This window comes from Felis catus, chromosome C1 (assembly GCF_018350175.1).
Source record: "Felis catus isolate Fca126 chromosome C1, F.catus_Fca126_mat1.0, whole genome shotgun sequence".
Classification (NCBI taxonomy): Eukaryota; Metazoa; Chordata; class Mammalia; order Carnivora; family Felidae; genus Felis; species Felis catus.
In genome coordinates, this window is record NC_058375.1 from 14723949 (window position 1) to 14865931 (window position 141983).

The 141983-nt window shown below is 51.9% G+C and overlaps 1 protein-coding gene and 3 long non-coding RNA genes across 9 annotated transcripts; 1 reads left to right on the top strand and 3 right to left on the bottom strand.

Moving 5' to 3' along the window:
- The first annotated feature begins 37355 nt into the window (after window positions 1-37355).
- Window positions 37356-98262, top strand: VWA5B1 (von Willebrand factor A domain containing 5B1). Of its 6 annotated transcripts, XM_045035202.1 has the most exons (23): window positions 47045-47224; window positions 47548-47693; window positions 55579-55743; window positions 58035-58187; window positions 59822-60092; window positions 63538-63683; window positions 64463-64594; window positions 65222-65346; window positions 68973-69149; window positions 73537-73647; window positions 75530-75732; window positions 76187-76301; window positions 79851-80036; window positions 81915-82098; window positions 83041-83228; window positions 86977-87178; window positions 87649-87963; window positions 90179-90316; window positions 92772-92903; window positions 95245-95319; window positions 96186-96255; window positions 96773-96890; window positions 97756-98262. In XM_045035202.1, exons 3-23 carry the CDS (start codon window positions 55605-55607, stop codon window positions 98260-98262), a joined length of 3687 nt encoding a protein of 1228 aa, XP_044891137.1. In that variant the 5' UTR covers window positions 47045-47224; window positions 47548-47693; window positions 55579-55604. The 6 variants fall into 6 exon arrangements, with proteins under 6 accessions (XP_019691854.3, XP_044891138.1, XP_044891137.1 ...); XM_019836295.3 differs by lacking the exons at window positions 47045-47224; window positions 47548-47693 and adding an exon at window positions 37356-37559; XM_045035203.1 differs by lacking the exons at window positions 47548-47693; window positions 97756-98262 and adding an exon at window positions 96982-97683 and having other exon boundaries at window positions 47044-47224.
- LOC123379497 lies at window positions 41441-43299 on the bottom strand. Its single transcript, XR_006583968.1, has 2 exons — window positions 41843-43299; window positions 41441-41599 (listed from the first exon to the last, which is right to left on the bottom strand). It is a non-coding gene; the product is annotated as an uncharacterized LOC123379497 (long non-coding RNA).
- Window positions 54022-56755, bottom strand: LOC123379496. The gene is made up of 3 exons (XR_006583967.1): window positions 55712-56755; window positions 54599-55110; window positions 54022-54273 (listed from the first exon to the last, which is right to left on the bottom strand). It is a non-coding gene; the product is annotated as an uncharacterized LOC123379496 (long non-coding RNA).
- Window positions 98263-101290: 3028 nt separating the features above from the next.
- LOC109502132 lies at window positions 101291-105233 on the bottom strand. Its single transcript, XR_002160531.3, has 2 exons — window positions 105154-105233; window positions 101291-104717 (listed from the first exon to the last, which is right to left on the bottom strand). It is a non-coding gene; the product is annotated as an uncharacterized LOC109502132 (long non-coding RNA).
- Between the last annotated feature and the right edge of the window lie 36750 nt (window positions 105234-141983).

Here is a 141983-nt window from a genome sequence, read left to right on the forward strand (position 1 = left end):
TGGGTCAGCTAATTGAGACTCTGTTTAGTTAGAGTGGCTCCCCTGGGGTGACTCTGCTCCACCTGCCTCTCAGCCTCCTCGTGGGAGGTGTATTTTCAGAATGATGGAGAGGCACAAGAAGGCAAATGGGAACACACCAAGACCTGTCAATACCTACACTTGCAATTGGCTCACTGTCATCCCCATTTCATCTCACTAGCCAAAGCAAGTCACATGGCCAAGCCAAAAGTCAATGGGATGTGGAAACACACCCTGTGGTTATGGGAGAAACTTCCAAAGTCATGTAACAAGGTTGAAACTACAAGGAGAAGCAAAGAACTGGAACCAGGGGTGCAATTTGCCATAATCAGTTTCCCTCTCACATCCTTTCCAGGCACCCTCAACTTCTTCACAGGGCTCACCACACTTAAAATGATGTATGCATTTATTTGTTTGATGTTTTACTCTCCCACTACAATAAATCCCACAAGGGCAAAGAACACATTGGGATTGTTCATTTCTGAATCTTCCACAGTGCCTAATGCAGTGCTTGGCACATGGTAGGTGCTCAGTAAGTATTTGTCGATTTAATGAATATAAGTGGCAGAAACAATAGTGGGAAGTGTTCACAGGAGGGAGAAATAATTTCTGAACGAATTAAGCAAGGCAAGCTTCTTGAAGGAAGGGGCTGTGAGTTAAGAAATGCATTTCTCTCTGGCTCAATTCCACTCCCTCTGACTGGTCCTCAAACAGTGATTGGACTTCAAGTGTATTCATTCCAAACAGCGGAGTGTTGGCTATCACCCCCCTCCTTTGTGCATGGTGATGAGGCCTTTGGGAGGGTCCAGAGGCATGGCTGAGAATGCCCTGGACTAGAGCCACAAACTCTGGGTTCAAGCACTAAGCTTCCCATTCACACCCTCTCTGTTTGCCTCTTTGTCTTTAGCATCCTGCAATCCTTCCTCCTCGTGGTGAGGAAACTAATTTTGTTAAAACCTCTGTATCAAAGGCTTCTAATGGCCCATAGCATCCTCAGAAGGGCACTTCTGCCTCCTGAGTCAGCCCCATTTCTTTTTTTTTTTTAATGTTTTTATTTTTGAGAGAAAGAGACAGAATGCAAGCAAGGAAGGGTCAGAGAGAGGGAGACAGAATCTGAAGCAAGTTCCAGGCTCTGAGCTGTTAGCACAGAGCCCGATGTGGGGCTCGAACTCATGAGCCGTGAGATCATGACCTGAGCCAAAGTCAGATGCTCAGCCAATTGAGCCACCCAGCACTCCAAGTCAACCCCATTTCTTGACTTGTGCCCTGTCACCACCTATGCTCTAGCAGTACTGTATTACCTTCGATTTCTAGAAAACACCAAGCCCATTTCCTGCCTGGAACTTGAATCACACAGTCTCCTCCACCTGGAACATCCTATCCCACTCTCCTCCCCAATTCTCCTGCCCCCTTCTACACATCCCCAACCTGGCACACCCTTTTCTGCCTTCCATTTATTATGACCTCTGGAAAGTTCTGCCTGACAGATCTATAAAACTGATCTCTTCCTCCTTCATTTCTGCCTCTCAGACTTCTCTTATAGCACATGAACTACTATTTGAGGGTGCTCGTATGGCATAGTGGTTAAGAGTGTGGATTTCAAATCCCTACTATGTCACTTGCTTGTAGTAGATGGTAGACCTTCCTTTACAAAGTGTGAATTGAATAGGTTAAAAGCACTTGGAATATTGCTGGCACAGAGGTGATGGTCCTTCAATGTTAGCCATTGTTGTCTCTTCATTTTCTCTTCTCACCATGCTTCCTCTCTTGCCTGGGCTGCTAGGAAGCTCTGAGAAAGTGATAGTAGTAGTCAAAACATCTCTGATGACCTCCTTTGGAGAGCTTTTTGTCCAGTTATGGGAGACAGACATTAAACTGATAATTGCATAACTAAGCAGTGAGCCCCAGCATTGCTGGACACTGTGAATAAGGTGTGAAGCGTGTCACTTGGAGGAACTGAACTGCTTGAGGGGTAGTGTCATAGGCAGAATAATGACCTCCCAAAGATGTCTACCACCTAATCCCCAGAACCTGTGAATATGTCACCTTACATGACAAAAGAGGCTATGTAGATGTGATTAAATTAAAGATTTTGAGACAGGAGATTATTCTAGATTAGCCAAGTGGGCCCAATGGAATCACAAGAGTCCCGATAAGTGAGGGAGGGAGGCAGGAGAGTCAAAGTGAGGCAGCATAAGAAAGACCTGACGGTACATTCCTGGCTTTGAGGATGGAGGAAGCGGCCATGGCGTAAGGAGTGTGGGTGGCCTCTAGAAGCTGGGGAAGGCAAAGGAGTGGATTTTCCCCCTGAGCTTCCAGAAGGAACAGCACCACCCTGATTTTAGCTCTTAAGGTCTGTTTTGGACTTCTGACCTCCAGAACTGTCAGCTAATAAATTCATGTTGTTTTAAGCCACCGAGTTTGTGGTCGTTTGTTATAGCAGTCATAAGAAACTGACATAAGTGGTCAGCTGAACCATTTTTGGAAGAAGGGGAAGAAGGGAGGGAGGAAGGGAGGAGTTTAAAACCAAGGGAGGCGGAAATAGTTAAAGGAGATGGTCTCTAGGGTGTTTTGCAGCCTAGCAGCCTCTGATGCTATCACTTACACTGCTTTATTGCAAAAGTCACCTTTAGCCTTCATTTTAAAACACTCAAAATCAAACATCCTGGTGGCCCCAGGGCTCTCACAAATGTATGGAATGGAGATCCACATGGACATATTGGCAACACTTTAAATGTAAATTAATATTTTAATATGAGCCTGGCTCTGGTACAGTAATCCTCTGTGCCGCCTAGCAGACCATGGGGGAAGCTGTGATTGGTTTGGTGGGGATGCCCAGTCATCTCTGTACATAGAGGCAGCACATCTGGGTCCTGCACTGCCTGGTAGCGGTTAAGACAGGACAGAGCCGGGCTGAACTTTGCTGCCAGGCAGGCCAGTGAAGGAGGAGGTAAAGCCCAAGTACAGAGACGGCTGCTGTGTGAACAGAATGTCCTGGAAAATGGCCCACCCTCAGGAGGCCTGTTTAATCTCGTTTGAAAATTTTCTTTCCAAATTCTCCTGCTCTCTACATCAGCAAAGGCTGCTCTCTGGATGAAAACCGCTCCCTGCTTGTTGTTTGCTGCATTTCCTCTGCCAGGAAGGCGCTGCCCCAAACGGGGAAGTCGAGTGGTGATTCCTCTGTCTCCTTCCCGTATCTGCTTTCAAATGGCCTCCTCAGAGAGGCTGTCCCCGACCTGTCTGAGCTGGCCCAGTCCTTCTGTCATATACCGAATTTGTCACTGTTGGAAGAGTTCTGTTTATTGATCTGTATGTGATCTATCTCTTTCTTGCTTCTTCTCCCCATCCAACTGGAATGTTGGCCCTTGAAAGCGGTGATCTCATCCCTCTGGAGTGCTGCTGAGTCCCACTGCCGTCTCCCTGTCTTACTCCTACCCAGTGATCACATCCCCATTTCTCAACCACCAAGTTACGGACTGAACTATAGCCCCACAAAAACTTGTATGTTGAAGTCCTAACCCCCAGGGTTTTAGAATGAAACTATGTTGGGGGAGAGGGTCTTAAAGAGTTAATTAAATTAAAGTAATGTCATTTGGGTGGGCACTAATCCAGTATGACTGATGTCCTCATGAAAAGAGGAAATTTGGACCCCTTCACAGACAGGGAAGACCATGGGGGGGGGGGGGGACACAGAGAGAAGAAGGCCAGCTACCAGCTAAGGAGAAAGGCTGGGAACAGATCCCTCCCCAACAGGTCCCTGGTGACCTCAGAAGGGCTCTACTGACACCCTGATCTCAAAGTTCCAGCCTCCAGAACTGTGAGGAAACAGACTGCTATTGTCTAAGCTGCCCAGTCTGGTGCTTTGTTACAGGAGCCAGAGTAAACTCATACACAGCACCACGAGGAAAACCAGGAGCTTGCAAGAAAACCCTGGATGGAGTGTCTGTGATGGGTTCTTCTTTATCATTTAAGGTACTAGCAGCAAGTGCAGCACACACTCAAATTGGATAACTTTGGGTGAGTTTAATAAAAGGACCATTTGTGGAGTTGCAGGCAGAGTGTGGGACAGCGTGAGGGAGAGTGAAGGACGCTGAGGCTGGCAACCATGGGGAGCCATTACTATCTCTGGGCTGCTGGGGAAGGGGCAGGGAGAACATTTTGTGGAAGCAGAGTTGCTCGAATAAAAGCTGTGGCCTTTGGGGACTAGCCAGCTGGCTGGGGAGCTACAGGGAGGGGGGCAGGGAAATGAATACCCCTATATTACTCTCTTCCCTTCCTTGCCAGTCAAGGCTCAAAAATGGCAGAAGTCATGGATGCGGTCCTTGTGGTCCAAACTTCTGGGGGCACAGAGCAGTGGAGAGTAGATCTGGAGGGCCAAATGGAAGTTTCCAGCACAGCACCCTCTTTCCTCCTTGCTGTCTAAACATTTCTCTTCTGCTTGCTAACTCCTGCAGAGAAATGGAGCAAACCCACATTCACCTTCAGCTCCTGCAGTCTGGGAATGCCATTTCTAAACAACGCTGTCAATACTGAATTTCATCAGAGACCTCCAAATGAGTCCGTGCATTGAGTTTTATCTCTGCTTTATTGGCACTGTGTTCTGAGGAGGGTTGCATGGTTTACTGAACACCTATTAAGTATCAGACAGTTAATCACCTTAGTCCTTACAAGAATTATAAGGTCAGAGTATTATCTCAGCTTTCAGATGAGGAAATGAGGCTCAGAGAAGGAAGCTGATCAAGGTCCCTGGCCATCAAGTTAGCAGAACTAACTGACCGGAACCCTGAGATGCCTCACTTCAGTGTCTGTGTCCTTCTCACCCTACCAGATGCTTTCCAAAGAGACAAAAAGGCTCAAAGAAGAGCTAACAGGTGAAAAAAACACTCAGAGTAACAACAATTCCAGACACATATTGAGTATTTACCATCTGCCTGGGCACCCCAATTCATGGGAATCATCACATTAAATCCTCAAAACTACTTTAACAAGCTCTGTGCTCTTGTTATCTCCATTTTGAAGATGGACCTTGAGTCTTCCAGGAGTTAAATGACTTGTTCCAGGTAAGTTATGTGCTCATAACCCGAACCCCAGATGGACCGACTCTGGAGGCCAAGCTCTTCAAGGGAATTACAGTTTCAAAGAATCAATTAAGATGAGCAAGAATTTAGGAGATGGGTGCAGAAGGGAGACCTCCCACTCCTGCGCCCCGTGCATGGGAATCACAATCAGCACAGATTACCCTCCAGCATATGGTAATGTCATTGTTTTGCACCAAGTTAAGAGTGGGAGGAGCAAGCACAGCAGGAACTGATCAGGGAACCTTTCAGAAAGAACCTGCTTCCTCAATGTGCACAGTCTATAACTCTAACTCGGGTTTCTCATCCTCCACACTACTGGCATTTTGGGTGGGAACATTTTTTGTTGTGGGAGGATGTCCCGCGCACCGCAGGATGTTGAACAGCATCCCTGGTTTCTCCCCTCTAGATGCCTGCGGTTGCCCACTTGCCCAGTGTGACAACCAAAAACGTCTCCAGCCCTTTTAGATGCCACCTGGGGGAGAAAAATCACCCCTTCCTCCATTGGAGAACCACTGCTCTGGCTTGGAATGAAGGTCAAGAGCAGGAGAGAGACTTAAGCAGAAACTCTTCATCTGGAATACCCAGAAGTAAAACCTCTAAACAGAATGGCTGACCTCCAGGAATAAGGCAGAACCCAGGACAAGGAAGGGCACCAAGAAGGCCTCGTGGTTTGATGGAATGGAAGGAGTGAAGCGCAGGCTTTGGCATTGGACAGGCAGGTGCGTCACTTATTACTATGCAATAGTGGACAAACTGCTTCGCCTTGCAGAGTTCTGGTCTCCCAAGGAAGGCACATAAAAATACCCACCACACAGGCTTGTTTCAGGGATCAGATGATGCATCTAGTGGTCCTCACATGATTGGAGTTCATAAAGTTAGTTTCCCTTCTCTCGTTTCCTCAACCAGCAAAGCCAAGTTCTGCATCTGGGTCATGTGACTGCTATCCAACTTCCTGCATACATCTCACTCTGATGAAGTCCTTTCTCGCCCTCCAAACAGCTGGCCAAGGATGAGTCACCACCACAGGAGAGCCTTATCCCAGAGAATGAAGGGGGAGGGGCATTCCAGGCAGAAAAAAAACAGCTTGTGCACAGAGGGGAGGGCATGGAGAAATTACTAACTATGGAATATGCAGGAATGGTGAGTGGTCTGGGGGGCTCTAAAGCCTGCAGCATGCAATATCCCAACAGCTGAGGCTGAAAGAGATTGGAACCAGATTTTGAATGGCCAGGCTCTTATGGTTGGTCTGCCAAATTCCTACTCATCCTTCAAGACCTGTCCCAAAGAAGGACAAATAGAGCTAGTTATATGTGGGTCTGAAGCATTAAGAATGGAATAATCCCAAGAACTGGGGCTAACAAGGAGTTTGAGACCAGATTTTGAAAGGTTGGGGCCTTGTTCCATTTACATGGCAAACTATTGCCTCATTATCTTCAATCTCAAATGTTGAAATGTTATCTTCTTTGTAATACTGACCCAGCTCCCCCAGGTAATCCACATACTCTCTCCTTACTTTTCTGGGCTCCCACCATGTTTCTAACAATATATATGTTGTACTATAAAAGACTGTTTTTGTGTCTGACTCATCTACCAGGTAGTATGCCCCATAGTGGGAAGGGACCATGTGTTGGACATCTTCATGTTCCACATGCCTAACACAGAGCCTACATGACAGATATTGTCAGTGGCCTACTGACATCCATCCTTCCCGTCTTCCTTTTTAACAGAATCCCAACCAAACGACATGTTTAATTAAAAATATTCACCTCCCCAGGCTCCCCTGAAGTTCAGGTGCCATGTGACCCAGCTTGGACCAGTGAGAGGCAACTTGAGTTCTATACAGTGGGCTTCTAGAAAAGACATTGCTTTCCTGATAAAGGGCCAGACCCATCTGGCTCTTTGCCTTTGGTCCCTTATACCCGTGCACTCTCACCTCATTTTCTTGCCTATAACCTTGGACCCCACACCTCAAGGTAGGGCAGCCATCTTGTGACCATGAGGATGAAAAATCACACTGGGGATAGCTGAGCAGGCATCTGGAAGAATCCTAAGTCCTTAAGGACTTCTTCCTTGAGTAGCTGTGAGCTCCTGGGATTTTCCTCTTCTGAACTGGTTGTAAGATATAAAAATCAAACCCCAGTTTGATGACTCTACTGGACGGGCTTCTGCTACATTCTACACGCAGTCCTAAATGCTATAACTGGGCGCATAAGCAATGCTTAGTGAACTTTGATGATCCAATTGAATGGCTAGATAGCTACCCGCTCAGATCAGGCCATTTAGCCTCCACTAGGCCAATAAACATGCATAATGAATACACAACTGTGATGGAATCCTTAGGATTGTTCTTATTGGGTTAAAAATTCTCAGGGGTTCCCAGTATCCTTAATATGGCAAGGACCCCAGGGATTTCACCTTCTGGGGCACCATCTTTCTTTTAAATGTTTGTTTGTTTGTTTGTTTGTTTGTTTGTTTGTTTGTTTAGAGACCATGAGCAGGGGAGAGGAAGAGGGAGAGAGAGAGAATCTCAAGCAGGCTCCATGCTCAGCTTGGAGCCTGATGCAGGGCTCGATCTCATGACCATGAGACCATGACCTGAGCCAAAATCAAGGGTCAGAAGCTTAACTGACTGAGCCACCCAGGCACCCCAGAGCACCACATTTCTTAAAAGAGGCTAATTTTGGGGGGTCTTGGGTGGCTCAGTCAATTAAGCAGCTGATCTTGGCTCAGGTCATGATCTCACAGTTCGTGAGTTCAGCCCCATGTTGGGCTCTGTGCTGACAGCTCAGAGCCTAGAACCTGCTTCAGATTTTGTGTCTCTCTGCCCCTCTCCTGCTTATGTTCTCTTTCTCTCTCAAAAATAAAAAAAATTTTAAAAAAAAGAGGCTAATTTTGGAGACCATTCCCAACTAGTCGATGTAAATGTAAGACTGTGGCATGAGTATAAATATTGACTTTGGGATCATTTAGACCATTCATCTTTTTTCTTTCAACACTTATTAGGTGGCTGGTCTGCCAGGTGGTAGGCACTATTCTGAGAACTGGGGATGTGGGAGTGTGAGCAAAACAGCCCCCCCTCAAGGAACTTACAGTCTAGTGGGAGAGACAAAGCCTCCTTGAACAACAGCACTGATGAATACTCAATTATAAAAGGATAGAAGTAACACACAGAGAAGCATACTAAAAGGATCTGTTCTGACCTGTCTTGATTTCCAGTGAAGGCTTCCAGGAGGAGGTAGAATTTAGGCTAACATCAGCAGGTGACCTGGGTTCAAATCTCCATCTGTCCCTTACTAGCTAATGTACCTAGTTAACTAATGTTAGCTAAGGTAGCTAGTTAACTCTTCTAGGCCTCCATTCCTACAATTGAAATGTAGAATTTATATTTTCCACTTATATTTGCAAAGCTTAAATGAAATAACATCCGTGGTATCTGGCTCCCAGGAAGCCCTTCTTAGGCAGTTACTCTTAGGATTTTGTTTTGGTCCGAGCCCCAGTATGCTTGGCACCCGTGCTCTGGGTGGGCCAGACACTGGCAATCCCCACCAGTTCAAACTTGCAAGCCCTCTGCTCAGGAAATCACGTGTTGGGAGAGGATAAGAACAAAGGCTCAGGCCAAGGTGAAGGATAATTAAGTCCCCAGGGCTGAGTCCAGCAAGGTCTTCATCTCTGATCTCCTCTGACTCTGCCTCCCCTCTGGAGTTTCTAGTTACCTCAAGGCTTGGCTGGCTGATGCCAGCCTGATGGGTGGGGGGAGGTAGCAGAAACCACCCCCGTCATACCCTGGGGAGATTCAGAGATACTGGCTGGGAGGGGCCTCATAGAGCAGGATCAGCCCCTCCATCCGGCATCACTTCCTCTGAACTCCCACCTGGAGAGCTGTGGGACAGGGCCACCCATGGTAGGGAAACTCAGATACGTCTGCTTCCCTCCTTTGAGCCTCAACTCCCTCATCTGCAAATAGGTAATTAGATGAAATTGTGCTTCTCACACTACGCTGCATGTTAGGATCATCTGGGGGAGATTAAAAACAAAACCCAGAACCCAGCTGTGCCCCCAACCAACTCAGAATCTCTGGGTGGGACCGAGGCATCAGCCTTTATCAGACTCTCCAGGTGATTCCAATGTGCAGGCAGGTTGAGACCTGGGCTAGACAGACCCTACGGGTCCTTCCAACTCCAAGATCAGATTCTATTTCCAGCTGTGTGGCCTCAAAGATGGGACGGAAAGCCCCATGCCCCCATTTCCTCATGTGTAAAGAAAGGGCAGTAGCAGCTTACCCCTCATGAAGGTGTCACGAGGATTAAAAAGATTCATTTCTATAAGGTGCTGATAATGGTGATGGGCACCACAGAAAGCCTCCAACAGTGGGAGCTGGGGGTGTTTTTATTGTGACCATGAAGAGAGAAGAGAAAGAGGAAGAGGCAGGGACTCTGTGTCAGACCCCTACTCCCTACCGTGTCCATGACTCCCACAGCCATGAAAGGAGGGCACATTCAACTCTCACGTCCTGAGGAGCCCAGGAGGCGGGGGCACGGCTTTCAAGAATGCCCCTTGGAAGAAGAAAGGATGACTGAGCACAGCCCATCGATGGGAGCCTGGTGTTGCACTTCCCAGCATCTCTGGAGGACTGCTAGAAGGAATCTTAGACATTACCTAGTCTAGTCCTAACTTAATCAATAAAGACTCTGAGGCACAGAGAGGTTAAGTAATTCATCCAAGGTCACGCAGCCTTGGGCCTAGCCAGGCCTCAAATCCAGGTTTTGTTTTGTGTTTTATTAACTTCGGTCTAGAAGTCATTCAAAAGAAAATAATAGCTCTCCGCAGCCTTCTCTCAGAGGACGAAATCCATCAGCATTAATCAGTCTTTTTGCTTTGGCAGGGAAGCCTTATCTCTTCCTTCTAAGCAGACACTGTGCCTACAGCCGAAAGAGCAATCGTGATAATTAATAATAATATTTTGCGCTTGGAATTTTCCCCTGGCAGCAGCTGCTCGGAGAGCATCCACTCATTCAGCCACACGGTATCAGCCAATCAATCAGTCCACAGGAGCCTGTGGCATATCTGCTGCCAGCCTCTTGGCCTGTGCTGGGTGCTTGGAGGGGCCCAGCAGCATAAAAAACAGTTCCAGCACTCAAAGAGCAGGGAGGGGGGAAGGGGAGGAAAAATAAACCCCAACAAGAGGCTGTCACTGTAGAGGCATCAGGCCTTTGCAACATCAGCTTCCGCGGCATGGTAATAAAAGTCAGATACCATTACAGGAGCTTCTGTTTGATTTACCACCCTGTTTCCTTCACCTGGAACCCTGCCTGAAGTTCATTGGCCAAAGGTAACTAGCATTCATTCAAGAATAATGCCAGAGAGCACCTACTACACAGAGAAGCTTAAATGAGTCAAAGCATGGAAACGCTCTTAGAACAAGGCCACACGTATGAAATCACCCCATAAACGCTAGCCATGAATGGTGCTGCTGTCTGTATCAGTGAGGGTCCCACTCAGGAAGCAGATGGAATGCTCAAAAGGTTTGCCAGGAAGAGAATGTAATAAAGAGACTGTTTAGGAGGTGTGGGCAGGGTTAAGGGAAGCTATGAAGGATGGCGAAGCACCCAAGGGGCCAGCAATAGCAGAATGCTGTTACTATTCCAGATCTTGAGGGACAAGAGAAGGGGCCACGGAAGAGAGAGCTCCACAGGGGCTGTGACACAGAGAAAAGCAGCCACAGCTGGTGTGGGTGAGACACCCACCACAGCCAGGCAGAAGGGAGTAGAGAGAATAGAGGCCCCATTTCTCTTTCTTCTTGCCTTCCAATCCCCTCTTGGTACTTCCAACTGGAAGCTAGAAGCTATGGGCAGCTGACTGATGGGTGTGAAGTGGTCAGCCTCTGGGGACACAGAGGTCAGAGAACAGCAGATAAGAACCCAGCAAGAGGCAGTAGAAGTGGAGGGGCGGGGGGCAAACAGAGATTGACCAAAGGGAAACACAACCAATAATTCAATATGGCGGTGATGTTTTGACATGACAATACTTTCAGACCATTAGCCCTAAATCTTTGTTCTAGAATTCTGGCAATGACCTTGAGCCAAAAGCTTTAAATTTTCCAAAATGTAGATTCTTTGAAATGGAAAGTAGTGCAAAACTCTGGGAAAATTTACCCCCCAGACTTGGGTTTTGGAGTAGCCAAGGAAGGGTCCTGATAAAGCTCTCCTCATATCTATGTGAGCCTCTCTTGCAGTCATGGTCCCTCTTCTGTGGAAAATGGGGCCTTCAGGCTGGGTTTCCTTCCCCTTGCTCAAAACCATGGAGTTTCCTCTGTCTGGGGCTTTGGAGTCAAACAACCTGTCTTTGGCTCTCAGCTGTCCATGGTCAGTGGCCATGTGTTACTCAGCCCCATCTGAACATGGGGATAATAACTGTTCCTTCCTTATAGGGGTGTTCTGAGAAATAAATGACATAATACACATAAATCAGTCAGCATAATATCTGGCACATCACAGGTGCTCAATAAATATTGGCTCTTGTTACAGCCTGTCGACTGCTAGTTCTTTGAGGTCAGAGGTCAGTTTGTTCAACTCTGCCCTCAGTATTGAGAATGGTGCCTCACATGTACCTAGTAATAATCAAGGCATAAAATACAACAATATTCTTATTTTCCCCAGTGAGAAACTTGAGCATCACAGAAGTTACTTGAGTTGCTAAAGGCCATAGAGTTATTAAGAACCAGAGCCAAGATTAAACCCAGGTGATCTGACTCCAAAGCTGTACCTTCTACAACAGTGGTGTAGCAAACATCAAGGCCACCTCAGGCTAGCGAAGACTTGCCCCAAGTGTCTGGCTCAGCAGATCTGGGATGGGGCCCAAGAATTTGTATTTGTAACAAGTTTCCAGATGATGTGGGTGCTGGACCACTCTTTGAGAACCACGGGTCTACACTCTCGGCCTCCCAGTCAGTGTCCGTCTCCTCTGTGAACACTCCTCTGCACAATCCAGTTCCAACCTGAATGCATGACCCTATCTCACTTTCCAGATGGGATCCTAGAATGTCACCTGAATTTGCCCAAAAGATGGCCGCTGCCAGTGGGTGAGAACCTTGGACCTTCTTGTCCCCACTCCCACTTATCATCTTTCCCTCCCTCTCCACCCTCACCCCTTGGGGGTAGTCTTGGTGTCTACCACACCTGTCTGTGCTCACCCAAGCATGTACATGTGTAGGTTTTTCCCATTTTTTTTAACAAAAATAAGTTTATATTATATAATCACTCCGTGTGCACGTGCTCTCTCTCTTTTCTTTCCATTTTACCCTCCTGGAAGAAAATTTCTTCCCCCCTCCTGGAGAATCCTCCAGAAGCAACGCTCTCTGGATGCCACTCACCGTTCTCCATCCCTCACAGCTCTGCCCCACTGAGTGACCTTGCTCATTGGTGAGTGACCTGGGATAAGGAACTTGGCAACGGTAGCCCAGCTGTCTCCATGGGGACCAAGGTTCTGCATGGTTCTTGCAGTCCCTTCCACGGCCCAAAGCTGCCTACACCCTAGGAGGGGGGCAAGCCTTCCTATTCCGGGTGTAACATAAGGCAGCCCACTCTCCTGCACGTAAAGCCATGTTCTCCAATAGCAGCTTTATCTTTAGTAAAGGCAATGTTTGGGGGCTCCATCTGCCTTTCCCTCACTCTTACTTCTGGTTGGTTCAGAACGTGGGTGCAGGAACAAGGGTAGTGTTTATTAGCTCCTCTGGACGGGCAGCACTTGCAATCTATCTTGGACCTGAAGACCTGGCTCATTTTAACAGCTGATTCTGTTAGGAAGCTTCTGGTTGTAAACAACAGACGGTGCGACTCAAAGTAGCTTGAACATTAAGGGGGCTGTTGTCTCATATGGCGAGAATTCTATAGACAGATCTCTTCGCCAACCTCTTGATATTGGGCTCATTCCCCTCCTCAAATTGCAGCCCAGCTCTGGGTCACTTTTCCTGTCGTTACACCTCACGTAATGGCAGGAGGCATGGGAGAAGTTAGACCATTGGGTCCCCATGTCCACTGTGCCATCTGCTGCCTATGCATCCTGGGGTAAGTGACCTAAACTCTTTGACCCTCAGTCTCATTCTCGGTGAAATGAGGGTAACAAGATCTTCCTTCCAAGAGTGCAGTAGAGACGGAACTAGAGCATGGAGCATGCCTAGCACAGCAAGACTCAATGCCTAGTCATTCCTGTCCCCATTTTCTCACTTACAACCTTCTCGAAGGGGAAGAGATTGAGATCAGTACTTAGAAATGCTTCAAGTTATGCCTTAACTTAGCTTTGAGTGTACACATTTACATGTGCTTTCAACCAGGTCCCAGGTACAGGCCCCTCTGGAACAAGTTGCCATTGTCCGATCTGTTTCCCCTTGGGCCAAGGGATCTTCTTGGATCTAAAAGTGAAGTGCTTAGGTACAAAAAGCCTTTTTCTTCCTCAAGGCCATCTGCCAGCACACACACATAGCAGTTACCCTGTATCCCTTCCCTAGGGATGCCGGAACAAAGTTCCACATACTGAGTAGGTTAAACAACAGAAATATATTGTCCCACAGCTTTGGGGAGAGGAGTCCAAGATCAAGGTGTCCTCGGAGCCATGCTCCCTTGAAGGCATTAGGGAAGGATCTGGGCCAGGACCCCCTCCCAATCTGGTGGCTCCTCGGCTGGTGGGGGTATGACTCCCCTCTTTATATGGTGTTCTCTCTGTGCACAGCTGTGTATTTAAATTTCCCTTTTTTCTAAGGACACCATATCATATGGGATTAAAGGCCCACTCTACTCCAGCATGACTTAACCTTGACCAATTATATCAGAAATGACCCTACTTCCAACTAAAATCCCATTCTGAGGGGCGTTGCGGGCTCAGTCGGTTAAGCTTCCGACTTCAGCTAAGGTCATGATCTTGTGGTCCATGGGTTTGAGCCCCCCATCGGGTTCTGTGCTGACAGCTCAGAGCCTGGAGCCTGCTTCGGATTCTGTGTCTTCCTCTCTTTCTCTGACCCTCCCCAGCTCACTCGCTCACTCTCTCTTTCTCAAAAATAAACATGAAAAAATAAAAAATAAAGTCCCATTTTGAGATGCCCAGGATTACAACCTCAACATATGAATTGGGAGGGGGTGGAGGGACACAATTCAACACATCACCTTCCCTATGTTTCGATAGTAACATCCCCTAAATACACCCCACTCTTCTCTTCCTCTGTGTTTTTTGCTCATGACCTGAAATGCCCCTTCCCTTCCATTCCTTCAAAATCCTACCCATCCTAGAAGGCCTTACCCAAACCACCTCTTCCGTGCAGCCTTCCTTCAACCCTCTGGTCATAAATAGTCCCTTTTTCCTCTGTCCTCTCATACATTCTCCCAACGGTGCTCTTCCAAGTTGGCCTCACACTTGATTTAGCTGCATGTTCTGATCCCGAATCAGTCACTTTCCAGCTGGGTGATCTAGGATCTCCCAATTCCTGTGTGGTCTGGGCCAGCAGCATCTGTATCACCCTGGGGCCTGTTAGAAACGCAGAGCCTCAGGCCCCACCCCAGACCTGCTGGATCTGAATAATCTGGAATCGGACAAGATTATCAGCTGTTTTATATGTACCCCAAAGTATGAGAAGCTCTGTTTTAGCACCAGAAACTTATTTGAGTCTCAGTTCCATCACCTGTAAGATAGGGAGATGATAGTACCTGGCTCATAGGGTTTCGGGGGAATAACTGAGAAAATGTGTGCGCAGTGCTCAACACAGCGCCTAGAGCAGAATCAGCACAAAGAATGCCGACTACGATCACTATTCGTATTAGCATAAATTCATGAAAGAGCCAAGATCAGGATTCAACAAAGTAACGCACCCAAAGCTCTTAGAACAACCAGGCTGAGTGCTCAGTAAATGACAGCTCTTGTTGCTAATCTTTGTGACCCACCCCTGCCTTCCCGCTCGCCCACCTCGAGGCAGTACCTGCTCAAACATTGCTCATCAGTGTTCATCGAGAGGAGTGCAATGGCCAAGTTCACAGGCCCATATGGAGAGGGATCCCTGGGCCTCATCAGTACTAATTACATTCACTTGCCAATGCCAAGGCCCTCCTCCCAGGCTGCTGTCACTGAGCCAGCTGCCCTCCACTCGAATCCAAGAGATCTGGACACACAGACACAGTGGTTTCATGTCCAGGGTCCACAGCAGGAGGTGGGGGGCAGGGGGAAAGAAAGAGAAAGAGGGGAGGGGTAGAGAAGGAGCTTGAATGGTCACTGAGGGTGAAGTGAGGTTGTACAATGCGATTTTGGAACATGACACGATGCATTCCTGCCAGGAAGGGAAGGGACAGGATCCACTATGTACTGGGAATGTTCTAGCACTTTCACATTCCTGATCTTATTGATGAGGAATAAGAGTCAGGATTTTTATTCCCATTTTGTAGATGAGAAAACTGAGGCACATAAAGGTTAAGGAACTTAGATGAGGTCATCAGGGTGGTCAGTGGCTGAGTAGAGGGTCTAAGACAGGTCTCTCTGATTCTGGGCCCACTCACTGCCCTGATATGGGGGGGGGATGGAGAGGGGGGAGGAAGACACATAACACCCATCTTGCTTCCCAGTGTTTTTCACAGCAGAACAAAGCCTAGCACAGAGAAGAAGGTGGGTTTGAGGTGGGAGAAATCTCGGAGAGGGTGCTGCTCAGCCTTCCCATTGCCCCTCCCTCTCACAGATGGACAAACTGAAGCCTTGTACGAGCAGTGGAAGGAAGCACATATTTCTAGAGCCCTGTGCTGGGCTCACCAAGCCATTCTGCTCCCTATCAGCCGTTATGGGAATTAGGTGGGGTACACATTTTCCAAGAAATCCTATCGCTCCCATTTTACAGATGGGGAAACTGAGGCTGAAAACAGAAGGAGACCTACCAAGGCTTCAGAGCCAGTGAATGGCAGAACCAGATTAACTTTTAACTTGGCCTCATCCTGAAGAACAATATCCACAAAATTGCAGTCATGGGATGCTCATTATTCACGGGGATGCCCATAGAAATAAACACCCACTATTAAAATAGAATGTGCTTATTTGTGTACCGATTGAAAGGATCTAATGCTTCACCAGTGGTAGTTGTATCCAGAAAACTCTGGATGTGTATCTGGAAAACTCTGGTATGCACTTAATCAATTCCCCCAACAACCTGTATGTGGTAGGGTTCTCATTTCTCTCAACTTCACAGATGAGGATGTTGACCCAAGGTCACACAGCCAGCAAATCGGGGAACCTGGGACCCCTTGTTAATGATACCCCTCTCCCCACTGCCCTGAAAAACAGTCACCCAATGTCCTATTAACCAGCCCTTCCCTGAGTCCCCAGCAGTGACTTTGCACCCACGGCTCTGCCAGAATGACCATCAGGGGGGTTGACAGTGGCTCTCTCTTTGCTCAATCCTCTGTATCCTGGCAGCATTTGATGTTGTCATACATGGTCCAGGAACCTTCCCCCCAGCCCCCATCGCAGTGGCTTCTGGGGCAACCCAGAACGGACAGACAAGAAATTCAGAGCACCCTTGGAAATCTGTCTTACCCTCATGTAATCAAGGTATCACAAGGGACCCTCCCAGCAGGGTCAACCTCCTTCTCCTCAAAGGACAGTTGGACTCCTCTTCATATGACTCCCATTTCTGAACCAAATCTTCTTTTCACCACCATGTCAGATTTCTGCAGCCAAGATGGATGTTAGGGATCTTTGGCTGCATGGAACAGAAATCCACACAAGCTCACTTAAGCAAAGAAGAAATTTATTGGGAAGGATTTGGCAAAGCTTACAGATCAAAGGAAGCATTGAAACAAAACAGACCAGCCAGATCTCAAGCAGAACAAGACAGTAAGAATCCAGGCAGCAGGAACCACAGCATAAGCCTAGCCAGGGCTTTTGTGGGTGAGTCATGCTGACCTTGACACTGTCTTCGTGTGACTTCCCTGGAGACTTGAGTTCCAGGAGCCTCCTACTCTCTGTTCTCCTCTTGGCTGGGGGATGGGCAGGACCCCTTGATTGACAGTCCCACAGATCCTGCCCATGGTGAAGGAGGAGGACGCTCACAAAAGCAGCATCAGAGCTCTATTATCCTGAAAAGGAGGATGGGGTTGGGCCAGCAAAACCTAGGTATCCAATGTCATCTGCCACCTTCAGAAGATGCTGAGGGGCCCATCATTTTCACACTTCAGATGATTCTAGGTCCCTGTCAGAGCTGTCACATGAGGAGGGTTCCAGCATGGATGTTCTCAAATACCCAGCTAGACTAAAGGACAGGGGAGAGAAACTCTCTGCGGGAGGCGGGGGGGGAGGGGGGGGTGTCTTGGCCTCCATGTGTGTCTGCCTCCAGATAACTGTTGAGCCCCTTGGTGGTGGCCAGAGGACCAGGGGGGATTCTGAAGTCTCCTACTCACTCATCCTTGATTCTCACTTTCAAAACTGGGCACATGATCCCTCCCTCCTGCGTGCCCTTCTTCGGACGTGGCTTTGCCCCTCCTCCCACCAAGAGATGGAATCTATTTCTCTTGTGCCCTCCAGTCTGAGCCGGCCCTACACCCTGCTGGTTGCAAAGCTGTGTGACTCTTACCCATCTACATCTTCAGAAGGCTGGCAGTTTTGGTTTTGTACCCAGTACCCAGTGCATAGGAGATGCTACCTGTTATGGATAGAACTGTGTCCATTCAAAAGGTGTATGTCACCCCATGGTGACTATGTTTGGAGACAGGGCCTTCAAGGAAAAAATTAAGGTTAAGTCATAAGGGTGGGGTCCTAATTCAATAGGACTTATGTCCCTAAAAGAAGAGGAAAAGCCATGTGAGGACACTGCTGGCAGGCAGCCTCACCAGAAACCAGCTCTGCTGCTGCCTTGATCTTGGACTTCCAGCCTCCAAAACTGTGAGGTTTAAGCTTGGCTTAAGCCGCCCAGCCTGTGGTATTGTTATAGCAGCCCAAGCCCACTAATGCACTGCTCATTAGTTGGGGGAATCTCTCAAGAATTAACCATGGTCCCTCTCCTCATTCTACATTCTATTCCTTGCGGATCTATCCTAGGACTTAAATGTCACCTGTAACTTGACAACTACCGAATTTATCTTGAATCTGCCCACTTCTCTCCAGCCCCATTGTCATCACCTTAACTCAAGCCAACCTCCTCTCTCAGTACATTAGCCCGGTATTGTTATGATAATGCTGTAAAACAAACATCCCCTCCCCCATCTCAGTGGTTTGCCACAACAAATATGCTTTTCTTTCTTAATGTTCATTTATTTTTGAGAGAGAGCGAGTGGGGATGGGGCAGAGAAAGAGAGAGACAGAGAATCTGAAACAAGCTCCAGACTCTGAGCTGTCAGCACAGAGCCTGACGTGGGCTTGAACTCAGGAACAGCGAGGTCATGACCTGAGCCGAAGTCAGACACTTAACCAACTGAGCCGCTTAAACATATGCTTTTCTTGATGATGGGCTTATAAGTCATTTGAGACAGTACTTCCTCAGGCTACAGGTCAGGTTCTGGTCTTCTCTGTAGGTCTCCCCATTCTCCACGGACAGCAGCTACCCAGGACATGCTCTCATGGGACATGGCAGATGCACAGGAGTGTAAGCCAAACCATGCAAGTCGAAACCCCTGCTTATTACACCCACTAATATTCTACTAAAGCAAGTAGTTAAGCCCAAAGATGATGAGGCAGAAAAATATTGTTCCTCTCATGAAAGGGAAGCCATACCGAGGGCCAGGAAGGGAGGCAGAATTGAAGGCAAATAGTATAAACTGCCACTCCAGAGCTACTATGGCAGCCTCTATAATGGGTATCGTCCCAAAACCTCTGGAAGAGATATCTTTTAATAGAACATTCTGATTGGGATGCCTAAGTGGCTCAGTCAGTTAAGTATTGACTCTTGATTCCAGCTCAGGTCATGATCTCATGGTTCGTGGGATTGAGCTCTGTGTCAGGCTCCAAGTGCAGGGACGGTTTGGGAGATTCTCTCTCTCTCTCTCTCTCTCTTCCCATCCCCTGTTTGCACGGTCTCTCTCAAAAATAATAAATAAACATTTAAAGAACATTCTGATTGAGCTGTTCCTCGAGCCTCTAATCACGTTCTGATCGATCCTCAAAGCCATTGATGGCTTCCCGCTGGTTCTGGGAGAAAGTCCAGATTCTTACTGTTGTCCACAAGGTGCTGTGTGATCTGGCATCTTCCCACCTCTTACACCATTCACCCTGACTCACTCTGCTCCAGCCACACGGGTCTTCTAACTCCTTGAACTCACGAGGACACTCCCCCACTCTTGGCCTTTCCAACATCTGTTCCCTGCATCTGGAAATTCATCCCAACTTCCCCCATCTGCCCTCCTGGAAACCCTTCCAGCTCTCCAAGACTCTAAGGAAATGCCATTTCTTCAGGGAGGCCCTCCTGGCCCATCTTCCACCTTGCCACCTTGGATCCCCTCTTAGACATTTTCTAACTTCCTGTGATGGGCTGAGATTCACGTACTGAAGTCCCAACCCCCCCAGTACCTCACAATGTGACTATATTTGCAGAGAGAGTCTTTAAAGAGGTAACTGAGTTAAGATGAGTTCACTAGGGTGGGTCCTATCCAATGATTGCTGGTCTTATAAGAAGAGCAAATTAGGACAAACACACAGAGTGAAGACCACAGGAGGACCAGGGAAAAGACGGCTGTCTGCAAGCCAGGGAGAGCCATCAGAAGATACCACCCCAGTTAGCACCTGAATCTTGGACTTCTAGCCTCCAGAATTGTGACAAAATACATTTCTGTTGTTTAGGCCGCCCAGTCTGTGGTACTTTGTTATGGCAGCCACAACAAGTGAATACACTTCCGGCACTTTCCTTCTTAGCACGAACCACAATGGTAGTGATGCGTTATTGTATATGTTCTCATGTGCCCACCTCTCCCACTAGACTGTGAGCTGTGCAGCCATACAGGGACCACATTGTCTTCTTATCCCAGGCCCCATCCCCAGTGCCTAGCTTGGTGGCTGACACATAGTAAGCACTCAAAAACTATTTGCATAAATGAATAAACAAATGAGCCTCATCTCAGGAAACAAAGCAGGGGCTTGGAAGATGGTGGCCCTGCAGACCCGCCCTGTGACTCCCCTGCCTCCGCTCTTCTGGTCTCAACGAGCCTCCTGCTCAACCGGTGAGACTTGCGCTTTGATTTACTCCCTGGTGACATCATAGCCATCACCATGGCAACGCCCAGCGATGCCTGTCTGCCAGACAAAGTCGCTTCCATCAGGAAAGGGCAAATGGACACCCAGGGTGGGAAGGAGTCATTTATGAGGTGCAGCGTCAGCCCTCACAGCCCTGCATGGGCAACCAGTGCCTGATGGGGCTGCGGCTGGTGCCACAGCATCTGTGTCCCTGTGGAGGGCAGCCAGGACTGACTTCCCTGCTGTGGGAGAGAGCTCTTTATCTTTGAGACAGGCCAGCCAGCCGGAAGCCAGTGTGTAGGTGGAGGCCAAGTATAGCACAGGCACGTCTGTCTGGCCCACCTGCATCATCTGCCCATAGCCCCTCAAACACCTGCGTAAAGCTCTGGCTTCCCGGCTGCACATCACTCTTTCCTTCCTGGTTTCTTACCTTCCCTCCTGCCCCCCGTCCTCCCCACTCCCCCCATTTTCTTTTTCTTTCTTTTTTTTTCGGGGAGGGGGTTGCAAAATCTACTCAGAACCTGCTGTGTGTCAGGCTCTGTCTCAGACAGGAGTGTTCGCCAGTGTTCGAAGGGGTCTCTGCCTCGTAGACAAGGAGTGGAGCTCCCATGCCTGCCCTTTTGGAGGTGCTCTGAGGCTGTGGCTGGAGTGGGGGGGCATCAAAGAGGAGAGACATGGTGCTGGTATCACCAGTGACATCTTGGGATGCATTTCTTACGGGAACAGGGTTGTAAATGGCAGTTGAGTGCAGCTGAAATATTACTACTGATCCTCCAAATATTTAGGGCTCAAATGGGATTCTGAGGGCCAGTCTGGAAATCCAGCCACCATCTTGCCTAGGCAAATGGATTCCAGATTCCAAACTTTTAGACACTACCTTCATATAAGCTAAGTGCTGTATCCGATGGTCTCCCCTGAGGCCCTCAGACCTCCTTAATCCCCACAAACAAAGGGATCAGAAACCCAGAAGACACCACAACCTTGTCTAGCGCTTACCCCGCAGGTAGGGCTGCTGGGTTGCAAAACAATTTAGTACATAACAGTTAATGCAGGCTTACATCGGGGGTCCCAGGCTCCCACTCAGCACTCCACTGTCTGGACTGTCTGGCTGTCTGATCTTGGCCAAGGTGCCCCCCTCCCTCAATGAGCCTCACTGTTTTCAGCTGGAAAATGGGGATAATACCCCCTACATTCTGGGATCATTGTGGGGAGTGGTATACAGAGGTCACAGAATACCCGCCAGATGTCATAGAATCTTCTTGAGGAAGGGAGAGCCCGCCTTGCAGCCTCCCCGCTGGCAGAAGTGTCGACAGGAAGGGCGAGATGTTGAGAGATGCCTCCTGAGCTGTTGCTGACAGAAGAGCCGTGACAATCTGCCTCTAGAAAGATCCCAGCAAGCTGCCTGGGCCAGGGGAAATCCAACTGTGATGACGCTGCCCAGACTCTGCATGATGTTTCCTAATTGTTGATGCTCATGAGGGACAAGCAACCACTGAGCTCATTTCTTTTCCCACAGATCTGTGGCATCTGCCCCAGCCCTTACCGGAGGTGGAGAAAAGAAGGACTTTCTGGACCTGCTTTCAGGCTGTCGACCTGCGACAAGTCCCTGGGCCCTTCCAGAAATCAGATTTGCTGACTGTTCTCTATGTTGTCACTGATACCTTTGGTGGGAAGAGAACAATACTGGCCTGTGTGCTGTGCTGCTTTTTATCTGTGTAGTTCCAGAACATAGTAAGGCATGGCACACAGTAGGCACTAACAAATGCTTCTTGGAGTGGATAGATGGATGGATGAATGGATGGATGGATGGATATATGAAGTCCTGTGAGCCTAAATGAAGATTGCCTCCTTTCTGCCAGAGAATTCCAGGAGCGTGTGAAGCTGGGCTGGGGGAGCAGTGGGGCTCAGGCTCTGGGAAAAACTATGAAGACCACAAAAGTAATTCAGCCCCTAATGACCTTGAGACCCAGGCAAACCATTCCTTGTACATACACAAGGTATATTTCATAGAGGAAGGGACTGTGGGCTTGGGGCCAGCCTAGTCCAGCCTCTCCTACTGTAGGTGAGTGCTTGGCTCTGTTTCTTCTCCACCACGGGGCATAATGGCACCTCCCTTGCAGGGTTCTTGTAAAGTTTCTGTGGAGATAATGCTAGCTAAGCAGTTTGCATGGAGCCTGACACAGATACATATGCATTAAATATGTTAATGCTATTTATGACGTAAATATACCGTGTCAATGTTAATACTGTACAGATACCCAGCAATAATATCATTGTTGAGACAGAGGGACCTCAGGCAAAGAGCAGATATGGGGAGAATAAGAGGTTTACCTTTATTTAGGTGCATTGTTCCCTGATGTCTTCCTTTCCCGGGTGCAATGAGTCCTAGGGAGCCAATGACAACCGTCCCCCAAGCCCTGTCCCCGAGAGAGGCAGCTGCCAGATCGCATTCCAGCCTGAAGGAAGGGGGACACAGAGAATCACGGTGTAGTCCATGGAGAGCATGATCAGACTTGGGGTCTTAAATGGGGCCTTGGCCAGTCATGATGAGGTGGGAAACCACAGAGGCCAGGAGTCCGATTAGGGGCTGGTTGCACCTGTGAAAGACAGAAAACAAGATAGGGGTGGTGGGGAAGGAAGGCAGGAAACAGATTTGGAAAATAGTCTCAGAATATTGATTGAGCACTTTTCCCACCCCCTCTGATCTCTCCATATCAGCTCAGGGCCTTCCCTCTAAACCTTCACTCTGAACCTACCCGATGGCTTCAAAACGGATCTGATCGCATCAGCCCCTGATTTAAAGCTTTCTGATGGCTTCTTATCACCCTTGAGATTAAGGCCAGATTCCTCAGCACAGTCTTCAAGGCCCTGCAGGGTCTGGCCCTCATCTTCTTTTGCATTCACACACACGCATTCACACACACACACACACACACACACACACACACACACTTTGCAATGCTCTTAGCTCTGCCTCTCCTCTTCCTCCTCCTCCTCCTGCTCCTCCTCCCCTTCCTCTCCTTCCTCCCCTTCCTCCTCCTCTCCCTCCTTCCCTCCCCCCTCCTCCTCCCTTTCTCTTCCTCCTTCTCCCCCTCCTCCTCCCCTTCCCCCTCCTCTCCCTCCTTCCCTCCTCCTCCTCCCCCTCCTGCTCCCCCTCTTCTTCCCCCCCCTCCACTTCCACCCCCCACCCTCTAATGAACACCTCTGCATTTGGATCTCAACTCAAGTAGACTTCCAACATCCCTGATTAGGTCAAATTCCCCCCATCAGTCAAGCTCCATGGAGTTCCCTTGGTGGCATTTGTCACACTCATTAGTAGCTCCCTCTTCCACTAAAATATAAGCTCTGCAAGGGTCGGTCCTGTGTGTGTTTTCGCTCTCTCCCTGCATGCCCGGTGCTTGGCATGTGGGTGTGCCCAACACACGTTGCTTGAGGGAGTGAATGAGCATCCACCATTTGGCAGGCATGGTGCTAGGTACCGTGGGAGACATCAACCATCAGGGACTTTTCTGAAGCAGAGGGGCAGCCCCGAGGAGGGAGATGTCCTTTGGAACTCCTGTCCCTGCATCCCTCTGGCTCCTCATCAGTATTCACAGCACCCGAGCGTCTCGAAGGCCAGCATCCCCTTGGCAACATTGCCACCAGCCTGGCATCATCTGATGCTTATCTGGACCGCGCCGGCTGGGCCCAGCCTCAGAGGAGCTGAGACGGATGCTATGGCAACGGCCTAGCTCCTGGGAGGGCCCGGACTGTTCCTGGGGATGGCAAATCAGCCTTCTCCAGTCTCTGGAGACTGGGCCCAGGGTCCAACCTCACAGGGACGACCTTGGTGGGAACGCATCATTGCACTTAATTGCCTCTGAGAGCCCAGGGGAACCATAGACCACTCAGTCCTATCCAGAGGCCTGTCCACATGTGGACAGTGACTGTCCCCATGGGGGCGAGTTTCCCAGGTGGGCATGGAGAATCATGATTAAAGAGGTCATGGAAAGTTTCCTTGCAGGTGGGGGATGGGCATGGTACCAAGGGATGGGCCCTTGTCCTGGGTTCAAATCTTGGCTGTGCCTTCTGATTCCCTTCCCCTCTAAGTTCAGCATCCTCATTTATATACTGGGAATCATAATAGAAACTTTGCAGGGCTATTGTGAGGACCAGATCTGTTAACAAGTGAAAAGTTCCTGCAACCTGGAAAATACACACAAAATCATAGCTGTTTTTCTTAAATGTGTACATATATACATATATATGTTTATATATATGTATATATATGTTTATATATGTGTGTGTGTGTATATATATATATATATATATATATATATGTTTAAGTTTACTTATTTATTTTGAGACAGAGAGTGCAAGCAGGGGAAGGGCACAGAGAGGGAGAGAGAGAGAATCCCAAGCAGGCTCTGCATCATCAGCGTAGAGCCCAATGCAGGGATTGAAGTGATGAATTGAGAGATCACAAACCTGAGCTGAAATCAAGAGTCAGACACCCAACCAACTGAGCCACCCAGGTGCCCCAATCATAGCTGTTTTTATCAGCAGTGCGGCAGGTAATGTAAAGAGGGCAACATGAGGACGTGTGATATGTTCCTATGTGGATACTTAATAAACTGGATGGCAGCCTGTTGAGAGTGATTTACCAAAGTTTTGGTTCTGCTACAAGGGCAGAGTCCAAGTCAGGGTCAGAGTCAGGGGCGGCTCAGCCCATACCACACCCTTGGCCTGCCTGATCTCGTCTGTCTACACAACCCACCTATGAGGCAGGTATCATTGTCCCTGCTCTCAGGGGAGGCTTCCCAGGTCCACAGAGCCCAGGTAACTGCAATTACACAAGGTCTGACAGGAAATGAATTCATACGTTCTCACAAATACAAGTGAGAAGGGACAGCACTAGCTGTTAGACTACATGCTGCGGAAGACCACGGTGGCCACCTTCACCTGACAGCCACAGGCCCCAGCCTCTCCCCTAACTCCTTCCCACCCCAAACAGAAATGCTCCTTGCTAAGGAGGAGAGTTGTATGATTGCAGCTGCTTGGTGGACCATGGTCCTGGGTCGACTCTGAGCATCTCTGCCAACGTAGGCGGTTCCCTCTGATTCCATAGCGGGGCTTCGGGAACCAGAGTGGACAAGCACTCACCCTGGGCATGAATGGGCATCTGGGAGTCAAGTAGGCAAATGGACATCCATTGGTTCTTAGCCTCCATCAAACCCTTTTTTCACCTTGACAATGAAGGCTCAGCACGGGCCAGCAACTCTCCACCGGAAGCCAGTGAAGGTTATGCTTTTTGCTCATGTTACATCTGCCATGTAATGTCTGCCAAGTGAGGGGAACAAAGAACAAGTTGTGAGAGACGGTTCTGGGCATGCCTCTTCCCCAGCACAAAAGTCATGTGGCTTCAAGGAGGCCTTCTGCTTCTGTGAGAGCCAACTCTGGAACCGCGGCTGAGCCTGACTCCCTGTTGGAGGATGCAAGGCAGTGCAGACACGCTTACTGAATCCAAATACGGTTTCATTCATCAGTGAGAGCAAAGGGCCCCAGTGGAGGCGAGTAACCAGGAGCGAGTGTCCTAACATGAATACACAGACGCACAGGCTCGGGGCTCCACCAAGTGTCGCCAGAAGTCCTGGGGGAAGTTGCCCACCACATGCCTGCAAACACGGCCATGCTAGGCCACATTGTGTTGCCTGAGAGGGCTGTGGGTACAGTTGTTTTTTTTTTTTTTTTTTTTTTTTTACCTATGCTAGAGTGCTGTAGTCCAGGGCTCTCTGGGCTGAAGCCTCAAGATGCCAGAATAGCTCCTTTCTCCCTCCATCCTCACTATATTGGAACCAGGCTGGGGACCACGAGGAGCAGGAAGGATTTGTTCACGCGATGACTATTTATTGAGCGTCTGTGTGCCAGGTGCCGTGCTAAGTTCTGGAGGTGTCCCGGGGAACAGACGTGATGTGGTGTTCATTCTCTGAAGAGCGAGTGGTCTACAGGGGGAAACAACAAACACACAAATGAACTGAGACATTTCAAGTTGTGGGAAGAGCTGCTAAGGAAATAAACACGATGCTGTTCACTTAGATAAACTGAGGAGGGTCTGCCTTGGGATCAGTAGTCAAGGAGGACCTCTCTGAGGAGGTGACATTTATGGCGAGCGTCTAAGACGGTCTTGCTCAAAGGGAGCGGTGGAGCACTGCCCTCGGAGGGAGCAGCGTGGTGGGGAGGACCTGAGGGCTGGGTGTGAGGAAGTGAAAGGAGAGGAAATGGCTGGAACACACACACATGGGACAAGGAGGCTGGGCCTGGTCACGCAAGGCCAGGGTGAGGAGTTTGGATTTTGAGTGTGATGTCATTCCCAAAGTGTCTTAAGCAGGGCAGGGATGTGATGTGATTTATGTTTTTAAAAGTCACTCTGTGTAAGGGTGCCTGGGTGGCTCCGTCAGTTAAGCATCTGACCCTTGATTTCGGCTCAGGTCATGATCTCATGCTTCATGGGTTCGAGCCCCGTATCAGGCTCCACACGGACAGCTCGGAATCCGCTTGGGATTCTCTCTCTCTCTCCCTCTCTCTCTGCCCCTACCCCCCTCTCTGTCTCTCTCTCTCTCTCTCTCTCTCTCTCTCCCTCTCTCTCTCAAAAATAAAGAAATGGACTTAAAAATACATATATTAAAAAAATAAAAATAAAATAATAAAAGTCACTCTGTGGGAAAAACAAGAGGGAAACAGAGCGGTGGGAGGATGCTGCAGAGTCTAGGGTTGGTGGAGGGGGCGCTGGGGGCCAGGTGATGGATCTAAGAGGTAGTTTGGAGGGAAAATCAACAATGCCCATTGATGGATTAACAACAGGTATCGCGAATTTTTTTTTATATAGATAGAATACATGTATAGTCATCATTCCAATGCCTTTCTCAAGCAGGAAGTGCTCCAGACCACACTTTACAAGTTTTTCCCCCTCTGGCCCTGGACACTGGCACCCAAATCTTCCTGCAGTCAGTCCTCCTGCCCCACGCAGGGCTTGTGGCCACCTCAGTGGCCTGCATTAGCTTCAGCTCAGCCGGAGCTCCATGCCACCCGAATGAATATGTATAAATTCGTATACATTACAGTGAGCAAGAAATCAGGCATTGCAGACCATTTCTAGGCTGTGCTTAGGAGAAACTGAGGCCCAGAGAGGTTAAGAGACTTACTTACCCAAGAGAGATCCTTAGAGAATTTGCTTTGATAAATAGCTGCGAATTCATTTATTCAATAAACCCATCGAGCTTCTATTATCTATCACGGGCACTGGTGGTTTATTAACTGTCACATGCCCAGCACTCAGCCAGCCTCTGGAATTAGGAAGACAAATCGGATAAAGTCCCCTAGCCTTGCAAAGCTTGGAGTTTTGTGGGTGATAGGGAGGGATGTTTGAGGGAAAGATGGTAAGGACATCTCCAAAGGAAAGGACCAGAATGCAGTGAGTCAAGGACAGTAGCAAAGACATACCCAAACAGCCTACAGAAAAGCAAAGGCAAACGGTGTATAAATCCACTGAACACATATCTGATATGGAGCATGTACCAGATACTTCCAAACGGCTTAGAAATACCTGTTCTTAAATGTCTTCCTCACAAGTGTGCTTAGCCCATTCACCTGGACCACACATGAAGGCAGGCTAAGGTAAGCGTCCTCCCTGGCTCATCAGAATGGTCCCGGATTCCATATTGGCTCTGAGACTATTGTTCTATGCATATGAAGCTGCCTTTGCTTCTGGGTGGCCCTGTGTACCATAAGCTCCTTGAAGAAAGAGATCATGACCTTGGATTCCTTTGCATCTTTGTCTTTCCATCTTCAACGACGACTTAAATGCTTACTATGTACTGGGTTGTAGATGCTGGAGTTATAGGACAGTGAAAATGGCAGGCATGGTCCCTGCTGCCATGGAATTCACAGCGAATGCTCAGCCAACTCTTAGCCCACAGAGGGTCCCACTGCATGGTGCTAATTGTCATCTAGAGCTTAATGACTCCTGAGTGTTATCTTCGGCTCATTATCATCTGAGCTCCAAACTCGTATCCAACTATGAACCCTCCCTGGATACTTGATCTGCCATAAACTCATTATGTCCAGGTTTCTAGATTCTCACCCATGCCACCTCCAACCTGGTCCTCCCCACCCATCTACCTGCACAAGCCCATAGCATAGGAAGTACCCTCGGCTCTTGTCTTTCACATACTGCCCCCCCTCAAGCTACCCATTGCTCTCCATCACCACCATCTTCTGTTACTTTTAGTTCCATGATAGCATCCCCCTTGACCTTCTCCCAGCTTACCCCGCTCCAATCCATTCGCTACACAGTGGCCGGGATGACCTCATTAATTGGAAGCAAAAGCCGATTTCCCCCAGTTTATCATCTTGCTGGGACTGTCCATTGCTCTCAGCGTAAAATTTCTATTCCACAGGGACAGGCACTGCTCCCATCACTCCCCCACTGCCCACGTGGGCCGCTCTCACTTTGTTCCAGCCAGCCTGGTCCCCTTCCCTTCCCGGGGTAACCCTCCCCGACTTTGCACCTGCTGCTCCTCTACTCCTCCACCACCCCATTCTCTAAACAGCTGGCTCTCTCCTCACCCTTCACGCTTCAGCTCAGACGTCACTTGCTCAGAGAAGCCTCCCCTGACTTCCCTATCTAACGTCCCATCCCTCGCCCTAGTGACTCTGGGCCATGCCACTCAAATTGTCCCCTTTCGGGCATTTATCAAATCTTGAATGTTCTCCTGAATGGAGAATGTAGGATTCGTGATGGCAGGGGTAGCGTCCATGTTCATCACTGGGGTCCCGCACGTCTAGCAGAGGAGACACAGCAAACGTTTGTTGAATTGAAACAAACCCAACAACAACAGGAAAAGCTTCCCAGAGTGTTGTGAGAATTATGTGCCACAGTGTGTGTGAGAGAAAGAGAGAGAGAGAGAGAGAGAGAGAGAGAGAGAGAGAGAGAGAGAAAGCACCTGGCACGGTGCCAGGCTCATTGTAGGCCCTCAATGCACAAAGTGTCCCAGGCTGGCTTGCGGATTGCAGAGACTAGAAACACATTATCCTCTTTTCCCAGACAAAGCCTGAAGAGACGAGAGGGCAAGAAACAGAAGGAAGTACTCCAGACCACATTTGAAGGAATTTATTCTCCTTTGTTTTCCTCCTTTCCTTCTTTGCAATGTGTCTATGTTTCAAAAGCCAAAGATCACAGAACAAGATTGGTAGCTTCAGCGATTCGGCCCTTCTTGGTCCCCTGAGCAAATCTTTGCCTCCTTCCAATTTCTGAGGAGCAGCCAGCCACCTGTTCCGAGACGCCAGCATCTGTCCCAGCCCCCGCCTCTCCCTGCGGCACCGAGCTGCACTGGACCCCTGGCCAGGGCGGCTGTGTTCCTGCCCCCGGGACAGCTTTGAAGCCAGGAGCTGTCGCTGCCTGTTTGTTTGTACTGAAGGCACCACGTATGGTTACAGATCATGAATAAGAAACAGGTGCCTGATTGCAGAGCAGCTGTCTCCCGCCAGCATTGACCCCTGCCAGCAGCCATCTGCAAACTCCAGGCAGCCCACCTTCTGGAGAGGCAGCAGGGTGCGGGGCACAGGCAGTGGAGGTGGCTCAGCGAGCAGGGCCTGAGCCCCTCCACATGCCAGCAACCGTGGCCGGGTCCGGGTTCGGGCCCTGGCTGTGCCACCAAGCCAGGAGACTTGAGTAAGTCCCTTAACTCTTCTGATTGTCAGTTTCCTCATCTGTAAAGTGGGTATAACAATAATTCCAAATGGGTACCCAGGATTTATATTTTTGATAAAGGTCGCTTCCATTACGGGTTTCATTTTGTTTCACTTGTTTGGTTGTTCAAAAAATATTTCCTGATGGCCTACCCTCTGCCAGGCCCCATGCCGGGTGTGGCATATATGGCTGTCCAAAGAGAAGGAGCCTTCATCGTAGTTGGGGAGACAGACATACGTCAAGTGATCCCATGGTGAAATGTTCAGTTGCAGCGGTGACGAGAGCCACAAAGTCTACAAAGGACAGGTCCTCGGGGCAAGGAGAGCCTGTGATTGGGGAATTCGGCCTCGAGCATCCCATGAGGAAGTGATCCTTGAGCTGCCATCTGATGAAGCACAGGTGTTAATTAAGAGAGGCGGGAAGAATGTTCTGGAGAAAGGGAACAGCTAGGACAAAACCCTGAGTCAGAAGGTAGCCCGGGGACCACGACGGTCTGCGAGGAATACGGTGCCTCCGGAGGACACAGAGCGGAAACGAGGTGGAAGAAGTCAGCAGGGACCAGATCTGTGGGCGTTCCTTGTCGGCCGAGGCACAGAGGAATTGTGTCTTTATCCTGAGAGCAATGGGAAGCGTTTGCGGGCCTAACCAGGGTTTCACGAGATCGGGTTTGATGCTCTGCAGCGTTCACTCTGGCGGCTGCTTGGAGAACAGACTGGAAGGGCTTGAGGAGAAGCAGGGGCCGGAGGCTATGGCGGTGCCCTGCAGGGGATGACGGTGACTTGGAAGGGTGGTGGAGCAGGGCTGGAGAGAACGTCCAGTCGCTGGCAGTGCAGCGGGAAGGAGGGGGTTGCCATTCACCAGGGGGAGACAGGAATTACCACCCCCGCTCTGGAGAGAAGAGAATCAAGCCTCAGAAAGGGGAAGCGGTCCCCGCAAATGGCAAGTGATAGGACCCGGGGTGCGGGTCCTCAGGAGACCAGTGTCAGGTATCGTTATGTAGGTGAGCCCTGGGTGGCTGGGTGAAGACTGGTTCCTGAGGCCAAGGCTGGCCTCTTCCCTGAGGCTCATGCTGCCCCGGGTGATGAGGGCAGCTTCTGGGCTGACCGGCCCTGTCCTCAGCCAAGGCCCAAGGGTGCCAGCAGCGAGCAGGAGGGGACCAAAGCTCGAGGACCAGTTGGAGACAGGACCTGGAAGGGGTGGAGAAGAAAGTTTTGGACGCACACAGACCTGGTGCAAATCCTGCCTTTGCTCTCTTTTAGCCATAAGCCCCACGTCCTGCCAGTAGCTTCCTGGAGTCTAACCGGAATTGCAAGCCCTTATAACCCAGACTGGGTTCAGTGAGGTCTCCAGCATCCCCTTCCTGAGACTGAGCTGCCCTATCCCTCCAAGGATGTCCTTGGGGGGTACGAGGCAGACTGTCGGGGTGGTGAGCGTCAGCTATCTCCTCCCTGCAGCGGGACATCAGGGCAGAGACGGCGGGAGTGGTCTGCTCGGTGGGGAGGATGATTTTATCACGGCCATTGTTCTAACTTACCACTGAGCCATGATAAAACACTGATTGTAGTCTATGTGAGGGTTTTTAAGCTCTCCACAGACAATGCAATTTCTCTTGCTAGACTCGGAGCAGATGGCTCCCACTGCCCTGCCCCTCAACGTCCCTCCCAGCTTCCTCCCTGCTGGGGAGGACAGGGGCAGCTTGCCGAGAGTGTTTTGGGACAGTCTTTGGGTGATGCGGTCATGTTCATTCATTCACTTACTCAACCAATCTTTATGAAGCCCCGCTAGAAGTCCAGATCAGCGTTAGATGCTGTAAATACAGGTGTGTTAGACATGATACTGCTCTTGAGCGATGCTCATTTATCCATGCCCTCATTCACTTATTCATCCAACATGGTGTTAGTTGACCACCTACTGTATGCTGGGCTCCGCATCGGGTGTGGGATAGTGCAGCCCCTTGGCCAGGCGTTCTATCTGGGATGGTTAGGCTTTCTCAGGGGGCTGGTGCTTCAGCTCCACAGGACAAATGGAAGATAGCTAGATGGAAATGGGGAACAGAGGGATTAACACGGGTTAAACTCCAGAGGTTTGAAACAACCGAAGGTGCAAAGAACCACAAGTAGTTCTATGTGGCTAGGGGAAGGGTCCGTATGGGGGACTGGGCAGGAGCTGGGCCAGAGAGAGGACAGGGGCAATATCAGAAAGGGCCTTGGATGCCAAGCTAAGAAGGGGACTTTTTACCGAAAGCCACAGAGAGACATTGAAAAGGTTTAGGCTTGGTTGAGAAAGGGGTAATAAGTGGAGACAAGCATCATCAGGTATTACAAAGATCTGGTGGCAGCATGCGGATAGGAAGCCGTGAGGAGGCTGGAACCGAGGCTGGGGGTGGAGACGAGGCAGGTGCTCAGAAGACATCGCGAAGCTGAAATCCACAAGAGGTAGCTTATCGCTTAGCCATTGCCAGAAAATGCTGCTGACCAGACCACTCCAAACCCCATGACTTACAACAACAATCATTTATTCTGGATCTGCTAAGAGTTGGCTGATCTCAGCTGGGCTTGACTGGGGCATTTTGGTCCTGCTCTGTGTGTCCCTTGCCCCCCTCCTAGGGCCAGTGCACCAATCTGGGCATGTTCTTCTCACGGCGACGAGGGCAGAGGCACAAAAGAGCAAGCCCAATCAGGTGAGCACTTTCTAAGCCTTTAGTTACGTCATCCCCTTCAACATCCCATTGGTTAAGTCATGGGCCCAAAGCCAAGGTGAAGGGGCGGGGCTATGTCCACCTTTTTAGAGGAAGAACTGCCAAATCACATGGCACAGAGCAGAGATACGCAGGCACGGAGCAGTAATGGGCTGGAATGATCTCACTATTTCCTGCAGGCAGATGAGGGGCTGGGAGGGGTGGCAAAGAAAGGAAGGGGGGTCATGAGTGTTGCTAAGAACGTGGTACATGTCAGCCCCCTGCCTTCAAAGCTGGGACCTGGTCCGTCTGGCACCCCACAGCTAGACAACGGCTGCATCCAGCCCCTTCGGGAATTAAGCCTAAGGCAGGGCTCCGCTCTGATGCGCTGTGTGCGCAGCCTGACCACTCAGCCCCGGGCGTTCTGGGAAAAGAGCCAATCCCCTGCCCGTTACCCCCCAGCCAGACCTTCCCTGATCTGTCAGCCGTGCCCTGGGTCCCCAGCTTGTGTCACCGGGGGACTAGCTTTCCCGTCTCACCCAGACTGTGTTGATTACACACCCCGGAGGCTTGTTTTCCTCTGTGTGGGCAGAAACAGTCTCACGGCAGCTTCCAATCCTGCAAACAGAGGGCTGGGTGGGAAAAGAGGTGTGTGTATGTGTGGACGGGAGGAAGCTACTGCTTCCGTCCTCACTGGGATCCTCGGTCCCCGTCTACACATACCTCCTCCTTGCTTGCTGCCCCTCCAGACCATCTACCTGACTTCTCCAACCGCACAAGAAATGGGAAGGAGATTTAATCTCCCCTGAGGGCAACCCTGCAGCCCAGCTGGCCCAACTGGGTGGCCTAGGGGATATCACCTCCCCTTTCTGCAACTGAGTTTTTGCACCTGTGAAACAGTAACATCGGTCTAGGGGACACTCAATGCTTACCTGAACACTCATGTGATGTTAAGTGCCATCCTGTCTTAAGTGCTTGGCAAATACTAACTCATTTAATTATCATGATGACACTTCAAGTCTCCCAATGATACAGAGGGGTCACTGAGGCATCCCCCAGGACACACAGCCAGGGAATGAGAGAGTCAGGGCTTGAACCCAGCAGTTCAGTGCCAGAGTGCACATTTAACCACCTGATAACACGGCCAGTTGCTTTCCTCTCCTCTCCGAATTTCTAGAAGGACTGGCCTCTTGGGGTCATGCTAGTCCCATGCCTTTATTACCTTCTGAGTTCCTTTTGCGGGTTGAATTGTGTCCCCCAAAATGATATGCACAAGTCCTAGCCCCTGATATGTGGACATGACCTTCCTGGGGAGAGGGTCTTTGCAGACATAATCAGGCTGAGTTGAGAACGGGCCCTAATCAGTGGCGGATGTCTTTGTAAGAGAAAGGGGAGGGGAATTTGGAGACAGGCACACCAAGACACAGAGACACACAGGGAGGACGTCCGAGGGAGACAGAGGCACAGCCCAGTCATAAAGTGTAGGAAGGCAAAGAATGGCCAGGAGCCACTGGGGTGCAGACGACAGGGACGGCTCCTTCCCTAAGCCTTCAGAGGGAGCAAGGCCCTGCAGACACTTGATCTTGGGTGTCTAGCCTCCGGAACTGTGAGAGAATAAATGTCTCTTCTTTTAAGTCTCTAATTTTGTGGTCGTCTGTCACAGCAGCCCTGGGAACCCGAGACACCGAGTAAGGAAATCTTGGGGCTTTAAGCAGAGGCAGCTCTGGAAAACACCTCCGAGCAGGCAGGCTTCTTGACCCAGCCAGTTCTTGTCTCAGATCCTCTGTCTCCGGCCACCTCGTGTTTCTCCTTACGGCCTTATCGCCATGCACCCAGGCTGACCTTGAATCCCGGAGAATTTGGGGCCTAGAACTCGGCGTGGGGTGGCTGAGTAGAAAGGATGAGTCTGGAAATGGCCTGGAGAGGGGGGCAGAGATCTTGAACTTCATGGGGCTGAGAACCGGGCTTTGGGGAAGGCTTGGGATTTTAAATGGCTATGTCCCTTAAGCCCTAGTCCTTGACCTGCAGGTGACTCCAGGTGCCAGGTGACAGTGCCCTGTCAGCCTCCGTCTCCCACCCCTCCAGGGCACGGCTGATTCTGCCTGCCACCTGGGTGACTCATTAAGACATTCGATAAGACAACGCAGGGGGAAAGGCTTCAGGGGACTGCCGAGTGGCCTGGAAGTTGGTTGTGAACCCCTGTGCCCACTTCCCACTTGGCCAAGTTCCTGGAATCTGTGTCCCGCTCCTCAGCACCCTCTGCAAGCACTGGACCCAAAGCCTGGCTCACCGGGTGAGCATAAGTACTGAACTCAACTCTGCCACGTGTCGGGGTTTGTCCTCCAAAGGGCAGAGGCAGCGCACCATTCCCCAAACACCATCTTCTACTGTCTTCGGTGCTATGACACCCCAGCAGACATTCAGAGGCAAACCAGGCTAAACAACCAGGTCAGAAAAGTTCTGCTCAGGCTAGCTCCCTCCCCCCTTCGCCCCTCCACTCCCTCTGCCCAGCACTAGCCTCCCAGCTCCCTCCCTCCAGACTCTCCTCCAAAATTCTCCTGCTGGGGCCTCCCTTTCAGCTGGCTGACACCTGCCATGATGGCAAAGACCTGGGGTTTCAGGTAGACATTTAACGGAAGTCTGGGGGAACTTCAGGCTCCAGGGAATCCTGAGATGTGACTCTCTAATGGTGGAATCATTGGTTCTCAGGCTTCTAAGATCACGTGTCTTGGACCTCACATGACATCTCTGCTTCATTCACACCTTCTTTACCCCTCGGCCCACTGTCCCCGCCCCACCCTCAGACTCCACCCTCCTCAGGCAGAGAGTCCAGAAAGGGGATAGGTCTTCTGCCCTGGATGTAGCCCCTGATACGTGGTGAGGGAGGCAGGGTGGAGAGACGGAGTCAGACAGACCTGGACTTGAATTTTGGGTCTTCCACTTGCTGTGTGGCCTTAGGCAAGTTACTTCACCTCTCTGGGCTTGTTTTTGAAATGAGGAACATAGCACCCACCTCCCCGTGTTTGGCACAGAGCAGGCGAGCATGCCTTTCTTCCAGGCCTTGCCTGCAGTGCCTGGCACACGGTGACTGCTTGAAAAGGCCAACGAGGTGTACTGGAAAATTCCCAGGTGCCGGAATCTGACAGGTGTGAGCTTGAATCCTTTCTCCTCTCCTCCTACCACGTGTCCTTGGACAAGTCGCTCCACTTCTCTGAAGTGCAGTTTCTCTCTTCACTCTGGGATTAAGCCCCTCTTCTCAGGTTCTCATGAGGACCCCACAAGATGTGCGAGCGGATGACTGTTAGCTCTGTTCTGTACCCCCGAGGCATCTACCCTCTCAGCTTAGGACTCCTCAACTCTAGACCCCAAATTAGGTTTCATGGACCCACCTGGCAGGCCTCTTGCCTTCCAGATCTACCTGTCCTTGATGACGACAATCTCTGGCTCTCTGGGTGGTCCAACTTTGTAGCCCAGAGGCCAGACCTCCAGTCTGATGACTCCTGGAGCTGCACCTAAAAGCCTAACAATTTCCCTTGTGGCTTTGGCTTGACCAAGGGCAGGAGGTGATGGCTTGGGGACACTAAGACGGGACAGGCATGGCCAAAGTTCTTAGCAGATGACTCACCCATGGCCCATGACCAGTCACCAGAGCCATCTGCTTGGTGGCATCGTGGCCCCGGGAGGCAATGGACCTCCAGCCTATGTCATCGGGCACTAGAATGGACTTGTGGGGGGACAAGGAGCCAGCTCCACTCTTGTCCCAGCGACAGGGGCCCCAGGGCCATGGCAGGCCCAACACAGGGCTGAATGGCCCGGAGGCAGCCCCATTCCCCCAGGGAGGGGCTGCCCAAGCCTGTTACCACTGGCCAGGCCCTTCCCATCAGTCCCAGCAGAAATTAGCAGAGGCTGCTAAGTGGCCTCCTGCTTCCTCCAGTGCTCCAGAGAAAGGGGGAGGGAAGGGGTGGGGATGGGGGGTGAGCAGCACCAGCGGTGTGAGCAGGGGGTGATTGTCATGGTTACGCTCTGACAAAACAAATGGTTCTCTGCTTCCCGCAGGCCACCTAAACAGCTATCGCGATGTGGGCATCCATCAGGCCAGCTGCCAGGGCGGCGGGCGCTGGGCTTGGGCACCGGAGCCCAGCCCTGGGCACCCCCTCCAGCAGCTCTGGGTGCAGGCAGGCAGCCTCGGGGGCGGCGGACCGAGGGAGTATTTGCCCAGACACGTGTTGCTTCTGGGGCAGGTAAGGGTGGGCGGGTGAGGGGCTGCAGGGGGGCTGTCCTGAGTGTGCGGCCAGGGTGTGTTCGCGGAATTCAGGTGCCTCTGTGTTCCAGTGGCCGCGTGAGTGTGTGTGTCTGTGTGCATCAGGATGTGTACGTCGTGCGTTTGCACGAGGGGAGGGGGCAGAGGAAGATGAGGCCGGGATGTTCCAGCATTAGGAGTGAGAGCAACACCACCACATGTTGCTGCTGGAGTCCTCCCCCCTCCCCGTCCGTCTCTCCCTCCCGCTCCCTCCCTCTCTCTCTCTCCCCACTCCTTTCCCCTCTCTCCCTCTCTCTGGAGCTCTCGGTCTGTTTCTCTCTTTCTTCTGGGTGTGATTCTCTCAGCATCTCCTCCTCCTGTGTCTCTCTCCCCTCCGTCTCTGCCTCCCCCCTTCCCCCACCCCCCACCCATCCCAGCCACCTGTTTCCCCCGTCTCTGGGTCCCCGTCATCTCTAGTCTGTCCTCCGGAGCCCTGGGGCTGCCAGGAGCTCCGCAGACTGTCCATCCCTGGCTGCCTGGCTCGTGCCTGCTGCCCTCCAGGTGCCCGGCGGGTGACTGTCCCCAAAACCACTGGCCAAGTGCGGCGTGTGTGTCCCCCCCCACCCCTACTCCTGCCTGGTAAGTGGGGCTCCAGGACGGAGAAGGGGTCCTCCAGCGGTGGGAGGTGGGTGGGCGCAGGGGGCGACCTGGCCCCGAGTGCAGCATTGGTGTCTGCTAACATGTCAAGTCCCGCTGGAAGCCGTCATTACGTCTCCTGCAGCCGCAACAGTTCAGTCCGATGCGACGCTCCCTCCGCTCCCTCCGCACGGAGCAGCAGAGGAAATTTGGCGGAGGCTTGGTGGGGTGGAAGCCAGAACCTTCCCCTCCTCTCCCCCAACCAAAAGCAACAGGCACCTTCCTGTCTCTGCTCCTATGCCTCTTTCTTTTCTTTCTTTGCCTTTTTCTTTCTTTCTTTCTTCCTTCCTTCCTTTCTTTTTCTTTTTTTCTTGCCTGTTTCTTTCCTTCCTTCTTTCTCTTTCTCTCTTTCTCTTTTTTCCTTTCTTTCTTTCCTTCCTTCTTTCTTTCTTTTTCTTTCTTTCTTTCTTCCTAGTAGTCTTCAGCAGAGACAGAGCATTCTTCCTCTCCTCCTCTGCTGGCATAGAACCCTGTTCCCTGGGTTCATCTGTCTGAGCCCAGGCAGGTCCCAGGGAACTAGGCAGAGGCTCCGAGGAGGTCAGATGAACTCCCGCCTCCTGCACGGTGGAGGCAGAGGGCACGGACACTCCCTTGGTTAGCTGGGCTGGGGGCCACTGAGCACGTGTGCGTGTGGTGTGTGGGATGTATGTTGAGAAGTGTATGGGGCATGTGCAGGCAGGGGTGTGTCCCTGGAGGGTAGTGATGCGTATAGAGTGAGCTCCACAAGTTGGTGGTTGTGGGGGGGGAGGGGCAGTGGCGCATGTATAAATGTGATTACGTGTTTAGGGGTACTTGTGTGGGATGCCCTGTGCCTGCAGGGATTTAAGAGTGTGGGGCACACGTGTGCACACACGCACGTGCACACATGCACATGTACAAATGATTGTGGATTGAACTTGACCCAGAGGTTGCTGGGCAGGACCCCCGAGGCCTGATGCAGTTCCCTTGTCACCCAGCCTTGGTCAGAGTCCCCCTCGTGGGGAGTGCTGTTTTCCATCCAATCCCACACAGGTGGTGATCCAGGGCCTAAGGTGAGGTGGGCAGTGTTCCTGATGGGTGGACCGCAGACCCGACTGCTTTTCAGACATGAGACAGGCCAAGGTTCCCAGTCTGGGTGGGTAGGTGACTAGGGGTCTGTGGCCTCACGGAAAACAGCATGAGGACCAAACTCAAATCCAGGCCAGACTAAGCCTTCAGAAGGGATTCCAGCCATTGGCCATTGGTTTGCAGCTTGGTTGAATGGGCTGTTGGTAAAGTCATCCTGGCCCAGAGGGAAGAAGCGACACTCTGTGCCTGGTGTCCCTCACTGCACACCGTTCTGAGTGGGCACCTGCACCAGCCCCCTGGTGCAGTCCCTCTTCCTCATGGACAAACAATGCTGACTCTGGTTCTGCGGGAGGCCAGCCCTACAGGGAAAGGGCACAGCCCTGGAGGAGTGGGGACAGTGGAAGAGGCACCCAGGGGCTCCAGATCAGCAGCTCCTCCAGGACCCTGGCCTCAGGCTCCTGCTCAAGTTCAAGCTGTCCTTTCTGCTGCGTAAGTGGATCCCTTCTAGCACCTCCTGGCCAAGTCCCTCCACCTACGTGGCCTCGATAACCAAAGGCCAAGCCAACCTAGATTTCCCATATCCTCACCGGCGTCCCCAGCCCAGCCAGACTGGAGAGGGGCTTGGGCAATGCCACGCAGAGGGTCATCATAAACAAGAAGTCCACAGACTTCCTTGCAGTCATTGGGAACAGTCCAGTGGGCTCAGGGAGTGAAGTGTGGCTCTAGGTCACCAGGGATGAACAAATCCTCTCATCTCATTTAACCTCTTTTAACAAAATGTGGCCACTGGGCACTCCCTCATGAAAACCCTGGCCAGTGCTCTCAGGGGGCGCTCACCCAACAGCACGGCTGATGCACGAAGCCCTCTGGGAGAGGGGATTGGGATCAGGGGTGCTCAGTGTGGGGCTGAGAAGGCTTCCTGGAGAAAGCGGTGCTGGAGTGAGGACTTGGAGGAAGCAGTGGGGGGAGATATGGATATATGGATGGACAGAGAGGAGCGGGGGAAGCTTTATTTGGGCCAGAGGTATGAGTACATGTTGGAAGGGGCAGGAGGTCATGGCTGATGGTCGGTCAGTTTGAACGAACAAACTCAGGCGGAAAGAGGGAAAAGCATGGCCATCATCCAGGCGCTGGATGCCCACTTTCTGCCAGGTTCTGTGCTGAGTATCGGGCCCCTGTCCTCAAGGAGCTTGTAGTCTCTATGTAAAATAGTTCCCAGGAGAGGAGCACTTGGACTTGAGGCCTCCTTGAGCTTGCCAAGAGGAGAATGCAAGGGAGATTCTCTGGGCCTGAGAGGTAGAGAAGGGGCCAGGATGCAGAGACACATTTGTGGGTCGTCTGCTCATACGCTGGGGCAGGACAGGGGAAAACCACTTTGGGACAGAAGGCCTGAGGCGGGCCCTTAAGGAATGTTTGCCTCCGTGCTGGTTACTTGCCTTATGGAAGGATGAATCTGCGAAAGAGACAGAGAAGGAGAAGCCGGAGGGAGGGAACAGTACCTCGTGTCTTCCCCGCCTTGTGTTTTCCCCTTGCCCGGGGACCTTACCCCTGGTATTTTATTCGGTCCCCATTTTGCAGCTGATGAAACTGAGTCTTGGAGAGCTCCAAGCGCTAGGTTTAAGGTCACCTAGCAAATGCAGAACCATTTCGCCAGGAATGAAGCAAAGGATGGTCCTGAGCTCGTGCTACCCGCCTGGTGCCAGGGCAGAAACAGAATAAGAAGGGCCTCTTTGCCATTCTCTTGGAAGAGATGTTAGGACCATCCATGGAGCAGGAGGATTAGAGCAGGATATGGCTGAGGGGGTCAGCGGAGGGAGCCTCACAGCCAGCTAAAGGGATTCGGAGGAGGTGGGACGCGAAAGGGCCCAGAGACAAGAAACTGGTAGATGGGCCAATGGTGCTCTGGGTGGAAGCAAGTGCATGAACAAGGACACGGAGTTGGGTTCACAGAGGTCTGGGGAGGAACAAACATGCTGCTTTTCCAGGAACATAGGGGAGGCGAAAGATAGGATCAGGCAGAAGTGGGTAAGGGGCTGACCATCAGGGAGGCTGAGTTCGACATGAAAGAGTAGGGCTTTAGCCAAAGCTATTGGCAGTCCTGGAGTAGGAAGAACTGGTCAGATGGGGACCCCAGGAAGACAAACTGATGAACCTGAGGAGATAAAACTTCACCTCATGAATCCTCACTGGAATCGGGGAGATCACAGTCCTCCGTTTAAAACTCGTTGCTAGATGATGTGCTTTGAATGTTCTTGAGTCCCAGGTGGTCTTCATACAAAGCTCTTCTCCCTCTTCCTGTAACCATGCTGGGAATCACACTACTGGGCCCAGGATAAGAAGTGGTTCCTTCTACAGGTGCCACTCTGGAGACAGTGAAGGATGCAAGGTGAGGACAGGCAGCTGAGGTGGATGCTCCCAACACAGCCTAGAAAGGAACCATGGATGAGAGAGGCTGGAGGGCAGGGGATGAGTCTGCCTGATTGGCCATGTATTCCCGGTTCCTTCTTCAGATCCCATACAGGGGTCTGAGTCACCATTATCTGAGACCCTACAGATGTGAGGTTGTAGGTTTAAAAAAGAGTACCTTGATAGAAGAACGTTAATGAAATGACCACTTAAAAAGTAGTCCCTGCCTGAAATCTCTCCTTCCACAATGCCAACATCCATCCCTGGCCATCACTTAATACTGGTGTCCATCAGGTTCTTTTTGGGTTTGGGGTGGTGTCAGCAACTGAACATACAATGCCAAAGGATTGAAAAGTGAAACTGGGGTCTTATGAAGGTTGTAGGATTTAATGAACGAAGAAAGGTTCCCATCTCTTCTTATCTCACACAAAGCCACAGACAAATGAGAACCCGGCAGAGGTAGACCAGAAAACAACAGAAGGGGAAACTGGCAACAATGAGTTCATGGTTAGAAAACTTGAGTGGTCGCTCTGTGATGGAGAAATGTGAAATGAGAAAATGTCATATCATGCTAGCATATGATTTTGCACAAAAAATTTATCTCCCCACCCCCACCGCCGCCCAATCAATACTTGATTTGTTCTTTGTTCATTGGAAGGTTTAGCACATGGCTGTAATTATAATCTCATTTTGGTCCAATATAAGACTCTATTTTCATATTTTTAGTTTTACTTTTCAAAATAAAATCCCAGTTGAAACTTTTTTTCACTCACAATTTCATATGAAATTTTGGTCCCTGTCTTCAGTGGATTCACTAGAGTGGTCTCTTTCTGGTCCAATTATTGGGCAAATATGGAGGTCATTCATTTGTTTTTTCAGCATTAATGAGCACCCGCTGATGGCCAGACACTCTGCTAAGTACTAGGGATATAACTGTCAACAAAACATACAAAAATCTCTGCCTTCATGGAGAGTGGACCCACTGGGCAATTCCCCCTCCCCCATCTCTTACTCCCTTCCCAATATTGTGGTTTCTGTCTCTGGACCATCGTCTTTGCTCAGAGACCCAAACATTTATGGCTCTACTTGCCAAGTTAGATTGTGCGGCAGTAAAAAGCACAATCTTTCATTCTTGCTCCTGCTGCACATCAAAGTGGGTCATGCATATTGTCACATAATATAGTCACTCTTATGTCCAGGATAACAGAGGCTCCTTATAGACATGTGTCCCCATGATCACAGTGGCAGGGAAAAAGATATGGCCAAGTACGCAGCAGCTTTGAAAGCTTCCTCCTGGGAATTGACACACCTCCCTTCCACTCAGTTCATTGGTCCTAACAAGACACACAGCCATACCTTCTAGAAGACAGCCTACCAAGTGCCCAGAGAACTGGAAAAGTCTGCCCAACAATGTGAAGATCACATGTGGGCTTCTTCAGAGAGGAGCATCATAGCCTTTATGAGAATGCAAACAGAAAATGGGTGGAAGAGGAAGAGTTATCTTGGGTTGAATCCCCTTGGGCATCTTAGCCCCCAGCCCTGGCCACTGAATACCTCACGGCCAGTGGACTCATCTTCTGCCAACCCTGAAGCCCAGCCTAGCAAAGCAGGTGGAGAGCCTTCACAGTGTCTCAGTCAGCTCAGGCTGCTTTAACAAGGGTACCCTAGAATGCGTAGCTCAAACGGCAATTTACTTCTCACAGTTCTGGAGGCCAGAAGTCTGAGATCAGGATGCCAGCATGGTTGGCTCCTTGGTAAGGGCCCTCTTCCTGGTTTACAGACAGCTGTGCTGTGTCCTCACATGGTGAGGAGAAAGAGAGAGTTCTGGCTTCTTCCTCTTTTCATCTAATTCCGTCAAGGGGTTCCACACTCATGACCTCATCCACATCTAACTACCTTCCAAATGCCTTATCTCCAAATACCGTCACACTGGGGATTAGAGCTTTGAATTTGCGGTGACACAGACCTTCAGCCCATAGCGTAGAGAAAGCTCTGCCATAGGAGCTCCAATTCCCCTGTGTTACTTCCCCCTCTGAGCCTCAGTCCCTGATCCTTAAAATGGGTATAATAATCTTTATTTTGCCCCAACTCACAGAGCTCCAATTTAATTCACAGATGTGAAAGTATATTATAAATCACTCCATATAAGGCTCGATGCTCATTATTCATACTCTTATGGCACAATGGTAGATTTAAAAGGGTAAATTGGTCAGAGACTAGAACGCCCTCACTACTGTAAACTCCATCATTTTCTTTAAAAAAAATTTTTTAATGTTTATTTTTGAGAGAGAGAGAGAGAGGGGGGGGACAGGCAGAGAGAGAGGGAGACACAGACTCCAAAGCAGGCTCCAGGCTCCGAGCTGTCAGCACAGAGCCTGATGCAGGGCTTGAACTCACGGACTGCGAGATCATGACCTGAGCTGAAGTCGGATGCTTAACCGACTGAGCCCCCATCATTTTCAATTCTTTGAACCTTGAAGGGTTTTCTAAGAGATTCTTCAAGAGCCTGTCGGGAGGTCTGACCTTGACCCGGTTTGCCCCTCACCCCATCTTCCCCCGCAAGGCCAAAGCTGCCCACTCACCTTCAAGAGCCAACCCTGTCTTCCTCACACGGCTCCAGGCCAGCCATGATACATACCTGTGCAGACACAGGAAGCACTTACTCTGGGCCGGGCACTGGGCTCAGTGTTTCACACGCATTGCTTCACTGCCTCATGACAACACTCGAAAGCAGACCTGCTACTGTGCCCTTTTCACAGAGCAGAAAACTGAGGCTCAGAGACATGAGGAAACCTGCCCTTGTCACTCAGAGGTACGAGTCAGAGCCTGGCTTTGAGCCTAACTGTTGAGACTCTAGAGCCTGAGCTCTTGGCCTTCAGGCTGGCTGACCGGGGTGGGGGGCTCTGCTGCTGGCCTCCTCTCCCTGCTTTCTCGTCCCCAGCTGGGTTAATCTCTGGTACTGACAACCCACTTTGTACCTGGCAGTCTGAGAGGGCTTTTCCTTTGCCTCTGAACGTGAGGGATATTGTTAGGACAGACACAGAGGTGCCAGAAAGAGACTGCCAGACTTCTGGTCCCAGACCTGTTACTTACTAGCTTTGTGACCTTGGGCCAGTTTCTTAACCCCCCTTGTGTTCACCCAGATCATCTGCAGAAAAGAAAGAAAGAAAGAAAGAAAGAAAGAAAGAAAGAAAGAAAGAAAGAAAAGAAGCGCTACAGGCTCATGAGGAATCAGTGTGCTAATCCACATAAACTGCTTAGCGCAGTGCCTGATTCAGGGACAGTTTGTGATAAGTGTCGGGAGCCTCTAAATCCTATCTCCTTAAGCCTGGTTGGCAGTGGGGACTCTGTATCCTGGACCCAGCTCCTTCCACCGCCTCCCCACTCCCTATTAGCCTTCTGCTGGCTCCTCACCACCTGGAGCCCTCCCAGGAACAGGGACACAGCAAACCTTCCAGAGTCTCTCCCGCACTGTCCCCCTCCCCCCCCCCCCGCCCCCCTGAGACCCATTTGGAGGCCTCTGTGCGCATCCGCTGTGTTGTTTGCCTGTTAGCTCGGATGATTTCCCAGCGGGAGCTGCCTCAAATATGCCGACTCTGTAGGAGGAGGGCATGATGCGGATCCGACATTGCTGCTCGAAGCCTGGGGAAGGAGCCCCAGAAGGGTGGGAGCCAGCGTGGCATGGAACCTGGCCGCTTGGAATAGCAAGCAGGCTCTCAGGCACCCTCCCTGGGCCTTGGCACCTGGATCTGACTGGGAGGCTGCAGAACGACACAGTTAAGAACCCACGTTCTGGAACCGGAAGGCTTGGGTTCAAATCCAAACTGTACCACTAGCGTGCTGTGTGACCTTGAGATTCCCTTAACCTCTCTGGGCCTTGGTTTCCTCTGTTATAAAGTGAAGAGTCCAAATCCCAGCTCTGCCGCTTAGGAGAGTAGCACTTGGGCAGGGGATGTAAGCACTCTGGGCCTCAGTTTCATCATCTGCAAAATGGGAATAACGGTCATGCCTACTTCACAGGGTCGTCCTGAGGGTTCCCTGAGCTAACGCATGAAAAGCATTTAGAATAACGCCTGGTGGATATTAATTGCTCCCTACGTATTAGCTGTTATTATTTTTAAAGACTTCTTTCATGTGCTGGGGAATAGAACAAGGAACAAGACAGCTTGGGTCCCTACCACTGGGCAAGTGGGGCAAAGACAGACACTAAGCCAGCCACCCACCCATCTTTGTGTCCCACTAGGTGTACTGTGTGTGGGGCCCAAGCTATGGATGCTGGCAGCATGTGATAGCAGGGTCCCGGTCCGGGGTCCATATGGAGTGGTTGGCAGAACTGGCACCTGGGCCTGGGGACCCTGTCTCAGCCCACACAGCCTCCCTGTGCCATCTGAGGGGACAACATGAGTGCGGTAACCTCGCAGCATGGCCCAGGACCTCAGAGGAAGTTAAGGCCGTGAATATATTCTTCAGGCAACACCCAGGCCAGGTGGTGCAGAAAAGGGGGATCCTGGGGTGGCCGGGTGGCAGGTCTGGGGTCTATCGATGGCCATGACCACCAAGGAGACATACGAAACACACAGGTGCCCAGATGCAGTCTGAGCTGGTGGGAGAGTAAGACCAGGAAGGAATCCCAGAGAGGAAAGGAAAGGAAAGCCATCCCCAACATGTACTGAGGGGAAGCCCTGGGGTGAGCCCTCTACATGCAGTGTCTCACTTGTAATCCTTGCTGGAGCCCTGGGAGATAAATCGCCACGGTACATGCCCATTACACAGAGGGCAATACTGAGTTTCTGTGGGAAAGACTTGGAAAGGAAGAGGCAAGGCAGGTTCCAGAAGCAGGAAGTAGCTTCCCAGCCTGTCATTCCACCCTTAGAAGTGTCTGGGGGAGGCATGGTCCAAGGGTGCCTCTTCAACTTCCTAGGAGCCCCCAGTGCCAGACAGCAGTTCTAGAAGGGAAATGCCTGGGGGGTGGATTCTAAAATGGCCCTTTCCTGGCGCGGTTGTTCCGTGAGCCTCTTAGCAACAGGGAGGCATGGATAAGGCCAAGGCCACAACCGTTCGGTTAGTACCTTTCATGGGCCGCAGGGATGCTGGTTGCTCAACACAGGGGGCTCGCCTTGCACGTGCAGCCCTGGAAAGATGGGCAGAAACCGAATCCGTGTACACGGAGTCCGGTTTTCCCGGCGGTGTGGTGGCTCGTGTCTGAACGGCCCTCCGTGGGCAGAGACTCCAGTGCTGGAGCCTCACGGGGCCCCCGGGAAACGGGCATCCGGCACCTGCTCACAAGTATTCCCACCGTCACCTTAATGGTACACAACAAAGACTCTTTTCGGAAACCCGACAGCCCTCATGGAGGGCTTGGGGGACACGCAATTTTTGGCTTAGTTGTGTCTACTTCTCCCTCCTGCAGCAGGCCCGGTCGCAGCCTCTTAGCCGGAAGCCTCTGCAGCCGTGGGCGGCTTGGGCCTCAGCCACCTGCAGGGCTGACTGCCCTGGACATCCGGACTGGCGGGACTCCAGGTCTCCCGGCAGGGCAGGAACACCGAGCAATGAGAGGCCGGGGCGCCCTCTGTCCTGATTAGCCCCGACTCCCCACCCCAACGGGAGACCACGGCTGGCTCCGGGATGGAATCCTACAGGCTTTGGGTTGAAATAGAGGGATTTCTCTCACTGTTAGCTGCTTTAAATGAACCCATGGCCGAGGCCTATTCCCACCCCTGATATACTCTATCCTATTTATTTATTCATTCGTTCGCTCACTCATTCATTCATTCATTGGGTAGATAGAGCACACGCCATCCATCCATTCAGGCCATCGCTGAGCACCGACTGTGGGCCAGATGGTGGGGGAGACAGTCCTTGCCTCCAGTGCCAGGAGCTGGCGGGGGGGGGGGGCAGTTCAGGACCGTGGGTGTGGGCCCAAGGGGGGAGGTGTAGAGAAGGAGACCAGCTGTGAGAACCCCAGAATTCTAGAAGCTTAGGACAATCAGCGGGGCCTGAGAACCCATCGACTCTGCCCCAGCTTTGAAGGGAATGCTGGGGCTCATCTGTGTGTGGAGCAGTCCTTGGAGGACAGGCTCCCAGCAGGGGCATGAAAGCATAGACTTCCTAGACAGCTTGGTGACAGGAAATACGATGAGGACCCCTAGCCCAAGGTGAGTGGGCAGGGTGGCAAGGCCAGAACTTCTTGGTGGGTTCACAGTCTGTGCCTGGCCCAGGCCTGGCTGAGACCACAGAGCTAGGAAGCCCCGACCCCGTGGATACAATCTGGGGGCACCTGACCAGGGGGAAGGGGAGAGGTCTCCAGAATGGCCTTCCAGGTGGAGAAAGAAGGCCTGCCATGCTGTTTCTGGAACAATATGAGCTAGGGAAGAAAGGGAACAGGGCACGTTCTGGCTCCAAGGTCAGAACCAGAGGTGGGCGCTTGGGCCGGGACCCGGGGATCTTCCCAGCTGTGCGAGCTTGGTGCCTGTGCAAGGTCACCCAGTCCAGGAAGGGGGCCTTGCAAGGAGACTCTATGGAAAAAAGGCCTGGAAGAGAAGCCTCCAGCCTCCTCAGGACCCGCCAGCTTCCTGCCCACCACTCACAGACATCGTCTCCTTTATCCATCCAGTTTCTAAGGAGGTGGGTGCCATCATGGTCCCATTTTATAGATGCAAAAGCTAAGGCACAAAGAGGTTAAGTAAGGGGCTCAAGGTCACATGATATATAAGCAGCAGAGCCCAACTGAGTAACTGGCCCCAGGCCACCAGGGAGTGGCCATCTCGGACACTAACCCAGGCAATGCTCTGGATCCTAGGACCCGGCTGCTACCCCGCAAGCAAGCTCCCCCCACTTTCCAATCCCTTTCTGGCAAGTGAGCGGGAGGCCCCTCTCCTGCACCCCAGGACCCTGATGCAGGTGTTCCCCAGCCTGTCATGATGACTGAAGACAAGCAGGGACCCCGCACTCTCTTCTCCCAGTTCCTTTCCCTGCACACGTCCCCACATCACATGTAAACCAACTTCACGCCACCTGCTGCTGCAGGTTCTTGATGGCCCAGAGTGTTCTCAGCCTAGAACGCTGCACGCCAGGTGATTCCGGGACGACTGGGGCCCAGACCACAGCCTCCCCAGAGGCATCTTCTGGGGCCCGCAGCTGGGGCGGGGGGCTGGTATGCAGGGGCCTGCTGAGCTCATGGTGGTCAGGATCACAGCAGCAGCTTGAGAGGCATCACAGCCAGGGGAAGCCCCGTGTCCTGAAGCTCGGTCCCCCAGGCTCCTGGTGCTCCCTCCTCCTCACCCTCCCTCCCTTGCCAGCCTCTCCTGTGCTCAGCATGGACTGGGAAGCAACTGGGGAAGAAAAGGACAGGCATTGGCCGGTGGAAGGCTGCTTGACCACCCATCCAGCCTGACCGCTCACCAACATGCTTCCAGACTTCCCCTCTGCACCTCATTCCCCCCACCCACAAAGTGAGGGTGGGTGTGAGCTTTAGCGAGGATTACGAAGCACTAGAACCCGGTAGGTGCCCCGTTTAGAGGCCCTCCTCTGAACTGAGCCCTGTGCAGGAAGCTAGGACACAGGCAGAGAAGGAGGTGCGCCCTGTTTGTACAGCGCTTGGGGTCAACAAGCATTACCGACGAGCAGTTCTGGTCCGTCCAGATGAGAGATGTGCCAGACAAGTGCTCAGAGGCCGTGGAGGCCCTGAGAAGGGTGTGTCTGATGGGCCGGGATGTTGGGGTGGGGGGCTTCAGAGAGGAGGTGACAGTGAAACAGGGCTTTGAATGCTGAACAGCACTTTGAAAGGCGAAAAGAAAGCAACCATCATTCCAGGGAAAGGCCCAAGGGTGAGAAAGAACCTGGGCAGTTCAGGGCACAGTGAGAAGGTTGGCGTATTTGAGACAAAGTGATGGAGAACTCGGCAGGAGGTGACACTGGAGAGAGATGGGGACCCAAATGGGGAAGAGCCCTGGGCGCAAGGCTAAGAGTTTAACCTGCCCTATCAGACGAGAGCAATGGGGAGCCATTAAGCCCAGGGGAAAAGAAGGCTGGTGTGTGTGTGTGTGTGTGTGTGTGTGCACCCGAGGTGACAGAGTGAACTGGAAGGGAGGGTAGAGATGGTCCAGGGCAGAATAAGGAAGCAGCAGCGGTAGAAATGGAGGGGAGAGGAGGCTGGCAAGAGACACATGGAGAGAGAGGAGAAGGTTAAGCAGGAGGCAGTGCAGCCGCGAGGCTAAGCGCATGGCTCTGCGGTCCTTCTGCCTGGGTTCAGCTCTCAGCCCCCTTACCTTCTGGCTGTGTGGCCCTGGACAGTCTACCTCGCCTCTCTGAGATTGGTGTTTTCATCTATAAAATGGGGATACTAAGCGTATACCTACCGCTGAGGGCTGTTGCCAAATTTTATATAAAAAGTCCATGGAGTGATGTTTCATTCATTCAAAAACAAATATATTTATTGAGCATCTACGATACCCAGGCATTATTCTCTTGGTCGTGGATGCAGCAGTGAACGGACTGAAACAAAACCCTCGCCCTCATTGGGGATTACACCCTGGAGAGCTGGGGAGACATGTCGAACGAGACTATTAATAAGAAGAATATACAGTATGGTGATAAGTGCTAAGGAGAACGCAAGGAAAAGAGGGCTCAGACGTGCCAAGATTTGGAGGTTTTTAGAACAACCTATGTGGCTGCCTGCGTGGTTTTGGAGATGGGGCACACATGGGTGGTTTGTCAAGCTCAAGGTGTGGGAGTGGAAGTCACCAGCTGAGCTGGAGCAGAAGCAAAGGTTACTGAGGTGCAGGGCTCCGGAGTTAAAAGGGCCAGGAGATGCACCACACCTGTGGATGCTAAAGTCACCTGGTTGATGGCAGGGTTTGGGGAGCGGAGGAAGATGGGAGCCAGGTGCCAAGTGTTTGCTAACAAGGGAGTAATCAGGACCTTGGGAATGGCAAGCAATGGGCAGGTACGGAGTCAAAAGGCAACAGTGCCCCCAACCACCACCACGGAGAAGGGGTTTTATAGGCAGATGCAAAATGGTGGTTTTGGAGCAGCGGCTGAGGCCAAGGAGGCCACCATCCCACCCTTGACACTGAGGGGTGACAAGGAGTAGGCAGTCCTTCCCGTCTCGGGCTGCAGGGGAAGCAAGGTCCTTGGCCAAGGACGCTGAGAAAATCCCAGGAGAGCCCCAGAATACAGGGGGCCTGCTGGCTCCAGACTGGTAGCCGCAGAAGGCACTGTGGTGGGCTTGAGGGATGGGAGGTGGCCAGAGGCTGGCTCAGGGACACAGGATAGCAGCATCCACTATGGACCGATGGGTGAGCTCCAAGATGGCAGGACCTTGGTGCCACCAACGAGGGTGTATCTGGGGCCCTGATATAAACACTGAGATGAGAGTCTAATAATGCATTTAGCATCAATATCTTCTCTGAGGTGCTGCTCTGGGCCTGGTGGTCAGAAGACATCTCTCCCTCAGCTGGGAGAGCTGAGGAACCCCGAAATGGCCAGCCTGACATTATGACTACATGTTGATTGATCCATTCAACAAATATTTATTCACCACCTACCATTGGTGCAAGCACTATTCAAGACACTTGGGATATATCAGTGAGAAAAACAGACCCCAATCCTTGCCTTTGTGCAGGGAAAGTAGATTATAAGCAGCAAACGTAATGCACAGATTGTATTACATCATATTATAGTGGTGCATGCTACGGGAAATATAAATGAAACGTAGGTTGAGGGATTGAACGTGAAGACGGACGAACAGGTCGCCAGTCTAAGGGTAAGCTTCCACGAACAAGTCCCCTTTGAGCAAAGACTTGAAAGAGCGAAGGAACGAGCCACGAGAATGTCTAAGGGAAAGCATTCCTGGGTGTGGAACAGCCGTTGCAAAAGAGCAAAGCCAGGAGAAGAGCTGGAAGGATGTCATGTCTTCAATGGGAAGAAGGAAGCAGGCCTGGGGGGCCTGGAGGCATGCGGGGAGCTGTCAAGAGGGCTGTGCCATCAAGTCACGTGACTGGATCACGGCTTCAAGGCATCACTCTGTCTGCTCCACTGGGGATAGACTATTGGACTGCGAGAAGGTGGCAGCAGGGGAAGGTGACAAGAAGGGGTCAGATTGTGAGTCTGTTGGCTTGCAGCTTTATTTAATATGTGTCTCTCCTATTAATTTATGTCTCACACCTGGCTTGTCTCCCAGGGTCTCCCGGCACCTGGGTGATCACTGAAAGTTTGTGTCCTTGGGAAGCAGCCGACGTTCATTCATTCATTTCCCTGCGTAAATATTTATTGAGCACCTAGTATGTGCCAGGCATGGTACTGGGTACTTTTCATACATTACTCAATGTAATCTTCATGGTGCTGGTGAGGTGCCAGCCAGGGGCCCCTCTGCTCGCCTGGTTTTGCAGATGAGGGAGCTGGCATCCAGGGAATAAAAGGCACCCACTTGGGGCAGGGTACAGTCGGTTATGCACCAGGAGTCACGTCTAGGCTTGTCTGGCTCCAGAGAGGCCTGCCCGAAGGACAGGGATCACTGGAGATTTACAGGTTCTAGACCACCAAGAAACAGTCTTGGTGTTCAACCGTCACACCGGGAACCTCCCATACCCTGGATGTGTCCTATGACCTGGCGGTCACTCGAGGCCCAGATTGGAAGGATTGCCTCTCCAGCCCCCGCCCCCCCCGCCAACTCATGTGCAGAAGCAAGCACATCTCTCTTCAGTCCACAGTGTCCTCATCTGCAGAACAGCAATGTACCTCCTACATGGCTCTGAGGATTGAATGATGTACGTGTCCAGCAATTTCGATGTTCGACAGATCTCCCCGCCACGAGATTCTAAGCTCCTTTTTTTTCACAATTGTAATTATTTTTTATTTTGTTTTGTTCTTAATATAATTTATCATCAAGTTTAGCTAACATACAGTGTATACGGTGTGCTCCTGGCTTCGGGAGTAGATTCCACTTGTTGGGACGAGCCCTGGGTGTTGTATCATAAGTGCTGAATCGTGGGAATCTAAGCTCCTTAAGGACAGAGCTGTGTCTCATGTGCCCCCAGTGGCTAATTCGGGGCCTTGAATACAACAAGTGCTTATTAATGCTGGATGAATTCATGAAAAATATGCATTGTTTAGGCCCCAAGGAATCTCAAGTTCTCTCTTCCTGAGAAGAGAAGGTATTGATACTGTTAAAGGGGTGAGTTCTGGGTGAGTCTGCCCCCTGTTATCACCATCACTGTCATCCAAGCCTCCCTTCCAGGGCAAGGTGCCCCCGGGACGGGCACCAGGGACTGTGTGGGAAGATGTCCTTGGCCAAACTCCACCCCAGGATGGACTGAAGCTGAAGTCCAAGTATTCTGGCCAGGAGGGAACCGGGCTGAGGAGGAGGACGGCTCAGGAAATGAACTCCGCCACCTTGTTCTACCCCTGGGAGTGGTGAGGCTTTGCTCAGGCCACCAGGACAGAGAACATTCCTGAGAGAGGGTGGCTGGGGATCCAGCAGCTCCCTCCTGGCTCCTTATCTGCCTCCTGCCGTCAGTCAGCCTGCCTCGATAAGGCAGGGCTGAGAGGCGTCTGGGCCGGAACCACAAGAGAGAACATAATGATAAAGACGCTGCTGCTGTGCAGAGAGGGCAGGAGCCCCGAAGGAGCCATGCAGGGCCATGAGGAAGGCTTGCAGGGGAGGAGTTCCCTTCCTTGGGAAAAGGCAGCGCAGTAGCACGCGTTGATCGGGCTTTGCTTGGCTCGCGCTCCACAGGGAGGAAAACCTGCCTTGAACTGGACCTCAAATTTGTATTCCCCACCCTTTGACTTTGCTTCCCTGCCGGAGTCCAGTTCCTGCAGATCCAGGGGTTCCCGAAGGATGAACGGCGTCGGCGAAAAAGTGAAAATAAAATAAAACAAAAATAAAAGTGGACACAGACCACAGCAGTGTGTTGGACTGGCCGCTTTATCGTGGCAAACGTGGCATTATGTTTGCTAGCAATTTCCTTGTAGCGTGCGTCATCTATGTTTTCTGGGCTTTACCTTATTCTAAAATGTCCCTGTGTGTAATCACCCTTTAAGGAATAACATGGTTATTTTCTCATAACGCTCCCTCCTGCCCTTTGCTTATTGATTAATTCCTTACATTATTTTCATGACGTATCTACGTTTATCTGTAATCTATAAAGCATTTGCTTTGCTGTTTTCATGAAAGGTCATCTATCTCTCAACATCTCAAGTGGGACAGTTACAGGGACATGACCTCTTAGTTGTTTCCCTGAACCACTTGTGGTTTGAGGAACAAAAGTGTTCGCCTCGGTCTGAGGTGCCAGGAGGGGGCCAAGAGGGCCTTAGGAACCCACGCCTCAGGCATTCTCAGAGAGACCATGCACCTAGGAACTTATGAACCATTCTGCACCTTAACCAACTAGGTTCAATCATCATCTGGAATGCCTCCTGGGGGCCAAGTGGGCCTAGGGGTTGGAGTAATTTGTGCCCATAGATACGCTCCTTTGTTGCCGGAGTGGGGCTTTCAACTCCATTTGTCTCTTCTTGGCTGGGAGATATATGGGGCTATCCTTCCTTTAGGTAGAGGAGTCTTTACAGGGGGTGGCAAGGGTTAAATGTAGGGCCGCGCAATTTCCTTGCAGAACCTTATTTTCTTTCCCCAGTAGTTCTTTTCCCAGGGGACCTGTCGAGGGCAGTTCCCCAACAGACAATTCCCCAGGTTCTTTTATTTAAGGCCAAATTACATAAAAGCGGAGGACAAGAAGCTTCACTGTCAGCGGGCCACCGTGCAGTCCCGATCCGTCCACCGCCCGGGCCCTGCCGTCAGGCTGGTTGGAGAGCTCGGCTTCTGTCACTTCCCGTTCCCACCCCACCCTTCAAGCCCAGGGATTACCCAGGAGGGTCCTGGGAGCCCAGTAGATAATGGACACATCATTGCCCCGTGAAGTGCTCGGTCCTTCGCGATGGAGTGACGACAGCCATCCGTTCTCATATCGGTTTAATCAGCACTGAGGGTACAACAGGAAGCACAAAGAGACACGGCCTATCCCTCCAGGAGCACACACTGTAAATGGGATGACGGACAGCAACAAAATAACCTCACACAACAAAATGTATCCCTGCAAATGAATACATTTGCTCTCACGGAAAGAGACTTGTCTCTGCGGAGGCAGACGAATGAAGGACGCTGGGCACAGGTGTTGTCACTTCCCTGCAGGGCAACCCTCCGTTGACACTGAAGGACAAGAAGGAGGTGACTAGTTTTTTTTTTTTAATTTTTTTATGTTTATTTATTTTTGAGAGAGAGAGAGAGAGAGAGAGAGAGCACAAGCGGGAGAGGGGCAGAGAGAGAGGGAGACACAATTCCAAGCAGGCTCCAGGCTCCAAGCCCAAGGCGGGGCTCAAACCCACAGACCACAAGATCTTGACCGGAGCCGAAGTCAGAGGCTTAACTGACTGAGCCACCCAAGTGCCCCAGGAGGTTACTAGTTTAAAGTGGGTGGTGGGGTGAACCAACCAGGGGGTGAACAGCAGAACAAAGGTGGGAGGTCACAGCATACCTCTGAGGAATGGACTGGAAGCCTGGGAGAGTCCCAAAGGCTGGGTGCGGACGTGGTGACTGACTAGCGGTCCTAGGCGGGCTTAAGGGTTTCGGTCTCTGCCCCAGGAGCAGGGTGGTGGGGGAAAGAGACCAAACCAACTGGTGCTTTGCTATGGGGGCGTGGCCACTGAGTAGAGAAATGGCTGGAGGGGGCGGTGACAGCAGATTCAAGAGGCCAATGGGGCACCTCGGTCCAGACAGTCGCGGTGGTGGCTGGAATGAGGGTGCAGGTGTCAGGGAGGCGAAGGCACGATGGATGCCACCGCTTTTCCAGAGGTAAATCACAAGCCTTGGCTATGGCCTGGGGAGGGGGGGTGCTGAAAAAGAGGTGCCAGGAATCACTCCCAGGCTTTTGACCTGCACACCTGGAGGGAGGGTGGCCCCTTTCACCTGAGTCTCTTTTGGGGGTGCTCCTCAGTCCCCTCACAACCCCGGGCTGCTGGTGGTGGGCAGATTCATTTCAGACGCCCCCTGAAATCAGAGAAGGAGGGAGGCGGTGAGCGATTTCAGTTCCCTCATGCTGCACAGGAAGCAGCCTCAGCTCAGAGATTATGGGACTGACATAGGGATGGGGTCAGAGCCCAAGGCCCCGGACTCCCATCCAGAGTTAGGGGAGCACCATCTGCCGGGGAGGATTCCAGCTTGGCCGTGAGCCTGCTTGGACTCCAGCCCCGATTGTGCCCCATCTCGCTGAGTAAGCCCAAGCGGGTCACCTGCCTTCAGGCCTCAGTTTCCCTGCTGTGACATGGAGGGAAATGAAATTCCCACTTCTCTCAAGGGTGCCTGAGAGGTAGCAGGGGTCACTGCCCAGGAAGCGTGTGGGGAACATGGAGAGAACAGCGTGCTGGCCGCCTGTGGGGGCTGAAGTGGAGAACTGGTTTGGCAAGGGATGGGGGTGGGGTTTCCCCACTTCCTGTCCTTCCTGTCTCTTTCTTGCAGGGTCTGAAGGCTGAGTAGCCAGCGGGATGCCTGGGCTGCTGAACCAGCTCACAGGGGCAGCCCTGCCCCTCACCGCCTCCGATGTCACCTCCTTCGTCAGTGGCTACGCCCTGGGGCTGACGGCCTCTCTCACCTATGGCAACCTGGAAGCCCAGCCCTTTCAAGGTGAGGACCCCTGTTACGGCTGCCCCAGGGCCACCCTGCTCTCAACGTTTTTTCCTCATTTTGACACACACAAGCCGATGGACGTAGGGCAAGTCATGTAACTTCTCCGAGTCTCGGTTTCCCCATCTGAGAAATAAGAATGGCATTATTGCCCCCAGAGGCCTCAGAGCCAGTAGCAAATCAGGTCGGGCTTTGGGCTCAGCCCCCACCAGCTGTCCCAGGACTGCCTGTGTCCCACATGGGCGTGCCCACCTGCATCAAATGGCCAGACCCAACTTTCTCAGGGATCCCCACAGCAGGAGAGTCGTCAAGACTCCATGCAAACCCAGGAGCTCCCACTCTTAGGCGTGGCTCACCCTGGTCATCTGTTTAGGAAAATCTCCAGAGGGTGACAAAACAGAACTTGCTGGGGACCCAGGAGACTAAACGATGGGCCAGTGTCAGGATGGTCCTTTGGCATGCCATGTGCGGGAAGAACCAGCCTCTGCCCATTTCGTAGATGAGGAAACTGAGGCTCAGAGGGATGGGAGCCGGGGTGGGCTCACCATCAGCCAGGCATTGTGCCGCCCTGGTGTTCGTGGCCACGTTAAATGAGATATAGCCTTGATCCCTCTACTGAATCAGAATCTGCCTTTTAACAAGACCCCCAGGGTGACTCATGTGCTCTTAGAGTCTGGGAGGCACTAAGGTCTAAACACACGGGGCACACACTCTGGGGCACATAGCTCAATAAATGGTGGCTACTTTTTTCATTTGCGTGACAACCTCATGAGTTTGGCTCTACTGAGCCCACTTTATAGATGGGGCTGGGAGGCTTAGAGAAGCTAAGTGTCTTATCCAAAATCACCAGGCGAGGAGAGGTGGGAGGGACTGGATTAGAACCTTAGTTCTAAGGTTCTTCTTCAGCATGCAGAATAGGTCACATAAAAATCCAAATTTCCACTGTGTCTTGAAAACTCAAAAGCCCTGGCCACATGGGTCTCATGTGCCTGCACAGTCAGCTGGGACAGGGGAGCAGATGTCCCTTTTCCAGTCGCCCCACTGTTCCCACAGTTCCTCTGCTGCACTTGCCTGCTGGCTCCAGAGCCACAAGGTCCCAGCCAGAGCCCTCTGGCACCCTCTCTGTGACAGTGAGAACCAACCATGGATCTGGCAGGTCAAAGGCTTGGGTGCCCTCCGTGATGCTGATGCAGGGTGGGGCGGGGACCCTCCGTGATGCTGATGCAGGGTGGGGCGGGGACCCTCCGTGATGCCGATGCAGGGTGGGGCTGGGACCCTCCGTGATGCCGATGCAGGGTGGGGCGGGGACCCTCCGTGATGCTGATGCAGGGTGGAGCGGGGACCCTCCGTGATGCTGATGCAGGGTGGGGCGGGGACCCTCCGTGATGCTGATGCAGGGTGGGGCGGGGACCCTCCATGATGCTGATGCAGGGTGGGGCTGGGACCCTCCGTGATGCTGATGCAGGGTGGGGCGGGGACCCTCCGTGATGCTGATGCAGGGTGGGGCGGGGACCCTCCGTGATGCTGATGCAGGGTGGGGCTGGGACCCTCCGTGATGCCGATGCAGGGTGGGGCGGGGACCCTCCGTGATGCTGATGCAGGGTGGGGCGGGGACCCTCCGTGATGCTGATGCAGGGTGGGGCGGGGACCCTCCATGATGCTGATGCAGGGTGGGGCTGGGACCCTCCGTGATGCTGATGCAGGGTGGGGCGGGGACCCTCCGTGATGCTGATGCAGGGTGGGGCTGGGACCCTCCGTGATGCTGATGCAGGGTGGGGCGGGGACCCTCCGTGATGCTGATGCAGGGTGGGGCGGGGACCCTCCGTGATGCTGATGCAGGGTGGGGCTGGGACCCTCCGTGATGCCGATGCAGGGTGGGGCGGGGACCCTCCGTGATGCTGATGCAGGGTGGGGCGGGGACCCTCCATGATGCTGATGCAGGGTGGGGCTGGGACCCTCCGTGATGCTGATGCAGGGTGGGGCGGGGACCCTCCGTGATGCCAATGCAGGGTGGGGCTGGGACCCTCCGTGATGCCGATGCAGGGTGGGGCGGGGACCGTCCGTGATGCTGATGCAGGGTGGGGCGGGGACCCTCCATGATGCTGATGCAGGGTGGGGCTGGGACCCTCCGTGATGCTGATGCAGGGTGGGGCGGGGACCCTCCGTGATGCTGATGCAGGGTGGGGCGGGGACCCTCCGTGATGCTGATGCAGGGTGGGGCTGGAACCCTCCGTGATGCTGATGCAGGGTGGGGCGGGGATCCTCCGTGATGCTGGGCCCTTCCCTGGCAGGCCTCTTTGTGTACCCACTGGATGAATACACCACAGTGATCGGCTTTGAGGCAGTCATTGCCGACCGTGTCGTGACAGTACAGATCAAGGACAAAGCCAAGATGGAGAGCAGCCACTTTGATGGCACCCGCATCCGAGCCACAAATGTCACAGGTGAGGAGGACGGAAGGGCTGTGGCAGGGCCTGGGTCTGGCTGGGGTCTCAAGCAGTCTGAAAGGACAACAGTGGGATAGGGTAGAGAGAGCACTAAATTAGGAGTCAGGAATCCTGTGTGCCCTCAGGCTAATAATTTACTTCTCTGAACCTCATTCCTGTTCTCTCACCTCAAAAGCAGGATGAGGATCAAAGGAGGCGACAAAAGTGTTGCTAAGTTGCCTCTACAGAGCAGAACAGCGTGTCCATTAAGCTCAGAGGTTGTGGAATGAATCACACCAGGGTTTGACTCCCCATCCTGTTGCAAATGGTATGGGCTTAAAGACAAAATTACACTTCATCCGTAAAATGGAACAAATAATCGTACACATCCAAAGCCGAACAGAGACGTGATTGTGGAGATGGCAGTCTCTGGTACAGAGTAAGTACCCAAATCATGGCTGCGGATGCCTGCTATTGAGGATACTGAGGCACAGAGAGGGCCAACACAGCCTCCCTGTGCCATCTGAGGGGACAACATGAGTGCGGTAACCTCGCAGCATGGCCCAGGACCTCAGAGGAAGTTAAGGCCGTGAATATATTCTTCAGGCAACACCCAGGCCAGGTGGTGCAGAAAAGGGGGGTCCCTGGGGTGGCCGGGTGGCAGGTCTGGGGTCTATCGATGGCCATGACCACCAAGGAGACATACGAAACACACAGGTGCCCAGATGCAGTCTGAGCTGGTGGGAGAGTAAGACCAGGAAGGAATCCCAGAGAGGAAAGGAAAGGAAAGCCATCCCCAACATGTACTGAGGGGAAGCCCTGGGGTGAGCCCTCTACATGCAGTGTCTCACTTGAACTTGTCTCAGCCCAAGTTCACACAGCATGTTAGTGACAAGTCAGGATTTGAAGTCAGACCAAGGATCATGTGACATAAGAGACTCTTACCATTGGATCTGTGATCAAAGTGACATTTGTTCACCTGACCATTAAGACAGTCAAGAATCTTCGAATGAGCACCCACTGTGGGCAAGACACCAAGCTGCCTCCAAGTTGTTAGGGCTGCTCACAGTCTGGGCGAAAAGCTGTACACGCATCGGGGGAGCCGCGACAGGAGGTGGAAGGCAGCTGTGCCAGAAGGGGTCTGCGTAACGTCAGAGGAGGGAAGGAGGATCCGACTGGGGACCAGAGAGGCTTTCGTGGAGGGGCTGGTGGCTGCGTGAGGCTGGCCAAGTAGGGGCGAGGGAACGGGCCTCCCAGACAACAGCAATAGACATGAACAAAGGCATCTGCCCCAAAGGTGGGGGGATGCTGAAATGTGGTTCTTTGAGGGGAAGCAGGGTCTGAGGATGGGGGCGTGGCCTCTGTCCGGGTTGTATGGGTCCCAGCCCCCCACTCCCAGCAGGGTGCTAGTGGGAAGTACTCCAGCCTGGCCTCAGACCCACGTGGGTTCAGATCCCGGGCCAACGAGTTAGTTATTTGCCTAGTAACTTGGGCGAGTTGCACCCCTCCCACCCCCACCCCCCACCCCCACCCCCACCCCCGCCGCTAAGCTTCAATATTCCCATCAGCAAAATGGGCTCTTAAACCTACCCCACTTCGAGGGGACTAGAGATAATATGTGCATAGCTGCTGACTCCAGGCCTGTCACTTAGGGACCACTCTGCAAGAGGGGGTTTCTGTCATCCCTCATTCCTGCACGCCGGGGAAGGTGGCTTTGGATGAGGATTTGGAGCGGGTCCTGTTCGTGGTCAACCTGGGGACCATTGTCCCCATGGAGAACGTCACCATCTTCGTCAGCACGTCCTCGGAGCTCCCCACGCTGCCCAGCGGGGCTGTGCGGGTCCTGCTGCCTGCTGTCTGCGCCCCGACCGTGCCTCAGTTCTGCACCGAGAGCGCTGGCCCCTCCAGCCAACAGGCCCAAGGGTAAGGAGCCCTGCCCAGCCCAGGGCAGAGTCTCGAGTGGCAGCAGGGAGGCGGTGGATGAAGGCAGGGGAGTGTGGGGCCGGGGAGAGAGGAGAGAAGACAAGGCTTGGTGGTACAGTAGCCACCCGAATAATTGCTCCCTTCTGCTCGCTTAAGAATCTCCCTGAGGGGCGCCTGGGTGGCTCAGTGGGTGGAGCGTCCGACTTCGGCTCAGGTCACCATCTCGCGGTCCGTGAGTTCCAGCCCCACGATGGGCCCTGTGCCGACAGCTCGGAGCCTGGAGCCTGCTTGGGATTCTGTGTCTCCCTCTCTCTCTGCCCCTCCCCCACTCACACTCTCTCTCTCTCAAAAATAAATAAACATTAAAAAAAAATTTTTTTTTTAAATAATCTCCCTGAAATGCCCCATGCTGCTACTGGCCGGAAGCTCAGGTATTTGGACAGCTTGGGATTCGAATTTCCAGGCTTTATTTTTTAATGCACTCGAGGCATTTTCTTAGCACCTAGTAGTGCTAGACAGACGGTGTTAGGGATGCAGAGGGCGCCCAACCAACATGGCTCCTTCCTTTTTGGGACTTAGGGGGAGAGATCGTTATCCGACTAATAACGTAACGGATGCGTAGGTAATTGCTTATGTATTGCATGCATAATTAATGATGTGAAAAGTGCAATGACAGGGCTGACAGTATGAAAGAGGAACCCGCCCTGGAAGGCCAGGGGCCAGGCCAGGCTTCTCCAGGGACCGGAGACCAATATTTCAGCTGGGAGCTGAGCGATGAGAGGGAGGTGGGCACCGAGAGGAGAGTTCCTGTAGGTGAGAACAGCAGGGGCAAAGGCCCTGAGGTAGCAAGGACCGACTCCAGAGAACTGAAGCTCAGTGACACGAAATGAAGCTATAGACACTTAGGACACCCTGTAGCCCTGGCTGACTTCGGATTTCTTCCAAAAGCAACAAAAAGCCAGTAATAGGGGTTTTAGGAAGGTGGGACTGGGAAAACTACAAGCCCAGGACAAGAGGGTTTCTCTGTGCTCTGCCGTGCCCCCCCCCAACAGGAAAAGAAGGTGGGTCACAGCCTGAGGCACCTGCTGCTGAAACTGGGGCTCCTCCCTTCCCCCCCCCCAACCCCATGGGGACTGAGGTGGGTGAGCATTTCCCATGCAGGGAGAGAGGAGGCCACGGTCAAGCAGCCAAGCAGCCTGCAGCATTCAGATGTCTTTGGAGGTCTCGCATTTTATCATTCACATGTGAATTTTTAAAATCTATGCCATAGCATCTTTGTGCCACTCTGACATAAAAATAACACTTACAACTAATGACCAGTTGAACTGCTTAACTCCCTCCCCCAAGTCTTGTCTCAAACCTTTGGGCCAAGTTGAAATCCGTGAAGATGTACCATATCCATCCAGGACTTTCATACTCCGGGACAGCCGGGAACACGTGCCCATTGGGACACAGACAGCAGTGTCAGCAAATATCTAGATGCCACCATTGAAATGCCGACCTCAGGCTGAGCCGGGGGGAGGGTTATGGCAGCTTCCCATGTGGAGTGAGCCTCGAGTGCAATTTTCAGTCACTACATGAACAGTAATTAAACACCTACTGTGTGCCAGGCACCGTTCTGCGTGCGGGGAATATACAGCAGTAAACCAGACAGACAAGGTCGCTGTCCTCATGGGGCTGGCATTCTGACAGCAGAAGGGGGGGAGGCAGACAGTTAATAGATAAGCCCATAACATGTAATATGTTAGGCAAGTTCTATGAAGCTAAATGCCGTAGAGGCTAAGGAGGATAGACTGGGTGCTATTTTAGCTAGAAAGGACAGCTTAGGCAACATTTGTGTGATCTGAAGAAAGGGAGGGTGGAGATATGCTGGAGGAAGAACATTCTGTGCAGAGGGCAGTGGGAGGGGTAAGTGCAAAGGCCCTGAGGCAGCAGCGGGCATGATGTGTTGGAGGAGCGGCCGGAAGGCTAAAACATCTAGCAGAGTGAGAGACAGGTCAGAGGGATGATGGGGAGTCAGACTGTATAAGGTCTTGAAGCCTAAGTGAGGACACCTGTTGTCACAGCACAGAAACTTGAGGCACCAGCCAGTCTCAGACCATGAACACCAGCTTGTGTGCTGTCTTTGTACGTGCTGACATCGGCCCCAAGTCTTCTGTGTTTGAGACACGGGGCCTACCGGAGCTGGGGACACTCAAGACCTCAGTGGATGGAAGAACAAGGGGCCCAGGAGGCCCTGAGAAGCTTATCCCTGCCCGTTCCAGCAGGCAGAGTAAAACACGCTCTCAGGAGCAGCCTGCATCAAATCCCCAGGAACCTCGGAGCTGTGCACAGAGTGTAAGAATAACAGATAATAATACCAAGGGTTAGTGAGGGTGCGGAGAGGAGGAGACTCCTGTCCATTGCTGGCAGAAATGGAAACTTTGCAGCCTGGAAAGCAATCTGGTGAAACACAGCGGCTGTCCTTTGACCCACGAACCCCAGAGACATTGTTTCCTAAGTCCACAAAAGGGATGCAGACCTGCCGTGTTATCTGTTAACCCAGGGAGGCAGGGAGAAGAAGTACAACATAACAGATGCCCCCAGGTGGCACGCGTCCCAGCAAAGACTGGTTTGCACAGCGCACCTGGACAGAGCTTAAAAAAACAGCAGTGAGCAAAACAAGGGAAGTGATGGGCCACACACACACACACACCCCCCACAGGGTGCTTTACAAGGAGACCTGCAGATTAAGCACGTAGAACAAAGACCTTAGAGGGTGTGACCCTGAGGGAGATACAGTAGGGTCAAAGACAGGGTGGGGGATGACCCAGAAAGAGAGCCTGGGAACTTGAGCCTTCAGCAGGTGACTCACTGAGCAACTCACTGTCATTATTATCCGCATTTAATGGATGGAAAACCCAGACTTGGAGAAGCGGCTTGGGCAAGGCACCCCCGGCTCACAAGGAAGAGCAGGGATCCGAGACATGGTGTGACGTTGTGTGAACGTCCTCAGCGTGGAGCCAGACTCACCCGGCGAGGACACTCTCTCTGCCAAGTGCTAGTTGTGGGAGCTTAGGCTAGCCGCTACATCTTGCTGAGCCTCTGTTTTCCCATATGGGAAATGGGGGTCCTGGGGGCCCTGATGCCTCTTCTACGGGAGGTGGTGAGAACGACAGGTGCCAATGCTTTGGGGCACCAGGCCTGGCGCCTGGCCCATCCACCGTGAGTCGTCGGGTCTCATGTCGGGGTCCAGGCTCTCCTTGGGGTCAGATCCCATGGCCGAGTAAGGGTGTGGGGTGGGAGGAGGCTCCTCAGCCCCCTTTCGGGCTGGGCTGCAGGGAATGCCGAGGCCGCTTGGGACTCACTGTCTTCTTCCGTTTTCCTGCCCCTTCCTTCCTTCCTTCCTTCCTTCCTTCCTTCCTTCCTTCCTGCCACCTCCTCCTCGTTTCGGCCACCTCCCCAGCAAAGACAAGCATTGCTTCGGCACCCGGGCCCTGGACTCCTGGAACAAGCTGTGCCTGGCAACTCTCCTGGACACCGATGTGTCCAACCCCATGGAATACGAGTTCAACTTCCAGCTGGAGATTCGCGGGCCGTGCCTGCTCGCAGGTGAGAGAGGGCCACCCAGACCTGGATCGGGGCCAGAAAGACCTGAAGCCCGGAGGCGGGGAGGGCTTCCAGCAGAAAGCTTCCAGGGATAGAGAGGAGGGGGAAGGCAGGGAAGCTGACCCGCCCAGAAGCACATGGAGCTTCGTGGACCCCCACTTCCTGCTCCCCAACGTGTGGCCCAAAGATGAGCCTCTCCCAACGACAGGCTTCAAGACTGCCCCCATGCCCACCTCAATGGCTCCCTTGCATAGTCAAATCGGCTGGGGAGTTTTCAGATCCCACCACCCAGATCCCACCCAGAGCTGCTGATGACCGTGGTCTGGGCTGTGTCCTGAACACTGGAATATTTAAGAGCTCCCAGACGATTCTAACATGCAACCAGAGTTGGGGACTATTGTTCTGATGGCTCCCCTCCCCAACCCACTCGAGGTTTTAAAGGGACACGAGGACGCAGTTTCTTGTCAATGAGTGTTCTCCCAGAGCAGCGTGATGGCATTTACAGAGTGCCCAGCCATCGAGCCCTGAGCTCTTGCTTTCTTTATGTGCACTATGAGGAAGCCACCCTTTGACCCCAGTGGACCCTGAGGTCAGGGCAGGAAGGGCCACAGACATCGCCAGTCTAAGCCCCCATTTTGCAGATGGGGGAATTGAGGAGGCCTGTCCATGGTTGCACAGCAGGTCAGGAGCCCCTCATCTCTGACACGGGTCTTCCTGTCCCCGACGGAGCCCCTATTTCTCCTGAGACTCGTGAGCTTATTCCATGTTTCTGTGCCACTCAGGGGTGGAGAGTCCTACCCACGAGATCCGAGCTGATGCTGCCCCATCTGCACGCTCAGCCAAGAGCATCATTATCACCTTGGCCAACAGGCACACCTTCGACCGGCCGGTGGAGATCCTCATCCACCCCAGTGGTACTACGCGCCAGGCGGGGCCCCTGGGAGGCCTGTGGGAGGGAGGAGGTGCTGATCCTGTGGGGCAGAGATACGCAGCCAGCCCGGGAGAGGGCGGGGGGGGGGGGACAGCAGAGAGGAAACCAGCAATAGTGGCCCCTGGAAACCTGACTCTAGTTGGCAGAATTGAGTGCCTCCTGCCCAGATTCTAGCTCCAGAGGCCCTGGGGGTCTCATCCACCCAATGGGGAACTTGGCCTCCAGGCCAGCTGAGCAGGTAACCTTTGAAATCCCAAGCTCAGGGAGACCCTCGCAGCTCTGAACCCTCAGAGAACAATTCCTTTGTCTCTTGAAGGCTTCATAAAATGTCAGGATCTGAAAAGATCAGAGCCCAGTCTCACCCCCATTGTACAGATGGGTAAACTGAGCCCCAGAGAAGGGTGTGAGTTCTCCATGGCCACTAGGCTCCCCTGCCTGGCAGAGAAGGAGTCTTCCCGAGACCCCACGCCACTCTAGGCAGCCAGGGGTTCTCTCCCCCTCCCCACATTGGGAGTCCTCCCCCCTCCATGAAGATCTTCCTCCTAAACCAAGGCCCCCGGCCTTGCCCTCCCACTCGGACAAGTGCCAAGAGTTGATCTCATCTCTGCAGAGCCCCATATGCCGCACGTCCTGATGGAGAAAGGGGACATGACCCTGGGAGAGTTTGAGCAGCACTTGAAGGGAAGAACGGATTTCATTAAAGGGATGAAGAAGGACAGCAGTGCAGAGAGACAGGTGCGTGTGGCTGGAGCCGAGTCAGCAGCGGCAGAACTGGGGTGACATCGGGGGCTCGGTCATCAGGGGACCCATGAGGATGCTGAGCAGGGGAAGAGGGTGGCTTGCCCGGGTCCCTCCCTCAGCACGCTGCTGGCACATCCTGATCACTGTTTCCGTCTGTGGCTGGGGCGCTGCTGGGGCATGGACGTCCAGATGCAGCCGTCACCCGGCAGGCACCCTGTCTTCCTGCCTCCTGCCAGCCCACCTTCTCTTAATGCCACCGAGGTGCCTAAGCCAGGCGACGTTCCAGGCTGGTGGCAGAAACAACCTTGGTCTTCTCCAGGTCGCTTCATCCCAAGGAGCCCCCAGGTGCCCTCTCAGTCCCACCTTTACCCCTGGGCCTCCATTTTCCCATCTGCTGAATGGGTCTCCTGCTCTTCCTTCCTCTGAGATCCTTGCAACTGTTACCTAAAGAATAAAGGCAGAGCAGAGAAAGCCGGAAGGAGACCCTTTCTTGGCCTGCCCCCTCCCCCCATGAAGTGTCAGTGTGAGAAGGCCTCAGCAGAGGGTGCTGGGGAAGGCTGGTAGGAGGCTGAGCCAGCAGCCTCTCCTGTTCGTGGCTCTGCACACCAAGCCGGGCCCTGAATGCCAAGGCAGGTGTAAGGACGATGGCACACTTTTTTTTCTGGTATCCCCATTTTAGACGAGAACGCTGAGGTTTAGCACCCAAGAAGAACCACTCAGCTGAGAGGAAAGGAAGACCGTTGGCTTTGGTGACATGAGGTTAAGGACTCAGAGTCAACCCTGTGGGGGCAGCTTGGCTGGATCTAAGAGCCCCTCCCTGACTGGCAGAGGACCATGGCAGAGGGGGAGGGCATAGGAATATGTAGACCCTTCCCTGCTCGTGCCAACCCCTTCAGCAGACATCCCCCTGGCAGCGCCTGCTTGGTGGGGGGCAGGAGGGATGGCGAAAGGAAAGGGTCAGTAGCTCACTGCCCCTGTCGTCGCATGTTAGGGACCCCACTGGGAACATCTGCCTTCCCAGAGGGGCTCCCTCACCCAAATGAATCAGTTCGGAGAAGAGGCTGGGGCCAGGTTCTCAGAGTGGGGGTGTCCCCGAGCTCTGAGGACTGTAGCATGTGGGCAGCAGTGGGGGCAGTGGGTCTCCCAGGCCTGGGGCTCCTCTGCCTGCCAAGATTAAATCAATTAGCCCCGGGAGGGTGGAAGCAAATGAGGATTTGCCACCTTGGGTTGGTTATGCAAGTACCCTGTATTCTCGTGAGCTCCGGGGATGACAGGGGATCACCCAGAGCCACTAAGAAGCGATGAGTTTATTGCAATTGGATAAAGGCAGCGGGAGGAGACATTGGTGAATCCTGAGCCGGGGTCCCCACGCCACCTCGCTGAGAGGCAAAACTCAGGTTCCCAGAAGGGGCTCCTGTCACTGGCAGATGAGGCTGTTGCTGCCTTGGGCTCTGTCTTCCGGAAAGCCAGGCTGGGCAGTGGCCTTTGGCAAAGGAGCTCCACGTGGGAGGGAGAGCGTGATCCCTCACGGAGGAGGGAGGCAGGCATCCAGAAGGTGAACATCAATCATGAAGAGTGGGTATGACAAGCCGTCAGAGGCTGTGATTTAGCAAAGAGGGGGCAAATGACACAGAGGAAGATGCCACGTACAAGAGACAGATGCAGAGAGAAGCAGAGACAAGTAGAGACAGAGACTGGAAGAAAGAAAAAAAAAGCAACTCAGAGATGCACACATAGGTGCCCACACAGATTCATTTCTCATTTATTTATTCAACAAACACTATGTCCCCCAGGAGATGTCAGGCTCTGTGCTAGGCACTGGGAGGACACTAAAAACGACATGTCCTTGTGCTCATGGAGCTTACGTTCTAGCACAGACTAGAAGTAAACGAATGAGCAAGTTCAGGGGCAGAGAGGGCTGGGGACCAAGAAAGAAATACCGCAGAACGATAGGATATAATGCGTGAGAAGCGTGGGCGCTCTTAGCCTGGTGTTTAGAGAAAGCCTGTCTGAGAATGAGGCCTGGTGAGTGGTGAACAACCGAAGACCGTGCACAGAACTGCAAGCAGAATAAGGGCGACGCGTCTGGGAAACAGGTGGCCAGCGTTGCCGAAGTGTAGTGGGCAAAGATGGCGGGGACAGGTAGGCGGGGGTCAGGCACTAGGGGGCTTCATGACCATGGTGCAAGGCGTGGGGGAAGCTGTGGTGTAAGCAGCAGAAAGACAAGGATGATCACACTCCCTGCTCTATGTAGAGAACAGACCACAGGGAGGTAAGAGTGGTTGACAGAGGCATTAAAGGTCCAGACTAGAGACAGTACGGTCCCAAACTGGGCTGGGGGTGGGGGTAGAGAGAGAGACAAGAGGACAAGTTCAGAGCGCATCTCAGCGACAGAGCTGACAATGCCTTGCTGAACGACGAGCCGTGGGGGCGGGGGGAGGAGGATAAGAGAGGAACCAAGGACAAGCCCTAGGTCTTGGGTGTGAACACACCTGGGTGGGGGATGATGTCACCTACCGAGTTGGGGAAGGGGCTGAAATGAAAACACTGAGAAACAGACGCAAAGAGGCACGCGCACCAGACACAGTCAGACGAAGAGGCAGACAGAGGAAGTGGGGGTGAGGAGAGAGAGAGAGGTAGGGCGAGGATGGAGGAAATGAGATTCGGCGCAGCGTGCGGGGTGAGTCTGGAAGCAGGGTTCGGCAGCAGCGTGCCAGGGCAAGGGAAGAGAACACACAGGAAGATAAAGAAGCGTGGTGCTGTCCCGCCTTTGATGTTTATGGGTCCATCTTTCTACCGGGCTCTGAGGTAAGCCCTGGCAAGATGGAAAATGACTCAGGTATGGCCTGCCTGCAAGTAGCGTACAAGCTAGGAGGAGGCAGCCAGGTAAGCAAAACATTGCAATGTGAGAAGCGCCTGGGTCCCCACAACAAACAGCAGCAGATACAGTGACGGTGGCTCCCGTGTAGAGACACTTGTTCTGCGCCAGGCGGCAGGCTTCACGGGCATTGCACTTAGTCCATATAACTCCGTGAGATCAGTAGTCTTGTCTTCATTCCATGCGTGAGGAAATTAAGCAATAGTCAGTTCACCCTGAAGACGTGGGCAGGCATTCTAAAGAGGTAAAATCTGAAGACGGAGTAGGAAGTTATCAGAGGGAGAGAAGCGGTAAACCCAGGGAAACCAAGTTCACAGCCAAGATGAGCCGGAGGGAGTGGCTTAGACGCTGGGGGTGAAAGCCAGAGACACACTTCTCAGCTGAGGTCCTGCACGTGTCCATCCCATAACCACCCTGAGAAGGGGATGCTACTTGCCCCATTTTATAAATGAAGAAACAGACCCAGAGGAGGGACATGCCCAAGATCACACAGCTGGACGGTGAGAGCTGGGATTTAAACCCCGGTCTTTCTGCCTCCAAAGTCTATGCTTGCTGTTTGTTGCCACTGTGAAAGTCTAGCAAACGGAAGAACCGGGTATGGTCGACCTGGAAGTGTCTCTCGTGCGGAGCATGAGTGGGATCTTGACAAAACCTGGTGAGTAACGGGGGACCAGTGTGAGCCCCCAGGAGCAGCTCTGGACTCCTTGAGTGCTCAAGTGAGAGAGTTTCCTTTCTTCTCCAGACAGAAATCATCCGGAAGCGTCTCCACAAGGACATCCTCCACCATTCGGTCATCATGCTCAACTTCTGCCCTGACCTCCAGTCAGTCCAGCCGAACCTGAGAAAGACCCATGGGGAGTTTATCTTCCTCATTGACCGGAGTGGCAGCATGAGTGGGACCAACATCCACCGTGTCAAGGTACCTATAAGAGGACCCATGCCCCGGGATTTAGGGCTTCAGCACTTCCTCAGCACTCTCTGTTCCAAGCAGCCCTCCTTCCACACCTGAACTACTTTCCTAAATTACTCCAGGACTAAAAGGAACAACTCAACTTTCTAAAATCCATTTGAACACAGACACCCAAACTCAACTTGTTCCCCAAATAAAACCCTGAAATGGATGAGCAGAGGTAGAACTGTTGCCCATTTACCAAGGGATAAAGTCATCATCAATAGCTTTCCTTGGCACTCTGCAAACCTTTGTTGAGTGCCTGCTTGGGCTGAGACATCTCACCAGGTACTGAGTGGAGAGAGACACAGAGAAGAGAGGAGGGAACTCACATAGCCTCAGGTTTATGTGCCAGATACAATACCAGCCACTTAATGCACAGCATGGTGTTGAATCCAGACAATAATCCCGTGAGGTTGGCCCTCTTGTCACCATTCTCCAAATGGGAAAACCAATCCTGAAAATTTCAGTAACCTACCCAAAGTCACACAGCTAGTGTGGTCTAAGATCAAACTCATGTCTGTCTGTTCCTACCACCTGACATCAGAGATTCATTGCATATGGCCTCAGCCATTAAGGACTGTGTACAATCCACTAGAAAATATTTGGTTCATTCTTTTTTTTTCAAGTGCCTAATATGTGCAAAGCCCAGTGCTTGGCCATCTGGAAAGACAACAGGTTGTAAATGTAGTTCCTGGCCTCAAGGCGTTCACAGTCGAGTGAGGGAGCAGCCCTGCTAACCAGTCATAGCTGGGAGCATGGTCCCACTGCAGTGGGAAGTTCTGAAGGAGTACAGAAGAGTGATAAACTTTCCCCCCCACACACATATCCAGAAGCGTTTCCTGTCCTTCAGAAGATTATTCAACTCGATTATGGCATTATCTAACTCTCCTTTGTATTTTTCATTGTGGAGAGGTATGTCTCCTCTGCTGGAGTTATGAACTCATTAAGGGAAAGGACCAGATCTTTCTCATCTATCTCTCCCCATGGAGCCTCGCTCTGTACTTACCCATAAAAAGCCCCCAGTTGCTGTTTATTGAACTGGGTAAAGGCTCATAGTTCAAGGAAATGAAGGATGCGGGAACAGGAAGAGAGACAGTTCTGCTGCTGTCACCTGAAATGTCATCCCTCCCCCTAGTTTGTCTCTGGAGCAAACTCTTGTTCCCAGGGCAACAGGATTGGCAAGGAGGGGAGGGGTTAGATGGGATCTGTGATGCCAGGTATCTCCTCAGGCTTGCCATGACTAGGTTTAATCTTGAAGTATGCCTGAGCAATCATGTATGAGACCCAAGCTCCTGTTTGAGGCCTCTAGACGCTGAGGTACAGGACTAGTTGTCACCTTCTCCCCACCTTTGTCTGCCATCAAAAGCAAGAATTAGAATGGGGAGCTGTCCATAGTTCTGCTGAAGTATGCTCCAGGACTGTGTGGCCATGTGTATTTCATTCCATAGCTGTATCAGTTTTTAAGACATCTCTTCAGTTATTCTTAAGTATCATGGGATCTTATGATAGCTCTTAGCATTTAAGTCATTTTTCCTGCCATTTTCCAGGTAAAGAAACTAAGTCCCCAAGAAGCTAGGTGTTCTCCCCAGCACCACAGGGCTAATGAGGAAGTCAAAGCCTCCCACATCTTGGATCAGTGCTCATTTTCCTTAGGTTGCTGGTAGGGTATTAGGATACTCTTTTACTGAGAAAAGCTCTCTTCTCTATGTCATTTCTGCTGCATGGCTTAATAGAAAGAGCAATGCTTGGGTTTTGGGATCAGTTCTGCCACTGACCTGCTATGTGGCTTTGGACAAGTGGCTTCTCAACTCTGGGATTCATTTATCCTTTCTGCAAAATGAGCAAGAACGATTAATTCAGGGAGGGCAAACATATGTCACACGTCCCTTTGTTCCTCTCTCCTAAGGCCAGACAGACATCAATAATTGACCATGGCATTTTTTTCTCACGCTGAGCCTGGACTCATTCTCTACACCCTTGTCATCTCAGTGGTCCAGGCTGTTACTACCAGTTAAATGGAGTCATTTTATGAGTGGAAATCTATTTCCTGAACTAAAGACCTTTCCAAACTTTACCCTCTAGAATTTTCAGACAATGACTTCCTCTGACTTCCTCAGTCCTTTCCCCCTTTGGAGTCTCCCCTGCTCTCTTTTCCAGTTCAGCTCACTGAGCTCAAGGTCATCTCTCCACAAATGGCTTTGCATTGGCACAATCCATTCTGCTACACATGCCCCTTTTAGAAAAAGGTACAGAAATCACTCAGGCACACGCTCCTTTCCCCACTGACAACGAGGCCATAGGGGGGTTGCTTGGGGCATTAATTGTGTGCCATTAGGTAGACATTTTAGGGAAAACTAGGCTCAGGAAGGTGGGAGAGAATAGAAATCCAAACAGCCACACCAAGGGGGAAAGTTCAGCCAATTTAATTTCCTGCAGCGGGTCTCATTCTTCAGCTGCCACTCGATGCCAAAAACATGGCTTTAAAAATTCTAATAGGTGTGAGCAGAGACAATCTGTATGGATCAGCAGAGTCTCCCGCTAGCGGGAATATACATTAGTGGCCAATGAAAAAATAAGCAGATATTGACTTCTTTTGTAGAGAAACAAAATGCATTGACACAGGCAACAAAAAGAGACGGAGAGAACGGTGAAGGTTGATGTTAATGTTTGATGTTTGTGGAGGGGGATGGGAGAGGGGCTGCAGGTCTGTGGAGCCTGCAAGGCTGCATTGCTGTGGAAGTTGCCAAGACAGACTTGCAAGTGCTTCCTTCTGGATTCTGGAATATAACAGTTTGTCTCTCTGTGAAGTCAGCTGAGATCCCTGGGGTGCCATCAACAAACTCCTTGAGGGTGACAGAGAGCCCCTCATTTCTGAGCTCGGTGCCAAGGCAGAGCCAACATGAATAAGGATCTCAGAGCTATGTTTTAAAAGCTGTCTTAGGTTTTGCAATCCAGAGCAACTTCTTAACCCTCTGAGCCTCAGTTTTCTTTTTAATGTTTTTCTTTTTGAGAAAAAGAGGAAGAGAGGGTGGGGGGAGGGGCCGAGAGAGAGGGAGACACAGAATCCGAAGCAGGCTCCAGGCTCTGAACTGTCAGCACAGAGCCTGACGTGGGGCTCAAACTCACGAACTGTGAGATCATGACCTGAGCCAAAGTTGGACACTTAAATGACTGAGCCACCCAGGTGCCCCTGAGCCTCAGTTTTCTTACCTGTAAAACAGAGGCATTGCTATTAATATGTTTCTCATTGGGGTGGTAATAATAACCATTTACTGAATGTTTACTAAGTGCCAGGCTGAGGCTTAGAGGAGGGACATAACTAACCCAAGGTCAAGTTAGTAATGGGGCAAAAGTGAGATTTAAACCAACATACATCTAATTTCAAAATGTATCTTCTTAACCACTGTGCTGTAACACATGTTAAAGAGATTAAATGAGATGACTAATAGAAAGTGCTTAGCACAGGATTTGGCACATAGTAATTGCTTGCTATTTACCACTGCACTGTTCTATCATCATCATCATTATCAACATCATCATCATCATCATCATCATCATCCCCCGCCCCCACCATCTCTCCACCTTTCTTCTTTGTCATTATTTATTTCAACAGACCTTCATCAAGGTCTCCTGGTGTTGTCTAGTTAAGCAGGTTAGGACTCTACTGTTCACAAACTTCAGAGGCAAGGTGACACATGTTTGAGTTTTTGACTCCACTATTGTCAGAATGCTCACCAATGACTTATCACACCCCTCTGTGCCTCAATTTTCTCTTGTATAAAAGGGGAATAATGTTGTGCCTGCCTAAAGGGTTATTGAAAATATTACATACAGTAATGTGTGTTAAGTATCTCCTGGCATTTAACAAATATGAACTGAAGAGACTGTCCCTAAGAGACTTGTCCCCTAGTTAACAGTGGGGAGGGGGCCCATCTGATGCAGAAGGCCCTGGATGAAAGCCAGAAGCCTGTTCCATCAACAGTGTGCCCTGGACCCAGCCACATGCCTCCCTTAGACATTGATTTTGTTTTTGCAGAAGGGAATGGATATTCTCTGCTCTCCCCAACTCTCAGGGTCAGCAGGAGGTGAAAGGGAACTGGCAAATATAATAGAAGGACTTTGAGAAGTCAGGCTTGCTACACGGGTGAGAAGTTTTATGATGATGGCTTTGGTCCAGCCTCTGGTCTCCCTGTCAGCAAATTTCTAGATCTGAGGGAGAAGGCAATGTTGGGTGCAGGCGGGGGGTGGAAGGCCTGCCTGGAGGCCGCTTCTGGCTGGGATGAGAACACTGGTGTGTGGTGGCAAAGGTCGTAGCTCCTTTCTGAATTCTGAACATCCCTTTCTTGCCTGCCAGGATGCCATGCTGGTGGCTCTTAAGAGCCTCATGCCGGCCTGCCTCTTCAATGTCATTGGGTTTGGATCCACATTTAAGACCCTCTTCCCTTCCAGCCAGACCTACAGCGAGGTAAGGAGGGGGAAGGGCTGGGTCCAGGAGTGGATGGGTGGTGAGGAGCAGAGGAAAAGAAGAAAAAGAAGGAGCAGGTAACCCTGAGGCCAGCCTCAGAAGTCATCCCTCACGTGGCACCTCAGTGATGCCCACAAGCAGAGAACCAGGGAGGCTATCTCTGGGTAGGCCGGTTTCTAACATCTCTTTTTTTTTTTAAGTTTATTTATTTTAAGAGAGAGAGAGAGAGATCATGCACACATGTGCATGAGTGGGAGAGGGGGGGGGGGGAGAGAGAGAGAGAGAATGGAGAGAGAGAGAATCCCAAGCAAGCTCCATGCTGGGCTCAATCCCACAACCATGAGATCATGACCTGAGATGACCTGAGCCAAAATCAAGAGCTGGACCCTCAACTGACTGAGCCACCCAGGTGCCCTGTCTCCTCTTTAAAATAAGGAATATTTTAGGCAAAGTGTAGGTGTGCACAGGCCTGCCACTCACTGAAGCCTCTGTTTCAAGAGAACGATGGACCCATGCAAGGTTGAGCTAAAGGAGGGAATGGAAAGGGGATTGTGGAGTGAATAGGTGGGGAGGTGGGCTAAGAATAGAACTCACAAGGTTCAAACTACAATTTAGAACAAGAGGGCTGGGGCCCCAGCAGCATGTTCAAAATTGGAGCATATCCTATCCAGACCTAGGAACAGGAAGAAAAAAAGTAAGGGAGGGAGAGGAGAAAGGAAGGAAGAACATTTTTCAGTGAAAAATAACTTTATGGGTTTTTAAAATATTTTTAAAAAATTATATATTGATTGTCCCACAATTTCTAAATCTGGATAATCAAAAAGAAAAAATTTTAAATCTCCCATGATCACATCACAAAAAAAAAAGAAGAAAGAAAGTCCACTGTTATAGGCTTAGTATAAAGCCTTCCAGACCTTGTTCTATGTATTTACACACATTTTTAATAAAGATAGGATTAGGCCTGCCACAACACAACAGCCTATCATAAGCATATTTCCGTGCCAGTAAATATTAATCTGCAGCATAATGTAAATGGCTGCCCAGTATTTCACTACACAAGTAAATCGGGACTTACTTAACTAGATCCCTACAGTTGGGCATTTAAATTGCTTCCATTTATTTTTCTATTCAGTCATCTTTGTAGCAAAGACTCTGTACCCATCCTTAATGATTCCCTTAGGATAAATCCTTAGTTCTGTTGGTTCAAAAGGGACATATACATTTCAAGACTTTTGCTATATGCCGTTGCCCCAATCATGGGCGTTGAAAGAGCATCTTCGTGAATCGGGAGCAGGACATCTGATGTCCAGTGAGAATCTGTTCCTGCTGCAGTGACATCCATCTGGTACAGCAGTCCTTGGCCAGTTGAGTTTCACAGTATTGATCCAGGGGAAGGGGGATCTGAAGCCCACGTTGGGGTACTTTGATTTCCTCAAAGCACCATAGGGAGTTAGCATCCCAGGCAGGCCAGGACTCAAGTCTTGAGATTTCTAGTGTAATGTTCTTATATCACTACACCTCCTGCCTTGCTCATCAGAAAAGGACACCTCATTTGTGCTGAGCAGTTGGGGATTGATGTGCTACCTTTTAAGGGGTGTTTATATTTTTAATGAGGAACAAAGAAAGGACAAAGGTAAGTGAACACACCATCAACAGCATTAGGGCACTGGTAGGGGGTGTTATTGGGCAGAATCACCCCAAATGAGTCACCATCTATTCCTCCTGTGCACGGACAGGGTTGAAATTGGGAATATGAGTCAATCCAGCGAGACCCAACTAAGATCTAGGGAAACAAAGGGCTTATCCTCCAGGGGGCTTGGAGTCTCAGAGCCATATGGTGATCCTGGGGACTACCTTCCCTGCCTGTGGCACTTCCCTACAGGAGAGCGTGGCCATGGCCTGTGATAACATCCAGAGAATGCGGGCCGACATGGGTGGCACCAATATCCTCTCCCCGCTCAAGTGGATCATCCGGCAGCCAGTGCACCGAGGCCACCCACGGATTCTCTTCCTGATCACGGACGGTGCCATCAACAACACCGGGAAGGTGCTAGAACTGGTGCGAAACCATGCCTTCTCCACCAGGTGGGCACAGGCTGAAGGTCTAGGGCTTGGTTATCCTGGGTGGCCCTGGGCTGGGGGTGGCTGAACCAGGGCATCATGGAAAGTGCCAGAAGGGGAGGAGAGAACTCCCAATTCCTACAGTGCTTTGCGTCCAGGGTGGTGTAGCTGACTTCAGAGTTTGCCTTTTTGCCTCAAGAGTTCAGATGGAATGAGACGCCCACACCTCTGCTTCCAAAGGGCAGTCAGAGGAAGTCCTTCCTGCTGCTTTGACTCTGTCCTGGGGTGGGGGTTGATGGGCTATTGTGAATGTGAGTGCCTGCTGCTGGCCCTCTTCCTTCACCTTCACCCTCTGCCTGATGTTAGGACCAGCTCTGAGATAGCTCTGCCGGCTCATGCTCTGTCCCTTTCCCCACCAAAGGGACAAAGGTGGCACAGAGGACCAGAAGTAGCAGTCTTTCTCCTCCCCTTCTCCCAGGTGCTATAGCTTTGGAATTGGACCCAACGTGTGCCACAGACTGGTGAAAGGGTTGGCAACTGTGTCCAAGGGCAGTGCTGAGTTTCTGATGGAGGGAGAACGGCTGCAACCCAAGGTGGGCGACAGGGGCTCAGTCTCTTCTGGTGGTGGTACCTCAGGGGTGGAGCTGGAACTTCATTTCATCCAGGTCTGAGCTCCCCGCTAGGCCACACTACGCCCCAGTGAGGATCAGAGAGGTGGAAGCCACAGAGCAGGCACCTTCTGGAGCTAGTCCAGGACACTAGATCCATTGGTCTCCAGTCACCGGATCTACGTGCTCCGTCCCCTGGCTGGGCAGGAGAGGGGCTTCTGAAAGAGTCACTGCCTCTATGGATACGAGTTGTGTTTGGGGTCATTTCTGACCACATTCCTGATGGTGACAAATGGTGTCTCAAAAGAAATCTAAAGGACCCAGAAATCAAGGGGATTATAGTCTTCTCTCCATTTTCTGCACAGTTGGCACAAATAACTCAACCCTTAGAAAAACCCTGTGTCAGCCCAGGTCCTCCAGGAACCAGGGACAGCTCTGGAGTTAAGAGTGCAAGAGATTCACTGGGGGATAATATCTATGAAAGAGGAAAGAGGAAGAAGCAGGAAGGAGCACTCTTTAGCCCATGATGTATTTGCATGCCTGTGAAAGGGAGGAAGGGAAGCAGCATGAAGAAGGGAGAGCCTGACTGCAGGTCTGGCAAGGTCTCAGCAAGGACCCAACGGGGAGCTCTGGAGCAAAGATCTCCCATTAGGTAGTCAGATTAGGCTGAAACATCAGGTCCGCCCTGCTCAGCCATTGCCTCGGGGCTTCCAGGCAGAAGTGTGGTCTTGGCTCAGAAGCTGGAGCGTTACATCTGGAGACTATCACCTAACTGCATGCCTTGCTGCAAAGAACACAATCTTCCTCCGAGGGAGATCTGGGAGTGCACCTTTTTGGCTGCCACAATCCCCAAATCATTTTTCTCCAGCTTTGCAGTACCTTTGAAGAAATCAGCCTAGCTGGTGCTAAACCACAGCTGTTGTTTTTGTTTGTTTGTTTTTTAATTTTATTTTTTTTTAATTTACATCCAAATTAGTGAGCATATAGTGCAACAATGATTTCAGGAGTAGATTCCTTAGTGCCCCTTACCCATTTAGCCCGTCCCCCCTCCCACAACTCCTCCAGCAACCCTCTGTTTGTTCTCCATATTTATGAGTCTCTTCTGTTTTGTCCCTCTCCCCATTTTTATATTATTTTTGTTTCCCTTCCCTTATGTTCATCTGTTTTGTCTCTTAAAGTCCTCATATGAGTGAAGTCATATGATTTTTGTCTGTCTCTGACTAATTTCACTTAGCGTAATCCCCAATCCCCTCCAGTTCCATCCACCTAGTTGCAAATGGCAACTTTTCATTCTTTTTGATTGCCGAGTAATACTCCGTTGTGTATATATATATATATATATATATATATATATATACCACATTTTCTTTATCCATTCATCCATCGATGGACATTTGGGCTCTTTCCATACTTTGGCTATTGTTGATAGTGCTGCTATAAACATGGGGGTACATGTGTCCCTTCGAAACAGCACACCTGTATCCCTTGGATAAATGCCTAGTAGTGCAATTGCTGGGTCGTAGGGTAGTTCTATTTTTAATTTTTTGAGGAATCTCCATACAGTTTTCCAGAGTGGCTGTGCCAGCTTACGTTCCCACCAACAATGCAAAAGAGATCCTCTTTCTCCACATCCTCGCCAACATCTATTGCCTGAGTTGTTAATGTTAGTCATTCTGACAGGTGTAAGGTGGTATCTCATTGTGGTTTTGATTTGTATTTCCCTGATGATGAGTGATGTTGAGCATTTTTTCATGTGTTGGTTGGCCATTTGGATGTCTTCTTTGGAGAAGTGTCTATTCATGTCTTTTGCCCATTTCTTCACTGGATTATTTGTTTTTGGGGTGTTGAGTTTGATAAGTTCTTTATAGATTTTGGATACTAACCCTTTATCTCACATGTCATTTGCAAATATCTTCTCCCATTCTGTCGGTTGCCTTTTAGTTTTGCTGATTGTTTCCTTCGCTGTGCAGAAGCTTTTTATTTTGATGAGGTCCCAGTAGTTCATCTTTGCTTTTGTTTCCCTTGCCTCCGGAGACGTGTTGAGTAAGAAGTTGCTGCAGCCAAGATCAAAGACGTTTTTGCCTGCTTTCTCCTCGTGGATTTTGATGGCTTCCTGTCTTATGTTTAGGTCTTTCATCCATTTTGAGTTTATTTTTGTGTCTGGTGTAAGAAAGTGGTCCAGGTTCATTCTTCTGCATGTCGCTGTCCAGTTTTCCCAGCACCATTTGCTAAAGAGACTGTCTTTACTCCAATGGATATTCTTTCCTGCTTTGTCAAAGATTAGTTGGTCGTATGTTTGTGGGTCCATTTCTGGGTTCTCTATTCTGTTCCAATGATCTGAGTGTCTGTTCTTATGCCAGTATCATGCTGTCTTGATGGTTACAGCTTTGTAGTATAGCTTGAAGTCTGGGATTGTGATGCCTCCTGCTTTGGTTTTCTTTTTTTTTTTTTTTTTTAATTTTTTTTCAACGTTTTTTATTTATTTTTGGGACAGAGAGAGACAGAGCATGAACGGGGGAGGGCCAGAGAGAGAGGGAGACACAGAATCGGAAACAGGCTCCAGGCTCCGAGCCATCAGCCCAGAGCCCGACGCGGGGCTCGAACTCACGGACCGTGAGATCGTGACCTGGCTGAAGTCGGACGCTTAACCGACTGCGCCACCCAGGCGCCCCTGGTTTTCTTTTTAAAGATTGCTTTGGCTATTCAGGGTCTTTTCTGGTTCCATACAAATTTTAGGATTATTTGTCCTAGCTCTGTGAAGAATGCTGGTGTTATTTTGACAGGGATTGCATTGAATATATAGATTGCTTTGGTTAGTATCGACGTTTTAACAATATTTGTTCTTCCTATCCGGGAGCATGGAAACTTTTTCCATTTAAAAAAAATTTTTTTAACATTTATTTACTTTTTGAGAGACAGACAGATACAAAGTGTGAGTGAGGGCGGGGCAAAGAGAGAGGGAATCCCAGATTCCAAAGCAGGCTCCAGGCTCTGAGCTCAACACAGGGCTCGAACTTACAAACTGCAAGATCATGACCTGAGCTGAAGGCAGATGTTCAACTGACTGAGTCACCCAGGCCACCCCCACAGATGACATGTATTGAACATTTATCATGAGGCAGCTACTTCAAATCCAGTATCTCGGCTAATCCTCCCAATGACGTTGAGAGTTGAAAATTACTAACTCACTTTACCAGTGGGGAAACTGAGGCCCAGGGAGGCAAATTAACTTGCTCAAGATCACTCTCCAGTCCACGCTTTGACACAAGCTTCCTGTGGGCCCTGGGCTAGTCACAACCTTACTTTGGGTCTTGGGTTTTCCCATTATAATATGCTAGGCTTAGAAGAGCATTCTGGTAGTTTAAGAAGCTCAGAGGCATGTTCACTGTTGGACAAGCCACCCCAAAGCCCACTGTGTCTTCCCTGCTCACACCCTCTCGTGTTCATACCCACACGATCTTTGTGGGTGCTCCTCATATGTGCATGTCCCTGCTCATGCATGCCTCCAACCTGTGTTCTGACTCTGCCCAACAGATGATCAAATCCCTGAAGAAGGCTATGGCCCCAGTCCTGAGTGATGTAACTGTGGAGTGGGTCTTCCCTGAGACCACCGAGGTCCTAATCTCGCCTGTCGGCACCAGCTGCCTCTTCCCTGGAGAGCGGCTGGTGGGGTATGGCATTGTGTGTGATGCCTCCTTATACATCTCCCATCCCAGATATGTAAGTATCTTAGACATTCCAGAACCTTGCCCACAAAGCCATCCTTAGCTGGAAAGACTACTGGGAACTAGGAACTAATTGGATCTGGTGTTTACAGTTGTGGGGCATGGTGGCCAGGCCAAGGGCATGTGGTCATGATGACATTGCTTGGCTAAGTGCTGTCATCGCAATACGTGGTTCTTAAGATCCCCTGCAGCAGAAAACTTGGGGTAACGTGCTTAAAATGCAGACTCCAACCTCCAACCTGGGCCTACTGAATCAAAGTCTTTGAGGGTAAGGCCTAGGAACCTATATTTTATATAATCTCCTCAAGGTGATTTTGATAAACAATTCATTTCAGAATAACTGTGTTCAGGTTTCTTTCCCCAAACACTCTATTCAGGTCATGTCTCCTCAGATGGGTTTGTGTTTTATTTACATGGATAATTCTCTTGTATGTGGTGACAGACGTGAGATAAAAGTGAGGAATGTCTATAAGGAAGGTGGAGTTCATGTGAAAACGTGGGAGATTGCCCGAGAAGCTATTTCCCCATCCATCTTCCCTCTTTAGTGAGTCTCTCCTCTCCTGCTTGAAGGATTTGTCCTCTTGTTTTATTTTTAAGCAGGAGTCACAAACTCATTGCCTAGAGGGATTGTGCAGGTATAAAATGATTGAAATGAACTTATAAAAATAAAAGGGAAAATGCCATGAAGGGTAGCAGTGATCACTGAGTCCATAGAAAGGCTATAAGGAGTGATAAGGAATATGGCAAATTGGACAGCATGCACCCATCTAAATTGGATGGTCCCTACCCATCTAACAAACTGCTCTCATGCAGGAATGTGGGCTCTGTGTTAAATGTGTTTTCAGTCTTACAAGAGAAGTTAGAATTTTATGTGCAATTTCCAGATTTTAGAATGTTATAGAATCTCCTAAGAATCGTGGTCAGGGTAATGGTTAATGTGTTGTGGAGAGCAGGGCATTCAAATGCAGGGAGAAGTTGGTCAGTCTTTGAACAGTATAGACCCTTCTCGGAGGTCTGGAGGCAGCAGATCACCAGCAGACCCTACCACTAGAAGGGAGCATCAAATCCCTTCCCTTTCCTTACTCATGAGAATGGCAAAGTTTTCTCCCACTCTTACCACGGCTGTTGGGTAAGGGTACCCTTGTATATCGTGGTGGAAACATGACTTTTCCCCCTGGAAAGCAATCTAGAAATAACTAATGAAATTTGAAATACATAACTTTTCAGCCCAGAAATCCCTCCTAAGACTCTAACACATAAAAATAAAAGTGATGTAATGGATTCGTGCCCAAGGATTCACTGTAGCAATTTTTTATGGCGGCAAAAATAAATGGCCACAAAGTGAATTCTTAAAAATAAGGGGTGGGAGAATACTTATTCAGTCAATTGTTAAAAAGCATAGTTGATGTGCAGGATTTCCAAAATGTTTTAAGTGCAAAATTCAAGGTACTGATAAATGTAAGTAATACAGTCCAGCTTTGGTAGAATAAAAGTGACCCTCCAAAGCCCTTATGTTTTATATATATATTTATGTCATGGAGAATGGAATGGAAGGAACAGATGGTTCATTCTGTTAATTTTGATGACCTATTGGAGACAGCAGTGGCATTTAGAATGACATTTTTAAACATGTTTCAATAAATAAGATAATTAAAAATATAAATAGTATAAATGATATGGAGAGTCAATGCCATTCACCATCTCTTAAACAGAAGTCTGCCTAAACAAATCAAGCAAGCAAAAAGCTTTCCTGTTATTCCAGATCTTCAAAGATTGAATGTCTGTCACCTCCTGTCACATGCTTGCTGCCCTGCACATGTTCTTTCCGACACCTAGTCTCACTCTCTGCCCTCTTCTCTCTCCCTCCCTCTAGGACAAAAGGAGACGATACAGCATGTTGCACTCTCAAGAGTCCAGCAGCTCTGTCTTCTACCACTCACAGGACGAGGGGCCCAGCCCAGACAGCAGGGACTGTGTCAGGGGCATGGGCGCACCCTGCAGCCCAAGGCAGCCCAAAGATCCCCAGCGATCCACCGGAGACTCCATCGCCAATCTTGGTTAGACTGTGCTCCACTCTCTCTTCCAGGGAGGCCATGGTTGCTACATTTTACTGAGCAGTTACTATGTGCTAAGCTGTTTTATACAAACAATCTCACTGCAGCTGTGCAGATGAGTACTGCTCTCCCTATCTGCAGATGATGAAACGGAGGCTTGGCGACTTTAAGCAATTTGGCCAAATCATGAAACTTGAAAGAGGGGGAGGGTACAGACAAAGGGTCTGAGAGCTGTCTGGACCCAAAGCTTCTTTATGGTGTTAATTTCTGGTCCTAGGTATTTATTTATTTACTTACTTACTTTGGTGGGGGGGACTCAAGTGAGCAAGGGTGGAGAGAGAGAGAATCACACGAGGGGCAGAGAAAGAGAAGGGATCACCTACTAAGGCTAGGTTACCCAACACAGATCTGGGAAGCAAAGATACCCCAGATGCGGACTCCTGTCCTTCAGAAGCTCTCCGCCTAGTGAAACAGATACAATTGGCCCTAACTCTGATAGAAGCAGAGTGACAGGGACCACAGGAAAGTTTAACAAGCTGTGAGGGTCCCAAGGAAAGACACATTGGTAGATGATATCAACAAAGACATAATGAGGGCACTGATTCTTAGAAGCGGGAAGAGAGAAGATTCCAGGCAGCAGAAATGGACCTGAGATGTGGAAGTGTGACACCTAGAAAACACATACACAACTGATTGCTCATCTGGTATATTTGGAGCACATAATACATTGAAAAAGGAGCAGAAAGGACAGTAGCTGGGTAGATGGATTGGGACCAGATTAGGCAAGGCTTTAAATGCCAGGTGAGCCGAGACACCTGCAAATCTTTCACCAGACAAGAGGTAGAAAATGCAAGACGTTTCCAAGCAGGAAAGGAGCATACAAGCCCCTCTCTCCTTCCCCACTGTTCTCCACCCTGATGGCTCCCCTGTCACCACCCTACCCAGGTCTGGACTTCTCCCAGCGACGGCGGGCATATAGCACCAACCAGATCAACCACAAGCCTTCCCCAAGGGCCACCACAGCCAGCGACCCCACAGTGCCTGCCAGGAGATACCCACTGCGGAAAGCCAAGCCGCAGGATCTCACCAACCAGACCAGCACAGAGGCCTCGTGGTGGCAGATTGATCTGCAGGTACCGAGCAGGGCAAGTTGGAGCTGGGGGAGACCATAGATGGGGAGAGAGCTGTGTGTCCTGCTTCAGCCACAAGGATGGGGCCTTTTCTGCCACATCCTATTCTGCCAAACAAGTCACTTCCTCTTCATTTTTCTGGATCTTCACCTGCCTGACCCCCTTTCTAATAATGGTACCCATTGGCCAGTGACATCACTCATTCCGTGTACACAAACACCTCCCAGCCAGCAGGGAGCATCGAAGCAGGTGGGGGAGCTGACCGCCCCCACTCTGTACAGATGTGGAAATTGAGGGCCAGAAAGGTAAAGTGACTTATCCAGGGTCACATAGCCAGTCGGGGGACTGCGACCCAGGACCCTCTCCCTACAAAGCCCCTGCTTCCCTCCCTCCATCACACTGCACCTTCTGCAAATCCCAAGGGTTGCACATTCACCCCTGGCAGAGATCATCGCAGAGTTAGAGCCAGAGCAGGACCAGTTGCCCCGCCATTCAGCTAGACCAGAGTGTCTCCACCTCAGCACTGTGACACGATAATTCTTTGTGGCAGGCGCTGTCCTGTGTTTTGTAGAATGTTTGGCAGCAGCCCTGGCCTCTACCAACTGAAATGCACCCTCAATCACCATAACCAAAAACAGTCACTGCCAAATCCCCCTGGGGAAGAGGGTAGAGTCACCAGACAGAGAAACACTGTCCTAAACCAGATTGGGGTTTCTTATTATCTGCATGCCTTTCTCCCATTTTCTTAGGAATGGGTTTCATGTAGCTTTGTCATCATTAGGTCCTGGTTCCATAAAAGCAGCCATTACTTCTCCCATGCCACCCACCACCCCCTCCATCCCCGCCCCTCCGTAGGTTCCTGCCCTCCACCCCGGGGCAGAGACTCGGCCACCTAGGCCCTTCTCTGTGCTTAGCCAGTTGGAAGACACTACCCTTGGACTCAGGCAGACTCTGCTCCTTAAGCATGTTGCTTTCCCTCTCTGAGCCCTGATTTTCCCTTCTGTGAAATGGGGAGAATAGCTCGTGCAGATAATTGAGCTAATAACAGCCATCAACAGATTTTCTTGAGAGCCAACTGTAGTGGAAGGCTCTTGCAGGCAATGGCTGATAAGAGATGAAGTGCCCTGGAGCAGCAGCTGGTATGCAGTAGGTGTCCCTTAGATGCACCTCTACCTGGTGAGAGCTCTGGGCAGCTTAGCATCTGCTCCCTCCTGCTTGCTTCTGGCCCATCTTTGTTCGTCTCTCCCTGAGCCCCTGCTTGGCTTCTCCAGTCTCTCTCTCCCCAACACGCTGGTACAAACGCACACACATGCATATGCAAGCACACACACGTACACACTCCCTGCAGCCTCTGGCTGGGTGAAGGACTGCATCTTAGACCAATCTGTTACCATGGAAGCTGTAGCAGCGTCTGTTTCTTGCTGTGGCTGTGATGTTGGGGCAGGGGTGAGGGGAATCCCAGTCTGTCATGGGAGAGGGGGACTAAGGATCCCTCGGGACCCAGCAGCCCTGGCTGGGTACCAGCTCCCATCAGGGACATCCTAACAATGACCGACAGTCTTTTCCTTCTCCCACACCTTTGTACTGTCCCCAGCCCCAGAGGAGATGGGAAGGAGGACCCCGGCCCCTGCCCTAAGGAGTCCCCATCTAATGGAGAGGCACAGTCCTCTTCTCAGTAAATACTTGATAGAGATGAGGAAGATTCCATGGTTAACTGTTGACCTTAAAACCTAAGAGGCACTTTCTCTGTTTCACCTTGTAAGTGCCTTTGGCCCCTCCCAATCCGCTCCCCCTACCAAGCATAGCAAGTTTCCCGGAGGCACAAAATTCATTTTTAATTAATACTCTTTAATTACAGAAGTACTACACATTCAGAGTTTACAATAAAAACCCTCAAACAGTGCAGTCAGGTATAAAGTAAAACTAACATCACCCCTTCCCTGTGCCCAAACCCACTGGATTTTCAGTGTTTCCTTTCAGAAATACTACAAACACACACACACACACACACACACACACACACACACACACGTTTTGAAGAATCACATTATAAATCTCCAATCTGTCCAATTATTATTGGATCTCTCCAAAGTCCATAAGTAAATCTCTGATTTACTTTGTTAATGTCTTTTTTAAAGTTTATTTATTTATTTTGAGGCAGAAAGAGAGAGAGAACGAGTGGGGGGGGGGTGGGGACAGAGGATCTGAAGCGGGCTCTGTGCTGACAGCAGAGAGCCCAACATGGTACTTAAACTTAGGAGCAGTGAAATCATGAGTCAAGCCGAAGTCGGGCGTTTAACTGGAAGAGCCATCCAGGTGCCCCTTTTTAATTCACTTTTCTGTATACAGTAAAGTGTACAATTCTTGGTGAATTGTTCTGTGACTTTTGACAAACGCATAGTCCTGTAACTATCTCCACAATCAAAATACCGAACAGTTGCAAGTTACTTTTTTAAAATATGTTTGATCTCGGACAGCTTCCCACGTTGGTAGGAAGAGATCTGCCACTTTGATTTCTGGGTTGTGTGGCGTTCCGTTGTATGGATCTACCATAATAACTTGTCAACCCCTATTGATGCACGTTTTTGACAGGGTCCAGATTTTTCACTTTTACAAACAATACTGCAACAAATCTACAGTACGTGCACGTAGATACCTGCATCCTTGTGTGTTCCACAGAATTAAATTTCTGAAAATGGAATTGTTGGGTCAAAGGAGCCTGTGCACATTTCATGTTGATAGCACACTGCTTAAAGGTTCCTCCCACAGGTGTGCACCGGCTTACGCCCACATCGACAGTCCAAGAGAGAGACCCTACCCTGTCTCCCCAATTAGCCACAATGTGTGTCATCAAATGTTTAAGTATTTGCCAATCTGGAAAACGGAAAAAAATCATAACTTATTTTAATTTAGAGCAATGCTCATGAAGCAGAACATTTCTTCATGGGTTTATTTGACACATTTTGAATTGCCTGTAGATACCCTGAACCCACATTCTACCTCTGCCCTCCTGCCCCAGTGATTTACAAGCGCTTTTTCTTGAAAATGATCTTTGTCATGCATGTTGCAAATGTATTTCCCAGTTTATCCCTTGCCTTTTGATGTTTTTTTTTTTGTACCAGCACAAGAACAGACAGATTAAACGCACAAAACAGAAAAGAAAGTCCAGAAATAAAACCAAATGTACATGAGAGCTTTGACAGGAGAGAGGCAGGGAACTGATAAACCCTAGAAACTGAATGAATGGACCATATTCAGGAAGCAGTGTTGAGATCTGTACTACTCAGAAAATCAAGGAAAAGGCTGGTTTCTATTTCTTGACACCAAAATAAATTTCATGTGAATCAAAGATTTAAGCAAACAAAAATAAATCATAAAAATTCCAGAAGAGTTTTTTTGAGTGGGAAAGACCTTTTAAGCATGACATATGAGAAGACATAAGGAAAACGCTGATAATTTTAGCCTCCTCCCAACACACACACAAAGTTTTAAACTTTATGGCAAAAAAAAAAAAGTGGATTTAGAATATTATCCATGGTATGCGATTTTCCATGGTTTTCCATGCTTTGGGCTTTATCCATGCTTTGGGATTGTTTGTGTTGATGGTTCCTCATGGGTAGTAGAGAGTAGGTTATGTGTCCTTGGGAACCGCAGGAGCTGAAGTGTCCAGGGAAAGAGCTGTGGCTAGGGGTGGAGAGAAGAGGGCAGCCACCAGGAGCTCAGCCTCCTCCCTTCCCTCTTGCACTCCTAGCCCTTGCTCAACAGCGGTCCGGACCTGAGCCAGGGCCCCAAACTCCGCGGCCCAGGTGCCCACAGGCCGTCTCTGCTGCCCCAAGGCTGCCAGCCCAGCCTGCCCTCCAGCCAGGAGACCCAGACCTGGAGCCCCATGAAAGAGCCCGATCTTGGGTTTAACCTGAAGCCGGCTTCAGACAGCCGTAGCCCTGGGGACCTGGGTAAGTGCCTGCAGGGTCCAGGACCTGACTGGGGACAGGAAGGAATCCTTCACCTTCAGATGATAGGACTGATGGCAAATGCCTTCCTCTGTGCCCTTGAGGGAGAAGGATCCGTTATTGCCCATCCCTGCCAGAGAACCTCACTCTCCCAATCAACCTAGCCCTTGGGCTGGCTGTGAGGATCCCAGATGTCCCTGAGGCTGCATTCTTGCGCCCAAGTGTCCCCACACCATTCTATCTGGCCACCTCAAGTACTGGATTCCTGGGAGGTGGGTCTGCCCCATTTTGGGGAGAAGCCATACCCTCCAGTTGTCCTAGGGAAAGAATCCTGTGTTCCTTGAGGTGGGGAGGGTCGGGGGAAGACAGTACTTGCTTAGGGATGTCTGCGCCCTGGGGAGGAATGATGTCCCTAGGGATTGACCCTCCGTGCCCCAGCCCAGAGCACCACCTGCTTGTCCCTCCACTCGCAGAACCGTCCCATCACCCTTCCACCTTCGAGACCGAGACGTCCTCGGACTGGGAACCCCTGGCCGAGTCCGAGGATCGGGTCAGTCCCAGCAGGCCCCCTACCCCAGGCCCGGTGCTGGGCAAGGCCGTGGTCAAGGGCCTGCGCGACAGCCAACGTTTGCAGTGGGAAGTGAGCTTTGAGCTGGGGCCCCCCGGCCCGGAGAGGGGAGGGGCACATGAGGCCGACCTGTGGAGCGAGACCTTCCACCACCTGGCGGCCCGCGCCATCATCCGCGACTTCGAGCAGCTGGCGGAGCGCGAGAACGAGATCGAGCAAGGTGAGCCCCACGGCCTGCGTACTCCTATCTGCCCTCCCGGAGCCCCTCCCCGCAGCCCCGCCCAATGCCCATCCCACTCCTCCCACCATGATCCGCCCCCTCCCCGCAGCCCCGCCCAATGCCCATCCCACTCCTCCCACCATGATCCGCCCCCTCCCCGCAGCCCCGCCCAATGCCCATCCCACTCCTCCCACCATGATCCGCCCCCTCCCCGCAGCCCCGCCCAATGCCCATCCCACGCTTCCCACCATGATCCTCCCCCTCCCAGCTGCCGCGTTCGGCCCCCTCCCCACAGCCCCGCCCAATGCCCCGTAGCCCTCCTGGCCCACCCACCCGGAGATCTGCTCCCTTCCCCTGGCTTCAGCTCTTTCCATCTTCCCACAGCTGCCATTGTCTATGCTCCACCTCTTCTCCCTACACTGCAGCCTCCAAGTGCCTCTCCTCTCCCCCAACCCCCCAGCCCTCCCTCCACCTCCCCCCGCCCACACACACAGCCAGGTGTTCCATCCTCTCCTGATCAGCCCCCATCCCCCAGCCACCTTCTCCTCCCCAGGGACTCTTCCACCCCTCTCACCCCCTCCGGTGATCCGTCCTTTCCTCTCTTTCCTTCTTCCCCTCTACTACAGGTGCCCCATTCCCCCTCACTCCCCACGGCTTCTCCTTACAGCGCCCCCTGTAGGGCTCCAGAGACAGAACGATGGAGCCAGCCCTGTCCCACCTGACCCGCTCCCCTGGGACGCACCTTCTTAGGGAAACCACCCCCCCCAAACCCAGTCGGTCCACTCCCTCACTCATCAAGGCCATTTTATTGATTTTGGATCAGCGGGGGGCCAGGCTCGAAGCTGAACAGTGCGATGACCACCACAATTCCTACCCTTACTTATGAGTGCTTGATTGACAAGGACTAGCCAGGAAGCCGACATCAATCAAATAATTATACACACAATTAATTGAGTGCATTTGTCCTAAGTGCTATTAAGAAATACAGGGATCCAAGAAATCCTATAACGGGGGATGGGAGGGGAGCTAATTTAGCTCAGGAAGTGGGACAAACTTTCCTAAGATGGTGACTCCTGGGATCAGGGTGGTGCACACTTAAGAGAATAGATAGATATAGATATAGAGAATAGTACTTGTTTATAGGTTCATGCTTTGTTTATACAATAATGTATTGCTTATATTTTATATTATTTGTACTTTCGTTTAATATATATCATCGTTTTCTTTCCGTGAGCACCTCACCTTACAGTTTACGAAGCACTTGTACTCCTTTTATCTCCTTGGATCCTCACACAGACAGCCCTCTGGAGGCAGCAAGCCAGAGACTGCTCACCTGTTCCATGGAAAGGGCTTGGGCTTTGGGGTCGGACCATCTTGGATTCAGATCCACCACTGACTCGCTGTGTGACCCTGTGTTCGCCCCTCTCCCTCTCTGGTTTTCATTCTTCTCAGCAAGATTGTCGCAATGGGCCAGACCAGGGGTCCCCACCCAGTCAGGGAACCTGCAAAGTCCTGCTACAAAGTTTTTACCAGATAGCTGCAAAATGAAAATGGAAAATACAGACAACAGAAAGGTTTTGGGGTGTTTTTTTTTTGAGATTTTATTTTTAAGTAATCCCTACACCCAACGTGGGGCTTGAACTCACAACCCGAAGATCAAGAGTCACATGCTCAGTAGACCAAACCAGACAGGCGCCCCTAGAGGATTTTTTTAATAATGCTGAAATTATTTAAGGAGTGTAACTATCTTTTTTGTCTTAAGACGTCTTAGCTCTTTGACATTAAAATGTCATTTTAGGAAATGATGACAGAGGTTAATAATCTGGGGTGGGGGCTAAGGTCAAGGCATCCCCTCAATTTTAAGGGCTTATTTATTTATTCATTTATTTAAAGTTTATTTATTTATTTTGAGAGAAGCAGTCCGAATGGAGGAGGGGCAGAGAGCGAGGAGAGGGAGAGAATCCCAAGCAGACTCCACGCTGCCAGCACAGAGCCCGGTGAGGGGCTCAAACCCACGCAGCCATTGAGATCATGACCTGAGCTGAGATCAAGAGTCAGACGCTTAACCAACTGAGCCACCCAGGCACCCCTTAAAGGCTTATTTAATCCCAAAGATGAGGACCACTGGTCTAGCCCTTCTTTTAGCTTCCAGAACTTCCGCGTCAAGGGGGACTTTCCGAGCCTGCACACTGACCCCCAACTTCTCCCTCTGCAGGGTCCAGCCGCCGCTACCAGGTAAACGCTGTGCACACCAGCAAGGCCTGCAACATCATCAGCAAATACACGGCCTTTGTTCCTGTGGACGTGAGCGAGAGCCGGTACCTGCCCACCGTGGTGGGGTACCCCAACTCTGGTAAGGCGGATAGGTGGCTGGGGCATGCCTGAGGAACAAGCAGTGCCCCCCTTGGCTGGCAGAGGGGAACTGAGACACAAAGGAACATAGGCCTACCGAGAGGAGTACAAGGAATGACCTAGAAGCAAAAGGGGCCCCTGGCAAATGACTTGGTCACCATAGGGTGGGGGGCGCATGAGCCCCCTTCCCACTGCTCTGCAGAAGGCCATGAAACCACCCCACTCCCTTTTTCCCACCAAGTGAATATGATTTTATTGTATTTTTCCAACTGGAACAATGTGTGCTCACTGGAGAAAGTTCCAAAATACAGAAAGACCTAAAATAAATAAAAGTGCTTGGAACTGACAGTCCTCCAGAAATGAGTACTAATTACTTCCTTGGTGTGACCATCCTTCCAGACTTCTATGAATATCTACATGTAGAGAAATCAAAAGACAGATAATTTTTTCATGAATTGGATCATACCAATATGCGCTACATTTTCCAAACTATGGGTGTAGAAAATATCTTTCCACGAAGCTGAATCTATATCACCATTTTAATACCTGCAGGGTTTTCTACTTTCATCATTGTAACAGCCAGTTAGCGTCCCAAAGCACTTTACAGCAAATGACTTAATTCTCAAAACAGCGCTGCAACCCAGATGCTGTTATGAGCCCCCCCCCCCCCACTTTACAGATGGGAAGACAGAGGCAGAGGGAGTTAAGTTACTTGCCCAAGGTCACACAGCAGGGAGGGGCAGAGCCAGGCTTTGAATCCCAGCGATCTGCCTCCAGCGTGTGTTCCCTCCTGCTCCTCTCCGCCGCCTCTTAAGGTTTATCAGAACCTATTTCACCAGCCCTGTGTTATTAGACCTTCAGTTTAACCCCCTTTTGATTATTGTAAATTACGGTGCAAAAAACATCTTTATGCCCCTGTCTGGTTATCTCCTTGGGGCCAATTAACTCTCAGAAGTAAGAGTGCACATCCAAAGTTCTGCCCGTTGAAAACTGTGATGTATTGTGCAAAACTGACCCCGCCCAGAGGTTGTTCAGAAATCTCCCTTCCCCAACACTGCATGCTGCTTATCTTTCTAAATGCTGCCAGGCTCATAGACAAGAAAAGATTCTCTCTTCGGGGAATTATTCTAGGTTTTTTGGTTTTTGGTTTTTGTTTGTGTGTGTGTGTGTGTGTGTGTTTTTTTTTTTTTTTTTTTTTTTGGTGAGTTACTCTCCATAGGGGCATAAACTATATGTACTTTTTCTTTCCTATATTTCATTTTCCCGTCCGCTACACCTCCATTTTCTTTTTTTTTCTTTCTTTTTTGTTTCCTTTAGCAAACCTCCTGAAAGAATGTTTGAAAACAAAATGTGCCTCTCCTCATTTCTCCTGTGCACCCCCCCACCCCACTCCCCCTGCTGTTTTTCATCTGTGGTACCAAAATAGTCAATGACCCGTTCCCTCTTTCAGATGTCTCATTTCAGGTTCTGGCCAGAAGCCCAGGCTGTTCCTCCACTGGGCATTCTCATTCACTGGGCTTTTGTCATCCTGAATGACATTCAGGATGTCTCTCCCTCCCCTCCCATCTCAGACTGTCCTCCTAAGTGTCTGTAGCCCACAGCCTGTAAGGTTTGGGGACCTGGCCCACGTCTTAACCCAAGTCCCCCAGCCCCTTAAGACCTGGATCAGTACCTCCCAAAGTGTGCTCCAGGAAATCAGTACCCTAGTTCCATGTGCCGTTCATGGCCATTCAGCACAAAACTAGGAAGTACTAGTTAGGAAATACATTTAGGAACCACTGGATTAAGCTCGGAACTTTTGACTGCAGAACTCGTCAGAGCCTTTTTTAGTACGTTAATCTACATCAGGAGGCTCAGAGAATGGACTGCACTTTGCATCTTCTAAACTTACCTCCCCATAGAACTCCTTGGTATTTTTTAAGACATAATTTACAGACTAGTGTTCTCCAAAAGTGGGGTTCCCCAAAACATACTCGAGGGTGCTATAGTTTCATCTGTCTTCTACCCATCCCCCATTGGTGGGGCCCTAGGACTTCAGGGGCCTTCCCTGTGGGAGGGGAACTGGGACCTCAGTCTCTGGGACAGTAAACTAAGAGAGAAGGAAAATGGGGTGTTCCTGAGAAAACCAGCCTTTTAACTAACTAGAAAACATTGCTGCTTTCTGAACGCTAGCTCAGCAATAGCATGTACCCAGCAAGGTTATTATCCCCATTTTCTAGATAAGAAAACTGAGGCACAGAGTGGTGAGCACCCCATCCAGCTGCTAAGAGATGGGGCTGAGGTTCAAATCCAGGTCATTCTGGCTCCAAAGTTCACGGTCTCGCCTTGTAAAATGTCTCTCTGCCTTTGGATAAGTGACAGACTGAAGCCAGAATCATTCCCGCTGGCCTCGGGGGAGAGGCAAAGGACTGACACAACGGTACCCATCTGACCCTCTTCTCCTTGTCCTCGTGAAGGTGCTGCATGGCGGATGGTCAGCTCTCAGGTCCTGACCCGACAGTGGAGGGGAACCTCTGCCGGCTTCAGACGGTCCCAGACCCTCCTCGGGGAATACTCGGCAGCAGGAGATGGCAAATTCCAGAACCTGAGTAAGAGCTGCCTCAGGCGTGCTCTGAAGCCTGGGCCCCGTGTCCAAGGCCGCGGAGGCCAGTCTCTGAGTCTGCACTCTGGGTCCTCACAGGGCCTGGGTGAGGCCAGGTCTCCCGGGCTCCCCGAGGCTCAGCATGGCCCAAGCATGCCACCATCAACACAGCCTCGCGGAGCGAGCTGCGGGGCACCTGCTTGCCCGCGCCATCCCTCCACGTCTCCCCCTTCACGGTTTGCCAAGCCGGTGGCTGTTCTCTGACTCCAGTCTCCCGAGTCCTCCCAGGCAGCAAATGCCAAGACAGCTAACAAACCAGGGGGAAAGCCAGGAACAAAGAGGCAGTTGCATCTGGTTGGGTCCTACCATCTGCTTCTGTCAGGATTCCCAAAGCTTCCTTTCCGCCTTCGCCTGATTTCCTTGTGCCTACAGCTTGGGTCCTTAAACATTCATGATTCGACCCTTTTGTGACCTTGCACTAATTCACGGGATCGCTTTCACCCTGCGTGTCTTGAATGTACGTGCGTCCTTTGGTCCCTCCAAAGACAGCCTAACTGCTGCACTGGTCCTAACCCCTTCCTTCGTGCCCTCTCATGTTCAGTGAGGATCTGCTGCCTTCTTCTGTGCATGGGAAGGACGTCAGAAGTCCCACCTGACCACTAGGCCAGGCACCCAGATCCTGATCATTTTTTACCTGAGAGACTAGAAAGTCCTTACAGACACTGGTGGGTTAAAAAAGGAACAGTGTGTGAGGGGTAGAAGAGAGTGTAACTCCAGAATTAAAAAGCTCTGCCATTTCTTTGGTCCCTCAGAGCCTCCAAAACTGGGGGGAGCATGCTGTAACCCCTGAACCAAGCTGGGCTTCCAGTCTAGAGGAGATTTCTGTCTACCTTTTCATTTCTCCGTAGCTCAGTTCTTGGTGGCCCATGGCTTCCTTCAAAATCACAAATCCCTTCTTTTCTCTTTTTTTTTTAATTTTATATGTTTTTAAGTTTATTTTTGAGAGAGAGAGAGAAAGAGCGTGAGCAGGAGAGGGGCAGGGGGGGAGAGAGAGAGAGAGAGAGAGAGAGAGAGAGAGAGAGACACTCCCAAGCAGGCTCCATGCTGTCAGCACAGAGCTGGATGTGGGGCTCGATCCCATGAACTGGGAGATCATGACTGGAGCCAAAATCCAGAATCAGACGCTTAACTGGCTGAGCCATCAGGCGCCCCACAAATACCTTCTTTTCAGTTGACCTCTGATTCACACCCAAGTGTCTATAACTTCTACACTCTGACTCTATCCCAAGCCCTTTCCCTCCCCAAGGATGACAATGGCTGACATTTCCTGAGAACTTTCTGTGTGCTGTGTTCTAATTATCTGACACAGTTTCTGTTTCTCATTGAGAAATGAGGAGACTGAGGCTCAGAGGAGTTAAGTGACTTCCTCAATGTCACACAGCTGGTAGAGCCGGGACTTGAACCCAGGCAGTGTCTGGCTCCAGAGCCATGAGGCTAACTGCCATGTTGCCTCCCAGTGCCTCCGTCACTCAGGCGTTCAGTCACTGGTGCACTGTTGTGCTATTCCCGCACCCCCAGCGATAAACGGATCTTCCTGGCCCTCACAGAGCCACTAATGGCCTCCTAGGGGACATAGAGGCTTTGATGAACATTTATGCATGAAGCTTTTTCCATATTTTGGAAATTCATCGCTGTCCAGCCCTTGAAACAATCATAAGAATAAGCACCGTGAGTATGCATTTTGAACCAGCTATGTTCAGTTATTATCCCCATTTTACAGATGGGGAAACTGAGGCTCAGAGCCCTCTGACAAGTTAGTGCCATGTTCTCGTGCCTCCTGGAGAGCTGGCAGGAGCCCCTTCTCAGTGAGGCACAGACCTGGTGAGCGAATGCCCACCTCGCCCCCCACCCGCAGGCCCCCGGCCTGCTTGCGTTTCTCTGCTGGGTCTGAGCTCAGGGCTTTATTGAGCACTTACCATGGGCCAGGCACCCGGCACCGTCATCTGTGTATTGTCTCCCTTGATCCCTAAGACAACACTGCGAGGTAGATACTATTATCCTCAATTGGCGACCTCAGTTTATAAAGGAAGTAACTTTCCCAAGGTCACACAGCTAGTCAATGGGTGAGTTGGGATTTGAACCCAGGCTTCTCTGACTCTTACGGTGGAGCGATGGTGTTATCTTTGGAAGACGAAGGACCATAAAACAGGGATGGAAACCCTGGCCTTGCTCGTCCAACTTACCCCCCAGGGACTGTGAATTCTTGCCCTCACTTTCCTTGGGGGGCAGGAGAGGTGGGGAAAGGGAGGGCCCAGGGGACTCAGGCCTCACCGGTTCTTCTGTTGTAGATGTGGAGGAAAGCCCCAGTGCGCCTTTCAGAGAGACCACATCCCCGGGCCGCGAGAAGCATCCTGCTTCGGAAGGTGAGTAGGCAGTCAGCTCTCTCTTTCATTAAGATAGTGGAGTGATTGATCCTTGAGCCAAGAGAGTGTTAGCCCAACAAAGTCTTTGGTGGTTTATTTATTCCTCAAAATGCCCCTGTGTGAGATAAATAGGAGTATCCTTAATTGAAAGACATGGAAACTAAGATTCAGAGAGGGGAAGTGACTTCCCCAAGGTCACACAGCAAGTTAGTGACAACACGAGGCCTGGAATCAGACCTCCCAATTCCCAGCGGAGGGAGCATTCTAGCACCTAACTCTGCTTAGAATCCTCCAGCAATATGCCAGGGAAGGAAGCTCAGTATCCCCACTCGGGGGTGAGGGGGGCTGATGAGAAACTGTCACTGTCCCCACGGGTAACCTTCCAGAAGATACCAGCGGCCGCCAGCCAAGGAGACTTGGAGGCCTATTTCTTATATGTGGACACACGTTTCACCCTTCCCCACACCACCTGGGTCAAAAGCAGCCTAATGAGGGGCGCCTGGGTGGCTCAGTCGTTTGAGCGTCCGACTTCAGCTCAGGTCATGATCTCGTGGTCTGTGAGTTCAAGCCCCGCATCAGGCTCTGTGCTGACAGCTCAGAGCCTGGAGCCTGTTTCGGATTCTGTGTCTCCCTCTCTCTCTGCCTCTCCCCCGCTCATGCTCTGTCTCTCTCTGTCTCAAAAATAAAGATAAACATTAAAAAATTTTTAATAAATAAATAAATAAAAACAGCCTAATGATCAGCTTGGATCCCTAGGGACCTAGGCAGGACCCTCCCCTGTTCTGGGTCGCTGTTTCCAAGCTGGGGAGTGAGCCATTGGACAGGGTCATCTGTCAGGCCCCAACTGTCATTCTGTGGCTCTCCAGGTCCCCTGCGCAGTCTGGCCACCAATACCCCGTCTTCCTTGAAGGCCTCAGAGAGTCTCTTTGGATCCAGGTACGTGGGATCAGCTTCCCTGGGGCCACCCCTAGCGTGAAAGGCAGAAAGCAGGCCCAGCCTGACATTTAGACAAAAACGAACAATCCGAAAGGGATCCAGGAGGCTCCCTACCCAGAAATATCACCATCTTCCCATCATCACACAGCAGAAGCCCCCACATGTCCACGGTCTCTGTGCAGGTGCAAATCCCCTGGGAGGGCTGCCCCAAGACTCTCTGACCCCCGGGGCTGAAAGGAATACATGATCAGAAGAGGGTCAGAAAAAGAATATGGGACGTTCCTCGTCCAGGCTGCCGCTAACGCTAACTCAGTGAATGTCTCGGGAAATGCAAACCTCCCTCCCTGGGCCTCAGTTTCCCCAGCTGTCAAATGAGGAGGTCGGAGGAAGCCATCTGTCACATTCTTTCTGGCCCTGACTTTCAGAAGCTGCTGAGTGAGCACGGGGGGAGGGGGGAGATTCCCAGGGACACCATGGGGGCAGCTACGGCCACCTGTCCCCGGTTCCCCCCACACAGGCTGAATCTGCACAAGTCCAGGCTGCTGACTCGAGCAGCCAAGGGCTTCCTGAGCAAGCCACTGACCAAGGCTCCGGAGCCAACCCCAGGGAGCCAGAACTTCGACTACATTCCGCTGGTGAGTGGCCCCAGACCCCAGACCTTGGCCCCCCACACTCCCCGAGGGGCCTTCCTGTGAGCCTCCTGCCCACCCCTCCCCCTTCACAAAGGGAAGAAGACCTACACCTTCCCACCCAAGTAGCCAACAGGGAAAGGGCCTGGGGCTTCAGAGTGTCGCTCGAATCCAGCACCAACATCGTGAACATTCTTTGCAATCCGCTGTCTTTGCTTCAAAAATTCACAGGAATTTTGCATTCTACTCCACCACCTATGTGTGTTTATTTTTTAAGACATAAAAATAAGCCTTGGAATAGCTCACAAGTGAGTAACATTAACACCCCAGGGACACGCGGTGTGTTTAGTAAGCGGCTCTGCAGACAGCCCGGCGTGCTGCGGGCTGGGTGAGGTGCCCAGGTCTGGCGGGGGCATCTCTGAATTGAGGAACAAAGGGGCCTGGCCCCAGCACATCTGGGGATCAGAGGGTGCTGGGAGACGGACGCGGTGTGAGCTTTTCACCGCACAGCCCCAGTCCCTACACTCCCGAGGCATAGTGTCACTCTGAATTTCCAAATATCCTGAGCAGCACAGCACTGTGCTTGCGGTAAGTATTTGTTGAGCCAGGCACAGTGCTAGACCCTGGGAGACAACCTTGAACTGGATGAACAGAGTCCCTAAGTTCATGGCACTGTCTTGTGGGGACACAGACCAGGAACCAGGCAATCCTGAGAGGCTTAATTGGCCTGGGTACCCCTCAGGTATCCCAGGCAGGAGGGGCAGGCTGGGGAGGATGAACGGGCGGGCGTTGTGGACCCAGGCTTTTGCCCGGCCCGGGGCTGCACAGGCTGAAAAGTTTGAGGCCCACTGAGGGGCTCCCCCCCACACAGGTGTCTCTGCAGCTGGCCTCCGGAGCCTTCCTGCTCAACCAAGCCTTCTGCGAGGCCATCCACGTCCCCATGGAGAAGCTCAAGTGGACCTCACCCTTCACCTGCCACCGAGTGCCCCTCACCCGCCAGCCCGAGCCCAAGACCCCAAGTCCCCAGCTGTGCACCGCCGGCCCCTCGGCCCGGCACCCCTCCTGTGATGGCTTCTCCCCAGAGCCTCCGGCGGGGGGCAAGCCAGGCTGGGAGACCAGGGCTGCGATCGAACACACAGGGAAGCTTTGGGCTACGGTGGTGGCGCTGGCGTGGCTGGAGCACAGCTCGGCCTCCTACTTTGTAGAGTGGGAGCTGGTGGCCGCCAAAGCCAACTCGTGGCTGGAACAGCAGGAGGTGCCCGAGGGCCGCACGCGGGGCACGCTCAAGGCGGCCGCCCGCCAGCTGTTCGTGCTCCTGCGGCATTGGGACGAGAATCTGGAGTTCGATATGCTTTGCTATAACCCGAATTATGTGTAGTGGGGGGTGGGGGGGGTGGGAGGAGAGGGAGGGGACCATTTGGGCCTGGGGGGGGGGGGAGATTTTGAAGCTACAGCCAATATATTGGCTGCTAGAAAGAGCCCTGGACGGGCAGCCGGGAGGCCTGAGTTCAGTCCCAACTTTGCTACCACCTAGCTGTGCAGCTTTAGGCCAGCCCCTGCCCCCTGTCTGGGCCTCAGTTTCCCCACCTGTAAAATAAGTGTGTGAGGTGAGGGAGGTGGACTAGATCTCTAGAAGCTCTGGAGGTTCCTTTCTGCTGGACATCCAGGGAGCTGTGGGTGGGGAGAGAGAAAATACAGTTTAAACCCAAGTTCTCCTGGAGGAGAGTCACGTGGGCAAAGCCCCCCCCCCCCCCCCGCCAAATAAAAGGGTGGATGAGCGAACCCAAAGGCTGCCAGTAACCAGAACTGCGAGCCTCACCTAGGCACGAGGAGACCACCTCTGCTCGCTCGACAGCGACGGTCCAGGACCCCTAAATCCCAAAATCCCACCTACAAACCGACTGGAGAATCATCCTTCCCAACACGTTACAAAAGAGTCCATCGGGGGCCTTTTCCCTGGGCTAGGAAGCCCTCGGTCTTTTTTAGTTTGCAGATTTACTGTGACTTCCTATCTAAGGAGAGGAGGCGGGGAAGATAAGGGGAGACCCCCTATGAGCTGACGTGTTGAAACGAAGCTTCATTGTGGGCAAAAATAGTCCCAAAAGAATAGACATGCTGGCAGAAGTCAGAGGAGAAACCAGGCGACCCCTGAAGTCATTTGCACACTTTCCAGAATTGTGCAAGGCGGACTCAGCTTGCCCTGAGGGGCTAGAGGGACCCCCGTGTTGGCGGCACCGGGGGGCAGTGGGGACCCTCTCCAGCCACACCACTGTGGGGGAGAGGAGCCCCCTTTGCACAGAGAACCAGTGCTCAGCTGCCATGCCTTTGGGGCCAGCAGCTCCAGTGGGGAGGGGAGATTAATTCAAAGACAGGGAAGGCTTGAATTGTAAAGCAGACAGCCCCTGGGGACTTCCCTGTCTCGGGCCTACCTGTGCCACCATGTGGTGGCAGGCCTGTGGCCGCCTCAGGTTCCCTGGGGGCTGGTCTCCATCATCTCTGCCCCAAAGACTCCCTTGGAAGTCTACCAGCTTGAGACCCCAGGCTGAACCCACAGGCCCCCCTCCCTAAGGCCTTAATGTCTCCATCAGCCGTCCCTTCAGGCCCCATGGCCCTGGCACAAAGCCTCCTCAGGGAGGTCTGGAGGTCCCCACGGAGCAAACTGACCTGTGGAGGAAAGGAGCCATGGGCTCTGGCACAAGTCCCGGCCTCACAAAGCCTCCAGAAACGCCCGGTCTGCAGCAGGGGCTGAGGGAGAGAGGGTGTCCAGCAGAATGCCCTTCGGGCATGGAGAAGAGGAGTCCCCACTGGATGTGCCCCTTGTGCAGCCCGCCCTTGAGCAGAGCTCTGCCCTGGCCTTCTGCTGAGGCTCCAAAAAGTAGGCAATGGATCTATCCCCAGGGGAGGGAAGGGGCTGGAGGCTTCATATAAAGTCCCACCTGCTGCCTGGCCCACTGTTCTGCTTCCGAATCACCCTCTGGGGAGGAACCAAGCTGGGCAGTCACCAACACCGTGGCCACCACGACCCCAGCTGGGGCAGGGTGACCGTCTGGGGTGTTGGCTTAAAGTCAGTGCCACTGAGAGGGACAAGGGTCTTAGGCTCTTGTGCCCAAGGCCTCAAGCAGGTGTAAGGACAGCGTTATCTCCCTACACACACCCCAACCCAAAAGTAGTGGTTCTGCAGCCGGCAGCCAGCAGCCCAGCTTCAGGGTCAGGAGAGAGGAGTGTGACATCCCCCTTTGGCTCACCATGAATGGAAACAACAGTCAGGCCGAGAGTGCGAACTCCTGGCACCGGTTTGGGCAACAGCTTCCCCTTGCTGGGTGTCCTGGAGCTGGGAGGCTCCCCCGTGCTCAGACGTTCCCAGATTTCCTGCCTCTGAGATGTTTCCCTCTTAGCGACCGTGGACTTGCTCTCATTATCTGTGTGATCTTGAGCCAGTGGCGTGGGCTTCCTGGGCCTCCTCTCTCCTCTTACACAGTGAGGTTGGACTGGGCTGTCTGGCCTCGCGATTCACCTGATTCTGGGCCTCCAGGCTCAGTGTGGACAATGAACAGGTTCGAGGTGGCCCAGTGTGGAACTGAAAGGGGTAATCGAGCACCCAGCAAGGTGGTGGGTGGACCACCCCCTTCTCCAGGGAATGTCCTCAGTTCCTGCTCCTCCAGTGGCTGCTGGGGCTCCAGGCAATTTTGATACATAAGCAAATTGCTGACCTCTGACCCTCTGGCTCTCCTGCCCAGCACCCAAAGGTGCAGAGGGACAAACTCTCATTGATTGCAAATAACCCAAGGGCTCTGAGGGACATCTGGATAAGACATTTTTTTTAAACCTTCAGAGGTATTGAGATGGCATGTTTCTCTAGAATCTGCCCCTAGGATTGCCAAGCAGAGAACCGAAGGGACTCGCTTTAAGCAAAAGTTAAGAACGTTAGGTAATTAGCACAGGTGCTGAAGCTAAGACGGTTCCAGAAATTCTCAAGGAGGGAAACATCATCCCTGCATTTGGGATTAACTTGGATTAACCTGGATCCTTTGATAAACTAACCCTCGCATTCTAGGTCACGGAAAGAAACGTTTATGCCCTGCCTGGCTGGGGAATCAGGAGACGACAAATGCCTAGTGGTTCTGACCAGCGAAGGCTGGACACTTCAGTGGGGAGAACGCTGAGGAGAGTGGGGGATTTCAGTGCTGGTCTAAACTCCACCAGTGTGCTGTGTGACTTCTGGCAAGTTGCTTGCTTTCTCTGGGCCCTGTTTCATCTGTTGTAGAATGAGGAGGTCACACTCCATCAGCATTTCCAACACTATCCCTTGGTGGATATGTGAATTAGCAATTCATGAGAAACTGTCAGGGCAGGCAAATATGTTGGGGAAACACTAGGAAAACAGATCTCTTTAGGTCAAGACCGACTCAGAGTCATGAATATGTAAATATGTATTGTCAGGCTCCAATGAGGTGATTCCAAAGGTTGCTGTCCCCTGGGTTATTCAGCTGGGAACATTCTGGTGGAGATCTCCCTCAGGGGTTTGCAGACACTGATATTCAAAGAGATCCTTCTGGATGCCAGGCACACCGGGCGGCATAGTGAACATGCCGGGTGGTAGTCCCGTGCTTTTGGAGCTTGGTGAGAAGTATTTGAAGAATGTCTCCTCCGTGAACCATTTCCCCACCCCTGGGGGACGCTGTGTCTTAAGCTGCCTTTGCTGCGACATCCCCGGCCTGTGGTTCTGTCATGTGCAGGTGTGGCCTCAGACTGTGCTGTCTGGGCATCATTTGCACCGAAGGCCAGCCCCTGAGCTTTCTGACACGGATGGCACGATAGAGCTGCCCGCAGCAGCACGTGTATGGTGTAGCCAGAATGGAGGCGGCGTGGCACTCTCGCGGGAGCACCTGCAGTGAGCCTCCTTGGCCAGGTGGAGCAGGGGAGTCCCCACCACAAAAGTATCCCGAGGAGCCAACCTCCCGCCACACCCAGAGTCCTCCCTCAGCGGAGGAGATCAACTCTGGATCCCGGGGAAAACTGGGCCCCGCACTTAGGCAGACCTGCACTGGATTTGAGAAGAAGCATTGGTTTCCAGCCAACAACACATTTGCGGTTGCCCAGTCCTTCCCCTGCCTGTGGACAAACGACATCTATTGGCCTGTGCTGCTGTGATGGATGAATGGAGTAGCTAGTTCCAAAGCTACCTGCTGGGGGTGGGGGTGGGGTGGGGGTGGGGGTTTCATCTGCTCTCTAGGAGGGGAACCTTCTCTCTTTCTTGACAGGGACTCCCGGTGAAAGGAAGCGAGGAAACGGGTCTCCCCTGATCTGTGTGACCGGCCACCCCGTCCACCTGCCCCACTAGAGCCTGTGACACAGCACCTGCTGTTGCAGGGTCCAAATGCTGCTGTCCCCTACTTGCGTCCTGGAGCATCCCCAAGTGGCCCCCAGACACAAACGCATCCTGTATCCTAGGGCTTTGAGAAGGGAAAGAGAAGGGCATTGCTACCAGGAACGGGTTGTGTTCACGACCCGTGGGAGATCTTTTTCTTCTTGCCACCAACTAGCAGGGACCAGGGAAATCAACAACCCCCCCACCCCCCCCAACCAAACGGGCGCATTCCTCAGCCGGAGCACGCGCCACAGCTCCAGTACAAAAATAACCAGGGCAGGGGCGTGTGTGGCATTTTGCATCTGGATAATCTGATCTTCAGAGATCTGTCCTAAGGTCAGGAGCTTGGCTGCATCTCCCAGCCGGGCTCCCAGCCCCCCTCCGGTGGAGCCCCCTGACCCGCGTGTTCACCCGGCCCCCAGCCTGTTGACTTTGGCCTCTCAACAGCACTGCCTCCCAGGTTACCCGCCAAAGTGGGATTTCTCCTGTTCATGCTGCAAACCTCCTTGGCTCGGAGCCAGCTGCCTTGAGCTTACAGCCGCTTCCCGAGGCAAAGCGCCTTGCCTCAATGTGGTCGAATGTGGTGACACACGCCGTGTAGTTTCACTATTTGCCCAGGTGGCTTTGGCTCAAGTGGCATGGCCGGTGCTTGTCCCCCTCGGAGCCTTAAGTGCCTACACCGTGCTGCCCCATCCCCTTGCCTGCTCATCTGTAATGTCCCCACGGTGCCTGTGATACTTCTTGTCCTCGGAATACACGTTGCCTTTTTCCCGGTAGCCGGTCATGTCAACACTGTGGGAGTCCTGGATGTCAGCCGTCTTATGTCCACCAATAATTAGCAAACCACGCTCTTGGGCTGTATGACCGTGTCTGTCTTCAAAGGAATGGCTTATTTGTAAATGGTGGCTACTGTTCTCTTATAGGCATTTAGCTCATAAAAACTAATGAACCCGACGACATGGCAAAATCATACTTGTGTCTGTTCTTTTGTTCTCGAAACCGATACTGGGCTTTCAAACTCGTGGTTCAGTGCTCTGTCTGCGTTGCTTAGTGTGGTCACATCTGTCTTGGTTTGGGATCCCCCTTGATCAAGTGTCCCTGTTTGCCTGGAACTGAAGTGTGGGGCAGTCTCAGGACGTGGGGCTTTCCCTTTTAAAACTAGGACAACCCCGGGGAAATCGGGACAAGTTGGTCACAGTAGTTCAGCCAGAAGAGGAGCCTGAGATAAGGATTCAGTGCAAATAGGGTAATCGTAGGATCCCGGGAAACACACCCTTAGGCAAGTGAGGAAGTGAAATCGCAACACAAAACACCAACAAAGGGAACGCTGTGAGCAGGTTACTACTATGAGTGTGGACTTTCATCCCACAGGGCTCTGGAAACCAAAGTACATGCCCATCTCAAAGCTCACAGAGAAGGAAGGAGTGAGCACAGGCTCCAGCTCCACTCGGTCACTGGTTGAGGGTCACTCCCAGGCATTCTTTCCTTGGCACGTCTGGCCTGCCACGGGTGGCCGAGCTGGGCTCACTTCTGCAACTTGAGAAAGCCTCCGGTCAAAGAAGTACAGGTATTGGCACGTGTCTAGCCCCCGTGCCCCGGAGCTGAAAACCAGCCGTGGGGATACAATGCAAGGTGCTGACAGCACCTGCTACAGTCGTTCTGCACAGCTGACGTCCACGTTTCGGATTTTCCCCAGAAGCAATTAGCGATCACAAATATATGTCTTCGAAAATCATCGCCAGCCACCGTCCTGCCTGAGAGCCCATACAAACGGACCCCCAAAGCCAACCTGAGTCATCTAGAAATCCGTTAGCAGCTTATATCGTATCCTTGCATCGGTCATCCCTTTGCAGCCTCCAGGGAGGACGGTTGATTAAAACAGGAATTCCTAAGGGGCCAGAAACATGGCCGTGAGGTGCTAACAGCCCCTAATAGGAACAATCTGAGAAGCCAACGGGCTGAGACGACAAAAGCTAACAGAAATACTGCTCACAAGCATGGCCCTCTTGGATGACTTTCAGATGAGTAATGGGCCTTCACTGACATAGACAAGCCCTTTCTCTGAGCCCCCAGCAGCTTCGACCTGAGGTTCCTTTAGCATCTCACTAATATGTGAGCAGGCACTACTCCATTTTGTATGAAACTTGCTTCTTTGCTTTCTTCTCCGGTTGTGCATTCTGTAAAAGCCAGTGTGTGTGTGTGTGTGTGTGTGTGTGTCCTGCTGGGATGGCAGTAAGAGTCTCCTAACTCCTCATGCTATGAAAAACATACTCAAGAAAGCAGAAACTCAGGACCCCTGGGTTCTCTCCAGGAACTCAGTGGACGGAGACGATGAAGAGAGCCCAGTGGTTCGGGTCTCTCGGCCCCCTGGGTCCTCTGTCCTGTGGCTGCCAGTCCTCTCCAAGGCACTACTGACCCCCTGGGAAACTTGAGCTCCATTAGGCTTGATTAGTCTTAATCCTGGCCTGAAATGGGGAGAATACATCACGGTGAGTCCCAGCCTAGCTCTGCCAAGCTCTCTTGTTCTGCCCCCCCCAGCACCAGCCACCCTCATTCTCAGCATCACCTAGAATCTCCCAATCCTAAATCCCTCCTGGAAGGATCCAGACCACTCACCCAAAGTCTAGCCACCCCACACCCGCGGTTGGAGAAAGAAAGGGACACATCCTCTTTGATATGAGACATGAGTAATCTGTTGGCAGATGGCCCTCTCCTAGCCTGGGGGGAGGAGGGTCCCTAGATACTCAGAGCTCCTGAGCCTCCCGGTGTGATCTGGGGTGGGTGGGGGGAGTTGTCTACCATCGCTCCCTCGGCCACTCCAAGCAGAACTGACCACCCCTCCACTACTCTTAAACTCCAAGATCTTCCAGGTCACAGATATGGACCCTCCCAGGCACTAACCGAGGTCCTATCCTTCACTCCTGGCTTCGGAATCTGGGGCTGCCGCAGAGCAGGGACCCGGGGCTGTTGGCACAAACGCCTCGGCGCGCGGAGCCTGCAGAGCTGTTCAGGTGCCTTCCAGCAGAGGGCGCTGTGGGCGTGCCCTGCCTTCCAGACCCGGGCCCCGCAGAAACATTCCGGGAGAGGAGGGGCAGCAGGGGCAGGGATGGAGAGAGGCTTCAGAAGCTATTCCCGTCCCCTGTCAACAGCCTTTTTTCCCTGCTAAAAATGGGTGATTCGTGATAGCTAGGAAGCCCACTGAAAGGCTGCGCCGGTCACGTTCTCACCCGTGAGTCCAGACGCTGGGCCAGCTCCCGGGAACTGGAAAGGGGACTACTTGGGCTTCCTTGCTCTGCCCATTGTTCCTCCTGTCCGCCATATTAGCACCCCTCCTTTTGCAGACTCCGCGAGAACCCACCTCCTTCGGGAAGCCTTCCCAGGTCTTCCCACAGCAGCAGCTTCTTACGGGGTATTTACTAGTGTATACATATGTGTGTTCTGTCTCCCCCATCAGACCGGGGGCTCCCAACCATATTTGCAGATCTCTTCCGGGGCAAGGCTGTGTAGCTCCCATCAGACTGGAGGGTCTTTGAGGCCACAGGCCTTACGTCCTCCATCTGACCAGGGGTTGTCTCCCCCATCAGACCCTTCACTCTCTGAGGTAACTCTTGTGCACCTCCAGTGACACCTGTCTTAGGTCTCTGTCCCCAGGCAATCATCAGTCTGAAGGCAGCCCTCCTCCCTCCTCCCCTAAGGGGAGATCAGAGAGCTTTGCACGCTGGGTGGGAGAAAGATGGGTCTGATCAGAGGAAAGATACTATTCGGGAAAAGAACAGAAAGCAGGCAGGTGAGATTGGAAAGGATTGAAGACACCAGACTCCCTGTTTGTACCACATGTCGGCTCTGCCTCCGAGGGTTCCCCCGTTCCATCTGTGCGGTCACCCAGAATTTGGCCCTCATCACTGCGTGTCACAAGCCAGGGTAACTCGTTCCAGCCCGGGGCCACATAGTGAGCCCAGCAGCCTCTGCCTGTATCCACAGGCACTGACCAGAACATTTCATGTCTCCTGTTCTGGAGGCTGGAAGTCCAAGTTCAAGGTGCTGGCAGGGCTGGCCCCTTCTGAGGACTACAAGGAAAGGGTCTGTTCCAGGCTCCTCTCCCGGCTTCCGGTGCTTCCTTGGCTTGCGGCCCTAGAACCTGTCTTCACATGGCCGTCTCCCTGTGATGTGTCTGTCTTCAAATTCCCCCCCTTTTTTTTTAACATTTATTTCTTTATTTTGAGAGAGAGCATAGGAGGGGGAGGCAGAGAGAGAGGAAGAGAGAATCTTAAACAGGCTCCATGGAGCCCCAGGTGCGGCTCGACTGTGAGACTGTGAGATCATGACCTAAGCCAAAATCAAGAGTCAGATGCTTAACCGACTGAGCCACCCAGGCACCCCTCCAAATTTCCCTTTAATAAGGACCTCAGTCATATTGGTGCATCAGGGCCCTCCACAATGACCTCATTTTAACTTGATTGCCTCTGGAAAGATCCTATCTCCAAATACGGTCACATTCTGAGTCCTAGGGGTTAAGAGTTCAACAAATGGATTTGGGTGGAGGGACCCAATTTCACCCATAATGCTACACTCGTGGGGCTGATGTTCTAGTGGGGAGAGACGGACAAGAAACACAAAAACAAGTAAATATACATTAAGGCAAAAGGTGATAAGGCAGAAAAATGAAGCGTTATTAGGGAAAGGGAAGCTCCAGGGTGGGCAGAAGGCTACTATCCCAGGGCAGTTCGAGTCCTGGAGCAGCAGAGAGCACTAGGTGACCGGGAACAAGAGCTGGAAAGAAGGCTGGAGCACACAAAACAAATCTTGCTGCCCTCCCCCACTTTGTGGTGAAACCCAGCCCCCCCCCATGCTGAAATAAGGAGATGGGGGGCACGGTTCAGACACCCCAAAAGTCCTGCTGTGAAGGCCCAGGTCACGCCAAGCACACAGACTCTGGGCCTCAGTTTCCTCATTCAGGGAATGAGGGAGGAAGACTGGACAAGGTTCCCTCCGACTCTGAGGCTGGTGACTTTACTATCCTGGTTCCAGACTTCAGAACATTCCAGGATGAGAGGGGTGTGGGGATTGCCCAGAGGTTGTCAGCTCTCCTGGAGACGAGGACTCTTCCCTCGGGCCACAAGGCCCCAGCATGCAGGTGGCAGAGTCCTATGCCATCACGCCTGGCTCAGGGGTGGAGACACACTCTCTGGGAACCCAGAGAATGTGCAGAACAGCCAGCCACCAACCCCGCAGACCCACTGGGTGCAGTTCCAGGCCACCACAACACTGTCCCTCAGGGCCGGAGGCCCGATGAAATTACAACCACCATCAATGAAAGGTTTAGCCCCGAGTAGTGGAAAAAGTGTGAGTTTCTGGGCCGGCCTCTCCAGCCAGCCTGTCTCCTGTCACTGGCTGGGCGATTCACCTCACCTCTCCCAGCCCCGGTGTGCCTATCTGGAAAATCACCATCCTTCCCTCCACGGTGTTGGCAGGAAGAAACGTGCTTGTCCCTGTGCGGCTCGGAAGGGGGACCCAGGGGCCCCTGCGCAGTCGCCCCAAGTCAGCTTTTACAGAGTTGGGGGGTGGGGGGGAGAAGGGGGGGGGAGAAGGGCGGGAGGCGCAGGGCACAGTTCCTTTGGTTTTCTTAAGCTGCGATTCCCAGCCCGGAGAGAACTTTCAGGGTGACACCAACAAGGCTTGGGAGTTGGCAGGCCCTGTACCCACAATACCAGTAATAAAATTAAATGAATAAATGTCCCAAGCTGCCTGGGATGGGCCTGGGCTAATACAGGGAGGGGGTGGTCCCAGGCAAGAAGCGGGGCGGGCGTTAGAAGCCAGCCCGCCAGCGCCCTCTCCTGGCGGTCTCTGCGGCCTCCGTGTCGCCTCTGTTCTTCCCCAGCTGTATTTGTCGCACGCCTTCATCCGCTTCTCGCTCCCACTGTTTCCCAACCCCCTCCCAACTCTGCCTTTGTCCCCTCTTTCTAGGGGCGCCTAGCCTGGGTCTCTCTCAATCTGTTTTCCCCGCTCCCCTCCCCCCCATCCGCCCAGCACCCTCCCCGCCCCCGCGCGCCCTGCCTCCAAACCCGGCGAAGCCACATCTGTCCTTAACCCAAAATCCTGCCAATTAAACCGCTCCCTCTGGCTCCCGCGGCCGCTGCTGACGTCGGGAGAACCGGGCGAGGCGAGGCCGCCGCCTACGCGGGTGGGGTGGGGGGAGGCGACGGTCCCCTCCCGGGGCCCAGCGGTCGTCCGTCTGTCCGCCCACAAGGCAGGGGAACCTCGCGGGGCCCCAGCGCCGTGCGTACCAACCTCACTCCCGCCAGGCCCCGCGCTCGGGGTCCCCCATCCGCTCCAAAACCCCCACCTGGGTCCCCTGCACCTCCCCTCCGTCCTGATGTCCCCCATCCGTTCCGAGAGCCGCACCCGAGTCCCCCGGAACCGCCCCCTCGTGCTCGGGGTCCCCCACCCGCTCCAAGACTCGGTGTCGCTCTCCTGGCGGGAGCTCCGCGACCCCCAGCCCGCGCCCCCGCATCCCCCACCTTTCCGACTGCGCGCTCCCAGCACCCTCTGTGCCTCCGGCGCGCACCCCGAGGTCACCCGCTCTCCCCGCACCCTCCGCGCCCTCGGGCCTTGGTTTCCCCGCGCCGAACCGCGCTGGCTCTGCCTCCACGAGGATGTCGCCTCGTGAACCCGAGGTGGGGGTGGGGGCACATTAAGAACAATCAGCGCGCGCATAGCTGACAGTGTTACCTTAATAAATAATAGTCTGAACGGCATGTAAATAAATAGAACGCTTTATGTGGGCAGGAGGTGCAGCCCCGAGGCCCGCAAGCTGCTCCCAAGACCCCAGGACATTGGCAGGTGCCCTGCGCCCCAGGGGCCTCAGCCGCGGCGGGGCTGGGCCTGGAAGCTGAGGCCCAGGGAAGGAGCCCAAGGGAGAGAGACTGGGAGGAAGACAAAAAATGCCGTGGGGAGAGAGAAAACGTGAGTGGGGGGCTGGGAAGGAGAGGGATAAATCCGAAGAGCGGAGTGAGGACAGTAGAAGAGGCAGAATCTGGTGTCCCAGGATAACACAGGAGAGAGCTCCCTCCCTCCTGCTGACACACTTCCTCCTGGGTTTCTCTTCCTGTGTCTCTGCTTCTTTGCCCGCGCCTCTTCACCTCCTCCCATCCCTTAACCCTGGGAGACCCCAGGGCTGGGACATGGGCCTCTCCTCACCTGTCCCCACTGGCTCACTAGATGAGTGCCTTCACTCTAGATGCTTTACATGTTGTCCCTGTGTGGAAGGCTCCCTCATGTGCGCTCCAGCCAGACCTGTCTCCTCTGAACCACAGACTAGCACCTCTCTCGGGCATCCAAGACCTTAACGTGCCCCCAGCCCAGCACCCACCCTCCTCCCAAACCTGCTTCACCCTCCTCTTTCCCGTTTGGCAAGTGGCAACTCCCTCCTTCCAGTTGTTGAGGCCAAAAACCTGCATCATTGATGCCTCTCTCCCCTCCTATTAGGAAATCCTGTCCTCTCGGCCTTGAAAACGTCTCTGGAATCCTTCCACTCCTCCCAGCTCCATGGCCAAGCCATTTCCCACCTGAGCTGCTGCAACAGCTCAGGCTTACTGGGCTCCCCATTGTCTCTCTATGGACAGAGTAGAGACACAGAAATACTAGTCAGATTAAGCCCCTCCTCTGCTCAGATATTTCATGCAGAGGAAAACCAACATCCTTAAAGGGCCCACCAGACCCTACCGGCCACTGTTCCCTTTTGGTGCTGACCTGCTCCCCACCCCCCATCCCCTGCTCTAGCCACCCTAGACCCCTCGGCTGTTCCCACCTTTGAGTTTTCACACTAGCTGCTCCGTCTTCCTAGAACATTCTCTCCCCACATATCATCATAGGTTAACCCATCACCTACTTCAAGTCTTTGTTCAAGTGTCCCATTCTCCATGAGGCCAACCCAGGGCCATCTTATTAAAGCTATGAATTTCTCTAACCCCTCCCTCCTCTACATCGTCATCATTCTGCTTTCTATTCCTTCAACCTCCAGTGCTCAACCTCTTCTAATAACATGACTTACCCATTTTCTTCTTTGTCTCTCTCTCTCTCTCTCTCTCTCTCTCTCTCTCTCTCTCCCAAATAGTAAGCTCCATGAAAGCATGGGTTTTGTCCCCCGCCCCCAACACTGCTGCTGTATCCTTAGTACCAAGAATAAAAGAGACTCAAAAATATTTGAAGGAAGGGAAGAAGAGAGGGTGGGTGGTTGGAGGGAAGGAAGAGGAGTGCACGGGGAAAAGAGAGCCCCTGGAGGAGGGAACAGCATGGCAGAGGCAGGGTGGCATCAGACAAGCGAAACAGGGTGGGGAGCACTTGGCCAGGCTGGAGCTTGGAGTGGTCCGAGGGCTGTCGGACATGAGCAACTCTTCACCAGCCTGGTGCCCAGGTTGAAGGAGCACCCAGTGGGGGGTGCGGCAGCCCTGTGGCAGGCAAGGTCCCCCCCCCCCAGCCCCTGTGGCAGGGGGCACCGGCACCACCTCAAGCCCCAGCTGGGTGTTGGACCCTGGGGCTGCAGGCGGTACTGCCTGGGTAGGCCCCTGGTAACAGCCACAGTAATTACTGGTTGTATGCGATTAGGGGATAATTATGCTTAATAAGTCCAAAAGTAATTACCATGCAGGCTGCTTGCTGCTTTGGAAAACAGAGGCCCCTGGTGAGCAGGAGCCAGGGAATTGAGAAGGGGGAGAGTGGGCATCACAGAACATCAGAGGCGCTGGTTCGTTTCTCTAGCAGATGCCTGAATCCTCTCGGTGGTATCCCCACCAGGGGCTTGCTCACCTCCAGTGATGAGGCAGCTCCTTCCTTCCATCTTTGGATGGCCACACACACAATTTCAGCTGTTTCTGGCCACACCATAACCTCTTCACTTGCACGCAGCATCTTAGCATATGCACAGACAGAGAACTCAAGTATCATTTGGAAAAGGAGCAAAGCGCATCATCACACGCATTGCCACTGGCTGTTTTATTGACTCACAACATCACTAACGTAGTATTTCCCTTTAGTCCCACTGCACAGGTGAACAGACTGGCTCTCTCAGAGGCCAAGCTCACAGAAGTGGAGGACAGCAGAGCCTGAGTTCACATTTCAGTCTGTCTGATGCCAAAATCTATGTTCCCAGCACCTAAGTTTACTGATTCTCCCTGAGGTCACACAGAGCCAATCCAACCCACCTCCCCAGAAACCAACCCAGGACCTCGTGAGTCTTTTCTTTTTTACTCTACACAGACTCAGTGGCTGCACTCCGTGCTGTGTCCAGGAGGCCACGTGGGGTAATGAAAAGGACACCAGCTTCTTTCCATTGGTTCTGCTGCCAACTAACCCTGTGGCCCTGAGCAAGCTGCTTGTTGCCTTTGGGCCTCCATTTTCCCATCTGTGCAAGGGGGGTAAAGGGGCCCCCAGTTTATGACTTTTGGTTCTCTCCCCTGAGCCCAACCCTAAGACCTGAGCAGCTCCAAGCCCACACTGGCCCAAGGCTTCCACACCTGGGACCTGGGAAGACTCAGTGACCTTCTCCAACCCCTGGGACAGCTTCTTTTCTTCCTCTGGATTGGACTGCCCTGTAGAGGCACCCCAAGAAGATGCCTTAGAGGGGACAGTGAGCAATACTCTGCTCTGGACGCACACCCCCCACCCTTCCATGACCCCAAACATCTACTTTCAACTTCATTCTTAGAACTTGATTTCCAGGGGAGGGGACGGAAGTGGAAGTTTGCAGGACACCAAGAATATCGTGTTAACATACAAATGCCCTCCTTAAAATTGCTGCCATCACCTGGATAGAGAGTCGTATGTATGATGAGAATAACTTATGGTGATGTAAAGGATGACACTTTGATGTCCATTTTCTCCCATATCTCTACACCAACCTGCTGGGGCATGGGTAGCACTGTCCACATTTCACACATTAGGCAACTGAGGCCCAGGAAATGGAAGCAACTTGTCCCAGATCACATGGCTAGCCAAAGACAGAACCAGACTTTGAATCCAGATCTGACTCCAAAGCCTGTAATTGTGACCACTACTCTGTATCTCCTCACAGCCTCAGAGCCAGCTGCTCTGGCATCAGGGAAATCAGAGGTGATGAGGCTTCAAGGGTCAGATCCAAACTCCCCACCAGCATTAGAGCCCAAGGGTGTCATCAGAGGCTGGTGAAGCTATCTGGCCCCTGCCTGCATCTTTCTGGGTAGAATGTCCACTGCACCTGCTTCTCCACTGAGGATTATCCTTGGGGTCCCAGAGGGAAAGAGAAAGATTTGAAAAGAGTAAATACAGCAACAGAGGCATCTCATCGATGCCTGGAGCATTACAACGTGGGGACAGAGAACACAGAAACATAATTAAAACCGCTCTAGCGCCCTAAATTGCCAGGCCTGCAAGCCGAGGGAAAGAATGGAGTGGACTTCAGAGCAGTGCAAATATGGAATCAGGAGGGACTATCCACTCTCAAGCTCCAACAGTGGAAAAAAATCGCTACTGCCAACCACCCATAAAATCTGCTCCATTGATATAAAACATATAAAATGATTTATATTTCCTGTGAGAGTATCGAAATCACAAATTGTTTTCAGGAAATAATATCACTGAAAAACAATGATCCATGGGAGAAGCAGACTGGGGTTGGGATACACAAATGCTCCCCAAGGTAGTGGGGTCCCAAGCCACCCCTCGGAAGATTTCCAAACATGAGGAAGCTAGGTACTTATCTCAGGAGATTCTGAGTGAGCAGGTGAGATGAAAGGCCTGGGGATCACAGTACTGATGGACTCTCCTTAGGAGATTCTGCAGCGGTCCTTCCAGCCAGGTCTGGGGTTGAGGGACCACCACGCAGGGGCCAGACATCTTTCAGCACCAGGGACAGGGACACATGCACAGGCTCTCTCAAAAGCTCCTGGTCACTGCCCATGCTAGGAATTTAGCTCTTTTACTCTTTTCAGTGGGGAGAGATGAAGAGGATCTTCTTACCTCCTTCCTCCCTCCCCCTGGTTGGGAGGAAAGCATATGTTCTTTGTGGCCACTGAGGCCCAAGACTTACAGGACATGAAAAGCCAATGGTGCAGGGGAGGGGAGGGTGGGCTCACATATGGCTCAAAGATGAGGAACACCGCCCCGCCCAAAAAAAGACTTCCTGCTTTTACTTCACAGTGAGGGAGAAGCCAGGAGGGAAGTAGAAGGGTCCTGGACTAGGAGTCCTGTGCATCAGTCTTGAGTCTCTCCCTTGGGCAAGCCACTTCCTCTCTCTGGCCCTGACTGCACCATTTCCTGGGCCCTGTGGCTGGTAGATCAAAGCTGGGGTTTGACCCCAGATCTTTTTGATGACTGAGATAATGCTTTCTACCTCTACCCCACTCATCATGGTCTCAAAACAGTGAATAATACAAACCAGCGTTTCTCAAACTGTGACCCTCAAAAGTGAGCGTGTCCCAAGAGACAGGCATTTTTGTGCCTCCAAAGAAGGGAGGGGAAATACTACAGTAAAAGCAAGTTTGAGAATTATGATGGTAAACAGAAACAGATCTGTTTGCTGTAGGACTTCTGGGCCCTCGAATGTGCTATTGTGTGTTGATTGTTTCCGAGATGGCGGGCAAGAAGTACTCAGTGTTTCTCAAACATCCTTTCGTGGAACACCTACAGGAATAGCTAACAGTATTATATCTATATCCATATCTATATCTATATCTATCACTTATCATGTGCCAGGAGCTATTCTAAGATCTTCCCAATGTTAAGGCACTTAATCTTCACAACAGCCTATGAAGCAGATACTATTATTACCTTTTTGCAGAAACAGAAACTGAGGCTCCGGGGGTTAAGTACTTACCCAAAGTCATGTGGCTAGTGTGCTCCAGAGCCTGCACTTAAATTGCATTACTGAAATGCATCTCCCACCTTGAGGACTGGAGTTCACATGCCACAGTCTGGGAAGTGCTGTCCCAGGTGCATGTCTATTTAACCTGGGATTTTAGCAATAGATTTTTCTTTTCAGTTTTATTTGCTTTGGGCTGCTGTTTAGATTCCCTGAGCAAACAGTGGCAGGCCCAGGTGATGACTGGAAGGCAGGAAGAGCCCATGTGGTTGAATGTACGTACGTGTGTATGTGTAAGGTTCAGGTTGGCTTTGCTGCAGGGAGGCTGAGAACTGCTGAGTTTCTAGTCACCTGGTGAGGGACCAGAGACAGGAGAGAAATGGAGAGTGCCTTCAGGAAAGAGGGAAGGAGGAGCAAGGAGGTAGAGGAGAGGAAGAGAGGGGCAGAGGAGGAAGAAGGAAGGCAAGAGAGAAGGAAGAAAGCAAAGGGTGGAGAGGGAGAGAGGGGAGACAGAGTGGAGAGGAGGGAGTGGACAAGAAGCAGGGAACAGAAGGGAATAGAGAACAGCAGGAAGTGGGGACCACCTCCCCTCAGTCCCAGGGCTCTGTCCCACCTTCCTCTGAGGGCCTCACTTGCCCCCATTCTCCTCTGTGGCAGCACCTTCTTCCTTCACAGCCTCAGCCTGGGTGAGGCCCCCAGTGCATAAGGGCTCTGGGGACACCTGGGGAGCAGGATTTGGGGGCTGGTCCTGCCTGTGAGCCCCAGGACTTTGGCTTGGGAGCCTCTCCATCCCTGGAACCCTATTCTGGGCCTAGCTTCTCTCCAGGCGCTTTTCTGTGCTCTTTCCCCTGAACAAACCAACACCTGCCACTCACCAGCACTTCCTGGAACTTCAAAAGAATCTGACACTCTTTCTCTCCAGTGGCCTTTCCCTGCTTAGGTGGCTTATCTGCTCCAGGACTCAGCTCTAACTCTCATTTTCGGGTCTCAAAAAAAAAAAAAAAATCTAAAACATAGATCCTGCTTCTTTTTCCACAGAAACATCAACACCAAATTGGAACATCATTGGTGACAGTCTCTGCTCCAGGCCCAGCCCTGGGGCTTCCTTGAGGGCATCAGGGTGATGTCATCCTGCCAGTCTGAGACACCAGTGGGCTCCAGCCCCATCCAGGTCAGCTCCCACCCAGCCTGAGGTCTCTCCCAGCCCAAGCCCCATGCCCAGCACTTCTGGGAGAACATTTGGGGCCAACGTTGCCATGGTAACCATGATACCAGCGGTTGTATTCATTATGCTCAGGGTGTAGAATTATATGGCCTAGAATCAAACAATGAGAAGCAGCTAGCATTGTGGGTAGAGCAACGGACTGGGAATCAGTGCCTGCCTCTGGCCGCAGCAAAGTTATCATCAGGCAGAGTGACTCTGACAAGTTACTTCCTTGTCCTTGCTGGGACTTCACCTGTCAAACGCACACCTGTGTGAACATGGGGAGCATTGGATGGGATGATCCCAAAGATCTCTGACTTGTTGGATGCCTCCAGTAGCTAAGTGACTACCTGAAGTTCCCCACGCCCCCCCCTCCCCCCACAAAACCACCCACCACCAGCTCCAGGGAGAGACGGTGGGGAAACAGTCAAAAGCGTATCAACCCAACCTGCGTTTTAGGTCTCATTCCCATGGCCAGAAATCAGAAACATTAGTCCAAAGGAAGGGAGCCTCCCTCATGAGTTGGTCTCCCTTGGAAAGAAACCAACCTCCCAGGGGCAGATTGCCTGGAACCTCGGACTCCCCTCCCACCTACCCAACCCTGAGAGCAGCCTTTCTTTCTTTCTTTTCTTTTTTTAAGCTTATTTATTTATTTTTGACAGAGACAGACACAGTGTGAGTCGGGGAGGGACAGAGAAGGAGAGAGAGAATCTCAAGCAGGCTCCATGCCACCAGCACAGAGCCTGATGCGGGGCTCAAACCCATGAAACTGTGAGATCATGACCAGAACCGAAACCAAGAATCAACGCTTAACTGACTGAACCACCCAGGCGCCCCGAGAGCAGCCCTTTCTTTGGTCCAATCACCTCCCTTCCAGGGATCTGTGCTCAGGCAAGGAAAACTTGGAGTCCACATTTTGGCTGCTAGGGAATGGCTAAGGGAATTGGGGTACATATCCCCAAACAGAACACTGTGACAACCGTTAACAATTATAGTTACTGGGAGTATAAAATTGCTTATGCTCTGGTGTTAAGGAGGAAAAACAAGATGCCAAATGTGGAGTGCTGTACGGTTCTTTTTAAAGGGCATAGGAAAAAATACTTGGCTTAGAATAAATTCTGTTTTCCTTTTTGAACCCTACTTTCCAAATCTCTACAGCTAACATGTATTATTCTATTCTAGAAAGATTAATAAAACGCTTTTTTCTTTTAAGTGGGCCTTGATAGGGAGGCAACAGGGCTTGTCAGTCCTTGGTTCAAATCTTGACTCTGACATTTGCTACCCATGGGCATGATGATTTCCTTGACCTGTCTGAGCTGTGATTTCCTCACATGGGGATGGTGGTGATGCTTAGTGTAAGGATAAAGTGAGATAAGGCCTCTAGAGCACGTAGCATGGCCTGGCACAGAGCGGGTGCACAGGAAACAACGGCTATTAGCTGGACTTTGTGTGGCCATCATCACGCACCCTCTCTGGCTCCGGCCTCAGTCCCCTTCCAGAGTCTTGGCCTCTGTCCCTCAACCTGCAGTTCTGACTCTCTGCCGCCCTCTCAGCCTGCCTCCAGCCCCATCTGGAGAGTCTGTCCCCTGCCCCCAGCACAAGCCCATCCCCAGATACCAGCAGCCCCAAATCATGCTCAAGGAGTTGCCCATAGGTTTCTCCCAGGGTGCCCAGCTGACTGTGCACCACTCCCCCAGGCCCCCTCCAGCACCGAGGCCCCCACCCCTAGCCAAGGACTCTCCAGCCCCAAGGACTGTCGTTTTTCGTAGGCTTTGCCACTTTCCCCGAGTCTTCTGAGGAAGACACAGTCAGGCCTGAGTCAACCTCTGGACCCCAAGCCCTGCCCTGGGGAGAGGCGTGTCTTTGGATGAATCTGTTGGTGGCAGCACCCCCACTCCCCAGGCCTGGTGACAGACGTGTTTTACCTCTGATAATTCCACCATTTTTGGCACCTAAGGGAGCAGAACAGGCAAGAGAACAACGAATATTTGTGGGAGCCGGAGGCAACTAGGGTTCTGCAGAGTGACAGGCAGAGAGGACCAGGCAGGGAGAGAGGAGAGGCCTGAGGTGGCAGTGCTGTGGCACGGGGGCGGAGGCCTAGGACACACCCCCGAAACTCATCTCCCCTCTTGTCTGTCACTCTCATGTCTTTTCTCCCCGTTTCCTTCCCCCTCTCCCTTCCTTCTTTCCCTTCATTTGTTTTGTTCCCTCCTCCCTCCTTGCCTCCTCATTAATTCATTCCTATTTTTAATTCCTCTCCCATCTATTTGTTCAAGTGCTATGCTAGCCCTTTTCCTCCTGCTCTGTGTTGAGTCCTGTGCTGGGCGCTGGCGACATGGATGCACGAGACACAGCGTGGGTCCTTAAGGCACAACATTGACTTTTGCAACCCCCTCACTCCAGAGCACTCCAGAGCTCCCACCAGAGAAGCCAGGGCTGCCCAGCCCTCTGGGGTATCTGGGAAGGCTTCTCTGAGGAGGTGCCCACCATGCAGGAGGATGAGGCCTTTGCCCGGGCAGGCAAGGTAGGGCAAGGCAAGAACAGTGTGTGAAAAGGCACAGAGGAGGACTCAGCCAGCAGTAGCCCACAGTGACAGTGTGGCCAGATGCTGAGGAGATTGTGCCTCTAGCTTGATTTCCTGTGACCAGGCATTCTGCTAAGTGCTTTCCCCTGTACAGAGAGGGAAACTGAGGCTCACAGAGTTGTGTGACTTGCCTACCATCACACAGCAAGTAAGTGGCAGAGCTAGGACTTGAACCCATACCTGGGTAGCTCTAAAGGCCATGACCTTGCCCCTTGATCCTGATAAACCTCAGCCCAGTGGTTCTCAGAGTATAGGCCACCACTGACAGGCGATGGCATGAAGGCCTATCCCTGCAGGCTCAGGGAACATGTGGTACTTCTCTGATGACCACAAAGACAAGGAGCCTCTGCCCTGTGGGTGGGATGCCTCAAGCTGCCCTACGCCACCAGGGAGAAATCAGGTCAGGCCTTTACCCTCTCCCCATTTGGAACATCATGCCGGGTCTGGCTGGGAAGTGAGCCCAAGTGGTTCTGAGAGCAGCGCTGTCTCTCCCATGGCCCAAAACCTTGTTCAAACTGGGCATCTGTCCCTGGCTTCTACAGGAGCAGGGTGGGTGGACAACACTCCCAGCCCTGCCCTGGGCCTCCCCGAATCACAGAGTTGCAGAGGGTGGGAACCAAGACCATCCATGGAGGTCATCACCACCAAAGGCCTGTGGGTGGCAGTGCTGAGTGCCACCAGCCAGAGCTGGCGATCCACCCTGAACCACCACCTCCTATCTAAATGCAAATAATAACTCCCACTTCCTCCTCATTGCCTGTGTCTCCTCTAAGCTCAGCAAAGGGTGGGGCAGCCCAGGGTGATGGAAAGACTGAGGGCTCTGGGGGCAGAGTCCTTGGTCTGGGCCTCTGCTGCTGGCTTCACCTCTCAGAACCTTGGCTTCCTCATGTGTAGGATGCTGACCATGTTATCCCCCCAGGACCTAGTGAAAGTAAGTATTCATAATAGCTACATAAACTGACACAAACTAAGCACTGACTGCTTTTGCTGCATTTCATTCACTCACTCATTCATTGCGTCTGTGTATGCTGGGCACTGAACAAGGCATGGGGACAGGACAGGAGTGGACTACCCAAGACTAAGAAGGACAAGGTCCCTGTCTTAATGGACTGCACGGCTGGGGGCTGCAGAGAGTAGAGTGACAAAAAATACAAACCGAGTCATACAATGGCAAGTGACTAGAGACAGGTGTTCATGGAGGAATGGCAAGAAGGAGCCAGCCATGCAAAGACGAGGGGGAGACATTCTGCAGAGGCAAGAGCAGGCAAGAGAGATTGAAGACAAGGAGTGATAGGAATTGGCAGGGGCTGAGATTGGGTCAGGGAGTGTGGCCAGGTCAGGATGGGTCCTAGAATGCTGACAGAAGTAGCACACATCACGGGAGCTCAGCATAATAGCTGTAGGTACGATCTTCTGCTCCCATGTCCTCATTTTCCAGCTGAAGAAGTCCTACAGATGGGCTCATGTTACTGCCAGTCCATTTGCTAATGGCCCAGTGGTCCATCCCGATCCAGAGGGTACCTAGGGCCACCACATGTCAAACATGGCATTCTGAATAAGATAAGGTGGAACCCTAGACTGCACTGGGACTGGCATGGCCACCTTTTCTGGCCACCTCCAGCCTTGCCTGCTTCCTGTGACTTAACACCGTGTAGTGTTGGATGCCAGGAAGGGGTGGCCCTTGTGTCTAGGAGAGCCCTTGGGAGTGGCCATCCCAATCAGACAAACAAGGAATCCTGGACAGATGGGGTCTATGAAGCCACAGAGGAGGGGGCTCTTTCCCAGCAGCTGAAGACTTGAACCTGGCCGAGAGTGTGGGGAAGGGGGGGCAGACATCTTCTCACCACCCCCCTCAACACCTGTAAGCTATGCTCGTGTTTCCTGGTGACCCCTCAGAGCCCCTCCAAGAATGGCTGGGAAAGTTGGTGCCTTGCCCAGAACTGGCACTATTCAGGACTGTCCCTGCAGAGCCACTCCATCCCCACCTTGTGCCTTCTCTCTCCCCTCTCAGTCTCTCTCTCCATTCTATTTCTCCTCTCCCTCTGCATCCCATCCTCTCTCTCTCCATCTCCTCTCCTATTTTACCTTGTTCCCTTGTCTCCATCCTGCCCTCTTCTTCCTCTCTTCTCTGGATTGGCTAGTTGATTGGTTGATAGACTGATTGATTCATTTCTCTCCCTCCTGGTTCCCAACAGACTTCTAGGAATACATGAAACTCGAGGTCAACAATGATCCGGTCCAGGGTTCTCGGGTGGTCGGGTGGTCAGGTGGTCAGGCTCAGTCCAGGAACTGAGCTCTGCATTCCCAAAAGAAGAGGGCTGCTGGTCCATCAGAAGACCGCCTACCAAGAGGGTTTCTCTCCAGAGCACTGTAGGTAAACACTGTAATAGGAGACAGTGAGATGTGTCCCCCAGCAAGTGTCTGAAGGGCAGCACCCTACCTTCATGTGGCCCATTGCAAACCAAACTGTTGGCTTCTAAGGTTACCCAGGGGACAGCCAGGTCAGAATCACCTGGGCAGCTTACTGCAAATACAGATCTCCAGGCTTAGCCAAGTTACTAAACTGGATTTTCCAGGGCTGGAGCCCCAGTACTTATATTTTTAACAGGATCCCTGGGGATTTCAATAGACTGTGGCAACTAAGGAAGCCAAGCAGGGCAAGGGCTGGAGAGAGGGGAGTTCTCTCCCTCTGTACTCAGCCATTCACTATTTCCTACTGTGCACCAGGCAGTGTGCTCACAGCTGGGTACCTATGGTGAACAAAGACAGAGTGCCTGCCCTGTGGAGCTCATTCTGCCACGATCTTGACCCAAACCCTAATGCTCCTACCACGCCCCATGCAATCTGGCCCTGCCCATCCCCCCCTACCTTCCTACCACTGGACCACTCATGTTAGCTGCACTGGCCCTCATCTGGCTCTTTGAACACTCTGCACTCTTCCTACCACCCATAATTTTCCACGGAGCTCTGTTCCACCTGTCTGGCACTCACCCCTATCCCCACGCCCATGCCATCTTTGCCTTGTTAAACTCATTCATCCACTGGAAACATTGGGAGTAAAATGGCTGAGAAGCTAGCTTGCAAAGCCAGAGGGCCAGGGTTCAAATCCCTACCCTGCTACTTACTAGCTGTATACATTGGACTCTACTCAATATTTCTGAGCCTCAATTTCCCAGTCTGTAAAATAATGATTGGTCATTACTTCCTCAAGGAAGCTCTGACTCTTAAAACCACTTCGAGTTCCCTGTTATAACTTCTCTTAGCAGCCCCTGCTTCTTTGGGGTAGAGCTTAAAAGTGTTTGTAACTACGTTTCCATTTGTGTAACTACCGGAGTCATGTCTGTCTTCCCCACTAGAGCAAGGACCACTTCTACTTTGTCCTCCCCACTGGGACCACAATGCTTGACACTTTGTGGGAGGCAAAAATGTTTGTCATGGGAGCCAATGAAAGAATCAAGTGTAACCCTCTTCAAGCCAGACCATTTTTCCTCCTCCCTGAAGTCAACATCAGCATGAGTCACAGTCAGAAGAACATTAGTCTTATACCCAGAAATCACGAGAAGGCAAGTTGAAGGCTTTATGTAGTTTCTTGAGAGAATGCCAGAAGTATGTGTTACATCCATCACTCAGACCAAATATCTTTAAATCTCTCCAGCTCTGCCTCTGGCCTGCTCTAGCCTCTCAGGAAAATGGGCCAGTCTGCTACTCTAGGCCAGAAGCCCAGACTGAAATGCTGCTGGTCATTTTTCTCGTTGAGGGATCTAGAGACACTCTGGAGCCTTGTGCTCTGGAACCTTCCTTCTCTAAGGGAAGGATTCTCTGGCCTGCCATGGGAAATATGAACCCCTGAAAGACTGGTGGACAAAGAGCTCTCAGTCCCCTACCTCCAGGCTCAACCAGCCTGTCCTGAGGTCCCCTTGGAAGGGACTGAGGGAGGGGCCCCTCCCCTACCATCTACTGTATAAACCAGCAATGAGGAAAGACAGGATGAAAGGGGTGCCTTTCATCCCCTTTCATTACAGATAAACCTAGAGTCCATACAGTCCTCACAGAATGTCTGTGCTATAAGGGAGTTGACAAAAAAGAAATATACTCTGAGCCTTCAATAAGTTTCTTCCCTTCCCTGAGTTTCAGCTTGTCCATCTGTGAGAGGCTGCTAGACTCCCTTCCAGCTGGAAACCAAGATGGGGTCCTCATAAACCTAGAGCAGCAAAAGAAATTGGCCTGGGACTTTGGGACGTGGAATTGGAGAGGACCAAGTCTTCCCTGGGGTTGGTCACATTTCTGGGGCAGGAATACATGAAGATGAGAAGGCTCCTAAGTGACCAGAAGCCTAGGATGGCTTTTGTCACAATGTATGTGGCACAAGAGTGCCTCTAGGTGTAGTCTTAACCGCATATCACCTTTCTTTCCCATTGCCCTCAGGTAGCTTGCCCAGGACACACGTTTAGGCTGCTTAGTATTGATGACACGCATCCAATCTCCCTCACAGGGCTGTAAAGACCCCCACAGTCAGTAAGCACATTCATTTTGGGGCGCCTCATGGCGCCTGGTTAAGCATCCGACTCTTGATTTCAGCTCAAGTCATGATCTCACAGTTCATGAGATTGAGCCCCGCATCAGGCTCTGCACTGACAGCAGGAGTCTGCTTAGGATTCTCTCTCTGTTTCTGTCTGCCCCTCCCCTGCTTGCTCTCTCTCTCTCTCTCTCTCTCTCTTTCATAACAAATAAACTTGAAAAAAAAAAGAAGCACACTCATTTTTGCAACCCTGGTAATGGCGGGGGGTGGGGGGGTGCTGTAACCTGTGTGCCAATGGACGCTCATTAAATGTCTGCTGACTTGATTTTTTTGAAAAACTGACTTCGGCGCCTGCTGACTGTGTGATATTGAGCAAGTTTCTTTACCTTTCTGAGCTTCATTTTTCTCATGTGTAAGACAAAAATAAAAAACATACATACCTATGAGGTCATTTTGAGGATTATATAAAGTTATGCATGTAAGATGTTTAGCTCTACATCTATCACAGACAAGGTTCTCAAAATGTTAATACTGAATAGTATTAATCGTGGTAGTGAAGATGGTGGTGATGGTGAGGGTGGTGATGAGGATGATGGTGGTGATGGTGGTGATGGTGGTGATGATGGTGATGGTGATATAGGTGGTGATGGTGATGGTGGTGATGAGGATGATGGTGGTGATGGTGGTGATGATGGTGATGAGGATGGTGATGGTGATGGTGGTGATGGCGGTGATGGTGGTGATGGTGAGGGTGGTGATGAAGATGATGGTGGTGATGATGGTGATGAGGATGATGGTGGTGATGGCGGTGATGGCGGTGATGGTGGTGGTGGTGATGGTGGTGATGATGGTGATGAGGATATTGGTGGTGATTTGGTGGTGATGGTGGTGATGATGCAGTGGTGATAGTGACAGTGCTGGTGGTGGTGGGGATGGTTGTGGTGATGGTGGTGATGGTGATATAGGTAGTGGTGGTGAGGGTGGTGATGAGGATGATGGTGGTGATGGTGGTGATGATGGTGATGATGCAGTGGTGATAGTGACAGTGCTGGTGGTGGTGGGGATGGTTGTGGTGATGGTGGTGATGGTGATATAGGTGGTGGTGGTGATGGTGGTGATGAGGATGATGGTGGTGATGGTGGTGATGATGGTGATGAGGATGATGGTGGTGACGGTGGTGATGAGGATGATGGTGGTGATGGTGGTGATGATGGTGATGGTGCTGGTGATGGCAGTGGTAGTGATGGTGGTGTTGATGGTGGCATTGGCAGTGGTGACGACTGTAGTGGTGGTGATGGTGGCGTCAGTGATAAAGATGATTACGCCGTGATGGCAACGGCAAGTCAGCTCAGGTTAACCCAGCTGGCCTGTCAGCTCCCACTGGCCCCTTGAGTCCAGATAATATTTGGCAAAGCACGTACTTGAAACCCTGACAAGGCCTTTTGGCCTCAAGAACTGCCACTGAGGTGGCAACAGAAAGCATACAGCCACGCTCAGTAAGAGGTTGGGATGTTTCATATGGCATGTTTTGCCAACGAAAGGTGAAGGTAGTAATTTTGAAAGGAATATCTGTGCACTTGAGCTACTAAACAACCATTTAACACAGTGTTCAGCAGGGAAGGCAAGACACGTGGGCAATGAGAAATATGTATCCGTTACACCCCAGAGGATGGCTGACGCCTGTGTGGATCAGGGGCTGAATCCCACTCGTCTGGGAAAGGGGCTGCCTATGGAAATAAACCACAGACCTTTGTTGAGCACCTGCCGGGTGCAGGGCTGGGCTCTGCAAAGGGGTACAGTTGAGTATGGAACCCAAATGTTACCTTGAAAAGCCAGGTGTGGAGAAAGGAAGCAAAATATAGAGAATAAAGATGCCGGTGTCTGTCCATTCATTCAACAAACATGCACTCATCACCTAGAATGTATCGGGTCTATGGTATGTACTGGGAATACTAAAATAAAAGAAGGCTCTGTTCTCAAGGAGCTCCCTGCCTGGTAAGGAAAACAGAGTAAATAAATACTCGCAAAAGAATGGGCTCCAACCCATACCATGGCCTTCACTCACAGAGGACTCACTATGTGCCAGGCACTGGGCCCAGGGCTTTACTTCTGTCATCTCATTACATTAATCTTACCATGAGCCTGTGAACTTGGAGCCATTAGGATCCCCACTTTGCAGAGAAGCAGCCAGGGAGACACAGAGGGGAAGTCACTTGCCTTAAGTCACAAAGCTCCTAAGTGGAGGAGTCAGGATTTGAGTCTGGCTTTGAGGCTTTTAGGAACCCTCCTGGCCTAGGAGATAGGGGGCCAACTCTACTTGGGGGATGAGGCAGGGGGGTTCAGAGGAGACCACTGAGCCGGATCACAAAGAATGAGGAGAACTATGCCAGGAGGTGGGATGCAGAGGGCAGGCAGGGCATGGGCAGAAAAAGGCTTTCTAGAAGTAGCCACAATGGGAACAAGGGCATGGAGGTGAGAAAGCGTGGAGATGAGAAAGGTGAGAAAGGGCATGGGGGTGAGAAAGAGGTAGCATTCCCAGGGGACAGTGAGGAGAGCAATGTGGCTGGAAAGTTCCTGCAGACAAAGGGGAGTTGAGACTGCTAAGGGAGGGGCAGGGCCAGGTGCAGATCCCTGGTCTGAAAGCAGGGCTACTGGGAGCCTCACACAGCCTGTGCTGAGCCCTGCACTCCTACTGGGCAGTGCCTCCTTGCCCTCCCAGCATCTGGCCCTTAAGAAAGCCAAATCCTTCCTGGACACCAGCTTAAAACTCCACTTTCAGGTACGGCTGATGTGGTGGAAAGAGCACAAATCTGGGCTAGAATTCCAGCTCCGACCCAACTTGGGGCAAGTGATCTAACCTTTCTGAGATTCTATTTTCTCACCTATAAAATGGGCTGATTTATAGCCACCTCACTTTTATAAGAAGTAAACAGTATGATACTACTAAAAAGAAAAAATGCTAGCCTAAGGTCTGGCATCTGGCAGTTCCTAAATAATAGATCTTTTCTTTCTCTCCCCTCCCTTCCTTCCTGGTTTCTCCTGTTCCTAAATAACATGGAAACCACAGAGCCTCCGTTTTCTGAATGTCCCGATCTCAAATATTCTGTCCCTTTGTCCCGACAAACCATCAAAGATCCCAGGAATCCTAAAGTTTCTACATCCGAACCATGTTCTCCAGAATGTGCAGCCTTCCTAGAATTCCTTTGTGGGTGCTTGGGGTTCAGAAAATACCTTCCCCATTTAGGGAGGATGCAAGTTTAATACAGGTAATGTGGGAAGATGCTTGCCACATTCCCCAGTGTTCTGTCTATCCTTAGATTAGAAATAAGTCTAGGGGATGGGCACATCAGTGACTCAGTCAGTTGAGCATCTGACTCTGGCTCAGGTCATGATCTCATGGTTTGTGGGTTCAAGGTCCACGCGAGGCTCTGCACTGAGTATGGAGCCTACTTGGGATTCTCTCCCTCTCTCTCTCTCTGTCCCTCCCCCCTCAAAATAAGTAAATAAACTTAAAAAAAAAGAAAAGAAAGAAAGAATCTAGGGACACCTCGGTTGAGCATCTGACACCTGATTTCAGCTCAGGTCACGATCCTAGGGTCATGAAATCGAGCCCTGCATGAGGCTCCACGTGGAGTGCAGAACCTGCTTGGGATTCTCTCTCTCTCTCTCCATCTGCTCCTCCCCCATTCTCTTTCTGTCTCTCAAATAACAAATTTATAGGTACACCTGGGTGGGTCAGTCAGTTAAGCATCCAGCTTCAGCTCAGGTCATGATCTCGTAGTCCATGAGTTCAAGCCCCGCGTTGGGCTCTGTGCTGACAGCTTGGAGACTAGAGCCTGCTTCAGATTCTGTGTCTCCCTCTCTCTGCCCCTCCCCCACTCATGCTCTGTCTCTCTCTCTCTCTCTCTCTCTGTCAAAAATAAATAAACTTTAAATATGTGTGTGTGTGTGTGTGTGTGTATAAATTAAGAAAAGAAATAAGTCTAAAATACTAAAGACAGATGAGGTTGGTTGCTTCTGGAAGGTGCTAGATGCAGAGGAGATCCTGAGGAGTCCCCTACCTGGGTCTGAGAACTGGGGGGACACAACATCCCCATCCACCCCTTCCCTGAGCTCCAGATGCTTCTACCAACTGCCACTGGGATGCCTCAGAGGCAGTGTAAACTCAACATGACCATAACTCAGCTCCTGCTTTTCATCTTCAAGCCTGCCAGTCCCACATTCACTGCCACGGCCCCAAGGCTGTTCAGATATCAAGAGGGCGTTGCCAACACCCCTCCCCCTACCGGCCTCCTACTCACCTATCACTGAGCCTGGTCTGTGCCACCACCTGGTGGCCCCACACCTCCCCTCCTCTGCATCCCCACCCTTGTGACCTAAGCCAGGCCCTAGCTTTCTCCAGTGACAATCCCACCCTCCTGCCTGGTGATCCTGCATTCATCACACCCATCCTTGCAAAATGCAAACCTGCTTATGTCACTTCCTGGCTTGATGGTTCCTACTGCTCTTAGAATAAAGGCATCGGTGCTTTAAAGACAACCTTCCCTAATGGGTCAGAAGGGTCCTGTGGGTTGGCCCCATCTTCCTGTCTATTCTTACTTCACACCCGTCTCACTCAGACACAGCACCTTCCTCTCCCTTCTGTACACTTGCCCTGCTCCTTCCCACCCCAGGGCCTTTGCACACATTTTTTCTTCTCCCTGAAAAGCTCTTCTAGCCCCTGTTACCTAAATAGCATCTTGTACTTAACATCTCAGCCAAAGGATACTTCCTCCAGGAAGTCTTCTGTGACTTTCCAGACTAATTCTGGGTTCCCATAAAGCACCACATATCTCTATGGAGCACTTATCACAGTTGTGATTGTGCATTGATTTGTGTGGTCATTTGATTAATGCCAGTCTCCCCAGAACTCCCCAGAGGCAAGGATCGTGGCTGGTTTTGTGATTCCAGAACAGAGGGCACTGGTACATCTTAAGCACACGACGAATAGAACAAAATGAACGAATGCCATGATGCTTCTCCAGGTGCACACCCTCCACTTCCTGATCTTCTGTAAACCTTAGACTTCTACAAAGGCAGATGGAGACATTGAGAGGAAAAGGGACCTGTCAAGTCACAGAGCAAGTAGACATCTGGGCCAGGACCAGGAGAATCCAGGCTCCCTGACTGGGACACCCTCCCCACCTGCTGACTTGGGGGTTCAAGCTCCACAGTGAGGGGAGGGATGCAGGAAAGACTGTCCTAGAGGACCACAGAAGGGAAGAACTTTATAGGCTGGGTTTCTGCACACCTGGGCTCTAATCCAGGCTGCAAGCACCCTGGCGAGAAAAATGTGTTTTTCCCGTGTTATGCTGGGCCCTGCCGACACCACATGCAAATGTATGCAAATTATGTGCAAACACAGTCTCTGGCTTGGATGAGAGAAACCAAAAGCCTGGTACCAGGGGGAGCCATCTGAGATTAGACCAAGCTGGCAGGCCCTTCTGGCCATAAAGTTCTGACGCAACCCATTGGCTACACAACTAAGGATGGGGGGGCATTAGCAGGTGTGAGCATCTCCTCCAAAAAATCCCCCGCCCTCCTGTCCTCCCATCAACTCCGGGGGACTTGGGTGCTGGGAACTTAGGGCTATTTTTCCAGGAGTGGGGTCACCCCCCTGCCCACCCATCCTCAGCACAGCTGTAAGAAGGCTCTGCTCGGAAGGCACACCTTTTGGAGGAGTCAGTAGCGGCTCCTCATGCCCTCACTCAAGTGCACCCCAAAACAGAGCCCGTGGCCCCACCTTCAGAGACAGAACTTGTGGGTCCAGAAGCGCCCTCACCTTTTGCTTAGCTGATGCATTCCTATCCCTCGAGACTCAGCTCAAGGATCCCCTGGGAAGCACCTCCCCCATCCCCTCACTGTCCCCAGTGGGCATGGACCTCCGCCCTCCTTGCGTCTCCTTGGATGCCGTCCAGCAGAGCGCAGCCCCCGGGGGAAGGTTGCCGTGTGAGGATCTGTCCCTCCCACTGGGCTGGGAAGGCCTCGGAAGTTCATGACCAAAAGTGGGGGGCAATCTGATGTGTGAATGAATGAATGTGAATGAGTGAATGTGAGTGATGGGGAAGGAGAGAATAAATCGAGCATTGCTGATCTCTTCGGGGAAACCCTAGAAGGTCTGGGAGGCTGGACGGTGGGGGCTGGGTAGATCCGGCCTCTAGTCCCAAGGTGCCCCTGAGGCCTAGCCCTGCCTTGGCTGACACCTTCCACACCTCCTGCTCCCCTTCTCCCATCCCAGGCTCGGCCTAATCGGCTGTCAGCACCAGTCCTTCGTCCAGAAAGTGAGCTGTTCCTTGAAACCTCATGGCCCATGATTAGATCTATGGCAGCTTTCTAAGCAGCTCAGTGGTTTCCATGGCAACCCAACTGGTACCCAACTGGCAGCGGGCCACCTGGAGGAGAGGGAGGGAGGAGGGAGACAGGTGTGGGGTGCTGCTTGAGGCAGGGAGAGGCAGACAGGATGGAGACGTCAGGAGAGGCCTGGGGAGAGGGAGGGGCCCATGTCACAGAGACCTGGGATGTGTGGGGGTGAGCTGGGGAGGTGGGGCGCAGGACCCAGGAGAGGTCAGACAGGGGCAGGTCCCGGAGGCCACAGGGGCTCGCGAAGCTGGGGGTGGGTGGGAGAGCGGAGCTGGGGGAGACGGACGGAAAGCCAGGAGTGATAGCAGAAGGCAAAGAGAGCCTGAGCAGGCTGAGGAAAGAAGCAGGAAGCCAGAGGCCCGCACACTGGGGAAGCTAAGGCAGAAAATGCCCTCTGGCCTGCCCACACCTGCCCGGTCCTGGCACAAGGTCAGCCACCCCCCACAAGGTCCATCTGCCTCTGACCTCAGCCCATCTCCAGGCTGGGGGTGAGGGGCCTGGCAGAAGAGAGAGCTGCTTGACCTTCAAAAGGCAAAAGGGCCTCTTCAAAAAACCCCCACGTGGCTTAAGTGCCCAGGTTCCTGACGAGGCTGCCTAACGTGCAGCTGGGACTCGGGCAAGCAATGATGCTGGCAAGAAACGCAGTGGGCCTGCAGCGGGCCTCCAGCGGGCAGGGCGGCCTGAGGCTGCCTGCCAGAGAGAACGACCCGGGCGGGGCAGGAGAGGAGGCCTGGGGTCGCTTTGTCAGGATGAGACAGCCATGAAGAGGTGCCGGGCTGGGGGTCAGAAATCCAAGAACCGCCCCGACTCTCTGTCCGGTCTTGGACTGACTTGAGTCACTTCTTTGCAAAAATGGTTTGAGTCACATTAGGCACCTGGTGGGAGTCCTTCAGGGGTGAGGGACAGGAGCCCAGCTCGAAGTAGCTAAAGCCAGAACAAAATGTATTTGCCCACGACATTGAAAAGTCCAGTGGCTTCAGGCATGGACCAGGCACTCGAGAAATGTCCCAGAGGACGCCTCTCCCCTTCACTTCCTTCTTGGCCGCTTTATTCCCAGGCCACCCTTCCCCGAGGCAGTACAAGGTCACCAACGGCAGCTCCAGGCTTACATCCTAGTGCAGCAGGAGACTCTCTCTACTGGTGCCAAGAAAAGTCTCCGGGCTGATGCTCACTGGGCAGGACTGGGTCCCCTACCTGTCCCCGAGTAATAACAGAGTGACAGTGAACCCTCCCACAACTGGACACATGCCAGGGACTGCTCTAGGCACTTTGCATGTATAAGCCTATTCTGTCCTCAAAAATGCCAGGACCCCTCTTATTTCCACTTCACAGATGAGGAGACGGAGGTACAGGAACCTTCTATAACTTGTCCATGGCTTGTGGCTGGTGGGGCTGGATTCCAGCCACCCAGGCAGTTTGACCTCAAGGTCCACATCCTCAAATGCACAGCGTCACCTGGAGGGCTTGTGAAAGCAGGCTCCCGCTTCCAGGGGTTTGGGCTGCGTCCAGGAATGGATGTTGCCATCTGCAGACCACGCTGTCAGTAACATTGAACTACCCCCAGATGCTTCTCATGAGCCGCTTGGCTCAGCTGCTGGAACCAATCACAGTGGCTCTGATTTGCCACACGTGGGTCCCACAGCCAACCCAGGTGTGGGGGACGTGGGGGCCAGTACCTAAGTCACATGGACCAAAAATGAGGAAGGCAGCATAAAGGACGTAAAGAGTTTCTGTAATCACAAAGAAGGGATGTTTGGACAATTTGGTACCCTCCCCATGCCTCAATTTCCTCATCTGTGATTTGGGGATGTTAGTTCCTGCCTCGTGGGATTACTATAAGAATGAAATTAGTCAATACCTGTAAAGCACTTAGGCTCGTGCCTGGAACATAGTGAGAACCCAATGAAAATTAGATACACACCCCATGCACATTAGCACGAACACACACACACACACAGACATACACTGATACTTGTGAACAAGAACATAAAAGCACCCAGTCCCACACTTGCAAATTCATGTGAGCATGCAAACACATCCAGAACATACAACTTCGAGCACGTGGGCATATGGAACACCTCAAGGACACACGTGAGGACACGGATGTGAGCACAAAAGGACACGTGCCCTAAGACCTTTGCACACACGGTAAGCTGGCCCCCTCAGTTTGTTCTCGTGGATCCTCTCTGAGTTCACTGCTGCTGGCTGCTCCCCCAAGTTAGGTCTCCTTGTGGGTCTCAGAGAGAAGAGGCAGGTCGGGGACAGGACCACATCAGAGCCAAGAACCAGACATTTAAATCCGTCACAGTCAGATTTGTGACCATCTCCAACAATTACTTTAACAATAGTAGGGTGACCTTGAGTGAGTTGCTTAACCTCTCTGAACCTGTTTCCACCTTCATAATAATGTGGGGATGACACATACCTATTTCCAAGAGTTGTAGTGAGAATTAAGTGTCTGGGCTATAGAAAGTGCTCGGTGAGAGGTGGCTGTGTGCACGGTTTTAGTATAATAAGCATCTCTAGTTTCTGGATGGGCTTCCAGATGTGGGAGGGAATCAGTGCAAATTTGCACAAGTAGCTGGGATGGGGTCAGCCTTCAAAGCCGCAGCAGAACCAGGTTCTCTATCCCGCCACCACGACAGTGGGAGCAGCTACGATGCCGACTCACTGTCCCCTCCCAGAGCTGCAGCGTGCCCAGCAGGGCTGAGAGCTGTTGATGGTGTTCCCTGAGGCTCAGGGCCTCCCCCTGCAGCTCCAAGTGGCAGGGCAGTGTTTAGAAATTACAACAATCTGTAATTTGTGTTCAGTGATGTGTGTAAATGTATAGGACCCATATTGGCTGTGGGCAGACACGATTTGCTTTGCAGAATGGCCTTCTTGGTGGGCAGGCAGCAAGGAGCAAGGTCTGAAGTCACCCGTGACAGCTTCACAATCAAGGACAAGAGCATGTTAGGGCTAAGACAGCATCCAAGGTAGCTCTCTAAAGTTCTCCATGGCCAGGCCCCGCCCCTGTATAGGCTACAGCTTGCTACCCCCTGCCACCCTCCCTGGCAGTCAAGCCAAGTGGTTAAGAATTTGAGCATAGGACAAGAACTTGGGCCTAGGGCATCCAAACAGACCTGGAATCAAATCCTGGCTTCACCACCCTCTCCCCAGGTGGCCTTGGGTGAGTCCCAGCAGCTTCTGGGGCCTCAGTTCCTCCTCTGTAAGACAGAGCAAATAAAAGAGCCTACCTCCCAAGGCAGAGACATCAGAGAGAGATCCTATATGTTGGCGTGTAACAAGTACTCAATCAACAGCACCTAGGATTTTTCCACCAGGCTGGCCTCCTCATTAGGTGCTCTTCACCGTTTTGGGGGGGCTTTGTTTTTGGTTTGGGTTTTGGGGTTTTTTTGCCCAGAAACAACCACTGAGCCTTGGTTCCAAGACAACCATCTCCCACTGGCACCTGGAAACACCACTTGGCACAGACTCTCAAGAAACAACAGCGGCAGCATCTGCCCCACAAGAGGTATGACTCACTTCTGTTTTTTAAATACGTTGAGCATTAAACTGAGATCCACGATGATGGGGCGTTTGTCTTGTGTACTGTTGTACCCCCGGCTCCTAGAACAGTGCCTGACACACAGTAAGCACTCAGTAAATGTTTGTGAAACTAGTGGATACTCACTAGTGTCCACTCACTCATTCTGGAAACATTGCTACTATATCTCAGACACTGAGTGCAGACTGAAGTCAAGTACAAGCCGTGGGGAGAAAGGAACACAGAGGCAAAGAGAAGGTGACAGTTCCTCCAAGAGGCCTGGCCTCTCTCGCAGGTCCAATCTTGGCTTTGACCCTGAGCTTTTGGAAGTCACCCCCTTCCAGATTGTTTATTCATTCAAAAAGTATTTGTTACTCAGTCCTGAACCCCACAGTGATGCCAGAAAGCCTAAGTAGGTACTCTCCCTTTTAAGAACTTTTGAGAGCCAATCCAGATCAATCTGTCTGCTGTCCTATACTCTAGAGTTAGTATGAACTGGTTAATAAGTGCATAACCCGGGTGTTTGCTCATGAGAGTTGCTATGTCCCATCTGCTTCCCATCTCTCTCTAAAACTAGCATGATGGTGTGCAGAGGTCCCTTTCTGACTATCCCAGCTTAAGCCCAATTAGCTTCCAGCATGCATTGGGGCTGTTCATGCAGATTAACCTCCTCTCCTTGACAGCTGTCACAGAAGATAGTTTTCAGTCTAAAGTCCTGAGGCTGGCATTCAACAACAATGAACAATGTGACTCAGATGGATGGATGGATGGATGGATGGATGGATGGATGGATAGATAGAGGGATGGATGGATGGATGGATGGATACATAAACACACAAATTAAAGGGTCAATAGTGGATAGATGGATGGGTGGGTGGGTATATAGATGGATGGATGAAATGTGGACACTCTCCTCACCTCTCCCATCTGATGGGCCCACCCCTCTGGTGATGAAAACCTGCAATGTCTGGCCCCAACTCAGGATAGGTAGGTGAATGGATGGGTCAGTGAGTATATGAACTGTTGACTCCCTGATCTCCTCTTCCCTTTCAGTTGGTCTACTCCTCTAAGCATGAAAACTTATGCACTGTTGCCTTGAGGGTTCCTCATAAGTCACTTACCCAAAATCCCAAGAGAGTAAGCCTCCAATGTTTCTCGATTAATGAGGAGCCTCCAATCAGCAAAATCTACTGAAATAAGTGAGACAATACAGATAAATATTCATTCATCCACTCATTCATTCACTTATTAAGCACCTTGTGTGTTAGGCACAGAATAATAAACCAGCCACTTACTAGCTTTAGGAACCTGACCAAGGTCAGCAAAAGAAACAAAAGATCTCCATATTCTCATACAGAATTTTGGATTTGCACATTTATACAAAATGCCCAACCTCTCACTCTCCTCCCCCATCCCCCTTGGACCTCCCCAGTCAAACCCCATTGAGGGTACCTCCACATAGAGACATTGGGTGGACCCATGGAAAGAGGGTCAGGTCATAGTTACATGGTGAGGTTGATTTCCACTGAGTTTGGTTTAGTTCCATTCTACAAACATCCTCCGAAAGCCCTTCTGTGTCCATCTCTGTGGGATAGAAGATGGGTTCCTACCCTTAGACCCTCGCAGAACAATGGCAGGGCAGTGGGAAAGGTCTCAGCTACAATTAGAGGTAACGATCTAAGAGGGGCTCCTCTGGGGCAGGGGCTGTGTTTGAGTCATGTCTGGGTCCTCATGTGGTACATTGTGGTACACAGTAGGTGTTCAATACAGATTTGAAGAACGAATGAATCTACCATTTTCCCCTTTGAGCTTCACCAGACATACCCTAAAAAAAAAAAAGCCAACATGGGAATCTTTTTCCAACTTCAGAGATGCCAGTGATGCTTCTCCAGAAGGAAAGAAGACAAGGATGAGAAGGGGATTGGAAATGAGATTGAGGTGGGAGTGGAGTTTCTCTGGAGTGGCTCCTTTGAACTGGATCCTCAGGCAGGAACACCCTGGCCCAGGCTGTGAGTCCAGAGTAATGATGACGTGTGTCCAGAGTGAGCAAGCTGGTAAGGTCCCAACACCCCGGCTTCTGAGCCTACAACTCTCCACCCAGCTCCCTGGCATCTTTGCTCATGCCCAATTTTGGTTTTCTAGATTTTGAGTAAAACTCTCACTAAAAAATGCTGCTGTTTCTCTGCTGGGCCCAGGGAACCCAGGAAAGTGCTGAAAACTTATACTGACCCTTTGCAGGGAGCACTGGCAACAAGCAGCAAATGCGGAAAACCCTAAGGGCAAGTGAAACAGGAGCCCCAAACGGCTTGGTGTTGCTGAAAGAGCTGACCAAAGTTGGACCAGGCTCCTCTGATTACTAGCTGTGGATAATCTTGGCAAGTTGCTTTACTTCTCTGAGCCTCAGGTTATCTATCTGTAGAACGGGGATCATTGTAGCAACCCATGTGGTGCCTGTGAAGATTCTCCACAGGAAAGAAGTGATTTTTGCTTGTGTTTTCATTTCAGGGTGAAAATTAAATGGAATGATGAAAGGAAGGCACTTAGCCCAATTCCTGGCACATGGCTGGCACCTCATACTTGCAGCATCTCCAGTACACGGGGCAGGTATCTGGGAAAGAAGAGGGCTTTGAAGAATGATGATGAAGATGGTGATGATGATGATGACAATGGGGATGGATATGACGATGACAGTGGTGAGGATGATGATGACATTGGGATGGAGGGGATGATGACGGTTATAATGACAGAGGTGATGATGAGATGTTGGGTTGAATGTGATGATGAGGGAGGTGATGATGAGAGATGAAGGGGATGATGTTGGTTGTAATGATGGAGGTGATTAAGATGATGTTGGGATGAAGGAGATGATGACGTTGGTTATAATGATGGAAGGGGATGATGATGATGGAAGACAATAGCAGGAATAAAGAAGAAACTTGTACTGAGCACCTACCTTATTGCAGGTTAGGCTCTGCTCTAGAAGTTTCCCAGGCATTAGAGTACTGATTCCTCATTTTAACCATATTGTTTGCCCATGTCACAGATGAGGAACCAGAGGCTCAGAAAGGTTCAGTGACTTACCCAAAACCACGCATCTCAATTCCAGGTCTGTCCAACTGCGGGCCGTTAGCTCTCAACCTGAACCATCCTTCGTGAGTGGGATGCAGACAAAGCTGTTCAGCCAAGACGTGGCCTCTACCCAGAGAGAACTTTTTCTGATCTGCCATTCTCTGCTGCTTCCTGATCCATTCTTACTCATCTGCTCAGCCTCGGGGCTGGGGACACAGGAGAGGCTCACCTAGTTCCTTTCCCCCCGGGGATCTTTGGGTGATGTGAAGTGAGTTGGGGAGAGTGCCACATGAGCAAGTACCTAAGAAACTACGTGATGAGAACCACTCTCAAGGCCAAGGGAGCATCATGAGGGACTGATGTTCCGCCAGGGACAGGCACAGAAATCTTCACAGAAGCAGTGACTTTGGGCTGGTTTCAAGGGAGGAATAGGAGTGTGATGATAAAGTGAAAATGTCAGAGGGAGCTGCCTGAGTGAGGGCATGAGGGAGGAGAAGAAAATTTGTCCAGAGAACGATGTGGCCAGGGTAGAGGGACCCTGAAGAAGCAAGGGGCTGGCTTACAAAAGGGCCCTGAATGCCAAGCTAGGCAATTCGGACTTTCCCCAGAGGCAGTGCAGATCCATGAAGATTCCAGCTGGGGAGCGGATAACCAAGTTTGTTCATGTTTTCCAAAGGCCAGGGCTGGTGGCAGTGGTGTGGAGAGTGGATTAGGCACGGGTGGGCAAGAAAGCATCTGGAGAGAGTCCTGGACTGGGTCCGGGCAGAGGTGAGAGAAGAGGGCTGAAAATACTGGCTTGTGTGTATCCCCAGCCCCACTCTGCCATGCAGAGCCTCGGTTTCCTCATCTGAAAAATGGACCATCTCAAGGTTGAGAAGAATAACACATGAAAGTGATCGCTCCAGTGCTTGGCATAAAATTAGCACTTGGTAAATGCTGCTGCTGATTGTCCCCGTGTGATAAATGAAGAAGCTGACGCCCAGAAACGTGCTGTGACAAAGTCATACAGCTTGAGAGCATCCAAGCCTGGGGCAAAAGCCGTGTCTTCCCACTCTCTCCATGCCTCAGTTTTATCATGTTTCTCTATCATGAGGGGTAAGTGGCCTCCCCTCAATTTCCTGCTCTGTATAATGGTATCAGGGACCTTGCAGGTGCCCAGAGTCAGGGCAAGGAAAGCAGCCAACATGCCAAGAACCAGGAGGGAGAGACTGGGGGTAGCCCCGGTGGGAGCCAGTGGCTATAGAGCGTCCTCTCACTCCCCAGTCACATCTTCCGCTGTCATCTGGCCTTGATTATGAAATCCTGCCCTGACTCCTTCAATGAGATGGCATCGGTGGGCACAGGAGGGGCCTCCTCCTCCCCAGCCTGCCTACAGGGCAGATAAAACTCCCCTACCTGAGAGCAGAGCCTCCGTGAGCAGGACTTCCCTGGGAGCCCAGATGAGAAGCTAGTCCAAAACTGCTCTTGCTTGGGGGTCAAGCACTCTGGGTTCGAGTTCTGGCTCTGCCTCTAACTCCCTTTGTGACCCGGACATTCTCCTTCTTGGACCTCAGCTTCCCCATCTCAGAGTCAGCGGGTTGGACTCTAAGCTTTGTAAAGGCCCTCTCGCCCACATTCTGCAGCCCCTTCAACCTTCATTCCACCTCCTCCCTCCTCCCCTGCTCTCTCCAGGTTCCTCCTTCCAAGCCTCCGACCTGCCCCCTGCTGTCATGCTCTTCGCTCAGGCTCCGGGGCTCCCAGGGTCCGAGGGGCACAGACCCCAGCCGGCGCTGAGCGTCTCCCCGGCTGATAACAGTCCCGCTGACCAGCGGGGTGCCTCCTGATGCCAGTGATGCCCCCCAGCCCTCCCACTCAGGGTCAACAGTAGCCACAGAAAAACCCCTGGCCCTGTCTGAATTGACTTCAGAGCTTGGCCAGAGCCAGGGTTTAAAAATACAAGTGCCCGTGTGCCCACACAGCCTGCACTGCCCACTTCCCAGATGCCATCGTGGACGCCGTGGGTGGCACAAAGGGAACAAGGGGGGGTGGAGAGTCCAGAGAGGCCCGGGGGTGGCTAGTGAGGGGGACGGACATTCCTCAGAGCCTAGACCACGGAACAGGGCTGTTTACACCATCTGGCCGTACCCAGTTCTCCGGTCTCCAGAGAGAAGCAGGCCCGCATTGTGCAGACTTGCAGTATCACGGGCTCTAAAGTCGGATGTACCTGGAGTCACATCCTGGCCTGGCCGCTGACGGGCTGTGTGAGTTTGGGTAGGTAACCTGCCCCCCTCTGAGCCTCGGCCCCACCGGTAATATAGAGGTAATAAAGGCACATACTTCCCAGGGCCCTTGTGAGAGCTAGTTAGGACGATGCACGCAGAGGGCCTGAGCACAGGCCTGACGGGGCCATTGTAGCTGTCTTCGTCCTGACTGTTACTATTTGGTGATGTGGGGGCTCTCTGCAAGGACTCCATCAGGGAGCCAAGGAGAGACTAGGGGCAGAATGTCCCAGCTCCGCTCTCTCACCCACCTCTGGAACCCCAAAAGCGCAGGCCCATCTGGCACCAACAAGGCTGACAGGGGAGCCCGGCTCCCTGCAGACAGACAGGCAAGTCAGGGCCCAGAGAGAGACGGTGCCCTGCTCAAGCAGCTGGCAACCGCATGAGCGTCAGAACCTGGAAATCTGGGCCTCGCCTCCAAGGTGACAGAGACACAGCACCCCCAGAACCCGTAGGGCCCCTAGAGCTTACCCAAGCCACCCCTCTTCGGTTTTCCAAAAAGGGAAACTGAGGCCTGGAGAGGGGAAAGGATTTGCCCAATTCATGACAGAGCTGGGACCCGAGCTAGGATTGCTGGCTCCCTGACCAGCGCTGTCCCACTCCATACGGCGGCCTCGCCCTCCCCTCTCCTGCCCAAGCCTAGCTGAGGGTCTCGGTCCCAAGGCGACAGCCAGGAGCCTGGTCCTGCCCCCCAGAGACTTCTGCTGGGGGCTGGGGGCGCTGCCCTGTTCCCCAGTCCCACCAGGGCCTGCTACATCCTTACATAACCTGCTCCGAGTTACATAATCTGTTGCTGCTTCCTTCCGGAATGGGAGCTCCGGGAGCAGATTCCAGCGTGGGGAGAGGCTGTGAGCTGCCTCCGTGTGAAAATAGGGTCATTACCGGCACTTGGGCTCCAGTGCCAGCTAATGGCCTTCCCAACATGGCCTGGGGCCTGCCAGCCTCCTCCCGGCCCCGGGGGATGTGGGAAGGCCCAGGTAGGACCTGAGCCCCATGCCAAGGCAGGGTACAGAGGGAGATCATGGTCTGTGAAGCCTTGTGTGTGTGGGGGGGGGGGGGGGTATCAGCCTGAGGCTGCTGCTCGAGCAGACACCGGTCCCCAGATTCCACAATCGCAGGCAAGCACATCGGCCCTAAAGAATTCCCTGGACAGAAACCTAAGGCTGACACATGTAGGGGCCATGGGCTCTGGTCTGAGTCTGACCTGGATTATCTTGGTCGTTAGCCAAGTATCTACAGACACATCAAGTTGCTTCCCCCGCACCTCGGTTTCCTTATCTGGAAAATGGGACTAAGAGAAATTGTTTTTATTGGTTACTGTTCATGTTAAATAACATCCTGACTCGCGGGGACCTAGCACAATGCCTGGCACGAAATAAATGCCCATTTGGCAGATGAGACAACTGAGGCCCAGACAGGTGCTATGACTTTAGGGAGCAACACAGCTGTGCATAAGACAGCCAGCCTACCCCGTGCCAGGCACATACGTGTTCTACATATATTGACCAGGCTACTCCCCCAAAACCAACTCCATGGAATGGGTCCTGTTATGCTTCCCATCTGACAAAGAACCCTGCCTTACAGGAGTTAAGTCACTTCCTTAAGGCACACATTTAGGAAAGGGCCGATCCAGGAATCTAACTGTGACCTGTGGCTCCAGAGCATGGGGGCAAGTGGCAGGCAAGCTAGACAGAAGTCAGGAGGGAGGCCCCTAGGGCTGTCACATCCTTTGGAAACACAGTCGCCCCCACCCCTCACCTGCCCTGTCCCTGCCGCTGCTATGCTGCGTGACCTTGGCCCAGCCGGCTGACCTCTCTGGGCTCTCATCTCCCGGCTGAAACAGGAAGCCCGATCGCTGGGCTAACAATTACCAGGGTTATTGTGAGGACACATTAAGATAACGAGTTGGAAACTGCTTTTCAGCGGAGAAAGTACCACACAGCTGTGCGTGGCTCATCACTTCCCCAGCCTCCCTCGCCCTGCAGCTCAGCAGGAACCGGCTAATGGCTGGACACCGGGGGCCTCGCAGCATCCCTGGCTGTTCCAACAAACACCTCTCCCCTCCACTGCCCCTGCTCCGGGCTGCCCTTCGGACACAGAGGCGAAGCTCCCGGCCTGTCCTCTGGCTTCTCTCTAGCACTGGGCTGGGCCAGGCTGGGCCCGTGGGTCCTCACCTTCCCGCCTTTCTTTAAAAGAGCATTCAGGGGCGCCTGGGTGGCGCAGTCGGTTAAGCGTCCGACTTCAGCCAGGTCACGATCTCGCAGTCCGTGAGTTCCAGCCCCGCATCGGGCTCTGGGCTGATGGCTCAGAGCCTGGAGCCTGTTTCCGATTCTGTGTCTCCCTCTCTCTCTGCCCCTCCCCCGTTCATGCTCTGTCTCTCTCTGTCCCAAAAATAAATAAACGTTGAAAAAAAAGAAAATTAAAAAAAAAAAATAAAAGAGCATTCATTTTAGCTGAGCCCGAACTAGGTGCTTCATGGGCAACCTCACACTTAATCCTCCCGGTGACCTGCATGAAGCTGGGATTCCTCCCCTTCATTTCATATATGAGGGCGCAAAGGCTCAGAGAGGTAAAAGTCAGTTGCTCGGTCACACAGCTGTCAAGCCGGTGGAGCCGGGACTCAAACCAGTACACCCTGGCTGCGGAGTTCAAACTCGCAACTGCCTCCCCAACCCAGCTGCCCGTGAACTGCGGCCTGTTATGCTCATTTTTCAGGGGGAGAGACGGTCACTCAAAAAGGTTACATAAAGCATTTGCCCAAGAAGCCCCAAACAAGGGCCAGGCTGCAAACTCAGGGCTTTCAGGGCGGGGGGTGGGGGGGCAGGGGGGGAGGGGCGGGGGAAGGGTAGCCCTTAACTCCTTCCCTGCCGCTCTGTGTCTTGATCAGGATGCATGAGTGAGAGCCGTCCAGTCAGCCCTCAGTCAGCTGGGCCGGCCGGACACCGTGAGAGTTGACGAAGAGGCACAATAGGGACCCCGAGCCCCAGGGCAAAAGAGTGCCAGAGTGGGGGCCCGGCCAAGTCATGCCCCTCTCTGGACCTCGGTCTCCCCAAATGTACAAGAAGCAGCAGACCCTGGGTCGACCGGGGAGACCCCTTAAAGTCCCTCCAACTGCAGGAGGCTGTGTCCTGAGCAGGAGTCCCCAACCTGGCCAGTCACCAGAATCCCCTGGGAACTTGTTACAACCCCAAACACCAGGCGGCACCCCAGAGAGTCTGATTGAGTAGGATGTGGGAGGGGCCTGGGGACCGGTATTCTTTATAGCCACCAAGATCACCTCCCACACCCATATCCCCATCCCCACCCAAGCCTCTGTCATCAGCCAAAGTCTGAGAATCCCGGGCTAGGACAATTTTCCTGAGGCTAGGTGGACCCTAGTCCCCTGTGTGCCTTCAGAGCTCACACCTGGGGGCAAGGTGGTCCTCAGAGGTCCGTGGGTGATCTGGGGTAGGTCATAGATGGAGTTGGGGGGGCTCTCTAATGTAAGGTCTCTAAGCAGCTCAGAATCAGAACCTAGTAGAATTCCAGATGCTGGGTTGGGCCGGGACCTTGAGATGCCCCCCCCCCCCACTTCTTATTTGAATAATTCTTCAGGTAGCAAATGTTGATTAGCAGCTACTATGTGTCAGGCACTGTTTTAGGTGCTGGGGGTGCAGCAGTGAGTAAAGCAATGTCCTTCCTCTTGTGACACGTCCATGCTGCTGGGGAAGATGGTCATAAAGTGGCCAAGGCTGGACAGCCCCTCTGGAGCTTCCAACAGCCTTCCACATCCATGACCCCTTGCTTATGACCCTAGTCGTGAGCTGGAAGCTTAGCCCCCATTGTACAGATGAATCACCGAGGCTCGAAAGCCATCTCCACAGTCCATCTCCTTACTCTAGGCAAGCAACACCGCCATGCCTCCCAGCCAACCCTGTGTACGTCTGCCTCTGAGCAGAACTTTCCCTGTTGCCACGGCAACCCCCCTGGGGAGGCCTGTCCTACTTTATATCCCTGGCATACAGCAGGCGGCCTCACCCCACCCGCTAAGACAGAGAGACGGGGCTTATCCCACTCATGGGGCAACTGGTCCCACTGGGGAGAGGACCGGGCTCCCTCATTCAGACATCCAATCAGTGCCGAGCAGCATCAGTGTTGCACCAGGGACCAAGCCAGGCCCCAGGACAGAAGAAGAAACGACTTGTGGTCCCCGCCTTTAGACAGCACATGCTACCCTCCTGGGGGGTGGGGGGGGCTGACAAATGCAGCAGTGATGGGGATGGTGGTAGCAGAAGGAGGCGAGTAATCTTGCCATTCACTCCTGCAGCAGGTGTCAATATTGCCCTCATTTTACAGATGA

Excerpts from the sequence above, each read along its gene's own strand:
- VWA5B1 (XM_019836295.3), top strand. The coding sequence starts at position 55,605 with ATGCCTGGGCTGCTGAACCAGCTCACAGGGGCAGCCCTGCCCCTCACC. Across the intron at positions 58,188-59,821 it reads CCGAGCCACAAATGTCACAG|GGACCACTCTGCAAGAGGGG; the intron begins GTGAGGAGGACG and ends CCTGTCACTTAG. Across the intron at positions 75,733-76,186 it reads AACCATGCCTTCTCCACCAG|GTGCTATAGCTTTGGAATTG; the intron begins GTGGGCACAGGC and ends CCCTTCTCCCAG.